The sequence below is a fragment of the Zootoca vivipara genome, chromosome 2 (assembly GCF_965207765.1).
Source record: "Zootoca vivipara chromosome 2, rZooViv2.hap1.1, whole genome shotgun sequence".
Lineage (NCBI taxonomy): Eukaryota > Metazoa > Chordata > Lepidosauria > Squamata > Lacertidae > Zootoca > Zootoca vivipara.
In genome coordinates this window covers 73,243,710-73,365,605 of record NC_142584.1, presented here as the reverse complement: position 1 = coordinate 73,365,605, position 121,896 = coordinate 73,243,710, and the positions used below count along the sequence as shown (strand labels likewise).

General features: G+C 41.4%; 1 protein-coding gene and 2 long non-coding RNA genes across 6 annotated transcripts; all 3 read left to right on the top strand.

The window, feature by feature from the left end:
- Positions 1-3,263: 3,263 nt before the first annotated feature.
- Positions 3,264-7,796, top strand: LOC148686917 (uncharacterized). Its single transcript, XR_015948588.1, has 3 exons — positions 3,264-4,137; positions 6,289-6,561; positions 7,347-7,796. It is a non-coding gene; the product is annotated as an uncharacterized LOC148686917 (long non-coding RNA).
- Positions 7,797-31,303: 23,507 nt separating this feature from the next.
- RFT1 (RFT1 glycolipid translocator homolog) lies at positions 31,304-58,921 on the top strand. Of its 4 annotated transcripts, none has more exons than XM_035106170.3 (13): positions 31,308-31,537; positions 34,440-34,525; positions 35,414-35,530; positions 37,157-37,346; positions 38,249-38,350; positions 39,553-39,687; positions 42,588-42,666; positions 44,514-44,564; positions 45,368-45,498; positions 46,921-47,065; positions 49,402-49,507; positions 53,854-54,103; positions 55,518-58,921. In XM_035106170.3, exons 1-13 carry the CDS (start codon positions 31,475-31,477, stop codon positions 55,683-55,685), a joined length of 1,623 nt encoding a protein of 540 aa, XP_034962061.2. In that variant the 5' UTR covers positions 31,308-31,474; the 3' UTR covers positions 55,686-58,921. The 4 variants fall into 4 exon arrangements, with proteins under 4 accessions (XP_088518330.1, XP_034962061.2, XP_088518329.1 ...); XM_035106172.3 differs by having other exon boundaries at positions 31,337-31,537; positions 34,440-34,520; XM_088662203.1 differs by lacking the exon at positions 35,414-35,530 and having other exon boundaries at positions 31,329-31,537.
- An 8,605-nt stretch (positions 58,922-67,526) lies between these two features.
- On the top strand, positions 67,527-71,434 carry LOC148686916 (uncharacterized). The gene is made up of 2 exons (XR_015948223.1): positions 67,527-67,922; positions 71,168-71,434. It is a non-coding gene; the product is annotated as an uncharacterized LOC148686916 (long non-coding RNA).
- Positions 71,435-121,896: the final 50,462 nt, after the last annotated feature.

Below are 121,896 nucleotides of genomic sequence, written 5' to 3'. Positions count from 1 at the left end.
TTTCTGGGAATTGTAATTCTGGGAGAATTCAACTACAGTGCCGAAAACTCTTTGAGTGAAGGAATGTGCTTCAAATGCTCATTAGAGGTATAATGTGTACACAGCCAAAGCCTGCTCTAGTCCACAATTATATGCCACAATGAATTTGTTTTAAAGTAACACAGCATTTATTCTTTTGTAGATTGTGAGGGAAGGGGGAGGTTAATACTGCAGCAAATTAGCACAGCTACCGGTATTCCTCTGCAGTTAACCTGATCCATGAGCATAAACATGAGGAAATTCCCAGCTGATTTTTTTGTTTTGCTTTCGGGTGCTGGTGCTGGGCTGTTTCGGCTAGGACTTCCTTGTTTGCTAAGGCAATGACTCAGGAAGGTAGCTCTGCAGTAGTCAGCTTTTTAACTTTACATGGTTTGCTCACTTTTTATTTTCTTCTTGCATAATGGTTTTGCTTTCTTACTTTCTGTGTGGGTTTGATCAGCTTTGCTGATTAGAGCATGTAGATGTCAGCAGTATGGTTATCAGCAGCCCAGGATAACAGGAAAAACAAACTTGCTTCCTGAAGCAATGAGTAACTCTCCAAGAGCAATTTGCTCTGCTAAGGCTGAGGAGCTCAGGACTTAGAACTGCTTCACACAAGCAAGTAGTCTAGTAGGCATTACTTTTTTAAAGCCTTAGAGGAACCCCTGGAGCTCTACACTGATGAAAATATGAAAGTAAAAAACAACAACAAAGCAAAACAGAATACTGTAGTCATAGCAAGTGCCTTCTCCCTTTCCTGAGTTCATTCCATGTATTCTTTCTCGGGAGGCCTTTAATGAGATAAATGCACGAGTCACTGGCAACTAAGCAGCATGTGCATTTGCAGTCGAGACTGCTGACATTTGGCATTGGGGAAGTTTATCAGTATAGAGTTGGCAATGTAAAGCCCATGAGTCATATCTGGCCTTCTGAGACTCTCCCACAAAGCTTAGTGCTGCCACTGTGTGGTACGGTAATTCATCCCAGGCCTCTCAGTCAAAGGGGAAGAGGAGGGAAGACTAGTACTGTAGTATCATCCTGTGATCACTGATCATACTGTGAAGTGCTCTCTGCTCAGGACATATTTGGAGCTGTGTAATATCTTAAACACAGGAATACCGAAAGTCTTTTTTAGTAACAGAAACTGGCTTCATTTAGAACAGTCTCAACAAGCTATGTCTATACATGGGGTCCTCAAAAAACCCACTTTGGGCTCACTTAAGGCCTCCTGGCCCTCCTAATTCTTAATTTTAAAAACTTGAAATCTATTTATTTATTTAGTAGGAAGTGTTGCCAGCTTTCTTTTTCTTTTTCTGCTGTTTGGGGTCTTGTCCTTGTGTGTGTGTGTGTGTGTGTGTGTGTGTGTGTGTGTGTGTGTAGGGGTTCTGAGTTGCACCAGTTTTACTTCTATGGGATGGACATTTTGTGATGTCTGTGAGACATGTTTTAAGATTTCCAAACATATCCAGACCTCTGCTTTATTACTGGGCCTCTGCAGGAGCCCAGGTGGAACAAAACTAGAAACCTACATATCAGGAATTCTCCTAGTACACATTACAAGCTGTTTCCTGGAATACTTCCAGAAGTCAATTAAAGAAACAGGAACAGTGAAACACTGAGCTGGGTTGGGCTGACCTTAAACCTGTTATGTAAAGCATGTCTGTGTGCATGCAAGCATGTGTGGTTCCTCATACTGTCTGATACACTTACAGTACCACGGCCACAGACCGGCTCTGTGCTTGGAGTCTTCTACATAGACAAATTCAGCCTGCCACTTGTTTGCTGGAACTGTGTCAAAGAAACCACTTACAACTTATAATTTAAGTGCTAAAACTGGGATCTGCCCAAGTGTGCCTAGGCTGGAACCATACCCAGATTTTGAGCAACACCAGGAAGATTTGTATGCATGCCGCAAATAGAATGTGACTCTTTTTAAAGATAGACGTGGCCTTTTCATCGCACTGGCCGGCTTGCAGTTAAATGACAGCTTTTTTGTGTTTTGTCTCTGTGGAAATAACAACACAATCACGTGATAAAGGCTGCAACGTATTTTGTTCTTTCAGGTCTGAATGATGACCATTTCTCTTGTCTGTGGTCAGTAGCATTTATGGCACATCTGTCCAACCACGGTCTTGGAGCAGACACACCTTGCGGTCTAAGGTTTCTTAGTTTGGGCACTTTTATCTGAGGATCTTGCACAAACAAGCAGACATGACTTGACTGAAGGCTGGTTTGCCTGCTGAGATTATCTGAACTGTCCGGACACATAAGGGAAGTTGCAGTGGCTTAACTAATGGAGGAAATAATGAACAAATAAAATGGCAGACTAACAGGCTCACTAAATTTGAAAAGTTCCTATAGAATTCCCGCCCCCCAGCTTATAAAATTTATTACCTGCTCTTCACCATAAGGTCTCATAATGGGTTACAACAGTGTAATAATTCAAAATTAAATTAAAATCAGTGAAAACAATTTAGAATCAGAAGAATAGGGTGGGTCCTTAAAAAAAATCCTCAAGTATCAAAGGCCATGGGATGGAAAGTTATAAATATGGAATAAGGGTGTGCCAGATAACATCAGACCTCTGAAATGGGAAGATTAGGTGTAAGTACAGCGGGTGACACTGTGGGTTAAACCACAGAGCCTAGGGCTTGCTGATCAGAAGGTTGACGGTTCGAATCCCTGCGACGGGGTGAGCTCCACTTGCTTGGGCCCTCCCAGCTCCTGCCAACCTACCGTAGCAGTTCAAAAGCATGTCAAAGTGTAAGTTGGGAAGGTAAACGGTGTTTCCGTGTGCTGCTCTGGTTCGCCAGAAGCGGCTTTGTCATGCTGGCCACATGACTTGGGAGCTGTACGCTGGCTCCCTCAGCCAATAATGTGAGATGAGCGCCGCAACCCCAGAGTCAGTCATGACTGGACCTAATGGTCAGGGGTCCCTTTACCTTTACCTTTACTAGGTATCTACCTTCTGCCCTTGTCAGAACAACAAAAGCATGTATTCTGTATCTCAGTGAGCTCAAGCATCTGCTTTATATGCAGAATGTTGCAGGGACAATCCAGGCAGGGAGGGCAAGGAATCTCCCTTCTGAATCCTAGGAGATTCTCTGCTAGTCAGCATATAAAATAATAAACTATTTATTTCATTGAATTTATACACTGCTTGATTGTAAAAAAAAAACCCAAAACCCGCAAAGAGGTTTTAAAAAAGATAAAACAGTAAAATCAAGCAAGATTTACAACCTTACTTCAAAACCTACAAAAGTTAAAATGCTAAAGCAGATTAAAATTACCTCAACTTGTACCAAACAATTTCTACTCTTTTGACATTCAAAGCACAAACCAAACCAGTATCAGATATGCCTAAGCCATCATTATATTTGAACAGGAACAGCCTATTGCCGTTTTCCCATGTGCACACCGCTGGAAATGTTACGCAGGGGGCCTTATTCCTCTCATGAGAATATATCAAAGAAAAGGGTTGACAGTTTCTGTCACTGCTTGGTCTTTTGTTGTATGGAAATACAAGCCTCTGTTTCATCTTAGTTGCAAAATCCTGTATGGTACATCTTCTATTAAAAGGGGTTAAATTATCCATGCTTGCATCTGTTCAAATGCATCTGTTTTTGATTTCTCATGCAAGTTATGAAAACTTTTTCTAATGCAGACAACATTTGGAAATTAAATTATTTTACATAAGATTCAGAATTTCTACTACTGTAGAAATCTCTGTGAAGGGATGGTTATGTTTTAGTGTCTTGGCTAAGCCAGTTGTGCGGGCTTTGTAGTTTGGCTTTCAGCGGCTCGCTCAAGCTGTTGCCTAAAATCTAAGAGTGTGACTTTATTCACCAGCAGTTTAAGGAACAGAAAATCTCACTTCGTTGGCTGCCATTGCATGCCCATGTCACATGCTCTCTCTTCTCTACAGCATGCCCAGTGCAGAAAGTAGGTCATTAGAAAAGGGGAAATTCACCAAGTATGTCTGGAGATTTTGCAAACTTCAGAGAAAACACGTCGGAAATCATTGGCATACATTTCTGCACGTTCTTCTCTACGTGTTCCTAAGTTTTCTTGCCACATTATCACCATCCTGATGAAGACAAACAGCTGGACTAACATCAGGTATAACTCTGGCTTTCCTTCCTGCTTAATCATTTTATTATAGGAATCACATTGGTCAAATTGAAAACACATATTTATTATTTCAAAACAAGTTTAAGTTTTCCCTGCCACCTCTGCAAACCTTCTCCATCCATTTGTCTCCTCCAAAAGGAACATTTTTCCTGCTCTTTCACTTAGGGTGTAGCCACACCAGAGTGAATAGAGGATTTGCACTAATCTGTTTCCTCACTAATGTAGGGGCATCTACACAACACCCTCCCCATCCCAGTGTTGTCACAGACCTTTCACACTTTTAAATTGGGTTTTTATGATCCTTGGAAAGTCTAAAGCAGCAAAGATGGAAAACCCCTGCATTTGAAACTCCTCCCCAGAATAAGATCAGGTCCTTGTACAAATGGATATCATTTCTAGTTAGGTGGGAGAGAGCAGAACCTGCTCAGGAAATTTCGCTGCCTGAAGCGGATCCCAAATGGGGCATCCTTCCCCAGCCCTACCATGCCAAAGTCAACACTTTAACAAAGTCTTTTGTTACCACTCCTACTTTTGTGTACCTTCTGCCATTTATGGAGCTGTTGCCTGAAGGAGATGGCTTCTCTCTGCTGCATAATAGAGCCACTCCTGTAGAACAGTGATGGCCAAACTCAGCTGAAACCAGCTGTTTCGGGACTACAACTCCCATCATCCCTAGCTAATAGAACCAGTGGTCAGGGATGACGGGAATTGTAGTCCCAAAACAGCTGGAGGGCCAAGTTTGGCCATCACTGCTGTGGAAGAAAATCACCTAGTATCCATCTAAGGGCTTCTGGGAAAAATGATGGCTAGGAATTGCATTGATTATTGCATTCAGCTGAACTTCTGTGACTGACCTTACGAGTTCAGTCATTTGGTAAAAATGTAAACTACCAAGTATTCAAGAACAAGTTGGCTAGGAATCAGCAGGAGACCATGCAGCTGCACAAACATATAACTATTGCTCCTTAGATATTTAAGAAGTCCACTGCAATTCTGCCACCAGTCTTGAATGTGGATATGATGTCAGGTTGAAGAAGAAAACATGGAAACAGTACTTTTTTCTCTGCTGTCCTCCTCTCCGATATTATTTTCTAAGCAATGTGTTAACATTGATTTCTTGGATTAATTCAGTTCTAAGAGTAATTTTTATATACAGTGGACGCTCGGGTTGTGAACGTGATCCGTGCTGGAGGCATGTTCGCAACCCACAGCCCCACGTCTGCGCATGCGTGGGTTGCGATTCGGGGCTTCTGCGCATGCGCAAAGCACGATTTAGTGCTTCTGTGCATGCGCAAGCACCGAAACCCAGAAATAACCCGTTTGGGTACTTCCGGGTTTGGCACGGGATGCAACCTGAAAAGACGCAACCTGAAGCGCCTGTAACCTGAGGTATGACTGTATATTAAATATCTCTTCTTATTTGTACTTCTCCATTCAGAGAAAATATACATCTTAAAGCATTCCTGCTGTATTTCACCCAGCAGAATATTTTTTTTTTGCAGCTAAATGTGATACTATTATGCCTACCAAGAAACTAGTTTTTGATAGGTTTTGAACTACCACATAACCTTTTGAACTACCACATTAACCTTTTCAAATGTTGCCCAGAGATGCATTTGCACACCCAACTGGTCTAATGCCACAGGATGCCCAGAAAACAGCTTGGAGGGGGGCACTTGCAAAATTTCTAAATGTATTTTAAAAGCCAGCTTCTCAAATATTATGAACATGTATTGACTGGTGTCTTAAAATTTCTTTAAAATGACTTATTACATGGAAAGAAAGCAATGGACATGCTGCTATTCTGCTACCAACAATATGTGACAGAAATTGAATTCACTTTGACTCTAGAAAGGTCTTCTTCAGTGGTACATTTAAATTACTCATGAATTGTCACAATAAGAGAAACAACCCTTTTTAGGGAAGTTTTTAATGTTTGATGTTTTATCGAGTTTTTAATATTCTGTTGGGAGCTGCCCAGAGTGACTGGGGAAAGTTGCAGTGATTTTGCCTAAAAGTAAAATAAAATAAAATGGATGTTATATGGAACAGATAACCATTCCACTCATAAAAAGTAACAATAGTAATGTAATATGTCCACTCTCTCACTCTCTCATATCTATATCTATATCTCAACAGGTCTCTGAAACAGCGCAACAAGGTTGCCTGCCTAATGTTAACAGGCAGGCATTTCAGAATCACATCATACCCCCTCATAAGCTCAAGAGATCTGCTTGGATCAAGGAGATATATGGCAATTAACAACAGAGACGACAGCTATCAATATTCAAATTAAAGTAGAAAGGTTGGGCAGACATTAGTGAAATCCACAAACTCTGCCCCTGCCTCCTTCCAAATCATGTCACTTTGCTGTAGGTGTGCAAAACAGAAGCAAGGGGGAAGTCGCAGAAGGTAAGGGGGGAGTGGCCTCCCTCTGACCTCTTGTAATTCAAGCACAGATATACCAAAGCAGAGGTGGTGACCTCCAGCTGTTTTGGACTCCCAACTCCCATCAGCTCCCAGCCAGTATACTGGTCTATGGCCAGGAATTATGGGAGTTCTGCTTCAATGGTGTCTGGCTGGTTCCCCATCCCTATGTTTGAAACATAAAGAAGGATGAGAGTGAAACAGTATCAACTTTAATATCTAGAGCCACTTTTCACTGAATGTGTTGCATTTAAATGTATCAGCAGGAGAACATTGTTACCATTATATATTGGTGTAATTACAAATGATCGCAGTTTTGAGGAAAATGAGAAAGTATGTTTCCTGTGGTTTCAGAGGTTTAAGAGAATAATGCCTCTAGCCACGATCCAAAGCATTTTCATTTACTTTAATAGGATTGTGCTGGCAGTGCTTTAAAATGACAACTAGTTCTCTCCCCATTTAACATAGAGTTTCTTCTTATTAATATATTAAAAAGTTTGATTTCCCTTATGTTCAGCATTATTACCCCGCAATTCCTTTAAACTGTTAGAATCTTTATATCATATGGAATCTGAATTATGTAACTGTACTCAAACTGTACAGATATGGTGTCATTTTATTAAGGGGCGGGGGGGGGGGACAGAGTCTTCTGGCACTTTAAAGTCTAAGAAATTTATCATGATATAACCTTTGGGGGCCTCTTGGTCCACAAAAGCTTACGTCATAAGAAATTTGTTAGACTTCAACACTACTTTTCTTTGCTGCAACAGACAAATATGCCTTCCTTTCTGGAAAGTCTAATTGGGGAAGAAATTCTAACTGGGGACACTGTAGAAGGAAGATCACGTGTAAATATCAGTTTGTACCCACAGCATCAAAATGTTATACTGTAGTATACTTGGTCTTTAGACAAGTGACTTCTTTCAACCGCATTTAAGAAAACAAAAGGAGACATACCTGAGGGATATTTTTTGGTAAGTAATTATGCACAAGGCACGACACCCAGTTTTCCATGCCCCTCCCCCTTGTTTCAACTCTGTGCCATCTTCAATATGTTACAGAGGGTCCCCAACTGGAGGAGGAGCTTTTCAGGGAGCACAATGAACTGCAGTATGTAGCAGGAAGCAAATATCAGATTTCATGGAAGTGGTTTCCACCTGCACAACACCAGCATTGGACATAACCCATTCTTAGGACAAGTGATAAAAATGGCAACTTTTGTTAGCATACAATTTCAATCTATGTCCTATTAGCATAAATAAGGTAAAGGTAAAGGGACCCCTGACCATTAGGTCCAGTCGTGACCGACTCTGGGGTTGCGCGCTCATCTTGCATTTTGACGTGCTTTCGAACTGCTAGGTTGGCAGGAATAAATTAGCATAAATAGTTTCCAGTTAATTTTTTTCCTGGATGCATGTAGAATTCACTGTGTCCCCCTCCTGTTTTCGTGGGAGCATTTCTCATGTCACTTAATCATTTCATTACGCAGCTTCTTGAAATGAACTGCAGCGCTCTTCGAAAGACAAACACTCTTGTTCCCTAGAAAATGACAAACAGGAGGTGAACAACTCCTGGTATTTACTTGGGACAATTAGTCCCGACACCCACATTGATCACAACGCTAGCTGTCACCAACCACCCCAGTCTGGAACCTATACAGAAAATTAATAAACAAGTGCAAAACTGGCTAGATTCACATCTTGAATGAGTTTCCTTTAAGCCTACTTTGCAGCGTTCAGGGGAGAGACCATCCAAAGTGGGGGCCCAGCCAGGGAAAAGACCCTTGAATGCTCACTAGATCATGGAACAGACAGTGAGCAGCATACATCCTACACCCCCAACCCTGGTCTTAAAGACGCGTTGGCTGATAATGGAGGTGTTCCTGCAAATATTTGAGCAACTATTTAGGGCCTCGTGCAACATTACCAATACCTTGAACTGGGCCCAGTAGCACACAGGGCCAATACAGTGTTTTTAGATTTGGTGTTAGCATGATGATCTCACCTTGCTGCCACAGGTAATAACGGACAGTCACATTTTGCACTAGCTGTAGATTCTGGATTGTATTCAAGGGAAGCCCAAAGGAAAGCTCGTTGCAATAATCGCTGACAATTTCATTTCCCAGAAGGCGGAAGAAGCCACAAGGGGATCATCTATCTTGGACCTGGTCCTCACCAACGAGGAGGAGCTGGTCAACAAAGTGGAAGTAATGTGAACCTTGGGAGGAAGTGATCCTGCCCTCTTGGCTTCATGATACGGAGGCAAGAGAAAGCTGAGTGTAGTCAGACATGCACTCTGAACTTTAAGAAGGCTCATTTCAAAAAGCTTAAGGAACTGCAGGGTGAGACCCCATGGTCATAAATGCTCAAAGAGATGGGTGGGAATTTATTAAAGGTGAAATATTGAAGGCACAAAGGCAGACAATTCCAACAAGAAAGAAAAGTGGGAGGCATCTAAAGAAACTAGTGTGGCTGCATAAGGAGCTTACAGATGAGCTGAGATTCAAGAAGGGCAGGTATAAGGTTTGTAACTTGAACTTTAATGAATATTATTACACACAACAGCACAAAACCCAGCATATAAACAAAATGTGGCATATCCAGCGGACTTTGTTCAGTAAGCTAAAAACAAACCTTGGCTACAGATTGTGGCTTGTTTGGAGTGAAACAAATTTGAATCCCAGGTCCAAGGGAAACAGTAAGGCAAGGATTATGGTTTGTTTATTCCCGGACCTAGAGGGAATAAATATAAAGCTATCATGGCTAGTAGTCATTAATAGCTTTAACCTCCATTAATATGTCTTAGCTCCTTTTAAAGCCATCCAAGTTGGTGACTTTACAACTAGCCAATAAAAGACTTCAGTGTTATTATCCCTATTCAGCAGATGAGTCAGAAAGGTTAAGGACCAAAGACCAGCTCTGATCATGCTGATGGTTTTGTACATAGACAAGGAAATGGTACGTGAATGGGATCACACCCGCATACCCCACTTGCAGGTAAACTTGTGCATGGAGACTGTGCAGAATAACTAGTGAAGAGCTGAAGGGCAGTGCCTCCTCCTGCAATCCCGCCTTGCCCCACACACATTCAGTGTGCTCAGTTGGTCATTGTTGTCATTGTGAGCAGGGCTGTACTGTCTCACTGTACTGTTAAGATATATCTGATCCCACTGATGACAAAAGCGAGTCATGCTCACATTAGTCAAGACATAATATAGGAGTCCGTTTATTTGCAAAACAAACAAAATGTAAATTCAAAAAGATCCTATGATGTTCTCAAAATAGAAAACGTCACTCCACATGTCAGTTCTGAATCTACTGATGACTGCTCAGTGTGGGCATTGCCACCCACACTAATCATGCATGTTTATTCTCGACAGTTGGGACAATCATTCTCATGGGAGGCAAACCCACACAGCTACATGCTGAGATATTGTTTTGCATGGTGGTCATGTTAAGAGAAAACATTTTCTTTGCTGTTAAGCTTGTTAAGTCAAAGGAACAGAAGCAGCGAAACTATGGGTATGTTCGCACTAATGTTCAATGTGCACTCACCGTGTTTCCCCTACCATATTTTCAATCCCCATTCATTAGATGTTCTTAGCAAAGCATGTGCATCATATTTATTTTTGAAGAGAAATTTTTTGAAGTGTTTATTCTCAAACTTGCTTCACAGCAATTGGAATCCGCAAGCCGATGCAACATCATGTGTGAACCTCTTTACCAAAGCCACTTCTTCTGCTTTAGGTGGTACTACACTGGTGATGTGATGGTGAGAGTAAACAGGACCAAATTCAAATTCTTCAGAGTACAGGTGTGCAGAGAGTGGTGTGCAGATGCCCGCTACATCACATCCAGATTACCACTCTCGCTTTCAAACCTTTGAGCATGCACAGATGGAACAGAGAGTACAAACATGCACCGAGGGTAAAAACACCACTACCCCATCAATGCCCTCGGGTGTGAACACATATTGAAATGGATCAGAAACTAATCAGCAATGGGGATCCTGTTTTCAAAGCACAGTGGGGAAAACAGACTTCTGTGTGCTTTAAATGGAAAATGTGAACATACTGTTGTGAGTTGAGGGGGTCAGTCTGCATGATACTATGAGTTCCTTCTACTTCCCAACGTCCTGGATCCAGCAAGGGTTAAAATCTAATGGGGGGATTCCATTGTTGTACTAGTCAGGCATGGTTTTCTTGTGAGCTAAAGGCTGCACTTGTCACCTAAGAAGTGCCACCTAAGTTAGTATTGTTAATATAAAAAAATAAGTTGCTCTGTGCCAGAGGGCAAATGGGTGGTCCCCTTCCCTTCCCTTGCCTGGCTGGTAGTTAGAAGACAAAAGCACAGGGTGTGAGAGCTGAGCTGGGAGACAAAGGCCAGCCTTGATTTCTGCTTGATTCCAAGGCTGTGACTATGGGAGAAGCAAGATGCTTCAGGCTGTTGATGCCGTGAACCCCTCCATCTTAGGCTCAGATTGTATATGTGTGTAAATAAACCCTACATTGAAAAGACAACACAGGCTCTGAAAACTGAACCCTGGGTAAGTGGCTGGAACCCCTGCAATCACTTGTCACTTGGAGATTGGGGTGGCGTGTAACAATACCCTCTGTTTGATTAATCACACTTGCATTGCCATAACTGCAGTGTTTCCTCTAAATGCTAGTGGAGAGTTGAAACAGAAGTTAAGCCTAGGGTGGAGAAAATATATATAGAAATCTATTTTTCTCCTTCCCTCATAATCCTCCAACTCAGCTGTAGGTACTGGGGGAGGGGGGTGGCTAGCTAGGGTGTTTGCCCCAGGTGAAGCCTACATAGGGCCACAATTGAGGCTGCTAGCCTGTGTGTGTGTTCATAAATGTGTGTAGGGGTGCCAAACTGGGTCTTTGTCCCAGGTGAAATAAAGTCCAGTTTCGCCCCTGCTCAGGGCCTTCCACTGAAGCTGAATGATGGAAGATTCAAGACATACAAGAGGAGGTACCGAGTTAAACTATGAAATTTGCACCATCAAATCATGCTGGCTGGGGCTGATGGGAGTTGTAGTCCAAAATATCTGGAGGGCATCAAGTTGGTATGGAAATGCCCTTTTCTCCGCAATTTCATTCTGCGTCTTCTGTTTCAACATAAATTCAGTTGCCACCTGTAATCTTAAAGCCTATTAAGAGCAATCCTACTAAAACCATAAGGACTACTCTGAAGTAAGAGGCTTGAGGATTGTGGCAATAGTTTAGAATGCAGTGAGGACTTTCAGGCAATCACATTTTGTGAGACTCATTTCCTGAGCCAACGCAGAGCTCTGCAAATCTCAGATTCCAAGAATGGCAACCCACTGGGACCAATTACTCCCAGCCACTTTACCATTCATATCCACATAGTTGTGTTGCTGGCTTAATAGCTCCTTCCCTTCCCATACGCATGCTGCTTTGTTTGATTTAGCATACAGGCTTTATCAAACAGATAATCTACTGCACGGGTGTCAAACACAAGGCCCGGGGGCCTAATCCGGCCCGCCAGACCTCGTCATGTGGCCCGCGTAGCCGCCGCCAACAGTAGCCACTGACAGTAGTTCTGGAGCCTGCGATTGGCCGAGGGTCAAAACCGGGGGCGGGGCTGCAGGCGGAGGCCGGGGCGCTGGAGCCGCGCTGACGGCCTTGGCCAGGGAATTTCAATTTCGAATGAGGCTGAGGGAGGCGGTGGCACAGCGGCCAGACGGGGAAGTGAGATGCAGGAGGAGGAGGAGGAAGCCCGCCGAGGAGGTAGGAAAGCCCTACAGGCGCCGCCGGCAAAGTTGGTGCCGGGACGGAGCAGCGCTGGATTTTTTTTTGGCGGGCTTTGCTGTTGTCTCCGAGAGCGAGTGAGGCGGCACTGGGGAGCCGCCGCCCGCCGCTTCCCTTCCTCTCCTCGGCTGCATCCGGGAGGTGGGCGAGCGAGCGGGCAAAAGGGACGCGGAGTGAGCCTGAGGGGGAAGTAGGCGAAGCGCAACAGCCGCTCTCTTGATGGAGCCGGGTTTCTCTTCCCTCTTCCCCCGTTTTCTCCTCATAGACACTCGGGAGGGTGCCTGGCTTTTGCTCTGCCCCCCACCCCGAGCCGCCCTTTGGCTTCTCAGTTCCGGCGGAGCTGCTCCCTGGGGGGCGGCCGGGAGGGAGGCGACGGCGACGGCACGGGTTCCTGCTCTTCCCGCTCTGCCGCCGCCTCCTCTCAGCCCCTCGTGATGTAGGGCTCCAGATGGAGTCGCCTCGCGGTTTGAGTAGGTGGGAGGGGAATTTTTTTTGGGGGGGGGAGGTTTTCAAGCCTCCTCTGCCTGCAGTCCCAGTAGGGAGAGGCGGCGGCGAAGACGACAACAGCGACAACAGGGTGGGGGGGAAGAGCAGCTCTGAGGCAAAGATGCACGTCCGCTGGGGCTGCCGCTGCTTTCCTCCTCGGGAAATCCGCTGCCCTCCCTCAGCGCGAGGGGAAGGGACTCTGGCGCTGAGGAGGGAGGATGTAAAAGCAAAGCAGGAGTTGGCGCTGCACCGCATGTTCCTGCCCCTCTCCAAAGCATGGGGTGGGTTGCAGTGTGTGGCATCCTGCCTAGCGGGGTTTGGGTGTGCGCAGGGCGGGAGAGGGAAGCCCTCTTTCCATCTGCAGGTTTTTAATCCCAGCAGTGGCTTTCTTCTTCCTGCCGAAGGTTTAGTTGAGCCCCCCCCCGAAGCCGTCGATCCCCACCTTTTGTTCAAATTTCCCTTGTTTACATCCCCTCCCACACACGCGCCACAATGCAGGAATGTGATCCGCGTGGGGGCGGGAATGAGCTTACATTATTACAAAAAACAGGAATTGAATGCAGTGACAATAATTTATGATAATAAAGAGTGGACACATAGACCTACAGACACAACCGGCCCTTTGAGGGTGACCAAACTGCTGATGCGGCCCTCGATGAATTTGAGTTTGACACCCCTGATCTACTGTATTTGTTTTAGCAAGGCAGAAATAAAGGAAGGCTTCCAGGGTGTCAACTTTACCGGAGAAAAACTAGTCCAGCTTGGATTATGGGTTTTCTTATTTAATCGAACCCACTTCAAGTGACATGCTTGAGAAAACCCCAACCCAACCCCAACCCCCAAATCTTGGAACAAACCTCATTCTGTACATCAGAGCATTTCTGTATCCATTAACTGGGAAATCAGAACAGAACACTGCATAGCATAGACATCCAGCAGGATTTACTTACTACTGGCATTATATTACTGTGGTGTTAACTCCTGTAACTGAAGAGAGGCAGATGTTGTTTGTTTAGCAATGCTGGACGTGATGAGACATTGCCCTGAAAGCTTTAAACATGGTAGAAAAGTCTGCACAGCACGACACTGGAGCATTGTAAAACTACCCATGTGTAAAGTCTGCTATTGCTTTCCCAGGACACTTATTTCTGAACTCCTCCTCCCTCCTTTCCATTCGTAGAACAAATTGGACTTTTATTTTTCCATTCAGTCTCATAAATTTGTTTTTGTGAAACAGTTTAACCGAGCTTCAACAGCATTGTTTTAGAAGTATATAGTTTAATAAATGGATGGCACATTTATTTCTGGTGTGCTGCTGTGGCCCGGCTGTTTCTTCTGGATCTGAATGGCTTCCAGGGAGCAGCTGGTTTCATTTTTAGCTGGGTCAGTGTGAGCCTAATTCACAAGGAACAGTATAAATGTTCTTTATAATTGTTTAGATTTGAATTCTTTAGAAATACTGTGGGGTGGGGTTGCTGTTTTTAGCTGTACGGTAATATTTAAAAGTGATGTGTATTTGTGCAATAGGATTATGTGACGGGAGAAGGGTTTTCCATGATTCTAACTTACGGCCGGGATTCATCACTGGGAGATTAACACACATGCCCTCCTTTCCCCTTTGCCTGGATAGAAGGAAGAAGATCCAGCCAAGATACCCTCCCTGGTTACGGATGATGCGTATGCTGCTCCACCTTTCTCCTCTTGAATAATGACATATACCATATAGGTAAAAAGGTAAAGGGACCCCTGACCATTAGGTCCAGTCACAGACAACTCTGGGGTTGCGCGCTCATCTCAAATTATTGGCCGAGGGAGCCGGTGTACAGCTTCCAGGTCATGTGGCCAGCATGACTAAGCCGCTTCTGGCAAACCAGAGCAGCGCACGGAAATGCCATTTACCTTCTCGCCGGAGCGGTACCTATTTATCTACTTCCACTTTGACGTGCTTTCGAACTGCTAGGTTGGCAGGAGCAGGGACCGAACAACAGGAGCTCACCCTGTCACGGGGATTCGAACCATCAACCTTCTGATCAGCAAGCCCGCGTTCCATATACCATATACATGTCCATTAAAATCCAGGTCTTCAAAATTTGCTTGACACAGTTCAATGAATATTATTACTCTAATGACTAGAGAACACAAATGCAACGTCAGAGAGAAAAGAAAGAAAGAACTGATTTCTAATCCTATGTATTAAAATAAAATGACAAAACATCACAAAGTCTGTTCCTGAGCCCATGCTTGCCAAGAGTTTCAGGGGATGATTTGGGTTTGTGGGGCAGCTGTTTAACTTCCGATCCTCAATCTATTTATGTGCTAGTATCTTTTACTGGTTTCAAGTTAAGTATGCTTAACACGTAGTCACTACTAGGAGCTTTCGTACCCTCCACCAACTACAACTCCCATCAGCCCTAGACAGCACCACCATTGGATTCCAAAATTTTTGGAAGACACCCAGTTGGGGAAAACAAATTTAGTAATTCTGAAGAGCATCTGTAGAGCTCACAGACTTCAAACCTTGTGCCTACCTGCTTGAAGTATTTAGCTTCCTTGTTTTTAATTTGTGCTTTGATCAGCATTTTCTACAAAGTTCGCCTCATTCTAAATTGTGTATATTATCTGGTTGGCAGCCGAAGAACACAAATTTTTGTGCTTTTTTGTGTAATCCATAAATGTATGGGTTGTACAGTGAAATGACACATGTTTGGCCAAGCACGACAGTAACAGTATACATTGGGAGCCTGTGAAAAACCAAAGCACAGGTACAGTTCTGGTGTTACACACTCTCACCTTCCAATAATTCAGACATGGGACTGAATACACGAGACAGTTTGTTTGATTTGGCCTCATGCTAAGCAATTTCTGCCATGCCAGAACTCATATAGAGCAAGAAACAACAAAGTATAACTTCCAGACGGGTAGCCATGTTGGTCTGTGGCAGCAAAAACAGCAGTCCTGTAACATTTTAAAGACTTTTTAAAGATTTTAAAGATTTCTGAGACAAAGAATCTCTTTTATCCATTTGGAATTCTTTTAAGCATGACTAAAGAGGTTGTATGAATGACTTGCCAGAAGGAGTGGGGATTTCTTTGAGGCTGAGGGCTGCTGTCCCTTCCTGGCAACACTTCAGATGCCATGCCCTAGCAGTGTATAGGGCCAGAGACAAAAGCTAGCAGGCAACAAGTGTACATTTTACCTTTGTGCAATAGCCTATTTTGATGAGTCTTTGTAGAGCTTGCTCAGAGTGCGCTGTCAAGGCTGCATCATCTGCAAACAACATCTCCCGGATTAGGACCTGCCACACTTTTTTCTTGGTGTGTAGATATGTCAGGTTAAGCAGACCCCCATTGCTCTCTGGAATGGAGATACACTTCGTCTTCAGGCACAGGACAGGGAGAAGAACATGCCAAAGTATTGGGTCAGCTCTGCGCACAAACATATTTAATCATGTTCCTATATACAGGATTCCTATTGCATAAGGGCTTTAGATTCCTCTCACGATACTAAGAGCAACCTGAAGCATGAAGTTGATTTTCCCCCTTTTCACATCCTGTGATCATAAAGTTTTTCATTTAAAGCAGGCATCCGCAAACTTGGCCCTCCAGCTGTTTTGGGACTTCAATTCCCATCACCCCTGACCACTGGTTCTGTTATCTAGGGATGATGGGAGTTGTAGTCCCAAAACAACTGGAGGGCCAAGTTTGGGGATGCCTGATTTAAAGAGTAGAGGCCTTTTCCCAGAAAGCGCTGTCCAGGCGTCAAGCCTCACTGCTGTCAGAAATGTTGCAAAGCCTTTAAAAAGGGTTCTTGGTTTTCACCCTTTTGTTGGGGGCAAAAGCCTCTTGTTGAATAAATCCAATCATCCCATTCAATTAGGCTGTTGCTGGCTATCTATTATTCATAAAGTGCTTGATTGCCTTTTCATTGTTGACTGTGTAAGGTTGGATAAGATACGATTTCTGACTGTATTCTTAGTCTAACATCGCCCGACTCCTCGGAGTGATACAAAAAAGTCCCCTAGCTGGCTCCACATTAAGCTGTCATCACCTACCTGCCCGCCTACCAGTGATAATAGATACTGGATCATACGAATGTTCACCATGTGCCATCAAACAAGTTCACCAAAAGCTTATCAGATGGTAGCTTTCCTTGCTAATTTTGTGCTAAATCTGAATTAGGAAACAAGTTACTATGAGATATCAAGCAGAATCGGTTTTATCTGCACTTAAGGTTACCATAGTTTTTTCAATGAATCTGGGGACACTATAAATAAATAAATAAATAAATAAATAAATAAATAAATACTACACGTTTGGGATGTTGATGCTGCAGCGATGGCGGTGGCAGACGGGTGGCCGCTGCCTTGACCTCAACCGCCACGTTTCCCCTTTCTCCGAGGCTTCTATCTTCTTTCTCCATGAGCCTGGGCAGCCCCTGAGTTGTTGGTTCTTTGGTGGTGGTGGTGGGGAAGTGGTGTGCGGTGGGTCAGCCATGGAAGGCAGAGAAGGAGGGCCGAGAGAGGTGGTAGCAGTGAGGCTCGGGCAGCGCGAAGCCTTCCTTCCCATCAGAGCAGCCCCAATCCCATTCCTACTTGTGTGCAAGCAAGAGGGGGTGGGGATCCCTCAGCTGGGAAGGGAGGCTTCACATTGCCTTTCGGAACAGCCCCATCCCAACTCCTACTTGTGTGCAAGCAGGAGGGGGCAGCGATCTCTCAGGCAGCGCAATGCCTCCCTTCCCATCGGAGCAGCCCCAATCCCATTCCTTCTTGCGTGCAAGTAGGAGGGGGCGGGGATCCCTCAGCTGGGAAGGGAGGCTTCCCGTTGCCTAGCTGAGAGATCCCTGTCCCCTCCTGCTTGCATGCAAGCTCTGATAGGCAGCGTGAAGCCTCCCTTCACAGCTTAGTTGCTGGGGTCAGGGAAGGTGGAGGCAGCCCAGAAGCTGCATCTTAGAGCCCCTGCACCACCATCATATGGGGACTTCCAACTGCTCAAGCTGCTGAGACTGCTGCTGCTGCGTTTCCCAGGAACATTAGATGAAATCTGGGGACATTCTGGGGATGGAATTTGTCTGGGGACTTATTCACAAATCCGGGGACTGTCCCTGGAAAACGGGGACATCTGGTAACCCTAACAGTGTTCCTTTGGGCTTCAGCCACCTGTTCTGACACTGAGAGTTGCTGTCTACCACTTGCCTTTCAGATGTGGAGCTCAGACCCAGCAGTGCTTCAGGGGTCAAACGTACAGTGAATCACCATGTCTGACACTGAAAATTTTGAAAAGTGTGGCCCTCAAAATACACTGAAGATCAGTTTAGATGCCACACTTGCCACACCCAAAGCGCACATTTAATGGGTGCCATTTTGTCTGAACGCACCAGCCACTTGCACTCAGGGCTGGCCCTCCCATGAGGCATGGAGATGTACACACCCATCTATTTTATTTGCCACATATTTTGAACACACATTTTACATGCTAGCCTTCAGAATGATTTTTTTCAATGCATGAAACTATATATACACGTTGGCCAGCATATTCCCAAAATAAAGGTTTTCCCTGGAGATGAAAAGTTTACAAAAGACAGACATCGAGACTGAGACAGAGAAAAATGCCTTATTGGGAAAGAAAATAGCTGCAGTCGTCGGATACATTAAGATAACATGTTTTTCTTCTGCAGGGACCTTTTCTGGATTTTATATTTGGAATGAAAGAGAAAAGCCTTAAGCTGCAGCTTCACCACTAATATATACTAGTGTAATCATATTCAAGTCAATGGAACAGCTCTACAGTAAGATGACTCTATTTTCTTATCCTCTGACAGGCTTCAAAAAGATATTAACTGGGGCAGAGTTCAGCAGAGAAGTAATGTGGAGTATTAGCATGAAAAATGAGATGCACAAGCGTCATGGGTTTGGTGAGTGGCATTCAATTTGTGGCAAGCTATCCAGTTTTTCCAAATATGCTAAAAGGTGAGCCTTAGTTTCTAACAAACCGTTGATTTGTCTTTCTTGAACTACTAGCTGCAGTTCACTAATGAGTCTAGATCCTTAACAAAATGCTCGCCTTAGTTTTCAAGTGAAGTAACTGAACTGAGGATTCAAATCTGCTTGCAAATGGTTTAGATCTAGAACAGCTGCTTCTGCTCCTCCATGGCCCTCCTCATTTGCTCTGCTTCACTAGAGGAGCGGTGAGTGTAATCAAGATAAAAAAAAATCATTCCAGCAGCACCTTAAAGACCAACTAAGTTTTTAATTTAGTTTAATATACCCAAATTAAAAACTTAGTTGGTCTTTAAGGTGCTGCTGGAAGGATTTTTTTTATTTTGTTTCGACTACGTCAGACCAACACGGCTACCTACCTGTAACTGTAATCAAGGTATTTTGCTTCTTGGGGTGACGGACAAGATGGCAGCATAGAGAAGCTGATTTGACTGGCAGCTGAATCTTATCTCCTTGTTAGTGATGGGCCAGCATTGTCCATTGCTCCTGAGGGTGGCAAGCGAGTTTTAGGAGCGCAGGGCAGTCTATGTTACCCACACAGTACTGTCCTCACCTCTGTGCTAAGTCCTCACAACACCCAATGCCTGAGGTTGCTGCCTGACACTTGGGTCTTGCCCTGAAATTCCTTTTTTAGGAAGCCCCAATTGACCATCTCTGAATCTTTAGAAAGGTTGCTATGCCCCCCCCCTTAACAATACCATTTAGGACTCTGGGTTGTTTTATTGCACTGCTCATTTTCCTTTCAGCAGCTGACTTTAAACAACAATCTTAGTGTTTATTTGTGGTTTTTATTGTACTGAAGTTATCTGATATATGCTGCTTTGAGGGATCCCATGGGCTAGTTAAGTGGGATGAAAATTGTTTAATGAACAAATAAAGAGAACATTGTCCTGAAAATTCCTTTGGTAACTTCAGAATCATGTGAAGAAATTTGACTCTGGAGTTCTTACACGTCGGGTGGCTCTCAACCAGGATTGTTCAAAGTAGGAAGACAATACAGTAGAGCAAGGATGGGAGAATATGTGGCTCCTCCCACTGTTGTTGGACTACAACTTCCTACAACTTCCATCATTCCTGATCATGCTGGCGTCTTCATAACATTTGAAGGCCACACCCATACTTGCACTAGAGATACAAATGAAAGGCACATTTCACTGACTGGTGGGTCTGCTTATTATATTGCAGTCACTGTGTTCCTCTAACTACAATACTAAAACTCCCATCATCCTTGACCATGCACCATGTTGGCTGAGGCTGATGGGAGTTGTAGTCCAAGATTATCTGGAGGACACCTCAGCTAACTGTACTATTCTTAGAAATCCATGACACAACAAGGCGCTCGCTGCAGTGAAATGGGAGTTTTCCAGTAGATTTCGAGGAAATTTTCATAATACACATGTTCTAAAGACAATAACTTGAAAAAAAGATATTTTAAAAAAATTATGAATGAGAACCTTTATATGAAGGATATACAGATGAAATAGACATTAAGTGATGGAAGACATCGAGTAATTGAAGTTACAAAAATAACTACCAGAATGGAATTCAACTGAGCAGTTCACCAAGGGAACAGGAGAGCATCTGAGGAGGGTAATTGGCAGGCATTCAAGCATTCCATTCCTTTCAAACAACCACCATTCCCAACATTCCTTTTTTGGGAAATGAAGTGTTTTTGGTTTCCTTATTTGCATGAATCAATCCATTCCCATCATTTTGTGTAAATGCTGAACCAATGGAGTTGACATTGCAAGTGTGCCATGAATCAAAATAAATATTCTTCTCACAAAAATATAGATACTAGAAACAAATTTTATTTTATTTCCCCCTTTACACAGATTGAAGTCTGATTCACACAATTTGGCTTCTTGGGCCAAATCTATGACCACACAGTATGTATGTATTTCTATATTTTGGTATGTACAGATGACTATTCTGTGTTCAGGTACCTAAATGAATCATACAACTACTGCAGCACAGTACTCCAGAATGGACCTTGGTTCTGTACACATTAAAGGCATAAAACACAGCTCCCACCCTCATTGCATTTTAACTTGAATTTGCAATGTTGTGCACATCAGAGAGGGGCAAGGATGTCGTCACCCAATGCTCATGGCCTGTTATGTTTCCCTGCCCCACCAATGCTCCAGAACACATATCCATGAAGTTATTGTCTCTGCACATGTGTGACAGCTGTCTCAAATGTACATGCTCAGCTTAAGTACAAGTGAATGTGACTTAAGTTTTCTAGTCAGACTGAAACTCCCTTGAGGGGGGAAAAAAACATCAAAGAGCAAGAAACTACAGGATGAGTGTGGATTGGGGCTAGCGTTGTGTGTATATGGCTTCAAAAACTAGCAGTTGACGTGCGCTGGAGTAAGCGATAATGTGAAAATAAGCCCAAGAGCTGCTTGAGTGAATTATCCCTAAGTTATGATTTCATTTGTGTGAGGCGTAAAAATATTAAGCTTTAGAATAAGTATCAATCTTCTCCAGGACCTGAAAACTTGACTACAGCCTAGTTTAGGGTCAAAACACAAAAGGCACCCCCAATTTTCTTGTTCAGATTAATAATTTTTTGGTGGGGTGGGAGGGATGACTAATAATTTCCAAACTTTGTGCTTGGAAACATTACTAGCTATCCATTGCACAAATGAACTTGGCTCAGTAATTATCCAGCTGCTGCAGACTGGAGATTGAACAAAGGGGAAGGCTTTTTCATCTAGTATTTCAAGAACAGAATAGCTGGCCTAAAGTCAGCTCTCTTGGGGAGAATCTTTCTGCTCCCCTTTGAAACTAAAACCCCTCAAACAAAGAACTGTTCTCTCATGCAGTTTTTCCCTTCTTGATGGAGAAATGAAACTTCTTGGATGTTTTGCTTGCTTCTTTTTATGCTTCTTTATGTACCAGCAGTTTCTTACTAAATATTTTAGTGCAATTTCTGTACAAGTCACTTATTATTGTATTATTAATTGCAAATTTAATTGTATAGCCCACATTTTGAACTAAAAGTGATCCCCATTCCAAGATTCTTCACAAATTTAAAGTCCAAATACATAGATACATACATACTTACGGAAACTACCACAAAATGATAGCAAAACAGAAACAGTCTTCTTCTTCTTCTTTGGCAATCCCTTGAGACTAAATTACTGCAATGCACTTACTATGGGGCTGCCCTTTGTCCTGGTTCAGAAGCTTCACCTGGTGCAGAATAGGATGGCTAGGTAGCCGACAGCATGTGACACCTCTGCTAAAATATCTGTGATAGAAAGGAAATTTACATACCAAGTTTATTCAGTGCCATTTCACTATAAATGATTACCTAAGCTCTTTTAAGTTTGACTCAACATAAAATTAGACATTGTGGAATGTAAATAAGTCAAATTGGGGAAGGCATTTTTATGGTGTCTTTGTTGATTATTTTTCATTCTAGTCATATAGTTCAGGGATGGCAGAAGCATCATCTGAAAGCAGATCTTATTTTTAAATCTCTCTAGTTTGAATAAAGACACAGGTTTGAATAGATGATCTGCATCAAGAAAAAAAAAAGGGTATGCCTTTTATTCCTGAGCTGGCAAATCCACCTATCTGCCGAAGAGAATTTTATCCTTTTATCATTTAGCAATTTGGACTACTTACCACATGAAACATGGGACCCAGGTGGCGCTGTGGTTAAACCACTGAGCCTAGGGCTTGCTGATCAGAAGGTCGGCGGTTCGAATCCCTGTGACGGGGTGAGCTCCCGTTGCTTGGTCCCAGCTCCTGCCAACCTAGCAGTTCGAAAGCACATCAAAATGCAAGTAGATAAATAGGAACCGCTATAGCGGGAAGGTAAACGGCGTTTCCATGTGTTGCTCTGGTTTGCCAGAAGTGGCTTTGTCATGCTGGCCAGATGACCTGGAAGCTATACGCCGGCTCCCTCAGCCAATAATGCGAGATGAGCGTGCAACCCCAGAGTCGGTCACGACTGGACCTAATGGTCAGGGGTCCCTTTACCTTTACCTTACCACATGAAACAGTTCCCTGTTATTTGAGCCGCGTGATCTAACCAAAGAAAGACTCATCACTGACTTACCATTTTTATTTGGTCACGTAATACCTAAGAAAGTATTGGAAACAAATTTATTGTGCCGTGGCACCATGAGCATTTTCCAAAGAGGTATTATACATTTGCTGCTGATTAAACTCACTGAGCATGGCTACTTTAAAAAGAAAAGAAAAAGACCAGTGTTTTGATATCCAGTGCCTCAAGAGCTTCAAAAGATTACACCGTAGTTAAATGGAGGTACAGAACTCAAACAAAGGCAATGTTTGTTTGACTACATTCAAACTGGCTCACTTTCAGCTCCTGCTCTGGTTCAGCACACTGCATGTTTTCAGTAACCAGATAGAAAATCTATGTAAAAGTGAAGAAAGAATGGATGAAGGTTATAGTTAATCATATTTTTACTCAGGCTTTAGGCACTTGAGGTGTATATTTTTAGGACCCAGCTTATTTTTGTGACTATAACTTGTTTTTAAAGTGTTTTTATTAGTGTGTTTTAATGTTGTAACCGGCCCTTGGACCTTAGGGTGAATGGTGGGTTATTAATAACAACAACAAATGTCTAAATATCTGAACTAGCCTGAAATAGATTATGAAATTACTCTTAGTATATAATATAAGTTCTTACTTCTTCCCCCACAAAAAATGGTAAAACAACTTTCTTTTGTTGTTGTTGTTGTTGTTGTTTAGTCGTTTAGTCGTGTCCGACTCTTCGTGACCCCATGGACCATAGCACGCCAGGCACTCCTGTCTTGCACTGCCTCCCGCAGTTTGGTCAAACTCATGTTCGTAGCTTCGAGAACACTTTCTTTTGTACATATGGCCAAAATCCCCCCACTGCTTCTGTACATTGTCAATCCAAGTATCAGGGACCCAGGTGGTGCTGTGGTTAAACCACTGAGCCTAGGACTTGCTGATCAGAAGGTCAGCGGTTTGAATCCCTGTGACAGGGTGAGCTCCCGTTGCTTGGTCCCAGCTCCTGCCAACCTAGCAGTTCAAAAGCACGTCAAAATGCAAGTAGATAAATAGGAACCGCTACAGCGGGAAGGTAAATGGCGTTTCCATGTGCTGCTCTGGTTTGCCAGAAGCGGCTTTGTCATGCTGGCCACATGACCTGGAAGCTATACGCCGGCTCCCTCGGCCAATAAAGCGAGATGAGCGCGCAACCCCAGAGTCGGTCGCGACTGGACCTAATGGTCAGGGGTCCCTTTACCTTTACCATCCAAGTATCATAGCTAAACGAGGAAGAAAGGCACTTCAGAGTGGCAAACAACTTGGCATGAGGCTGTTGTTGTTGTTGTTTAGTCGTTTAGTCGTGTCCGACTCTTCGTGACCCCATGGACCATAGCACGCCAGGCACTCCTGTCTTGCACTGCCTCCCGCAATTTGGTCAAACTCATGTTCGTAGCTTCGAGAACACTGTCCAACCATCTCGTCCTCTGTCGTCCCCTTCTCCTAGTGCCCTCAATCTTTCCCAACATCAGGGAGGCTAGGAGGTGCATTAAAGAGCTAAAGCTTGTGAAATCACCAGCACAAAAGCAAAGTCCATGCTTCAGAATTATCATGGGTTTTAAATCCAATCTCAGGGCAATGCCCTGATTAGAATGTTTTATAATTAAATATGTCCCCATTAATTGACTAGACTAATGCGCTATTGTGTTCATTACTTTGAGCTGTGAATGTATAAAAGGCCTTTCTGTTTTTGTAATCCAGTAATGCACTTGGATTTATTGTGTACAAATGCATAAAATGAAGGGATTAAAGCACTGCAAAGCAGAATTATGTGCCACTTGCTACAATTTGTTCCACTGATAACCTTCTTTTAATAGGCACTTTACAAAAGAAATTTATTTTATTGTCATCCATTTGCTGTGCCAAGCAGGGTTTTAAAACACTCAGATGTCCTTGCTGGGTACCTTGATGTGTGTTAACCACGAAATAAGATGTGGCTTTTAAATAGGATGTTAATTAGTGCCTTTGGAGGAAATCTTCAGCGTTGATAGCTTAGCTGTCAAAGATCATTGTCTGTCTCTTGATTCATGTCATCCATTTATATTTTCCAGAGGAAAGAAAGTAGTTTACGGTAAGAATGCTTACAAATATATAGTTTTATAAGTGAATCCTTTGCAGATACTGCAATTTGGGAAAAGAAACTTTGCCCTGCATCTAGGGAAATACAGTTTTTAGGTTTTAAGCACAAGACAGAATTTCACAGTGAGGCACATTCAATGAACTTGGCATCAAATGTGAACTGATTCCGCCAGAAAGCACTGTGTTGTGAAGAGCTGATGAGACTATTTTGTACCTGGTATGTGCACAAGTTGGTCTTTCTCCCTGTGCTCTGCTTTATCTATTTCCTGTAGAGTTGGACTAAGTCCTGATTCATTCATGACCACAGCAGGTGTACCACTCCTTCAACTCGTTCCCAAGTGACAGATAGTAAAGGCTGTGTGGAGAAACTGTATGGGTAGGATGCGTGATATGGTTCCTTCCCACACAAGCATTACCCATTTGCCCAGAAGAGCGACACTTGCAAGGCAAGGAACTATGTAATTTGCCTGGCTCATGTAGAGATGTTTCCTGGAGCAGTGTGGGAGTGGATCACAGGAAATCAGCTCCTACACTTCTCCAGTGTTGTAGGAATCACATCTAGCATAAAACACTAACACGAACCCTCTATACATTTACACAAGATGGTCACATTGAACTTAGTAGAATTTATTTTTCAAATAAACAGAGAGTTGGGCTATATGGCTTGCTCCTACAACTTACCATGTGTTGGAACTATTTACCTGACCTGCTGACCTGTTTAACTGTAAGTCGTTATGCATTTTGAACAATTAAAAAGTAGGACTTGTAGTGATAAGAAGGCATCCCTGTACTTAAGGTTGCAATCCTAAACACACTTACTTGGAATTACTCTCCAGAGAAATACGGAGCAGATATATTTGTGTGGCTGCACCTGTTCTGTGGAACAGCATTCCCACTGAGATACAGCAAGGGCTCACTATCTGCAGTTTATGGAAACAGTTGAAAACATTTTTTTGTTCCGGAAGGCTTTCCCAGTGGGACAAATGAATCTTCACCATGAGGGTCCATTTGTTAGAGTTGTACATGTTGTTTTTCTGTTTTTTAACTGTTTTAAATTATTTTATGTGTAAATTGCCATAACAACAGCAGCAGCAGCAACAACAACAACAGCTTTCTTCCTCAATGTTGTTGTTTAGTCGTTTAGTCGTGTACGACTCTTCATGACCCCATGGACCAGAGCACGCCAGGCACTCCTGTCTTGCACTGCCTCCCACAGTTTGGTCAGACTCATGTTCGTAGCTTTGAGAACACTGTTCAACCATCTCATCCTCTGTCGTCCCCTTCTCCTAGTGCCCTCAATCTTTCCCAACATCAGGGTCTTTTCCAAGGAGTCTTCTCTTCTCATGAGGTGGCCAAAGTATTGGAGCCTCAGCTTCAGGTTCTGTCCTTCCAGTGAGCACTCAGGGCTGATTTCCTTCAGAATGGATAGGTTTGATCATCTTGCAGTCCATGGGACTCTCAAGAGTCTCCTCCAGCACCATAATTCAAAAGCATCAATTCTTCGGCGATCAGCCTTCTTTATGGTCCAGCTCTCACTTCCATACATCACTACTGGGAAAACAATAGCTTTAACTATATGGACCTTTGTTGGCAAGGTGATCTCTCTGCTTTTTAAGATGCTGTCTAGGTTTGCCATTGCTTTTCTCCCAAGAAGCAGGCGTCTTTTAATTTCGTGACTGCTGTCACCATCTGCAGTGATCAAGGAGCCCAAGAAAGTAAAATCTCTCACTGCCTCCATTTCTTCCCCTTCTATTTGCCAGGAGGTGATGGGACCAGTGGCCATGATCTTGGTTTTTTTGATGTTGAGCTTCAGACCATATTTTGCGCTCTCCTCTTTCACCCTCATTAAAAGGTTCTTTAATTCCTCCTCACTTTCTGCCATCAAGGTTGTGTCATCTGCATATCTGAGGTTGTTGATGTTTCTTCCAGCAATCTTAATTCTGGCTTGGGATTCAATCTAGTCCAGCCTTTCACATGATGAACTCTGCATATAAGTTAAATAAGCAGGGAGACAATATACCACCTTGTTGTACTCCTTTCCCAATACAAGTGTGAAATTAACCCACTACATCCGATTGTATGGGCACATACAATCTTCAACTGGTCTGTAGATACAAAAATACACACATATAACGTGGTATGGAAAGGGCAGACATTATACATGTCATACTCTTCCTTCCTGTTGTATATGTCTGCCCTTTCCGTACCACGTTATATGTGTGTACCTATTTTTGTATCTACAGGCCAGTTGAAGACAATACTTCATCTATGTATGTGCCCATACAATTGGATGTAGTGGGTTCTAGTCCACAAAGTCTTATACCACAATGAATCTCTTAGCCTTTTAAGGTACTGCAAAACTCTTAAAACTATAAAAAGGAACTGCGAAAATGATTTGGTTGCAAAGTTGACTATTTCTATACTAGGATTAATATAGCTCAGCAAATAAAGCCAATCCTGACTAGCCCAGTAATTAGACTTCCGGCATGTGATTGTTTGGAGAACATGGTGCCTTCCTTTGCCTTAGCAATGAGATCCTGGCCATGAGTACAGTCCTCCATAATCATCATCCTGACTGAGGAGGTTGTGGAAGGCGGAATTGCACAGCTGAGGTTTTCCTGATGGGTGGATGTATTTTAGGTTATCTTCATCTTTTATTCTCAAAAAGGCAGCTTCCACTTAGCTCTGCTTTAAAAATAAAACAAGGCATTCTGAACAAGTGTCTCTGAGTGCTGACTGCCACAGGGCCTTCTTGAAAGTTCTCAGTAGAGATACCCCAGGCCTAGAGGGAACTATACGAAACCTTGTTAATAATCCAGTATTGGTGAAGTGAAGTCACTTTTCTGCTCTTTGCAAATGCGCCCACAGGCCCAAAAAGTTTGTTGTCAGGGTAGGATGACCTCCCCAGACTGTAACACAAGCAATGGTTTTCTATGGTTTTTTTAAACTGGAAATATTGTAGAGAACTGGTCTACACAACAGAGGTGGCTCTAGAAAAGTGCAGTGTGGAGCTTCTGTGTGCCACCGTTATTACTCCAATGGAAGATGAGAAATTTGAGACACCAAAGCCCACCACTGTAGATAAACTCAGCATGTGAAGAAGTTTCAGCTGGTTGCTCCAGCTTAGCTACATGGCTGTCACAAACCATGCTTGCATTCCTGTACCAATAATTTAGGAACTTTCACCACTTTGTAACTAAGCCACGTTTTACTGCCTGTGTGCAATTTACTGAAGTACGATTCTGACCTTTGGAAAGTTTGTAAGTAAACCATTTTTTAGCTTACCAAACTTATTGTCTTTTTCTATGGTGGGGGAACAAGGAACTTTGGAAGAACGTGTTTTAAAAGTCTAAAAGCCTACACAGTACTTCCATGCTTTACTTTGCTACATATTACATGATTTTAAATGTCTGCTGGGGTTCTCTCACCAAAAGAGTACTTGCAAAACTAGGATATTGGCATCCAGTAATTCTCCTTTCTATATTTTCATTTGCGCCAACAGAAGTAAGCTGGGCCCTGAATCTGGCACATGGCTGCTTGGTCATATACTACTGAGTAATTTGTGAGGTTGAGGCTCAAAAGATAGTGAGTGGACACTTTGGCTCTTGTCTGTGCAAATTCCAGGGGCATCCAGAAACAATATGAGGAACAATCCTGGCTCAGGATTGGGGGACTACAGGGGTGGTGGCCGTACTACCAGGCAGTTGGTTTTCTCTGGGTTATATTGTTAATTATGAAAAATATTTATTTATAGCCTGCCTTTTTCGCTTACAGGAACTCAACGCGGCTTACAGACAAAACAGAAACAGCTAAAACATGGGGTGTGTGAAACCATCATTAAAAACAACACACACACACACACACACACACACACACACCTCTAATTATATTATATTATTATATTATATTATTATATCAAAAACAGTACTCCAGGTGAGGTCTGACCAGAGCAGAATACAGTGGTACTATTTTGTTTTTGCCTTCCCTGTTAAAGTCCTGCCCCCTAACATAAATGTGGGCTACACCCATGCCCCATACTACAACTTTCTCTTTTACAGGTTGTTGCATTTAGTTAAAACACAATTTCAAAATAAAACACAATTACAATGATATGATAGAGCAGGCATGTCAAACCTGCGGCCCTCCAGATGTTTTGGACTACAATTCCCATCTTCCCCAACCACTGGTCCTGCTAGCTAGGGATCATGGGAGTTGTAGGCCAAAACATCTGGAGGGCCGCAGGTTTGACATGCCTGTGATAGAGGGTCACAAAAGAAAAGATGATGCTAAGATACAAGGTTGAAATAAGGTTGTGTGTGGCTGAGGCAGCAATTTTTCCTACTCATTGCCTTGAGGAAGGCTTGCCATCTAGTGGATTCAACAGATAAAAACATGTTGAGGAAAAGTCCCATGCCAACTGAAATAAGTGAATTTAAGTTCTTAACTGTTCCAGTTATTCATTCCTCTCATTTTAGATTTTTTCTGTACTTTTAGGAAGTGTATGATGTGATACAGCCGGACTATAAATCAGTGATCATAAAAGTACATTTGCTCTTAGCACCAACGGCTTTAGATGTCACAGGTGTTTTCCCATTAACCTATCTGTTGTGACCATTTCTACCTGTTACGCTAAGCCAGAAAGTAAGGTTTATTAAGTCATACTATGCATGGACTAAGTGCTAGTTAATACAGCCTGAGCACTTCTGCCTTGCTCCCTCCTTTAGCAAGTAGGAAAACAGAACACAAAGTCCCCAGTTTAGCATAGCGTGACATTCAAACACACAAAAAGTCGTAACTGCTAAGCTAATTCTTGCTTACCATTAGATTCTTCCATTCTGTGTATGTGACCAAGCTATAGATGTCACTGAGAAAGAAGAGTGAACATACTGGGAATGTGGGCTTGGGAGAGCACCTTTGGGGGTGCCCAAAATCTTCCTGACACAGCACCTATGGAAGGCATTGATGCATCTTTCCTGGCAGGTGTAAGTTGCCCACAACTTGCTTCCATAAAGCAGTGTGCTCAACACACAAGCCTGGTAGACCTTCATCTTGGTATTGGGTGCTAGCATCACATGTATTTAGATCTATTCTTTCAACCACAAGAACCAGCATTCAGGGTAGAGCTTCACATGTGGTGGAGCTATTCCATAAATGCAATCAAGCAAACTCATTGCTGCAGGTTACAGGTAGGTAGCCGTGTTGGTCTGAGTCGAAGCAAAATAAAAAAATTCCTTCAGTAGCACCTTAAAGACCAACTAAGTTTATATTTTGGTATGAGCTTTCGTGTGCATGCACACTTCTTCAGTGTGTGTGTTCTGAAGAAGTGTGCATGCACACGAAAGCTCATACCAAAATATAAACTTAGTTGGTCTTTAAGGTGCTACTGAAGGAATTTTTTCATTGCTGCAGGGTGATGGTGGTTTCTACATTAAAAAATGTGGTAGTAATAATTTCATTCCCATGGAAATCAATACTGTACTATAGCTGGATAAAAATACTGATCATTAAAAAAACATAAAAACGGTTACACTGTAGAGACAGCGAGGGCTGAAGATATCAGTTAACATGGGACCAAGTCTGACTGAACAATTGACTAAACATACATTTAAGGGTTGCATATGGAAAAAAACAAGAGACTTTTGGGGTGTTAATGCTGTGAACTCTTCCCTCATAGGTTCAGGTTGCATATACAGTAGTGTAAATAAATCATACTGTATATCATAAAGGCACCAAGGTAGCTGCTGTGTCTCATTTCCAAAAAGACCCATGGTCCTTCAGCAACATTATCAGGGCCCTTTGCAATACTTCCCTTTACAAACACACACTAAGCTCCCGACCCTCTCCATAGAGATGGCTGGCAGTCACTTGGGGGTGCAAGGCTGTTCAAATAAATCCCTAGTCCTTAACCCGGCTGCACCTGCACTTGGTGTGTTCGATAAGGAAATCCAGAACGAGCAGGGAACCGGGAAACAACTTTGATCCCGCACCCCGAACTGTGGTGAGGCAGAGAAAGGTTGCCCTGCCGCCCTCCCGTGCCAGAAAGCACCGGCACATCGTGGAGGGGAAGGGAGCGGCGCTGCTGCAGGGGACACGCAGGCTTTTTGCGCGCCATGAGCCTGCAGAGAGATATTGGGGGGGGGGCGGCTCATTTCCAGTTTTGCCAGCGTGGCTCCTCGCATTCCCCAGCTATGCTATGGCAGACGAGCAGCAGCCAGATGATTCCTGCCTCACTCCGTCCTGGCTCGTAGTAGCTACAACGAAGCCGAGCGGCCGCCTCTCTTTCTCTGGGCTGACGCGCTCGGAGCGCGACGGGGAGGAGCCATATTGGGCTTCGCCCTCTGAGGAAGCGGCGCTCGCCGGGTAGCAGGACAGGGAGAGAGGAAGAGGAAGGGAGGAAAGGAGGCTGGCGGGGCCGCGGGGAGCGCCTTCCCCTTATGCACGCGCCAGCTGAGGCGGCGGCGGCGGAGGGCTCGTCTGTGGCAGGGAGGAGGCGGCGGCAAAGATGGGCTCCGAGGACGTGCTTCGGCAGACCAGCCGGCTGGCCTCTTCCAGCGCCCTCTTGCAGGTATCCGTCGGAGGCAGGTGTGGCGGAGGCGAGGCGGTGCTCGCTCAGCCTTAGCCTCGTCCCTTTCGGTGACTGGTTTGCAGAAAAGCCCTCTCGATTCAGTCGTGGATGCCTCTTCCTCCAGTTTGAATTGCTTGCCTCCTCCCTGCAAGAGGGTTTGCGCAACGGACTCTCTGGCCACCCCTGTGGCTTGGTTGCGTTTGGTTTGCTTGCTTGCTTTTGCCTCCTGTAACCTGTTTCCAGCTCCAAACTATTAGATGTGCGTGTGTGAGAGAGAGACATCCACATATCTTTATTCCCTCGCAGAAAAGACCCTTCGCCTACGATGGCACATTACCTTGTTCAGTGGGTAGACTCAGCTGATGTTGAACTAAGCTCCCATCATCCCGGACTGCTGGCGCAGCTAGCTAGGGATGATGGGAGTTGTAGTGCAACAACAGCTGGGTCCTCAAGTTTGAAAAACACTCTGGTAGAGCATGAGACTATTAATCTCAGGGTCGTGGGTTTGAGCCCCACATTGGGAAGAGGACTCCTGGCAGGGGGTTGGACTAGAAGTCCCTTGTATGATCCTGCGTAGGATCCACACATTTGTTTTCCATTTGCATTTGTGGTCGTGGAAGAAATGAGGCATGGATTTTTTGGAGCCGGACCCAATTGGCGTATCTCGTCAGATAGTACTGTCTCTGTACAACATTGTCACACTGATCACACAAGAGTGTTCTTCAACATATGTGAACAGGACTATTGGCTTCCCAATAGTCTATTGGACTGTTGGTGTCCCTGTACAAGTACACATATGTACTGTATAGTATGGACACACTCTATACATGGGGTTTGTGCAGTCTCCTTCACATATGTCGAGCACCTTTCACAAAGGTGCCATCTCTAGGGATAAGTAGTATTTGTAATATGTTCCTGAGCATCAGTTCCCAGCAATGCCCAGTATTTAGTTGTTGAAATAAATTCAGAAAGCTGTGAGTTCATGCAATTCAGTTAATTGCTTCAAATAATTTGTGACCTGTGGCAGAATATGTGTATAGGAGGGAGCTGTTAATCCACAACACAAAATAATACGATTTTAGGCCTGTTCCTTATATTCATGTTTGAGTTCTGTCCTTTCTGTATGTCTCAGCATAAATAAACAGATTGTTTATTTATTGTTTGGTTCCTTGTGTCTGAGTAGGACCTAGGCATAGCTGCCAAGTTACCCCTTTTTTAAAGGGAAATTCCATTATGCTGAATAGGCTTCCTCGCGAGAAAAGGGAAAACTTGGCAGCTATGGACCTAGGTTCAAATTCCCACTAGGCCAATAACGCTCGCTGGGTGACCTTGACTTAGTCACCTCTCAGCCAGACCTACCTCACAGGGTTGTTATGATGTTAATAAGGAGAGCCACGTACATCACTTTGAACTCCTTGAATGGAAGTTGGGATATGAGTGCAATAATAAAGTGACTTCCCTTTCAGGAATGTGGTTTTAGAAGCCTCAGGATACAACCATATACTTATATGCACACAGTGGAGACCATTTCCCCCAGCACTAATGGCATCAGGTGGATTTTTATTGAGATTGTTGCTGGACAGGGAAGGAACAAATTTCTCCCTACACTCTTCTGTCCTGTGGGAAATCTGTTCTCTCCTCGCCTGCTCTAAATTAAAATCAAACAAACCCTGATGTGCTTTCAGGTGGTGTTCTAAGTGCCCTGCCTAGCTTGGTCCTGAGAGGAACATGCATAGAATTTATGTAGTTGTGTAGTCTAAATGACTGTCTTCCCATGCTCAAAATTATTATACAGTGTACCTTGGGTTAAGAACTTAATTTGTTCTGGAGGTCCTATTTTAACCTGAAACTGTTCCTAACCTGAGGTACCACTTTAGCTAATGGGGCCTCCCACTGCTGCGGCGCAATTTCTTTTCTCATCCTGAAACAAAGTTCTATTTCTGGGTTAGCGGAGTCTGTAACCTGAAGCATCTGTAACCTGAGGTACCACTGTACAAGAGAAAAGGTGCCTATGTTTTCCTAAGTTTGAGTTATGCTGATGGTTATACTCTAGGTTGGACCATGGGAAGACAGGGCCAATTTCACATGAAATGATAAATCATGATTTAAAGTTGTGGATCGTGTCCCGCTTCCTCCCATGCGGCTGGGAGGATGAATATTGATTTTAGTTTGGTTTTGAAGAATCTTCGCTTAGTGTTACCTATGAACCAGAGCTAAATTGGCAGAAGGACAGCGGAAGTGTGTAAGAGCAAAGCTTTGTCATGCTCCTGATGGAGTTTTGTGTGAACTGTGGTGAGGAATCCTGTGAATGTCATAGAAGAGAAAACTGAGGGCAGAAACAATCTGCATATTTAAAAATGATAGGCAAAGCTACAAATACTGTAAGGGATTGGCCTACAAATTTGCAGATGGGAAGCAAAACAATGGCATCAAAGAGGGAAATCCAGCTAGCTGAATTACCAGGATCCAGAAAAGTTGAGCAACTAGTATAAAACCAACAATAATGAAAATATTTAAAGATTCCATATATTGTGCAATTAAGTATTGCACATTACGAATGATAAATTAGAAGTTTATTATAAGTACTAGTCATTTAATAATAAAGAAAATGGAAGTTAGCTTCATTCTGTTCAGTTGGGCTTGCTTTCACATAACTGCAGTTAGGAGTATAATACTACAATGCTATACAGCCAAGAAGTAAGGTGTGTTAACTTCAGTGGGCCTAGTGTAAATCTGTATCATATTGCAGCCTTAGTAAGTATGGCTGAGGTGAAATTTGTATTCAAGACTTCCAGTTTACATAATTAGTAAGTTGCTCCTTGAATCTGATTTTGCTTACATGAGTTGAAAGCTGGTGTAAATTTATTTCCTGTTTCACTGTATTTTTATTTTTATTTTACAGATACTGTTCCGCCTAATTACATTTGGGTTAAATGCTTTTACCCTACGATATGTTTCAAAGGAAATCATTGGCATTGTGAATGTAAGGTAATAAATAGTAATCTGTTTCTTTTAAGGTATGAGTGATACATGATTCCAAATTATGGCAGTTTGTCTCATTATATTCTGTTCTATTTGATTTCTTTTTAAACCTGGGCAGTGACAAAGTAAATTATTCCACTTAACTTTGTGCTTGGCAGGGATGCTGCAAAGAGACATTTTGAATGGTTTATTTGAATTAATGTCTGCTGTGTTGTCTAAATGCAAATTTGAATTTGTGATTCGGTTTCTTGGACAAATGAACTTCCATCCTCTAGTATGCAAATCTATGGTACTATTGAGAGTGCTGTGTTTATGCAGTAGTTTATGACTTGGGTGGAGATTCAGTAATTTTTAGTCTTTCTTGAAATATGATATGTGGTGTGTACCTCTCTGATTTTTATCATATTCTCATGGTGTTCTTCTGGGGCGGGCTTTCCAATTCTACCAAATGTTAGTTTTGAAACATATATCTATTTTTATTGAAAATCTCATCTGTCTTCTGGGCTGCAAAGTTCTCTGGTTTTTTTTCCTTTTTGCTAGCAGTGAATTGAAATATTGAAGTTTCTTGCATGCTGTACTGTTCTTAAGTTGTTGTTGCTGTTTTATCTTGATGTTACTGTTATAACAAAGCCAATAACAATTTTAACATATAAAAAATAATTGATACAATTGATACAAAATATACTGCTGAAACATTTGTTTGTCTGAGGCAGCAGTATAGTTTTGCATTTGGTGATATGTTACTGTAACAGTTGGCATTCCCTGCCCCCAACCACTTATATAGGGACAAACAAAATTTGGATTGGTTGGTTAACGGTATTATTGGAAGCTTTTGCCTCGTTGACAGTTAACCTTGTACTGAAATTACTCATTTTCCTTTTTTAAAACATTTAGGCTGATGCTGCTTTATTCTACAGTTGTTTTCTTAGCCAGAGAGGCATTCCGAAGAGCTTGTCTGAGTGGAAGTACAAGGAGAAACTGGACCAAAACATTTAATCTTTTGTGGACAATGTATGTTTAAGTAAGATGTTGGGATGCTCAGATTAAAAAACAAGCTCACTCAGTTAACCCCTCCCCCATTTATCCTCTTATGTCTAAGTACATAGGTAAAAACAAAATGCTACCATCCTAATTTATTTTCTCTGGCAAGGGTTCCACCTGTCATCCTGGAGATTATACTTGCATTTTCAAAGATTCATAGCAGATGCTCCACTTGCTGCAGGAAGCTTTATTATACAGCAGGCAGTGAAGTGTGGGACGTGGGTGGCGCTGTGGGTTAAACCACAGAGCCTAGTGCTTACTGATCAGAATGTTGGTGGTTCGAATCCCCGCAATGGGATGAGCTCCCATTGCTCGGTCCTTGCTCCTGCCCACCTAGCAGTTTGAAAGCACATCAAAGTGCAAGGAGATAAATAGGTACCGCTACAGCGGGAAGGTAAACGGCATTTCCATGTGCTGCTCTGGTTTGCCAGAAGCGGCTTTGTCATGCTGGCCACATGACCTGGAAGCTGTACACCGGCTCCCTTGACCAATAACGCGAGATGAGCACCGCAACCCCAGAGTCGGTCATGACTGGACCTAATGGTAAGGGGTCCTTTAGGTAGTGAAGTAATATAGGATACATTTGCTCATTTGGCTTCATACATTCTAAGGGAACAGGTAGGATCCCTTGAATGATAGGTGGCCATCCTAGTTTTAGTTTGTAGCACTTCTGATAATCTCAGAAAGGTTAAATCCTTTCGAAGTGCCCGTTTACCAATAATTTATCTGAGTTTTATATGTACTTTTGAAAAGGTAGGGCAGCCTCTGCTTTCAAACCATGAATGACTCAAAGAGTGAGCAGTTTATTTTTTTAGTTTAGTTAAGGTAGAAAATGGAATACTTAAATAACTCAGTGCCTCTCTAAACTGCAAATGAAATATTGTGAGCTTATCTGTGGTGCTGCGTTTCTGGGGATTTAACTCTGTTTCATGAGAATCTAATGCATATATTAACTACCATGTCTACATGAAGCACAGCTGGGGATTGATGTAGCTTCTAAGTCAGTGTGCAGAAAGCTGCCCTAGATTGATGTAGTGGTTGGGGGTTTGTCAAATGGAAAAGTAGATTTCTTGAGGAATCGGGTATTTGTATTGGAAAGTTTTAAATGTTTTATGGTGTTTTTATGTTTGTTGGAAGCCGCCCAGAGTGGCTGGGGCAACCCAGCCAGGTGGGCAGGGTTTAAATAATAAGATGGCTGATGAATTTCCCATGCATTCTAAGGGGTAGTGTGAGTAACCTAGAAGTTGCATATAAATGCAGTGGTACCTTGGTTTACAAACACAATTGGTTCCGGAAGTCTGTACTTAACCTGAAGTGTACTTAACCTGAAGCGAACTTTCCCATTGAAAGTAATGGAAAGTGGATTAATCCGTTCCAGACAGGTCCGTGGAGTACTTAAACTGAAAATACTCAAACTGAGGCGTACTTAAACCGAGGTATGACTGTACAGATGTACAGAAAACAGATGCACATATTTTTGATGTTGATTTTATTTGGACTCCTGGCTTGCAAAACATTGAACTTAACTCATTTATAAAAATTGCAAGGTAAAGGACAACATGTGATACTGTCTACTCATCTTTTCAACTCTCATAGAGTCCCCTTGGGCGTGTGTTGGTCTGTATTCTTGGGCTGGGTCTGGCTAGATAGACTTGAAGTTCCTGATGAAAATGCTGTTCCTTACTACAACTTTGGAGTGGTTGCCTTTGGTCTTTCTGCTGTGATTGAGCTTCTAGGTGAACCTTTTTGGGTTTTAGCCCAAGTACACTTATTTGTCAGGCTAAAGGTTAGTAAAATGTATGCAGCATTGTTCTTGTTTGGGTTTTTATGAATGTTAAATTATATATTTATATTATATAATATTAATATAATATAATATATTCACTACTTCATTCATGAGTCCATGAATGAAGTAGTGAATCGTTTTTTTTAAAAAAGCTGTTTAGTTTTTTTTATAAAAAAGAGCTAGTTTCACTCTAAATTTGGAGAACGTGATGTACAACAATAAAACATTTTTCTCACTGTCTTATATTAAGTATTGATTTAGGAGCTGATCTAAATAATTTGTCTGGCTTGCACACAATGCTAAATCATGGCCAATCATTTATATATCACTTCCATTTATATAGTGAATTTTTAAATGTATCTTTTTTGTATGGTTTTTTCTTTTTTCTTTGCTTTTTTCTTTTTTCATGGTATGAAAAAGTGCAATTTTCTTTACTCTTTTAAAAATTTGAATAAAAATTATTTTAACATGCTAAATCATGGCTTATTGAACCATGGTTTAGTGTTGTATTCAAACCTTGCCCAGCAGCTTAAGTATGGCTTGATTATTTCCAACAAGCTGAGATCTGAAGCCATTGTTTCTTGTTGGTTTATGAACCTTGGTTTGTTTTCTGTGGCTTGGTTTTATGAGCAAACTTCTCCTCGCAAGTTGTGTAAGAAGAGGAGGTGGGGACCATGTGAGCCCAAAGCTCACTTTGGCCCATTTCTACTTATACTGAACTTTACCTTTTATGAAAATAGGCTCAATTGCAGAGACTATTCATCACTATTCACAATTAAACATTCTTAAAGATGTTTGAAAGGCAACATCTGATCACAGGATTTTTGAAGCCAACACATGTAAGAATTACCATTAAGAACATAGTGTGTATGTATAACATGGTTTTTGTATATTCTTTGTAGGTAATTGCTGAAAGTCTCTCAATCATTTGCAAATGCTTTTTGACAGTTATTCTAGTAGTTACATACCCTCACTGGGGACTTTACATCTTTTCTTTGGCCCAGGTACGATTTCTGCCATCCTTACTATTGTCTCTTTGATCTGATATAATAATTTTAGTTGAAGAAATTAACATTATTTTTGGTATAGCTTCCATGCTTTGGTCCCTTCAGTTTTTCATGGATAAAAGCAATGTTACAGTCCACACTATTAGTACCTCTATCCCAATATTAAGCTAGCTTAAGATAACATCAGATCAGGGGCATAGTCATATGCAAATAACTTTTATTCAACAAATGTTTACTTAAAATCGACCCGTTATACATAGTTCTTAGGCTGTTGAGTAAATTGCTTTAAATTCAGTTGTATTTCAGTTAAGCATATAAAGAAAATATTATTTTGGACTGTTAGGCTGCAACTCTTTACTTGCATACTTTGGCGTAAGCCCCAATGAACAGAGCAGACATATATATAATTGTGTTGTTAATTTAGAAGGAAAAAACTATAAGAAGTTGGCCTTTTTCTGGTCCATTTAAGTCCCCCACAAAAACTGGTGTGGAAAGGATCAGGAATGAACTTGTAACAGAACTCACGAAAACCCTGGCTCTGATGTTTGAGAATTTTCTCAATTGTATTAATTTGGATTAATGGTAAGGATAAAAGTGCAAGAAGTAACTACAGAGCCTGGATAGCTCAGCTGGTTAGAGCATGGTGCTGATTATGCCAAGGTCGCAGGTTCGATCTGCGTATGGGACGGCTGCATATTCTTGCAATGCAGGGATTTGGACTAGCTGATACTCAGGGTCCCGTCCAACTCTACAATTCTATGATTCTATGAATTGCAATACATAAACTGAGCATCATAATACCAGATTGTTCATTGAGCATCTTTGTGATAACAGTCAACAGCATGTTAAGCTCCTCTACAACTGCTTGTATCTCAGTGCTTTGATTTAGGACTGCACATCCTTAAAGGCCTTGTGAGAACTGCACAATCACCTGTGTTCTGTTGATGAGGTTTCTGCAGTTCCAGTAGTCTGAAAAAGGCCCACTGCAATTGCAGTTTAGGCAATCCCCACTTGGAGCTGCTGGTTCATGCAAACAGTCCCCGTGCTGTGAGGCCTTAAGCCTGGGAGCTGCCATCATGTCTGAACTGGAGCTGAGTACTTGGCAACTGAATTTTACTGGTACCATGTATTTTGTTGCTGAAGTGGAAATGCTGCAATAAATGGTATGCTGTGTAGCTAATGAGATTTTGTTCTTGCAGCTTCTATATACCAGTGTTCTGGTTTTGTGCTATATAATGTATTTCATGATGTTTCTGGGTTCTCCTGAAGCAACCAAAAAATCATTTCCAGTTACTCGTATGATATCTGTTTTACCTAATTTTGGACAAGATGAGGTAAGTAAAACAGCTTTATGTTAAAAACCAACTATTCATAATTATGACACAAGAAAAAATGATGATCATGTACAGCCATTGTCCCAAGTTAATACTTATAGTGAATCTCATAATAGGTGACTTGCTTAGTGGCCATCAAATCAGTGCCATGCTGCCATTTTCAAAGTCTCTTTAATTGCATTTCCCCTGTTATATTTTATTGTCAATCCATGCTTTCATTCATACTCTTTAATTATACAACAAATACATTTCTAAATGTAGCACCAATGATAGAAAAGTGAAAAAAAACCTTCATACCTCAAATGGTCTATATACAGATTTTGTTGACTGACTTTCATTTAGAAGCTATTTTTCTAGTATATTTCTATTTCCAATAGAGTAGTAGTCTCTGTTCACCAGCTACTCACAATTTTCCATATATAATTTAACAAAAACATGTGTGGATTTTTATGAACAGCATATCCCAATATTTCTTGCATTACATTTATAAGTCTCTACATACCTGTAATTTATATTAGTGTGTATTTTCACTTTGTATGGTCCTCTTTTTAGCATAGCATAGCTTTTAAATATATGTATTTATATTTCCAAATTTCTCTATATCTTAAAGATCCATGTAGTCGTCGTTTTTTTTAAAAAAATATTAGAATGTTGAACATAGTGGCTATTTTGGTTTCCCTACATCTTTTGCTATATCTTGCTGCCATTTTATCGCAGGCAGTGTAATTTCTTCTGACAAGTTCCATAATAATACATTATTTCTGTGAGTCAAAGCAAAAATGTTTAAAAGAAGCCAACACTAGATGAAATAAGGTTTTTCTATATACTTTTTACTCCATTACGTTAAGCCAAAACAGTAATATTATCTCAAAAGGAGCTTTACAAACCTCTATGCTTAAATTAATATTTCAGTTATTAAAATACAGTATCATCCCCAGTATTTTGATTATATGTGCCAGATACATTTATAAAAGACGACTTGCATGAATTGAAGATGCTGACTCGTCTGGTGCACAATACATTCTATAAATTATGGAGCAGAGATTAAATTTAATATAGTTAAGAAATCCATGCATGAAAAGAAATAAAGGCCTCGTTTTTCAGCCTCTGTATCATTGAATATATTAAGGTGAAAACAGACCTTCTAACTTTAATGGAACTTGACATTGCTCGGTTTGCATAAAGTTTGTAAAACTACTCTGAAATATTTCAGAGAGGAAAGGGCTGAGGTGGAATGAACTGCTGTAAACTAGCCTTATTAAGTAAGAATACAGTTTCAGCTACTCTAATATTAGATTTAAATTTTTCCTCCATAGAATTCCTATTTATATAACCAAAGTATTACATTTAAATCTCCAGAGACTATTCTTGTCTCATAGCACAGTATATTCGACCTTCTTTTGTCTATAGCTGATCCTAGCTAAATCTTCCTTAGTGGGGATGGTACTGCAGGGAAGTAAAATAAAATATTAACACTGTATTGTGATAAAAAGCAGCACACTTGACTCATACGAAAAAGCATAAATTAGCTTAAATGGCAGTGAAGTATAGCTGCTTTGGTTGTTCTGTTAGGAATTTTGACAAACAGCTTACATACTTGTGAAGGAAACTAACAGTGCAGTAGCCATAACATTAGAAGGAATTTTCGTATTCTGTACGGAAATATTTATAATGAGTATTTATAATAATACATTTCTGAGACCAAGCTGCCTGGATTAATTTACTAGCAAAATATTAATTGCAGTTCAGAATAAGAGAATGAGAGTACAGGTTCACATAGCATATTAGATTATATTCTTGAATTATATATTTGATTACCGGGTAGTTATAAGATTAACTATACCTAACCAGATCTCTAATATCATGCAGCAGAAAGTTTACCAGTCAAAACTCTAAATATCAGCAATTTGCCTTTTTTGTTTCTGCAAAGAATATTTCTAATAATTGCATGCTTCTCTCTTTCATGTACTTAATTAATTACAGTTGATATAATAAAATGCAAGCTTCATCAAAACTGTTTTTCAGAGTAAAGCATAATGGTCACAAAAATATTGAGAGTGATCAAATACCAACAAGCAATTATCATTTCGAAAAGCATACTTGGCTAGAAACCACTTCAAGCAGACTTTAATATCAATATTTTTTTTTGCATCCTGCCATGGCATCAAGGTATAATTAGGCAACTGAAATAATTTAAATACCTTTCCCTTCAAAAGGCCTTGTCTTACAAATGTCTGTCTGCTTTGCTTATCAGAAAGCTGAAGCTTGCTGTTCCTATCTACAAAGTCAAGTGAATTTTTTGTTTGTATTCTCGGTGTAAAAATGTATGCTGTCTCTGATTTGGACGATGGAGCACTGGTTTTGGAGCTGGACCAACCATGGCTTTGAGGCAGTTAGCTATCCCCTGCCCTAATTGTGCAGGGAATTTTGTGGCAGCCCGGAGGGCCACAGTGTAACAACCCTTGGGCTACAGGGAACTTGTGCAGCCCTGAGCAGAGAACCAAAAGGTTATTGGGTTTGTAATGCTGAGTAGCCACCTCCAGTTACTCAAGTTACTCCAGTTACCTCCAGAGTTCTCAAGGATGATAGTATTGTATGAACTGATGCTCCATGGATGCAATTCTGCTGCAGTTGTCGTGATGTAGTATCTCCAAAAGTGGTAACTGTAGAAATCATGGTAGGAGTTCATATGTCAAGCTCAAGCTCATACAATGCCATTTCAACATAATCCTTGCACCTGGAATATGTCTCAGGGTACCATGTCAAGATTGTTCATCTGTGGAACCACCAATAGATAGTATTACATGCATGTTGTACACAGTTTACTGGTCATATTGATGTTTTAGGAGTATTAATTCCTTCAATACTTCACAGCAATTTTATATCTATTTAACTTTCAGGAATTTGTTAACTGGGAAGAGGCTAAATTGACTTGGAGTTTCTTTAAGCAATCATTCTTGAAGCAGGTTTTAACAGAGGGTGAGTATGGTAGCCTCTTCAGCATCAATTTAGCCCCTCTCTGCAAACACCTACCCCTCATATTTTGCGGTTTCCAGAATTGTTTTGTTTGTATAGCTTGGGCTTAGACAGCTAGGAGAAACGTGTTTGTTGTTGAAGGATACCAATTTGGTTTTGCATATTCATTGGAATGTGAAAGTTGTAGATAAAATATTTAGGAAGGCATATACTTTGGGTTTTCTCCTTAGTCCTTCATGCTGTGGTTTCATTGTTAAATATTCCAATATGCGCTGAATGCTTAGTGGAATCATGTCACCATGGTGAAATGATGACACTATAATGTCATCATTCCTCTTTATTCATATGGACCAAAAATTGTACAATTGGCAGTTGTAACCTTCGGTAAAAGTATATTAGCGGCTCATAATCATTATTGGACTTGGCTCCGAGCTGATGTTGAAACAATAATTGATCAGATGTCTCTAACAAAAGCTGACTCCCCACCTTTTTCCATTCTCAAGTACAGTATCTATCCCCTGAGATACCTATCAGATCATTGCTAGGGTTCTAGTCATAGCTGCCAAGTTTTCCCTTTTCTCGCGAGGAAGCCTATTCAGCATAAGGGAAAATCCCTTAAAAAAAGGGATAACTTGGCAGCTATGGTTCTAGTTCCACAGCTTCAGAAGTTCTGTTATAGTAAAGTCGCTACATTATTCACTTTGCTTAGATCTTATTTTTCAACTTATTTTGCTGTTAGCAATACGTTTACAAATACCTATTGCTCCAAAATGCAGGGTTGTAACAAATGCAGGTGGGAATGGAACTGCTGAGAAGCAGATTTTGGCAGAGCATTAGAAAAAGTCTTCTAATGGTAGCTCTTTGACAGGGGAACCCACTGCCTTAGGAGGTGGTGAACTCTCCCACACTGGAGGTAATTAAGCAGAAACTAGATAGTTATCTTTCAAGGATGCTGCAGTTGCATCCTCCTGAAAAATTCTCCTTTTAAAAACAATTCTCCACCAATTAATAAGAGAAGGAACCACATTTGAAAATTATATTAAAAAGGTTTAGCAAAGTAGATTTGAAAAAAACAAAAGAAAAGGGAGATAAATCCTTACGGGTAGAACACAGGCTTTTTGTTGCAGGTATCTATCTTCTGAGATGGTCAAGGTGTTTTTTATTAGCATCCGTCCTTTCATTCTGTATTTTGCAGCCTTCTCAAGTGCCTGTACTTCCTAAAGTTCATTTGATTTCCACAGCTGGGCTTCCTTCTAAGAGCAAGCGAGTGGGGAGACTGCCTACTGTGTGCCTGAAAACTGTTTATTTGTTTTTAAAGTGATGACTTTTTACTTCTAAAGAAATAATCAGTATATATATATATATATAAGAGGAAGCTCTTCCATTAAAGACAAACTCAGGAAGTGTACTGATCTCTGCAGCCAACTTCCCCAGCTTCACAAGTGTCAGTTAAAAGCTATGGGGAAGATACCATGTGGTAACGGTCGCCTATGAGATATTTTGAGGTCAGGAAATGGAGGCTGCAGAATCCTGGAGAAATCTGCAAAAATCCTAAAGTAATTCTGAAGTACGTTGAGAACGGATGCAGAAAAAAAATGGAAGCCTCTCTTGCAAGAGAAGGAAACTTTTGAGAAATTGGAATACAGGATTCAGCACAGTGCTATCCTGCACTGCAGCTTCTGCACTGAGCAAGCTGGGAGTAAGTGACCTCCAAGATGACTGCCAGGTCTTTGATTTTGTGATACTGAACAGCAGTGACTCAGGATAAGTTTGAAATTTCTTGTTGTGCAATCGCTTGTAAGTATAATGGAAAGATAAATAAATACTAATATTAAGTATTACTCTTGTAGGTGAACGGTATGTCATGACGTTCCTGAATGTGTTAAATTTTGGAGACCAGGGTAAGCAAGACATTTTTTCACATTGCCTTGGTTCTTGAAATTGGAAGAAGCGTTCTTGGCTTACTTATTGTGGTTTGTTTGCACCAACCAGCATGCTTCATGTTCTCCTTTAAACCACAGTTTATTCATGTGAATAAGGCCAGTAAATGGTAATCTGATTCCACATTCATTTAGAAATGTGGTAAGTCTGCAGATGAATGGCTATAAAATAAGTGCAAAGGCGGCAGGTTTTCTTTTTAATTTGAATATGGAAATGCATTTAATTATGTTTGGAACTTTAAAAGTGATTTACCTCTTCTGCTAGTGCAGGGCTGTCCAACTTCCAAGAGACTGCGATCTACTCCCACTATGAAAAAAACTGGCAGTGATCTACCCGTTGTTGAGGTTTTTTTTTTCTTTTGGAAAAGCTTCATCAAAGTTGTTGAGCTTTTTGGGGGGAGGATGAGCCAAAGTTGTTGGATCAACTAGGGGCATCCAGCGATCGACCGGTAGATCGCGATCGACCTCTTGGACACCCCTGTGCTAGTGGAAGCCAGCACAAGGCCTCTTGCTAGTGCAATAGGACTTTCTACCATTCTATCCCCATGCACCCATCACACCACCCTTAGCTCCACTCTGGAGGGCCAGGAGAACCCTTGGAACAATGCATGGGGGGGGGGGAAGAGTGGGGAAATGGGTCCGTTGAGCAAGCAGAAATGTTTGTACTGGAACGGGTGCCTTAGTGTAATTTCCCCCCTTCTTTTAAACCAAGCAATAATTTTACTATTAATCACTTAATTATATGTTTCTGTTTATTTATAAAGGGGTGTATGACATAGTGAACAACCTTGGTTCTCTGACGGCTCGATTTATATTTTTGCCAATAGAGGAGAGCTTTTATGTTTACTTTGCTAAGGTTCTGGAACGCGGAAAAGATATCAGGTTTCAAAAACAGGTAAATTAGTCTTATTATTCAATAGTCTAAAAATGTACATTTAAAGCGAAGGATGAATAACATTTATTGATTTAAAGTAAGTATATGCCAACTTTCATTGGGCATTTTACACAAATAGAATAATTCCTGGGGTTGGATCCAATGTTGTTGATGGGGAGGAGGCTATTTTCACCTGCTTGCCCTTTTCCTTCACTTCCACAACATCCCACACTGTTCTGATAGGTCCTCTCTACCAGATTTGGGGACGTGATGGGGGCTGCAGATGGGAGGGTGAATATATCAGGGGGGAACCTTTCGTATTCTGTTGACAGAAGCCTCCTCTAAACCAAGAAGCTTTCTGTTATCAGGGTACCATTGGATACAACCCTTTCAAAATATCAGGTTTGAAAGAAAATTAGGGGAAGGAAGTGAGAATAAAAGTGAATTGTGCAAGCATTATCCGAGATAAGTAGATGATAAGGTTATGGCTGTTGTCTTATTTGTTTCATTTTTAAAGAATGGTTTTAAATACTTTTTTTCTTCATAAGTAGCCTTGAGTAAGATTTATCATAGAACGAGTATGCATGTTGAAATAAATAAAAATAATGGGTTGTATTCAGTGAATATCTACTCACAGTAGAACTGTCGTAATTAAATGTTGGTTGAGTACAACCCAGTAAATTTAAATAATGCTGTGGTCCTGGTCTGTATATTTGTCAATCTACTGAAATTATATGGTTGGGGGGGGGGTCTATGGTTCAAAAGAAGGACTTGGGGTAACTGAAGAATGTGTATTTGAATGGGACTTACTGTGGTTAGAAGTGAGCTATTGGTGTCTAAAGAGACGCTGTGCCTATTTTTAGTAGAGAAGCTAAGGTACGCTAATATATCTCATATATTGTATTGTATTGTAAAGAAAGTATTAGGATCCAAGTATCAGGATCAAATGCTCTAGTTAAGCATAGTTTTAGTTGAGGAACTATATACTATATCATACAGTACAAACTCTTATTTTTAGATTTTTTTAATTTTTCTGCAGAGGTAGAAGTTGCATACTGTTGTGTAATTTACCAGAAGTGTTAGTGTTCTTGGTTTTCTCTGATGCATTAGAAGCTAGTTTTTGTCAACCTGTTTCCTTTGTCGCAGCAGATTCTCAGGCATTTCCTGATCTTCTATTTAATGAAGGGTTTTGTGCAGATTAATTAAGTTCTGTCTGGAACTTGCAGCACATTTGATATATAAATATGGCTGCTATTGAATATGTTCATACTTCTGGACACAAATAGTCTAGAATTATTATTGAAAATTATTATAATTTGCCATTAACTAGCCAAGTAAAAATAGTGAATTGTAAAATCTAATTATTCCACATATAAATTTAACACAGTAATCTGGCATATGTTGTTTTGTTTTGCCTATTAAATCAATGCAATTCTTTTTTAGGATGATATCTCCATGGCAGCAGCTGTATTAGAATCACTGTTGAAACTAGTGCTTCTGATTGGCCTAACTATAACAGTTTTTGGTTACGCGTATTCCCAGTTGGCACTGGATCTTTATGGAGGTTCAATGCTCAGTTTGGGATCAGGTAATGTCACATCGCAGCTGCCTTTCTGAAAAGTAGCTTCATAAGCATCAAACAATTTGTGAAAGCCTCCTCGGTTTGCTTTTCATATATGAAAGTACTACATCCACATGGAAGAACTAACACAGAAAATCCGATCCATTCACATGGCATGCCCTACTATGTCTGTTTCAGAAATGGTGCTTTTCCTTGTGTTAGAAAATTTTGTTATGTATATCTTATGGAAGAGCAATCTAGGATGGTTGCAGTATAACACTTTGCATGTCGCTTTTAGTACTGAGAGAAACAGGACATCTCTTTTCAGCAGTATTAATCATTGTATTCTTGAGTACTTAGCCCTCTTGAAGATAGTAATTACTACACTATTGGGATATACATGTTTAAAAGCTCTAAAAAGAAGATAAGATGGATTCCTCAAAAAATTGATCCAATACTGATTAATAGAGAAACGTTCATTTTCTATTATGTGCTGCTTCTCAACAAAACCGGACTTAGATCAGGCTTCTTGGCATGCAGTTTGAGCTTTGTGGTTTAATAAATTATCAGTAGAACAGTTAACGGGAAATAATCAGCAGCTACATTCATTTATTTATCCAGATAAACATGCATAAGATCAATCTGTATTAGCAAAGCTGCTATACTGTCTTCAAAAAGGCCTTTGAAACTGTGTGGTAGGGTTCCTACCTAGTAAGAATTGTTGTCCTGTTCCAGTTAGGGGCATGTACTTGCTTCAGACAAATCCTGAACCCAGACTGAATCAGGCTGCTTTGGAGAGATTTGGTAGTTGTTTGAAGCAAAGCAGAAGCCCTTCAAATTGGTTTTAAGCTAATCAGGCTGTTCCTGAACATCGAGGCCCAATTCAGAGGCACATAGACACTGTGTCTTTTAAAATCCATACTTTCCCCCCAGCTCCCCATATAAGCAAAATGCCAGGGAGGGAAGGAGGAGGAGCTTTGTGAGCACTACCGTATTAAAAAAGAGAGAAGTAAATAAAATTTCTATCTCACCCTTCCTCCCAAAGGAGCAGATCCCCTCTTCACTCCTCCAATATAAAATTTAAATGTGACTATTCATCCCCTGTGCATTTTACCAATCTCCCCGTGACATATCTCTCCCTCTCCCTCTCTCTCTCTCTCTCTCTCTTAAGCAAACTCAAAACTTAAAGTCTACTTCAGGCATCCCCAAACTGCGGCCCTCCAGATGTTTTGGCCTACAACTCCCATGATCCCTAGCTAACAGGACCAGTGGTTTGGGATGATGAGAATTGTAGTCCAAAACATCTGGAGGGCCGAAGTTTGGGGATGCCTGGTCTACTTGCACAAACATCCCTGCACCTATTTTTTCTGATATTTTGTAAGCTTCATCCACTCACAAACTGCTACTGTTTCTGTCAATTTCATCCAATTCTGTAAAAAAAGCAAATAAGCTGTCACTGCTTATTGATTCTCCCATTTCAGTCAATGGGACGACATGAAGCTTCACGTTATGTAAAGTGAAGTTCTGATTCAGCCAAAAAGTGAAGTGTGTCCTCCAAAGCAGTCTGAACTGAATTGACTCACTTCTTGAAGTGGCGTTCAGATTGAATTTTGTATTCACTGCATGCCCCTAGTTTCAGTCAGAATTGGGTACAGTGGTATCAGATGGAATATACTTTTTGTGCTTCCATTATTTATTTCAATAAAGTACCCATCTAGAAGTGATAATTCATCATGGTTGAAGTGAAAAGGGAGGCCATGTGTCCATTTGAATTGGGAGACCAGGTGACTGAGTGGAAGGTAACAAAGCAGAAGAAAGGAAGGTCTTCCTCTCTTGAACATAGATTGAATTTTGCAGATGCCAAGAGTGATATGGGGATGGGGAAAGAAATCAAGGAGCTCTCCAAAGTATTGTGGTAATAAATCACTCCAAACTCCCTCATATTGGTTGAATAAATGCAACAAAAAGGGCAAAATTTTGTAGACTGGGTCTTAGAACTGCTTGTCATAGGCCCACCAGAGGAGTGGCAACAACCCTGGATTAAATTCTAAATGTGACTTAGTACAAAATGTCGTACTGTAGGCGATTTCTGACTAAGTCATGCTCAGAGTAGTCTCAACAAATGGACCTCCTCAGAGTATTACTAATATTGGATATTGGCCATTGTGTCTTGCTGCTCAAGTAATAGTAGGGATATTTTTTTTCCTGAACATGATTTTTTTTTTTAAAAAAAAATAACATCGATTGCAAGTTGACAGTCTGACGCTGTTATAATTCATTAATGACATGTTAAATTGCGTTAATGCACAGATCTCAGCAATGAGGGGTTTCATTTTACCAATCTTGTCATAATATTTTCTCAGGGCCAAGTCTCCTGCGCTGCTATAGCTTATACGTCTTGCTGCTTGCTGTTAATGGCGTAACAGAATGTTTCACGTTTGCTTCAATGTGTAAAGAAGAAGTGGACAGGTGAGTTTAAAAAGGCCATAGTTCCATACTATTATTTAGCTTTTCTTTGATTCCTTGTAACTTTGTATGGGGGTATTTTGTACAATATACACCTCAGAATAATGTGCCTGATAACTGTTTGATGTGTCCCATCAGTAGAAAATGTAATGATATGAGGAATAAGCACTTACATTTGGATATCTTATATGGTTGGGAATCCTGGGAACCATCTGAAGGGTGTGGATTATAATGACTCTTGAAAAGGTATTTCTCTGAAATCAAATGCATATATTCTGTTCCTTCTGTTTCAGAGCTACTTACCTTTTTTCCTGACTAGGCTCTCCAGTTCTTGCTTAACTGATAGTTCTGACTTGTCCACTGTCATAGGAAATGGGATTTAAAGTGGTGCATTCTATAAAAAGCATTGAAAGTATTCAGTAGGTACTAAAAATAATAATTCCAAGTTCAAATAATAATATACTTATAAGTATATGTACTTACAGATCTAGATGTGTGCTTATTAGGGTGATGACTTTTTCATTATTTTTCTCAAATATTATTTTTCTCAAAAATTATTTCCTATTAATAGGCAAAAATAGTATTTTGCCTATTAATGACTAAAATTAGGTATATTCCATTGAAATATTAAAAAAGGTTACTCACAAACCGTTTTTAATTTTTTTGTATGCCGTTTTACCATTTCATAAAATTGTATTAACAATTCTACGGTATATATATATATTGTATCAAATTTGGACACAACACCACATTCCATAATGGGGAGTGTTCTTAGCAACATAGGGTATACAAATGTCACACCTGCGCAAGGTAAAAGCCCCTTTTTGGGACCTCAAAACTCAGCCAGCAGACCCTGCCGGGCATGCTGGGAAAAGATCCTACAGGAGAGGTAGCAAAACATCGTCCTTTAGCGGCGTCTATGCTGTTACTGCAGCTAAAAAAAGCTTCCTTCTGTGTTTGATGACCCTATATAATGTTGTATATATGTGACTCTAAAGCTTGGGTTCAATTTTATATCTGCTTACAGTGACTTCATAGGTTCATATGGAAAGAGGCAGTCCTTGAGTTAGCTTCTGTTTGACACAGCTGCATATTACTGGAGGGCACAGGTAGATAAGAGCACCTATAAAGCTTGTGACAGAGTTCCCTGAAGAGCCAGTGTGGTGTAGTGGTTAAGAGTGGTAGACTCGTAATCTGGGGAACCGGGTTCGCGTCTCTGCTCCTCCACAAGCAGCTGCTGGGTGACCTTGGGCTAGTCACACTTATCTGAAGTCTCTCAGCCTCACTCACCTCACAGAGTGTTTGTTGTGAAGGAAGAAGGGAAAGGAGATTGTTAGTCACTTTGAGACTCCTAAGGGTAGTGATAAAGTGGGATATCAAATCCAAACTCTCTTCGGTGCAGCTCTTCAGTGCGTAGATTCTAATGCCAGGGGCTCTACAGACGTCAGTGCTTGCTTGGGGTACCTTCTGTGCTGCAGTAGCTGAAAGATCTTTTAAGTCCCATCTATCTTTATAGAAATGTCACATTGCTGAAAACAAATGTTGAGCTCCATGCTCTTTTGAGCTTTTGAGTTACATATTTAGGGTAATGCAACGTACTTTGCTGGCCACTGTCACTGCAACTGAGAGAGCGAGAGAGAGGTTTTTTTGTTATTTCATTTTAAATTTGCTTTATTCCAAGTACAATGCACTTTTAAGGCTGTGGATTTGTAAGATGTGATTAATTGGAAACTACAGCACCAGCAAATGTATCCTCTAGTGAAAGAGAACATCCTTGAAGATGCTCATTACAGCATTCTAGACGAAGATCAGTACAATGTTGACTTATCCTCATTTATCATTTTCATGAATTAGTTATTAGCTCACATTTCCTTTACATGTGTGTCTTTGTGAACTAATGAAGCCGTCTGACATAGTACAACTGTGTGTCAAGTAGAGATATGAACTCATTTGGAATAAAGTTTGGGATAATATGCAAGGATCTTGTGCCTTGGGAAAATATTTCTGTAAGTTAAATGTAAATGGAGAGGGGCAATACGATGTTCTGAACTATCATAGAATTGTAGAGTTGGCAGGGACCCTGAGGGGCATCTAGTTCAACCCCCTTGCAATGCAGGAATCTGAACGAAAGCATCCCCAACAGATGGGCATCCAACCTCTGCTTACTTTCATTTTGGGACATCCCATGATACCATTATAAGCCTACATGCACAGAGCAGAAAAATAAATATTGAGAAACAATAATTTTAAGACCCTTGTCCTGCTATTCAATATAATCAGTGTTGTTTTGATATTAGCTGATCTAGTTATTATATGTGTAATCTCACTTATAATCAACATTTTCAAGAATTTATGAGCACTTCATTTTAGAAATAAAACTTTGTGGCTGTTTAACTGAATAAATCTTTAATGCTGAGATGAGAAGAGATACCAAAAAACAGTTTTAATATGTTTATTATCATTTGCATTTGACACTTGAGGTGTATATTTTTAGGCTCCAATGTATTTATGTGATTAGGAGTTGTTTTAAACTGTTTTTAATACAGTACAGGGTTTTAATGCTGTTCATGGTGAGTGCTGTGGCCTGGACAGATTCCCAGGAACCTGACAGAGTTCCCTGGAGGGCCACAGTCAGACTCCAGGCCTAGGGTTGCACAGCCTTGGTTTAGTGTTACAAACTCCAGGTTTTTGTGCCTATCTCCCTCTGCCCTTTCTCTGAGGTAGGCAGGAGGAGATAAGAACTTATTGCTTTCCTTTTCAGTTAAAAGTAGTTTGTTTTGTTGTTGTTTAGTCGTTTAGTCGTGTCCGACTCTTCATGACCCCATGGACCAGAGCACACCAGGCACTCCTGTTTTATCTAAACCCAATCATGTTTAATCTTAACAATGGTATGTTTTCCTGTCATTCACCTGATGTCACGTAATGTCAAGTGATTCAGCTTGAAAGGAGTGCACAAGCATGTATCCCCAGTTCTTCCTTTCCAGCTATAATGCGACACTTTTAAAGTTGGCAAGTCTTTCTGTGGCAGCAGGTGCCCAAATTTACCTCTGCTATGAAAGAACAACTACCAAGTTGGGGAGTGCAATATTTTAAAAAATCAGTGTACTTCTCATGTTTATAAAGCCAATTTTATAATTACAGTGGTACCTCGGTTTATGAACACAATTGGTTCCGGAAGTCTGTTCATAAACTGAAGCGAACTTTTCCATTGAAAGTAATGGAAAGTGGATTAATCCGTTCCAGACGGTCCGCAGAGTACTTAAACTGAAGCGTTCATAAACTGAAGCGAACTTTCCCATTGAAAGTAATGGAAAGTGGATTAATCCGTTCCAGACAGGTCCACGGAGTACTTAAACTGAAGCGTTCATAAACTGAAGCATGGGTGTAATTGGTTCCGGAAGTCTGTTTATAAACTGAAGCGTTCATAAACTGAAGCTAACTTTCCCATTGAAAGTAATGGAAAATGAATTAATCCGTTCCAGATGGGTCCACGGTGTTCATAAACCGAAAATTCATAAACCGAGGTGTTCATAAACCGAGGTTCCACTGTATATTAAAAAACAGCTTATTGTGTCGCTAGAATAAACAAACACGAAGTCCTTTGTAACAATAATAGATGTGTTTTGACCATTACTTGTTAATCTACATCCCCAGTATCACAATCATCACAATTTAATATATAAAAATATTGAAAGTAATATCCTGGCTCTTTGCCCAATATAGTATAATAACAGCAATGGTATAATAGTGATTATATCTGTAAAGTGGACAGAAACGGAATGTTCAAGGTATTGTGATTATGAAGAGCAGGCGGAAGAGATTGAATCTCTCTCTTTCTCTCCTACTATGTCTGTGGCACTGCTGCTTTGGCTCAGATGGATAAGTTGTCTGGTTAAAGAGGCTAGGGGAGAAAGTGGACAACTTTTGAATGTCATATTAGTTCAGAAAATAAGCCAATCTATTTCTAATTTGGGCGGGTGGGTGGGAGGTAGTTCGGCTTACTTTCTGAGCCAATGGCTGAGAGTTGATCCATCTCTATTGCTATTCTCATATTGCAGATAGCTGGTGTATAGTAGCTCATCTGTGGCTATCCATTGAGTTAATAGATACGGGAAGATTTTTATTGGGGACTTGCCAATGAGTCATAAACAAATCAACAAATCAACAAACAAAACAAAACAAACAATTGAGACTTAACCTATATGCAACCAGATATAGGTTTGCTGCACTTTACCATTGATAATGAATTTTCCTTCTCCATCCCATTCATCTTAGAAAGCAAATTGTCAAGCATGTAAAATACCTATACTGAAGCCATTTATACCGTTCCCTTTTTGTTTTGTTTTTAGGTACAATTTTGTCATGCTTGCTTTGTCCTTGGTTTTTCTGTGCATGTCCTATTTCTTGACCTATTGGCAAGGCAGCATAGGATTTATCTTTGCAAACTGCTTCAACATGGGGATCCGAATAGCCCACAGCATCCGCTACATCCACAACTATTTTGCACAGAGCCCTTACAAGCCTTTAAAGGGCCTCCTTATATCACCGTTGCTGTTGGTTGTTTATGTCGTCTGCGGAGTAGCCACGGCATTTTCAGAGGTGGGGAGTGCTTTTTCTTTGTGCTTTTGTTCTGCCAGAACAAGTTAATAAAGTAGTCTTTTCTTGCTAGTAAGTAACCCGCAAGTTAGTTCCAATTTATGATGTACACAGAGCATATCTACAGATATGCATAAGATATGAAACATACCCACATGTAGAGAATTAATTTTTTAATGCTTTGAAATGTTATTTCTTTATTTGTGTTATTTATTTATTTAAAAAGTTTCTCCAGTACTTCTCACCCAGATTTATCACAGCAGTGTACAACTTATTTTTATGCACACAAAAAAATCTAAAACTACATAAAGGTGCAGCATACAGTAGACATGAATGAGTCAGCTGTTGATTCAAATGCTTGGGTGAATAAAATTGCTGGGGAAAACACTAATGAAGGTGCTAATGAACAGTCTCTGCGGGAAGACTGTTCCGTAAAACAGAGTGACAGAAGTTTGCAGAACCTAGATTAGCTTTTACCTAAACTACAGTGGTACCTTGCAAGACGAATTTAATTCATTCCGTGGGTCAATTCGTTTTACGAAAAATTCATCTTCCAAGGCACAGTTTCCCATAGGAATGCATTGAAACTTAATTAATGCGTTCCTATGGGCTCCGGGGGACTGTCGTCGTCGTCGTTTGCTTGCTTGGCTTGGGGAAGGCAGGCAGACAGGTGGCAACAGCCCAACAAGGCTCCCCGATGCCAGCTCTGTGCGAGGTGGGGGGGGGAGAAGCGGAGGAACAGATCCGTTCCCCTGCTTCTCCCCCCCCACCAGACAGAGCCGGCATCGGACGGGGCTTTGGAGAGGCGCAGCACTTCTCCAAAGCTCCGTCCGATGCCGTCTCTGTGCGAGGCGGCGGGGGGAGAAGCGGAGGAACATATCCGTTCCTCCGCTTCTCCCCCCCCTCTTCCCGCACTACAGCTGGTTCCCCTTTGTGTTCCACTGGTCTCTGCTGGTTGCCCCTCACCACTCGCCACAACTGGCAGAGACCAGCAGAACACAAAGGGGAACCAGCTGTAGTGCGGGAGGAAGGCAAAGGAAGATCAGCTGGCAGCTGATCTTCCTTTGCCTTCTCTCCGCGCTACAGCTGGCTCCCCTTTTGTTGCCGCTCACCGCCACTTTGTCTTTCTATGGCCACGCTTCGCAAGACGAAATGGCGGCCATAGAAAACCTTGTCTTGCGAGTCTCCTCGCGCAACGCAAAACGCTTTCGTTGCACGAGGCATTCGTCTTGCGAGGTACCACTGTATCTTAAAAACACAGGGAGGCTTTACTGGGTTGTAGTTAATTCGTGCAAAAGTTTTCCTGTGAAGAGAATTACCAGGTTTGTCTTACCTCTGAATCGGAGCATGAACCATAACTTAATATAATATATTGCTTAAAACAGTAAGTAAACATTCTGTCTGTCTTTCTTCGTAGGTGTTCCTGTGCTGTGATAAAGGGTGGCTGGCAAGGTTAATCCATGTTGCTGTGGGAGCACTGTGTTTTACAGCAACTCTTGCCACTATATTCTTCACAGAGACCAAGCTGATCCATTTTGTTAGGACGCACATTTTGTCAAGATATACCAAAGAAGTGGTAAAATAATAATGTACAGACTAATTTCTGTATATGAAATGTATATATTTGCTATGGAGGAGATATACGGAGAATTACATATGTAACTACTGTAATATACAGGTGATATCTGTCTGTGAAACATACATAACTGGTAGGAAGGTAATTCACAGCAATTTAAGCTGATACATTTGTTCAAAACTCCAAAATTATACCCGTGGCAAGCAACTTGGTAAGTTTACACCGGAAAGTTAGTGCTGCCCGGTATATGAATGCAAATATTACGCATAATCCTCACTTGCGGAAGCCAGCAGCTGGATAGTACTGGGCATTATTCTTGTGATGCCACACTAATGTCACATTGAACTGTAATATACTTTAGAGACTGGGGGTGCACATCACCTGACTGCTTCTTAACTCTTCACAGTTAGTTTACTCCCAAATTTTATTCTAATCCCAAGGAAAAAAATGTTTAAGTACACTGGAGTCCAGCTATTTGCGCTGGCCAGGGCAGAAGGTTGTTGTTGTTTTTGGTGGGGGGGGGGCGTTGCTGTGGCAGCATGAGGCTGGTGCAGCAGAGAGATTGAATTAGGCCTATTTCTAGTAACAAACCAGAATGCCCCATTTGGGAGGTATATGCTGCTGGTACCTTTTGCTTGCCTTCAGTTTAGGTGGGCCCAGCCAGGAGCTTGACAGAGGTGGCGTTCCCCCATGCCAGGACAACCGTGCAGAACTTGGTGGAGACAGCTCTGCCTCATCAAAACCCCATTCAGTTCGGTGGATTGCTGTGTTTAATAGGTAGTTTGTCTGAAATGTCATGTAGCCATGCTAAATTGTTGTTGGACTATGGCTCATTTTAGGATTGGATTGCTTTACTTTATTGGGCCTGAGCCCGGTAGGCACTATGAAAGAATTTTAAATTTTTTTTTGCTGTCCTTATAAGATTATTGCAATCTAGACAAGCATCTCTGGCCACTGTAAAAAGTGCTATTTGTAGCACATAGCTGCAAACCCCTTACCTACATTGGGACCTCTGAAGAAAATGAGATATCCCCCCCCCCATGTATTCTATGTATCATGATTTACCAGTAATTCTTAAAACAGTTGTTAGTAAAAATGGATAGAAGAGGCATAAAATAAGCATAGGAGAATTTCCCTCATTTAAAATCAGGATTTTCATATATTGATGCCTTAACTATTTTAAAAAATAGTTTTGAGGGCTGCTGTAAGCTAATGTTCTGAAAGCCTTATAGGGGAACAGGAAGATTATCTGGAGAATTGTTAAAAACAAAAGCCAGAATACAGTATTACAAGAATATATATGGACAAATAAGTTTCTTGTCAGTAAAACTAAAACATGTAAAGTATTAAGAACATAACTGTTTACTATAAACATCTCTTATTTTGTTGAACACAAACAAATCAAGCCTAAAAACAACTGTTTCCGTTTCCTCCAGCTTGAGGCATTGCAATGTATAGGATTGCACTATAAGGGCCTCATCACACTTAAATTTTGAACAAGACTATAACAAGAGTGTGTGTGTGATATGGTAAGAGTGTCAGCTGAATCATATTCTGCGCTATAATGAGAATCTGGGTGAGGAAGTATGTTCTGTGATTTACAATTAGAAAATGGTTCAACTTTGTTGAAAACTGGACATGTAGGAGACATAATTTGAGGGTGGCCCATACAAAATTTAGGGGAATTTTTTATTAATATGAATAAGTAAAACCTTTGCTAAGAGAGTAGCATGTTGACAGATGCTGTGCATTTTTCTTTTATGGACTATGCTAGGGTATTTTTTAAAATAGTCATTTGCACTGCATCTTGTACTGGGGAAATGGTTTGTTGTGTTAGTTTAAGGGGCACATCTATCATGTGCTGTTTTGACAAATAGTACTTTTAGTACTATTAGTATGTAGTTTTTTTTCTTATTGAAGAGACATTTTTATGGCCAATGTTAGTCAATAGACTTGATTATTCTGCTGTTGCCAGGTAACAGTTTTGGCCAATCTTAGCCTCAGGAAGTACAGAAGCTTGCTGTTGCTAGGTGAGATTCACACAGACCAGGCCTCAGCCTTGAAGAGTTGTCTAAAATGTTAACAGATAAACCAAAAGGTTGTTTAATTGAATGTATTTTTTATAATATACTTTTTCTAGCATTGTTCTAGTTACAGCTAGAACAATTACAGTTGGTCTGCTGTAGTCGAAACAAAATAAAAAAAATCCCTTCCAGTAGCACCTTAGAGATTGTTATTGGTATGAGCTTTCGTGTGCATGCACACTTCTTCAGATACCTGGTAGGTGCTACTGGAAGGAATTTTTAAATTTTGTTTTCTAGCATGTTCATGAAATGTTCCGTGGAATAAGGATTGCCTTCTATTTTCTGCTCATAAATATGCATACATTGCCAATTCACTGTTTCAAAAAATGTCAGAAACAAATTAAAATGTTTCTATAGAGCCAACACTTTTTTTTTAAAGTTAAATGTATAATTTGTTTCCAGAGTTTGCAACCGTTTGTTATCTTGAATGGCAGTGTTGTACATTTAAGAATGAAGTAAAGTTGTAGGGGGCCAAAACATACCTGTGATTGTAAGCTGTGATTAATGAAAGCGGGTGGGTTTGTTCTTTTTCGTTGTTGGTTAAAATTATCTGTCTTTTGGATTGTAATGCAGGACTCAAAATGAGTAAAAGATTTTTTAAAATTTAATGTTAAAATTGAACAAATCCTTAAATTTGTACTTCTGAAAGAAAAGCATACTTGGTTGCTAACTTGGGCATGTGTGTGAATGTAAAAGTGCTAGTGGAAAGCACATTCGGTAGCAAATGTGAATCAACTTGTGAGGCAGTTGCTAAAGGTATGATCCTGAAAGATGCTTTCTTCATAGCTATATTTAACCCATTGACTCATTTGCAGGCACACTCCTGATTCTGCCTTGTAGGGTCATGTGTAGGCACTGCACGAGTCGCAAATCAAAATTCTAAATTATTTAATTTTGATTAATTTTCACATGTAATCTTACCTACAAAAATTCATACCACAGCAAATACGTATCCTACAAGATAGAGTAAACAACACAAACTGCCTCTCTGGAATTACTTTTAACATTTCTCCAAAGTTTGATATAATCTGAATATGTATTATTGAAGCTCTGCCTTATAAAACAAAAAGTTGGAATATTTTATATTCTGAAAGTGAAGGCAAGCCTGGTTCTATTTTCTTTCCTGTCTTAATTTTATTACAATAAAAAAAGCAAATCTTACTCTGTTTTGATAACTCTTTGTAGTTCATATAGATCTCCTTCTTCAAAGATTGCAACTATGGTCTATGCGGCCCTCCAGATGTTTTGGCCTACAACTCCCATGATCCCTAGCTAACAGGACCAGTGGTCAGGGAAGATGGGAAATGTAGTCCAAAACATCTGGAGGGCCGAAGTTTGGGGATGCCTGCTGTAAACTATGGGAGGCATTCAACTACCACATCCTATTAGCTTAAGGATTTCCAGTTGTGTATCAGGACTCCTCCCCCCTCTCCTCCCCATGCATGTGCCTTGCACCCTCTCAAAATCTGCTCCAGAGGGTTGGGGGACCTCTAGGAAAGATTTAGGGGCAGGAGATGTGGGAAGAACATGCAATTGCATGAGGAGAAATCCTTGCACGGATGGAAGCAGAGACTACATTGGATCCCACCCTTTGGAGTGTTGAAGAAACAGTTTGGGGGAGGGCTGTGAAGTATTTGGCGACAGAAAGGGCTTTGTGCTGTGGGCAGCTATGGAGATGAGGCTAAAGTTATACATGGAAAGAACATGAAATAAGACAGAGCAGATACTAGGTTGAAAGGCAAAGAGCTTAGACAAACAAGAGTGAAAGGAAACTGAGGAAAGATGAAAAGACTGCCTGCAGTCAGGACAATGGAAGTGAATTGGTAAAGGAGTTTGAAGGCTGTAGACCAAGGAGGGGATGAGGGATGAGCATTGAATTTCATGTATTTTGATTCCAGACCTGTAAAGAGATGATTACCAGACTTTTCTCTGTGCCATATGTCTGAAAAGAAATTTGGGCTTAATAATAATAATTAATATTATTAGAAAAATTGAATGTTGGACAGAAGGAAATGTGTTTCATGAAATTGAGAGGTGAGAAGGTTCCTATTACTGTATTAATTTGCTTCATCCATCACTCTTCAGTTATTTCATGGCCATCAGTTCCATCATTTTATTTAATTTTTCGATCAAAAAGCCATGGAATATGAAGAGGAATGCAGCAATAATTGAGCAAATGGATTAATTAACAAAATGCTGTTCTGATAGCCATAGCTGCCAAGTTATCCCTTTTTTAAAGGGATTTTCCCTTATGCTGAATAGGCTTCCTCGCGAGAAAAGGGAAAACTTGGCAGCTATGCTTGATAGCTACATTAAGACATTTGCATTAAAGCCCTTCAAAATGACGGAAATTGGCTCAAATACTGTCCATTGTTTATATGTCTCTGTTTTTACATGGCCAATTCATGAATATGTTTACATTCTACTGACTTTGCCCTTGGCAAATGTTGTTCTTGGAGCAGTGAGCTGATTTGCAAATAGAAACCATCTGGCTATGCTTTGTGGATGAATGGGTGTTAAGGAACAACCCCTACCCTTAATTTTAAAAGGCCTTTCAATTTAAAAAACTTTCAAGGTAACAATGCCTTTTTGAAAGGCTGATTCTGGACCTGAACTAAAGTTGGTGGAGCAAAAATTGCACCACCTGGGTAGACTGGTGCTAAGAGATTAGAGATGGGGTTGGAAGAAAGTTACTGATCAGTGTTGGTTTTGGGATCATTCCTGTATTTTCAAGGTTGAGTAGACCTACCAACCAACTGCACTGGTAAAGGCAGGAGGGTTCTGGACAGACAGGATCCTACTTGCAAATGGTTTGTATGAGTTCAGGAGCCACTGTTACAGCTAACAACAATGAGATCTTAAAGAATTTGAGCTTATGGCAACAAATAGATTAAAATAATAGGGTTCAGAGGCTCAGGTCAAGTCTAAAAGCAACAACAAGATTTGAAAGGGCCAGAGATAGGCACCAAGACAGGCCACTGGTTGGGCTCTAAGGTAGGGGCCAGACTTTGGTATAAATTATCCTCATGATTATTCTTTCTTTGGCAGTTTTGATGTCGAGAAAGAAAGAGCAACCAGGCTTTTATTCTTGGTGTACAGCTCATGCACTCAGGTTCCAAGACATCATGGGCCTTGTATTGTGGCCATACTTATTTTCCAGTCCTCTTTATATCAGGCCTAAATGTCAAAACATTGGATTAGACAACAAGATATATAACAGCAATGGGGTTGCTATAAGTTATGAATGCCCTTAGAAAGGACATCAAGCCTACTGGAGGTATTCTTCACAAATGTTCCCTGAATATTTTCATGTGCATATTCTGGTGGATTGTGGAAAGCAGAAATAAAAAATGAATGCTTTTCAAGATTTTAATAAACTTCGCGCGGGTGGCTTACGTGCTTTCAGTTTTGATGCCAAGTTGAAACCTCTACATTCCAAATTCTGTTTAATTACTCTCTTGTATGTGATGGACTCACTAATCCTTCTGTGTTCTGAAACTGTTCACTAGGAGAAAATGCGTTACAAATGCAGCCCTTTGTTCTGTCGAACTGTCAGCTGAAGTGAGGCTGAATACAGCTAGAAGCAGAACATGTGCTAGTTGAGAGCTAATTACTAATGAGAACGAGAAGTTTTTTTAAATAAAGAAACAACAATGAACCTTGCTGCCTGGAAGTGTTAACAAGAGAAAACAAATAATTTCTTACAAGGTGAGAGAAATTGGCTTAATTTGTGGGAAGCAAGGGCCTCTTCTACCCTTATGTAGCAGCATCAGGGTATGTGTAGTCAACATGCAATGTATTTTTCCACCTGGAGGAAAGAAAAAGCCCTGCTGAATCAGATGAAAGGCACAAACCATCCAGCATCCTATTCCCAATTTTCCACACTGGCCAACCAGGTGCCTATGGGAAGCCCCCAAAAGGACATGAGCACAACATCACTCTCTTTGTTCATGTTCCCCAGCAAAACGCTAACCTTTTTAAAACCAACCATGTTGGTGGCCCTCACTCCATCTTGTGGTAGGGAATTCCATATAGTTTATCCACTGTATGAACCGCTAACTGCTTTTGTCAGCTCTGAGTCTTACAACATTCAGTGTCCTTGCCTGGCCCCGAGCTCTATCATCAAGAGAGAGGGAGAAAAAATTTGCCCTCTACATGGGCGTAGGCAGGGGGGCAGGAGGGGGCAATTGCCCCCCCTAGAAGCAAAAGGCTGAGGGGCGCAGGCATGGCAGCCCCAGGCTTCCGCTCCCGGTAAGCGGAGGAGCGCTAAGCAGGAGCGGGGAGCGTAAGCGGGGGAGGCAGCCACAGGCTCGCGTTCCCTGCGTGCCTCTGGAGCTTCGCGCCGGAAGCGGGAGCCTGGGGCCGCCTCCTCGGAAGACCGGGGAGGCGCGGAGGAGGCAGCCACAGGCTTGCATTCCCAGCGCACCTCTGGAGCTTCGCGCCGGGAGCAGGAGCCTGGGGCCGCCTCCTCGGAAGACCGGGGGGGCGCAGAGGAGGCAGCCACAGGCTCACGTTCCCAGCGCACCTCTGGAGCTTCGCGCCGGGAGCAGGAGCCTGGGGCCGGCTCCTCGGAAGACCGGGGGGGCGCAGAGGAGGCAGCCACGGGCTCGCGTTCCCCGCGCACCTCCGGAGCTTCGCGCCGGGAGCGGGAGCCTGGGGCCACCTCCTCGGAAGAGCTGGGCGGCGCAGGCAACATAGCCCCGCCCACATTCCCACTGTGGCCCCTCCCCTCCTGTCGCTTGCCCCGCCCCTTGCCCCCCTAATTTTGATCCTGGGTACGCCCCGGCCCTCTACCTACTTTCTTGAAAATTTTATAGACTTCTATCACGCCCCTCCTTGCCTTTTTTCTGAACTAAAAAGTTCCAAATGTTGCTCGTTTTGGTTACCTTTTCTGAATCTTTTCCAGCTCTACAGTATCTTTGTGAGGTGTGTGTGTGTGGTGTGTGTTGGGGTACAGGACGAGGATTCAATTTTGGGTGGAAGGAGAAGCCAAATAGAGAGCACAGGAAACAGAAATAGGTGTAGGGCCTACTAAGCCAAAGAAGAGTGTGTGTGAGTTAGGCTCTCACAAACACCCATTGTGTGTGTGTGTGTGTGTGTGTGTGTGTGTGTGTGTGTGTGTATTAGCTTGCTCACAGAGGTGAAGAATCACATCTCTCACACAGTATGATGGAAATGGCAACTGAGCAGACTCCAACAGCATCATTATGCAGCATACAGATCTGTGATAATATTTATCTGAGTCACAATTCAGGAGTAGGAAGGGAAGTTCAGAACTGGATGGAAATGGAAAATATCCCAACAGTTTCCTCATCCCCCCCCCCCCCGCCCGCTGCCTAGTGGCATGCTCTTGTGGGAATGCTAAGAGAGTGAGCGCCTGCTCTTGTCAGGACCATTGAGTTTGCTTCCATCTGAGGAAGCAGTACCTGCTTTGAGGCACCTGGATGACACCCTGCAATTCTGACTGGTTCAGACATCGCTTTCTGTTCAGCTTCCCCCCCTCACCTGCTCAAAGGCCTTCCCAACCTCCACTGAGGCTCTGTGCTCTGCAGGAAGGTTTGAGGGGCAGCCAGCATCCCTGCTCCCCCTCCCAAAGTGACTGAAGTCAAGGTGGAAAGGAGAGATCCTTCTTCCTCCAACTTGGGTTTCCACACTTCCATCCCAGTCTGTTTCCTCCTCCCTGTAAACCCAGTCCCCATCCCAACAGTGCTGCAGGCTTCTACACAATTCTGCTTCCAGCAGCCATTTCGAAGGTTTATTGATTTTCAGATTTAGGTCCTGTGTTGCTGCTGTTATATGCAGTCAACCAAATTGGCTCTTGCATTTTTAATTTCTTGCAAGCTGGCGTTGGTCTTTAGGTGCTGTCTTTCAACATGAGTGAGCCTGCTTGTTCAGAAAATAGAAGGGAAAATTGAACGAGGCATGTCAATGTCTCACAAGCATTTATCTAATGCTAGTGTGAATTCCAGTGTGTGATTTTTACTTGACATGGTAAAGTTTATATAACGATTGAAACACAGGACATGAAAATGATGTGCTGTGAAATCACAGGGCACTAAGCAAAAACACTGTTCCGGAAACAAATTGCTTCAGCCACCAGAATCGGGGCTGGGATGCTTAAGAATGTTTGCCTAATCATTTTCATCAGTTTCGTAAATTGCTTTGGCGGGTTTGTTGAGGTTTTCCTGCAGCTGTGAATTAGGCTTTAGAGGGCTGGGGAGAGAAATGCAGCAACCGGATGTTGTTGTTTAGTCGTTTAGTCGTGTCCGACTCTTCGTGACCCCATGGACCATAGCACGCCAGGCACTCCTGTCTTGCACTGCCTCCCGCAGTTTGGTCAAACTCATGTTCGTAGCTTCGAGAACACTGTCCAACCATCTTGTCCTCTGTCGTCCCCTTCTCCTAGTGCCCTCAATCTTTCCCAACATCAGGGTCTTTTCCAAGGATTCTTCTCTTCTCATGAGGTGGCCAAAGTATTGGAGCCTCAGCTTCACGATCTGTCCTTCCAGGGAGCACTCAGGGCTGATTTCCTTAAGAATGGATAGGTTTGATCTTCTAGCAGTCCATGGGACTCTCAAGAGTCTCCTCCAGCACCATAATTCAAAAGCATCAATTCTTCGGCGATCAGCCTTCTTTATGGTCCAGCTCTCACTTCCATACATCACTACTGGGAAAACCATAGCTTTAACTATACGGACCTTTGTCGGCAAAGTGATGTCTCTGCTTTTTAAGATGCTGTCTAGGTTTGTCATTGCTTTTCTCCCAAGAAGCAGGCCATCAAGGTTGTGTCATCTGCATATCTGAGGTTGTTGATATTTCTTCCGGCAATCTTAATTCCGGCTTGGGATTCATCTAGTCCAGCCTTTCGCATGATGAATTCTGCATATAAGTTAAATAAGCAGCAACAGCAAGACAACAGCAACCGGATATAATGTTGCTTTGTCACTAAAGCACTCATAGCTGCCCATGAATGCAGCTTGGAAAAAGAACAAGAAAGAAGGCAATGACACCATATCTGGTTTGAGGAGAATATAGATAGCTATATTAGCGCCATGTAATTCAGGAAAACTGGAGTGCAACAATGACTCCCAGACTGATAATGGTACCTTTTAGAGCACTGATCATATTGCAGGGTTTTGTTAGCCAACTCAAGTCATGGGAGTGGAGGAAGACCACAGTGCTTCAGGCAATGGAGGCAGGGCTGGCAGGACTATTAGGTAGAGTGAGGCAGCCACATCAAGTGTGGATGCCGAGGGGTGGGGAGTAATGGCAAGGTGTTTGAGAATGGAGCTGTGTGTGCCAGGCAGTCACCAAGCTATGGAGGATGTCCCCTCTTCAGTATCAAAGTTAGAGTCATCTGCTGGTCCAGTTGGCCTTAAATGGGGAGCAGGTTCCTGCCTTGACTTTATATCAGGCAGCGAAATGTCTTAGGCTGGCTCTGGTTATAGGCGAGTTCATACACACTAGTTCATTACTTGATGGGGTGGGGCTGAGCCAAGGGTGGGGTGGGGGGCCTGACTGATTCATTTGCAGGGTTGGTTCATGCAAGGTGTGCCTGTGTGAAACAAAATGCGCAGTGTGTTGGGACCATTCCAGTCAAACTCATCCAACTACCCAGGGTTAGATACTGAAGTAAAATATGTCAATGCTCTCAAATATTTAGGCAATATTTTCAGTTGAAGTCAGACAGGCCCATCCTGACTGAACTTCTGGTGCCTACCAAAGGCGGCTGCTTCTATTTCAGTTACAGCAGTTGAAGTTTAATTTTATATTCATATTTTTTGCATCTTTGTAAATGGCTTAGAGACTATTGCAGTTAAGTGGTATATAAATGGTTTAAATTAAAAACAACAACAATATTCACACATTCAGAGAATATCTGGTGCCTATTTGCAAAAATACAAATATCAGAAGTGACTTTTGAAAGAACCCTTCAGAACAAATTCATTTTAATCGATTATTCTTCAATCCACTTTGTGTGTTTTCTGGGCGATGAGAATTCATTCCCTGGGTTAGCCCAATTGTGGCAGAAAAATGTTTGTTGTTTTAAGGGATTAGGCTATCCCATTGTTTTAATAGTAAAGGTCTCTCCTTTAATTTAACCTGTCATCTGTAGTTGCTTTGCATCTTCTTTCCAACTGTGTTTCACTGACATAAGATGAACAGTTCTTCTTCATCTCCAATTCTGTTTTTGGCAGCAGTGTAAATACGTATTGATTAAAGTCATGGCTTTCTCTTTAAAGTCAATAACCTTTGAATAACATTAGCTGGAAACTGTAACAAATGTGTCTGATGATGATGGATTGTATTTTGAGGTGAAGCGTTTTCTGTGCTGGAAGAGGAACCTTTTGCAGAAATCGCCATAAGTAAATTTGGGACAGTTGTGAATCTGGGGCCAGCAACTGGTTTCAGATCAAAGTGCTCTTGATGCCCCCTGGCAGCAGTGGCCCCCAGGCCTAACTAGCTCCAGGCAGCATGAAGGGATCCTGTGGAGGTGTGGGTAGCCTAGTGGCAGCCCAGCAGAACACAAAACAATACCCATGTAAATGAATTTGCTGATGCAGCAGCCATTAAGTCCCTCACAACACAAGTTACATTGTGCATACAGTGAAATGGCTGCCACACCCAGAAAGTCCAGTTGTACTGGATTGGCCTTCCATTCAGTGTTGCTGTTAGGAAGACAGCCTAGTGGGCAATAGGGCAGCAGCAATGGTCTGGCCAAAAGGCCTGTGCACCTGGATTGCCATTTTAAATTACCCACAATGCAGTCTCTGTGACATATATGTAGGAGGCATTGCATTGTGGGGGAAATAAAATGCCAGTTGTGCCAGAAAATCTAACTACTCTATGCTACAATTCAAAGGATGTCCACAGGCCCAGTGTCAGCAGTAGACATTCCATGGGCTGCAGCATTTGCCAGCGTACACCATGTATTGGTGTTGGCCCTACTAAACTTAATGCACTGGAGATCGAAAAGGGAATCAAATTCAACCTCCAGCTGGTGTTGTGTAGCTTCCACTCATTTGGGTGGAAGGACCGTAGCTCAGAGGTAGAACATCTGCTTGGTATGCAGAAGTTGTCAGTTATGATAGGGTTGGGGGAGGCCCCAGTTTGAGCTCCTGGGGAGCTACTGCCAGGTCAGTGTACACATACCATAGCATAGCTGCCAAGTTATCCCTTTTTAAAGGGATTTTCCCTTATGCTGAATAGGCTTCCTCGCGAGAAAAGGGAAAACTTGGCAGCTATGTACCATAGTGATGAAGAGAGAGTCAGTTTCTTACATTTCATTTCAGTAGTGCTCATCATGCAGGACAAAGCTTACCACTACATTGTGGCCAATTTCTTGAAAGCCCCCCCCCCCATTTTAGAATCTGAAGTGATGGTGGCTGATAAACAGGACTGTATGCAATAGACCAGGTATCCCCAACCTTTGGCCCTCCAGATGTTTTGGAATACAATTCCCCATCATCCCTGACGACTGGTCCTGTTAGCTAGGGATCATGGGAGTTGTAGGCCAAAACATCTGGAGGGCCGCAGGTTGGGGGTGCCTGCAATAGACCACTGAGCAATTCTATGAGCCTTAGATTTCAAATCCCCCTGAAGCTCATGGTTGTGTGTGTGTGTGTGTGTGTGTGTGTGTGTGTGTGTGTGTGTAGGGGGGGATATTACAGATTTGTGAAGCCTCCTGAGAAGTATGACTATAATAATGTTGAAACCCCTTTTGTATCCCTCAGAACTGGCAAACTCATTCTAAATTTTGTTTCAGGAAGATATTGGTAACCTCCCTAGAGCAGCCAATCAAAATGCATCCTGGCAGTCAGAGAACCAGTAATGGTTAGAGTACTGGACCTGGGCTAAGAAGATCTGGATTCAAATCCCTGCTCAGCCACAGACCTTAGCCTATCAGGGCCAGCCATGGGCGGAATCTGGAAAGAGTCGGAACTGAAGGGAAAAGGCAGGACTGGGAAACAAGTAGAGGTCACAACAAAGCACCACCAGCGTCAGACAGCAAATGCTAACACTCACATACACCTCCTTCCTCAACCTCAGCTGGAAAAGGAAGCCATGTAGATCCTTTCCAGCCCAGCAGGAGCCAATGTTCAATGATCTGGAAGGTTGTGAGGATGAAGGGAAACCGCAGCGAGGAGCTCTTTAGAGAAAGGTCAGGATTAAAAAAAAGCATGTGAGATACTTTATTATATACATTTTCCCTTCCTTGGTTCACCTCTGCCTGAGTGACACTGCATCCCTCCCCACTGGCCATTGCTGCATATACTCTTCTAGTCAAAACTTCTCTCCTATTAACCGTCATGTGAGTGGATGCTTTCTTGCTCCTCTTGACAAAGGATATGGAATTTGCATCTAGGAACCATTTTAAACACTCCCTTTACATTCATTTCTGTACTTTTATGTTTAATTGTTTTTTCCAGTTCTGTTGGTTCACATATGCAGAGTTGAAAGTTAACCCTGAGAAAGAAATGGAGCATTGTGTCTGTTCCTTCCCTTCCCCATCCTTTAATTTGCCAAAGATCATTTGTTTCATTAGTTTACTCCATAAAGCAACTACGTTAAGTTACCACAATAGAAGTCGAATAAATTATATTTACTGAAAATAACTATGCAATTAATTTTCAAATGATTTGCCTGCAGTGTTCTCCCACATATAATAGAATTATTCAAATGCCTGCAAACATTTTACATGGCAGTACTGGAGTGAATTAGATCAATCAAAAATTAATTGCTTCCAAGGCATCAGCATAGTCTTCTGGGATTTGCAAAACTCCAATAAGTCACAATAAAGTCATAATAATTGATGTAGCATGGAATGTTACAAGTGCCACTTCCTCATAATGGAGATTTTATTAGCTAAGCACACTGGGTAGAAAAATGAAATAAAAATATAAACAAAAATAAGTTAAATATCAGGAAGAGGCCATTAATATTAATTTTATTGTGTGGTAACATGTTTAGTCATATTGACACTTTGCTTTAGCTAACCTGTCACTTTTTGGCTGATTCACATGAATCTTTACATGGTCAGAAATCTCTGGGTGACGGTAGCACATATTCAAATAACTGGCAGAGCTTTATAGCCTTGGCTGTGTAGTCTGAAGGAAGCCTCTCTCCCCTGAATGTTGCATCTGGCCATTGAAAGGGCTGGTGACATTTCCTGTGCAGCTAGGCAGTGGGTATTGCGTTGGGAAAAAGCTGCTCAGGGCTTCCATCCTGACCCTCTGAGAAGTCGGTGCTTCAGAAGACATCAGAGCCAACTAACAGATGTGTTCAGGGAAAGAAGATGTAGATGATGGACATGGGAAGGATTTGGAATGGCCTCATCTCCTCAGGTCTTCTGTTGTACCTGTGGATCTCTGGCCCAGCACCATGAGCTTCATCCGTCTACTTCATCTCCACTGTGAAGGAATTTTAAAAGAGCAGCTCTTGTCTGCCAAATACATGGAAGTGGTGCCTCACATCATTCCAAAGAAACATTACAGCAAACATGGTAAGAAAAGGCTGTCAGAAATGCTTCCTTCATGACATGGGCTGCCTTATCACAAGCCAGCTTATTCATCTGTTACACGCTGTGCTATTTTCTAGTTCTTCTGTGGACTCAAAGACTGAGGAACCATAGCCATCCCCATCAGCATATGGATAGGTCATAGGAGCCAACTCCTAGGGCCTTAAGTCCTTTTGCTGCCCCTAAAATATTTGAGGGGGTGGGTCCCCCAAAGTTGATGGGCATTGCTGATAAAATGGTGTGTGTGTGTGTGTGTGTGTGTGTGTGTGTGTGTGTGTGTGTGTGTGTGTCTTGGGATCAATTATACAGGGTGGGGCTTCCCTGCCCCCTCCAATATTTTATTCAGGTTGACACCCTGGGATGGGTAAAGCCGGGTGGAGTTGCCACTGCAGGGGGATGGGATAGTTATTCAACCCTAAAGGAGCTTCTTTTCCAAACTAGGAAACCAAATACCAGGTTCCTTTCCTAGATCTCAGGAACAGCTTATTTCTTCTCATCAATGGGTCACACCTTTTCTGGCCCTCGACATGCTCCACCTAATCGTAGCCCACAGCTAACAGAATCATTGAGCTGAAGTGACATTTTGAGCCAAATATAAAAGAGCGGTGAGCAGATAGCTGATTGTTTTGTCACCTGTATGCTCCAATGGAGTTAGGTGGCTTGTCTATCACTGCAGGCAAATACATGCATATTTGTGTGTATCTATATTTATATGATCTATAGCTATAGCTATATGAACACACACACACATATGCAGTTCCTTCAACTTTTGAAATAGTTTCTTTCTATCTGCTTGGAGCTGCTTGTTGAAAAGATAGAATAGTTTTAGTTTTAAAGTTATCCAATGCTAACAACAACAATAACAACTCAGAAGCCATGACTTGTCATACATGTGTTAACACCACATGTTCATTAATTAATTGGCTTACGACTTTGTATCCATTTGTACTTGTTCTGTTAATTAGTCTTGCAATGATTTTGGTTGCAGTAGTAAAAAATAAAATGAAATAAAAATAAAACCCAGCTATCTTATTGCTGGAAATTGATCTAAAAATATCTTCCAGGGACATCTCTTGTTTTCCTTCTAAATTATTGCAGATCATTGCTTCCCATTTCCCTCCATTCATCTACCCATCCATTCTTTCAGACATGAATATCCTTCCTGATCCTGCACTGGAGACGTCTTAAAATCATATTTAAAATCATAACAACTACAGTAATGAAACCAGTCATGGCAAAATTATAAACAAATAAAACATTAAAAATAGCTGCAATTAAAGAAACAGCTTCACTGATCTCAGCTTCCAAATGCCTTTCTATAGCAGGCAGAATGATAAATTATGAGAACCCCTCATCTGAATCTGGCACTCGGTGCAAGGAACAAACAATTGGTTGTGATGCAGATAACCTTAACAAAAATGTTGAACAGCAGTTTATAAGTATACTATTTCCCAGACTCTACCCCAAAGTGGCCTGTGTGGGACATTGGGCCACCAGTTTTGTTCAGCTTCCTACATGTTTGCTGTGCAACTTGTAATATGGTGTCATTTCAATGCCCCTTCTGAACCAACCTATTGCTTATTGCTTCTGCACATTAAAATATGTGCTTCAGCTCTGAGGGATAGTAAAGGGAATGTTAGCAGGAAAGCTCCCCACCAAACTTTCCAATACTACTCACTCATCCCCTGAGTTCAGCACTGGACAGCTGCTCATCAAGTCTTCTAGGAAGAGGATGGCCTTGGATTGGCTGGTGTGATGGTTGTTGTCCACACCAATAGGTGCTTGTAGAACTAAAACAAATTCCACATAGCAATGGTAACTCTAACAGCAGTAGCTACACAATTTATTTATTTATTTATTTATTTATTTATTTATTTATTTATTTGCAGGAGGACGGGAGTGGAGAATTAATATGTCTTACATATAACATGTAGTGCTGGCAGTGCTTGAAAATACAAATGAAGGTCTTCTGTATCAAATACCCAGATCTGTTGTGTCAAAATCACATACCCAGAGCAACAACAACAACAAAGTTACATGGAATTCCACCCCCCAAAAAATTCAAAATCTACAATTGTATCTACAACATGGGGATGGATTTTTAAGAACAACAATGATAATGTAAGAATTTTACATTAAAAGGACCTTCAAGCTTACTCTTATACATATTGTTAGTAGGTCAGCCATGTTTATGAAGCCTGTTCAAAATTAAGAGTGGGAGGGATTCTTTGAAAGCAGAGACACAGTATATACTTTTATACCGAAGAAAATCTTCAATAAAAATAATAAGAAATAAATAAATAGCTAGAGATAAAGATAGAAAAATAGATAGGGTTAGATATAGTTTTAATTTTAGCAATATGAACATATTGTTTTCATTTGCATTTTAATACAGAATGACTTAAGTAATATATATATATATATATGCTTCTATGTTGTTATTCAATAAGTATTTCTAGGGGGCTTACAAAAGAATAGAATACAATGGTGATATAATCATAAAAACATTGAAACCAACCAACCAGGAAAGCAAAATAGGAGCATTAAAAACTCAGAATGTGTTAAAAGCTCAGCAAATGTTTAAAAGCCTGGTAAACAAAAAGTTATCAACTGAGGTGAGTAGCCCTGAAAAACAAATTCCATAGGGAGATCATCACTAAGAAGGCCCCTTTTCTAGTACAGATAGCAGCAATGCCTGGAGGAGATCTCTAAAGGTCTCAGTGTGCAGACGGATGTGCACACAGCGTTGGAAGAAGATATTCCTTCCTCAGCTCCTTGGGCCCAAAGGCATACAGGCTCTTAAAGGTAAGCATGAATTGTTTTGAGTTGTGTTTATAAACATCAGGAGCCACTGAAGCTCTTGAAGCACCAGGATGACGTGTTCTCAAAGACTAGTCCCAGCTGGTAATCTGGCAGCTGTATTTATCCTAACCGAAGTTTCCAAACATCTTCAAAAGCAGCCCCACTTACGATGCATTGTGGAATGTGGAAGTTTGCTAGAGCAGGGATAACGTAGGCTAGGCTGGAGAACAGTAGCCACTGATGAATGTTCCCAGTGCTTCACCAGAGAAGAAAAAGTGTCACAAAAGTATCCCAAGTTGTCAGTCCTTCATATTTGTTAAAGTGAATGCGCCAGGGCCTCAAGATACATCACACATCAATATAATTTGGTAAGGAACAGTATTATGTGGGGCTCAAATCTCACCTTTCAGGTGCTTGACTTTTTTCTAGCCTGGTGCAGGTTCTGCCTGCCATGGGTGGTTTCGAGGAGGGAACTCTCCTTTCTGAGCCTTCCCTGCTGCTGTCTTCTCCATCTGATCATCATACCACATATCCCGGAAGAGAAAGATCATTGTGTATTTGCATGGCAGGAAGTCCCACACCTTCTTTGCCCTGTCCATCCAGACCTAATTCAAGGGACTGAGGTTTGCCTAGTACATGCATTGAGGCTTTTGTTCATTGTTGTGAGTGCTGGATCATGGAACTGCTGGGTAGGAATGGCGTTTCCTCTAGGAGCCACTGTGCAGGCTGGCTAGCAGCTGGCTTCAATATGCATAATAGAATAGATCTCCTGTCTGTTAATAAGTTCAAAGAATGATCTGAAGTACATGATACAGGTTAATTGTTGAGGCTAAGCATCTGGCCCCATGAAACTGCTCAGATGGGAGATCACCTGGGAATCATTTCTCAATCTCCCTCTGCCCCTTGAGGTATCTATATAATAAATAAATACAGTTAAAATCCTCCTACATAATTGTGTAAAAAAACACACTCTTCACTCATTATATTTTTACAATAAATAAAAAACCAGACATGTCTTTTGGTGCTTAAATATTTCATTACTTACCTAGAGGTACATTTACCAGGGAAAAGACAGCATAAAGGTGCTTGACTTATATTAAATTTTAATGGAAAGTAGTCCCTCTCTAGTTGTGTTTGAAAACCCCTCCCCATAGTCATGTAGGTTTTCTTTTTCTTTTTTATTTACACTTCCAAATGATCTGTATGTCCACAAATAGTACAGAATGTCTGTATAGCATAAGGAGCTTGTGTGTTTGGAATAATTTGCAGCCCAATTTTGAGACTTGCTGTGTTAGCATATAAGTGCTTAGGCTGAGGCATACTAACTGCTGTGCCTTTGCAATACAAGTAACAAGCTATGATGCTATGATGATATTGCAGAGACGTTGCACTGGCATTGCAGGCAAATAATTATCATGCAAATGCTTAAGATTAGGGTGGCAGTCTGTTTCTTTGAAGCATGAATAACAGTTTTTCTTTTTTTACCAGTGAAACTGGTTAAGAGTTTTGAGACTGACTTCTCTTATCATGGGGTTTGAAGGGTGAGATTTGCAAGATTTTTATGGTAAGGCACACATTTTATTATTATTATTAATTTGCTCATTCTTGCCTCCATAGCAACAGTCAGCGCATTTTAGCTGGCAGTATCACTGATGCATCATTTTGTACCTAAAGGAAGTTCCTGGTTGTACAAACAGATCAAACTGCATTTCAACCTTGATAGGAGACTGCTCATCAACATATTTAACATGGCATAAAACAAGGCCCCCAGTGCATGCAAAACAATATACCTCTTCAACTGATTTTAGTGTGGTTTCCCATGAGAATGAAGCATTTGTTTCTGTGGATTTGGGGCTTGCGGATGAAACCTGCAAATAGAATAAAAATGAGCTATGAAAACACTCTATTAGATGCATTTCTCCATATGAAATGTTTTTCTAGTCCCTTATTATTGCTTTTTAAAAAATTTTTCAATTTAACAGAGGCATACTTTTTGAATCTTGATGAACTCTTTTTTTTAAATTGTGTGAATGATTCTTCAAGCTGTCAGTGCAGATGCCTTTCTAATGGGCACGCAAGACCTTTGTACAAAAAATTATCTGCAGCCATTAAAACGCTAAAAATAGTTTGGCATCTTTGCTTTTACAAGAAGTTTTTTTTTTACAATATGGGCTTTAACATGTTTCACTGCTGTTCTTTTACAGCTAATGAATTAATTGCAAACACAAAATGAAAGCTTGTAAAAGGCTAATGGCAAATCATTTCCAACATGGTTCCCTTTAGTTTCTTCCAGTAAAGTTTGCTCTTCCTTAATGTGTGCCTGGCTCAGCTGTTTTCCATGAGTGGGGCAACCCCGAGCAAGAAGAAGCTAGAACAAATAGCCACTGCTGTTCTCAAGCAGCTTCATTAATTATGAACCCCCAAAATTGGGATGCCCTCCAAACTGGTGCCAAAGTCTTGCAATAGTTTTGCAGTGAAAACTTTATGTTAATACTGTAAAAATAATAATAATAATAATAATAATAATAATATTTATACCCCACACATCTGGCTGGATTTCCCCAGCCACTCCTAGCAGAATATTAGTAATAAAAAAGCGACAAAACATCAAACATAAAAAACTTCCCTAAAAAGGGCTGCCTTCAGATGTCTTCTAAAAGTCAGATAGTTGTTTATTACCTTGACATCTGATGGGAGTTGCGTTCCACAGGGCGGGCGCCACTACTGAGAAGGCCCTCTGCCTGGTTATATAATAATGTAATCATAATAATGATTTATTATTTATATCCCTCCCAGCTGGCTGGGTTTCCCTGTAACCTCACTTCCTGCAGTGAGGGAGCCTCCAGAAAGCCCTCGGAGCTGGACCTCAGGGTCCCGGCTGAACAGTGGGGGTGTTTTGCAGTGCAGTGCCCCCCTCCAAACTGTGTAATTGGCACTGGTTTGGAAGGGATCCCAAATTTGGAGGTTCATAGTTAATGAAGCCCTGCCCCAATGGATACAATGCTCAAATTTCTTTACTGGAAACGTATACAGTGGTACCTCGGGTTATAAGAACTCCGCTAACCCGGAAGTAGTACCTCGAGTTAAGAACTTTACCTCAGGATGAGAACAGAAATCGCGCGGTGGCAGAGGGAGGCCCCGTTAGCTAAAGTGGTACCTCAGGTTAAGAATGGTTTCAGGTTAAGAACGGACCTCCGTAACGAATTAAGTTCATAACAAGAGGTACCACTGTACATGCTGATTTTTCCACAACATGACTCTTGCAGTGTCTAGACAAACACTTAAAAGGTTCTTCATCTTTAAAGGCAGGATGCAGATTGGGATTCTTAGGGCATCCGCCCTTCAGTAAACCTATTCTAGAGAAAGTATAGCAATCCTTTTTTTATGGCATTTATATCCCACCTTTGTCTCCAAGGAGCTCAAGGTTCTCCTGCTCTTCATTAAATCCCAGGACAATCCTGTGAGGTAGATTAGGCTTGGAGGCAGTGACCAGCCCAAGGTCACCCAGTAAGCTTAATGGCAAAGTAATGCTGCACAAAAGCAACATTAGAAAACCAGGACAGAAGCACTAGCATTATAGTTAGGAAAACACAATAAATACCATGTATGAATGCACACTTAGACTAGAACCAGACCTTCCTGATACACAGAATGGATACTGTTTGCCCTGTCCTATGAAGACCAGGCAAATCAAAATCTGTATAAAGAACAACTGTTGGACTGTGGCATCATTTGAGATCCTCAAGTGAAGGGGGAGGTGTCAACATAGAAACTCCAAAATAGTCTCCCCAAATAAATACAACTGGAGGAGGAGGAGGAGAAAACTGTCTGTTCAAGTTATTCTGAGGGGCTGGAGAAAAGAAAAGAGTTGCCAGATTTGTATTATAATTCTTAACCCAGTCAAACCTCTTAAACTTGGGCTTGGGGGCTCCTTCCACTTCCATAGGATCTGCCACACCACATTTTGACAGTCCTGTAGAACATTAGGACATCTGTTTCTCTATGTAGATTGACAATGTATGTAAGAAGAAAGAAAACGAAGAGAAATGAATTGTAATCTAGTTTCATCTGGATTGCAACCTATATTATTGTTATGGTTCTGAAATGGCTCAGTGGATCATGGATACAAGTTGGGTGGAGATTACCTCACAGAACTCTCAACATTCTTTGCAATATCTGAATTTATTTCAGTGGATTCTGTGTGTACTTTCTGATTTGGCTAAGATGAATATCTGTTGTATGTAAGACCTAATATGGTTCAGTCAGAATATTTTGTCATTTTCGAAACTGACAGTGGAAACATTGATTCTTACAGGTCATGTGGATAAGACCTTGAGTTTATGGAGTGCACTTTTATTGCAAGTTGAGAGAAGTAAGAAGTAACAATAAACGTAATGGCACTGCACTTCTCTCATGACAGTAGGGGGAGCAAGTGATCTGCAAAAGATGCTTTGTAGTTCGCTGGTTCCATAAAGGAAGCCTTTTGTTGTGACATAGAAATGGTGTTTTTTCCTGTTTCCTTATGCTGTCCCTAATATAATGAGACAAGTCTTCTTAATGAAGTGGCCAAATTGATTGCTGACAAATGGGATCAGGAGAAGGAGCATGTAATCTATAGCTTCGTTTTAAATTATTTTGGAAGCATTTGTGGAAAAAGCACCTTCAAGAATAGCTCTCTTTCAGGAGGGAAACACACTTGTTGCTGAAGAGAATAAAATGGCTTTTCTGTATGCCTGGGGATTTGGTTTGTTTTCTCTATTTCTGAAAAGCAGTTTGCCATGAGTGGGTCAAATCAGTTCACTGTAAGACAGTAGCATGTGGTTTTATTTTTGGATTATGGGATTTGTCTTTAATAGCAAACAGTTATAATCCCCCAGGCAAACAAACCCAAGGGGAAATAAAATATAATTTTACATGTTTTAAAACCACATTTTTTCATATGTATAGAAGTATTTTAGACAAGTTATGTTGAAAGCTTTGTTTCCACTGACTTAAAAATTGGTTTGTGTGCAGCAGGTGTATTGGAAATTAGATAACATGTTTTCCACTGCAATTTTCCTTCCTCCCTCCCTCCCTCGCTTCCTCTCTCTCTCTCTCCCCCTCCCCGATTTGGATTTTTTTCAGAGCTGCGTATAGGACTTCAGCAAGCAAGGGTTTGTGTGGCAGGATTGAATGAAAGGCATAAGCTGCCTCCTTTCATCACCTGTTGACATCAGGTACATTACACTCCCTTTTACTGACGAGGATGATCTAATTACTCCAGCCAGCTGTGTCAAAAGCTGTGACATAATTGTGGAGCCCTCTAGAATGGTAGACATGTGTCACACTGAGAACTCAAAGCACAAGGAAAACAAATGGTTCTGTAACCCGTATGGTTTTATCACTAAAATAAAATAGCCGTATACAACAAAAGCAAGAGGAAAATCAGAAGCAAACATTCTTTTTCATAGTGAAAAAGCAGCTTTCTCACTTCTGTTTTAAATATGGATATGTTCCTTGAAATGTCCATATACTAGCAGAGATTAGCTGGGGCTGTTCAGGAATTTGAAGAAACTGAAAAATGTTTGTGATTTTTAAATAGATTGGGGTCTGTCTGTGCATGCACATATATACACCAAACCCAGGGCTCTGAACCGAACCAGGGAGCAACTGACTCAGTCCAGAATCAATTCTTTTTCTGCAGGGGAGGGAACTAAGGTTTAATTTATTTAATTTTGCCCACCATCTTGATTCAGAATGGCGCCTAGCATCCAAACGTAGCCAAAGACCTCTACCTTGGGAACACTCAAGCGAGGTTTTGTGACAATATCTCAAGAAATATCCAAATTGGTGCAGGTTAGAACCATCCTGCCAAACTGGGTAGGATGCCCAGAGCTGTCCAAATTGGTGTGGTTTAGACCTGTTGTGCCCCAGAAATGGTGAAATCACACCAAAGTCACATTTTGGTTCACCATCTTGATTCAAAATGGAACCTGTTGTTTAAATGTTGACAAGCACCACTGTCCACACATCGGGAACCCTCCTGCTGAGTTTGGTGATAATATCTGACTGAACCTATACAGGTGACTGAACCTATACAGAACAAATTGACTTTCCAAAATATTTAGTAGGTATGTATTTGAAGGCACCTATTCAGTATCAGAACCCAAAGGAGGAACACTTCTGTTTGTGCTCAGTATTAGAGGATTGTAGAGCTGTAAAAATATGAATTAATTCCACCCTACTTTTTCAGTGCAAATCTACACCAGCCTAATCATAAGGTTAGGCCTTCAGGATGGTGTTTGCACATGAAGCCATGAGCTTTCTGAACCTAAGCGGGTCTGGACCTGGATGGATGGCCACCTGGGAACCTAGGATTCCATGACAGAAGAAAGGTGCTCCAATTAATTCAAAGACAGAATCACAACATTGTTTGAATTGCTGATGCAGTTCAGTTGAGAAGGTCCATGGAATACTGATCTTCACTGTAAACATATACTGTTTTCAAGAATACTTAAATAATTTACTGTACTTTCCCATTGGTAAGATGCCCCCTAATTTTTGGGACTCAATATTAAGAAAATGGGGGGAGATAGTCCAGAATGGGAGGAATGCAAAAGAAAAAGAAAAGAAAAAAGCCTCACCCAAATTCCAAATGCTTGCAATTGAACGCAACACAGAAGCCTCCTATCCTATTTCCGATTGACACCAGCAGCCGCCAATCACACGCCCAATTGCTGCAGCAGAGCCCAATCACCAGCAGCCATTGTTGTAGCAGTGACCAATTGCCAGCGGACATTCTCTCAGCAGCAACCAATCGCAAGCGGACATTGTTGCAGCAGCCTATCACCCACAATAACACCAGTGACAATCTACTACTCAAGACAGAAATCATTTCCACCGTCCCCCCTCTGCACTACCCATGTATAAGACTACCCCAATTTTTAAGCATTGTTTTAAGGTAAAATACATTGTCCTATAGACGGAAAAGTACAGTAATATCAAATTGTCGATCTACCAACAAACAATATGCAAATTCTTATCAAGATTTGCCTTCCTGTACTGGACGATTAAAATATTTGAATTGTAAGTATTTGGATTGAAATAAAATACAGTACCGGTTTTTAATAATAAGGACATTTCAGACCAGTCAGTGTAGCAGATATCCCAAGTGAATTGGTGGAAATAATGATTAAAGTTGGAACCAGTCAACTTATAGAAGAACAAGTCTTGTTAAGAATCAGCATGGCTTCTGCAAAAGGAAAGATCTGCCTTATCAGCATTTGGATTTTTTGGAGAGTGTGAACAAGCATCTGTATGATTTTTAATTGCATTTTTTACAGACACTCTGAAGGAAGCTAGTGAAACACTGGTGGCCCATGAACCACAGTTTGGGAACTCCTGCAGTACACTTATAGCTTCTGTCTGTCACAGAGGACTTCTTACATAGCTAAGTAGCCATTTAAGAAAAGGACAGGATCCCTTCTTGACTGCTAATTCATTAAAGAAGAGAAGGTGAAAGTAAATACATATTCTCACAATGGAAGGAAGTATGCACTGGGATTCCTCAAGGATCTGTATTGGTGCACTTTATTCCTAAGCAACCTGAGGTCAGGAATTGCGTGTTCAGACCCAGAGACCTACCCCCTAAATAAATTCACACATGTCTCAAATTTTGCTTTGGTTTTTGGCCACAACTTTATTGATTACAGAGAGTGAGTGGTTGCATAGGCTCTGGTTCGACTAGTTCCCTGCACCCTTGCAGGTAGCGCTGATCCAGGGCACCAGCATAGATCAGCCTAGGGTGAACACCTGGATAGGCGGAAAGCCAGGAACAGACCATGTCCGCCACCCAGATGTCCCCCTGGACTCAGGCAGAATTTAGGCCACAACTTTATTGATTACAGATGTGCTGCCTCCTACTGCAGGAAAAACATGTGTTCTGGACAATTAGGATGTCTAGATCAGACACCCCCAAACTTCGGCCCTCCAGATGTTTTGGACTACAATTCCCATCTTCCCTGACCACTGGTCCTGTTAGCTAGGGATCATGGGAGTTGTAGGCCAAAACATCTGGAGGGCCACAGTTTGGGGATGCCTGGTCTAGATGGACAGGTAGCATAGACAGGGTAATGGTTCTCCAACTATAAGGCAGAGATTTCGACTGAACCAGCCGAGCCGTTAAATAGCCTTTTTCCTTAATTGTGGCTTTTTTGTTTCTTTAAACTGGCAGAGTAGTTGTTACAACTAATAGTTGTTTAAATAGCACCTATTTAGTGCCGTAGACAGTAATAAACAACAACAGCCAAAGAAGCTTACATTCTTAAAATAGACCAGAGACAAAGGGATGAGCAAAGGGAAATGAAGTAACAGGAATAAATGTAATTTTAATGTGTGGTTTCAACTGGTAGAGTATGAAGACATTAAAAATATTTATACTGGCATTTCAAATTAGCACTTATTTGTGGAAAGCATGGGACTGATCTCCCAAATCTGCCTTTTAAACTTAAAATATTGACAGTGGTGTAATCAAAGTCTTCACATTTTACAACCAGTTTCCTGAGGCTGTCCCTTAGAAACCTATTAAATGTGAACAAGAAACTAAATCCCAGTGTCCCTGGGTGGAATTAAAGGGCTGAGCACAACCCTGTTCTCTACTGAGAATCTTCTTCATCTTAGACATAAAACTGTCATATTATCCTATTGGCACCTTCTGGGTCCTAACATTTGTGGCTATCATTTACTTTGGATAAAGCATCTCATTTTAGCACGGGGGGGGGGGGCTGGCTAACATTATTAAATGTATATAGCTACGACTTTAAAGTGTAACCATTATTTGTATGTCATGTGTTTTCGACTACCAAGACAATCTGTCCAAATATGACTTATTTATTTATTGTATAACTCTGTGCCACCTTTCTGCCATGGCACCCAAGGCAGTTTAGCGTTTTAAAATACTAAAACAAAAAATGGTACAAAATACAGTCCTCTGAAGTTGACTGAATGCACAAAGTCTTTGGCTTCCTCACTTTTGCCAATGTACAGAAACAGACACAGGTCTTAAGTACACGCTTCCCCTCCATTTACCTGGGGGTTATGTTTCGTGTGCATAAGTGACATCGTATAGAGTGGGGGGCACCCCCTAAAAAGCCTCTAATTGCCTATTTTCTCCGGTTTTCCAGCTTTCTCTCCACACAACTCTTCTTCAACTAGAGTTGAAACTCTGGGGGTGGCTGGAGGCCGCGTGGAAAAGAAGCAGGAAAGCTGCTGAGCATGGAGGCTGAGTGGTCTAAACAAAGCCTCACTGGCGCATCAGGTCTCTCAGAAGCTTTGTCTCTCCACACCGACGTCCTCTTTGGGCTCTGGGGAGTGTCTCCTCGTGAGTCACAAGGACTTTCTCTCTCTCTCTCTCTCTGAAATATTTATATTCCTTTTATAAGATTAATAACAAAGACACAAACAATAAAAAATAACAATAAAACAACACAAAACAGAACAAAAAAGACAGAATTACGAATCTTATCATATTTCTATTTCAATCATTGTTATGTGGACTTCCCCAAGTCCCTCCTATCTGATTTTCATTTCCAAATCCTTTTTAGAAATTTCATATATCATATTCTTGAACATTTGTATACAACTTAACCATTCTTAATAGAATGGCCTCACCACCAATCCCCTGGCTCTGAGATTTCTTCTCTTGGGGGGGTTCCCCAGCTGGTGCCTCTCACCACTCTCCTCCATGCATCTAGGCACTCATTTTTTCAGTACTGTAGTTCAAAATGTTGTATTGTTTTTCTTTAACAATAGGGAGTTGCCCTGTTGGTTGAGCTATGTTTTACTTTAAAGAAGTGAAGCCAAAAAGGAGGAGTGTGGTTTGAGGAGGAAGCCAGGGGCCCACTGATATCTTGTGTCCAAGGGCCTCCAGAATCTGCCCAAGATTTTCTGTCTTATGATTCTGCATAGCACAATAGTGAATATATCCTGTTGCAGAAAAAAGAAATTGTTAAGGCCCTGAGGATAGGGGGGAGGAGGAAGTCAAGACGTGCAAATGCTCCAGTGATGTGGTATCAGTAAATTCTGCTTGGTATTGTGGCTTCAGTCAATTCCGCTAGCAGCATTTCATCATCAATCTGTACCTTTACTTTGGTACCGATAGGGAGAAAGGATGCTGTAGGTGTATTGAGCAAAAAAATTGATTCTGTGTGCTTTCCTGAGTCAAGGTGAAACTATTAGGCTCCACTGATGGTCCACTAAAGGCAGTGTATATTGAATCAGTCTATTGATCCATCCAAAATTGTCTACTTGTGTGAAGTGGAAGGCTGGTTAGTCCCACGCCATCTGTTTCATACCGAGACTTATTAAGGAGTATGAGAATTTTGTTGGAAGGCGTCGATAATGTAGGCCTTTAAAGTCCATAATAACAAAAAAAAGGTTACACAATGCTGCAATATTACTGTAAGTCAATGGTATCTTCTTGCAGTTAGAAGAGTATTTTACCATGGGCATCTCTGGGAGGATTCAAAACCAATCATTAATGCTGTCATAGACTAAAGCAGCCTTCTTTAACCTGGTGCTCTCCAGATGTTTGGGACAATAGCTCCCATCAGCCCCAGTCTGCATGGCAATTCACATTTACGCTGTTTTATCACAGAGTGTATGTAACCCAATGTAATGGAGTGTAGGTCAGTAAGACTGAAACCCTAACTTACCTGGGAGTAAGCCCCACTGAATTCAGTGGAATATACTTCTTAGTAGACATGGTGAGGATTGAAGCCTTAGTCATTCTATAATTGGAGAGTATGAGATATATAAGCTAAATTTTGGATTGTTTAAAATGACAGGCAAGAACAGGAGTACCTGTTGAGCAGCATGCATTTCCCTCATTAATGAATGTGGCCAGATGTTTTATGGTTCCCAGATAGTGAAAGGTAAACATTATTTTGTTAGTGTTATTTCATTTCTTGATGTAGATTCATAATTATGCTATTTATTAATTTAAAATATTTATTACCTGCTCTGTTGCAACAGCAATCCCAGAGTGGGTGACATAAAAAGTTAAACTGCAACATAAATAATAAAGCAGCAGGAATAAATAGATCATTCTCAGCTACTGAAAAAGCTAAAATAACAACAACAAACAGGCCCTGAGCATAATATTCAGCAGATGCCTGAGCAAAAAGATTCATCTTCTGCTGGTGCATAAAAATCCTAAGAGTCCTGCCTCAGAGGACAGTAAATCCCATAATTGAGGTGCCGCTACTGAGAAGGCCCTCTTATGGGTTGCTGTATAGTGTATCTCAAATGACTGATGTACCAACAAGTGGGCCTCCCACATAGATTTTATTTATTACAAGTATTTATAAACCACCCTTCACCTAGTGATAGATCTTAGTTAAGAACATTCCCCAGATTACAGCCCTGCTCTTTCAGAGGGAGTGCAATCCCATCCAGAACAACTCATCCACCTAATTCCTGGATCTAGAATCCACCCACCCACTAGGCCTCTGTCTTGCTGGGATTTAGCCTCCTGCCTATTGACCGTCAATTATTTGAACAAGCTGTAGCTCAGTGGCAAAGCACATGCTTTGCATGCAAAAGATCCCTGGCCTCTCCAGGAGGAGCTTCTTTCTAATCCCTAGAAAAGCTGAGTCTACAACTAAAGGCAAGTATTTGGTGTAGACAATACTGAGCTAGATGAACCATTTTCATACTGGAAACTCAAGCATATAATTTGTCCATATATAACTCAACAAATACTGGAAAGGTTTTTTTCCCCCATCCTCCCCATTTCCCATCACATAACAATTCCAAGCTCTCTCTCTCTCTCTCTCTCTCTCTCTCTCTCTCTCTCTCTCTCTCTCTCTCTCTCTCTCTCTCTCTCTCTCTCTCTCTCTCTCTCTATCTCAGATAGCCATACATTTAGCAGGGGTGGGGTGGAGGAGTAAAAAAAGGAATGGTGAGTTTCTTGCAAGATTTAATCTGGAAAACACATCCCAATTTCTTGCTTCACTTTTACCTCAATGAAATTTTCTTAAAATCTCCTGTCAAGACCAGCTGAGTGGCTGACTTTAAATGGTATTTCTATTGGTAAATCTATTTCTGCAGTAGCTGAATAATAAACATAAAGCAAATGTAATCTTCACAGGGTAACATGCTCAGTATAATACGAGGTGATGGCATGCATTTTCCTGGAGCTTCACAAATCCTCACTGAAGTAAGCTTAGAATGCTGAATGCGTATCTGATTAGAGCAAGAACCATCATCTCTTTATACATAGTTACTCCATAAAATGGAGATTCATTTTATGCTACATAATAGTTGGAGGAGACCAAATGGCTATACTGTACAATTCTCTGATTAATCTAAGAAGCGGCTATTCAATCACATGCTACTCACAACAGAAGAGATGGCTATTCTAATGATTTTATTTATTAAATTTATTTACTACCCTTTATCCCAAGATCACAGGGCAGTTTCCAGCATAAAAATACAAATGAAAACATTAATTATCTATCATAACAACAACAACAACAACCCCATTAACAACTCCTCCCAAAATACATTTAAAAGACTATATGTTTATTTTGTTTTAGTTTTAAAAGGCTAGAAAAACCATGGAATGTACATACAGATGAGCTTAAGCAACTGCTTTTCAAAGGAAGGGGTGGACTTCGCTGTTTAGTCCAATTCAGGGATAGCCAATGGGGCTGGACTTCAAGATGGCCAATGGGAGCCATTATAGTCCAATTACACCTGGAGGGCCATGTTGGCTGCTCCAGGTCTAGTTTCTCTGTTCACTTGGATCTGCTCCAAGGAAGTGTCCATAGGGGTACCAATTTGTTCATTGAGTTTGTTTGGTTCCTTATGGTTGTTCATAGGCTACAGTATAGCAAAGTTCTCAGGGCGGCTCATGAAGTACAAATACAGCGTTAAAACAGAGAGAGTAATATGCAGCGTACAGCTTAAAAAAAGGCTTTAGAAGAGGCCTTTGCTTGCTGTCAGCACCTCACCTAAGGTACCATGTCTGGTGAACCTAGCTGGATAGGGCAAGCATAGACAGACATTTAAAATGGGATACGCCTTCAGGGAAGAAATAGGTAAACGAGGTTGGATGTTTCCATTATATCAGCAGTATGAAACACCAGCTCATAAATACTTAAAGCTCCCGAGGTCCATATAAAAACATTCAAAAGTAATGAGATTCTATCTAAATAACGTGTAAATAACAGTGTGAAGCTAATCTTGATGTAAAACACTAGTTAGGGCTCTGCAAACATTGGTGATGGTAATTAATAACAAGGAGGTCTTTAATTAAATACATAAAGCATTAACTTTGGGCTTTATTAACAAATCATTATGAACCTAATGGAAAAGATAAAAGGTGAGCAAACGTTGCTATAAAGGTCTTTCTGCCCTGGTTGAGATATTAGCAAGGAAAATTTCACTGAATAATATTATGATTTTACTGAGCTGCATAGAACCTTAGTTATCAAATTATATCTATCACCACATCTTTAGACCTTGAAAGTGAGCATGAAATGAAAGTTCAAGCTCTGTTATTGTCCTTCTAGTATTTATAGTACAGATATTCTGGACCTCTATTCTTTGAGCTACTAAGCTTAAATGCTCTTGCAGAGGAATGACTGTTGTTCCCTACACTGCAATTTAACTTCTACTGTATATTAGGCAAAGATAATGTAAAGACTCTATTTGCAATCAAATAGGCAGTGAATTTTAAGCCATTTTAAAGCCGTAAAGTTTCCGAATCTCTAACATGTATTAATTTACTGCATATTTTATTTGATATTCAAAGTTATTAATACATTTTAAAAGCAAACTACGAATAAAAATCCTGATGCTATCTGTTTTAATGAAGCACAAGAGGAAAATAATATCTACTCTGTCACTTTTAATACCAATTCATCTTGAAGTTTTAGTTAATTATTTTTCACAGTAGTACACCCTTGGACAATTGAAGTGTTTTTCTCCATTACATTTTCCTATGGAGAAGTCTTACTGGATTTGACAGAATAAATCAGTATGTGTCTCTAACAGTTAATTAGAGTATACTCTTTAGAGAGGTATACAGCTGAACAGTGGCATCTCACCTGCTGATTTATTTTAAAGAATCCAAAATGTTGTTTGGGTGATCCTAGTCATACAGTTTGAGACGGTAATAAACAAAATTCAGCAGGGAGTACTGCATTTATCAGGAACAGCTCTTCAGAAGAGGCTGCATTTTAGAGATAGATTAAGCATTTTGGTGAGGCTGTGCCTATCTCTGCCCCCGACACGAGCCCTTTTGGGGGGCAAATTTAAGCAAGCTTTGATTCAAGGCCCTTCAGTGCCGAGTAGACCACGGTGGAGAGAAAAGTGATACAAGAAATAATTCGTTTGAAATGGAAAACTAATTTATATTTTCTTTGTAGCCCTATCCTCCTCATCTTTTGGGGACACTTGAAATATTTCATTTTCAGAGCCATCCTAATGTCGCTTTACACTGGGGGAGAGAGGGAAATGCCACTGCTATGCTACCAGAATGGACACTGCATCCAATTCATGCCCAGCCTGGGATGGAGGGGTGGGGTGGGGTGGGGTGGGAGAAAATGCATAATTAGAAAAGGACAAGAATGGTGTATAAATGGAATACCTGCTCACAGTAACCTTGGCAGTGCTCATTAATCAGGGGCTGTGCTGCCCCAGTTGCGTGTGAAGACCTTTAAACCTCCCCCTGAAATAAATTCAGACAAGACTCAAATTTTGGTTCGGTTTTTGGGCAAAAAACCAAACTTGATTACAGCAAGTGAGTGGTTGCATAGGCTCTGGTTCGACTAGCTCCCTGCACCGTGGCAGGTAGCGCTGACCCAGAGCTCCATCGTAGGTCAGCCTAGGGTGAACACCTGGAATGACAGAAAGCCGGGGACATGCTATGTCAGGCATCCCCAAACTTCAGCCCTCCAGATGTTTTGGACTACAATTCCCATCTTCCCCGACCACTGGTCCTGTTAGCCTGGGGTCATGGAAGTTGTAGGCTAAAACATCTGGAGGGCCCAGTTTGGGGATGCCTGTGCTATGTCCACTACCCAGATGTCCCCCTGGACTCTCTCAGGGTTGACCAAACCATTGAGCCCCTAGATTCCTTTAACGGAATACCCCTTCGCATAGGGATGGCGAGAGCGTTCCCCCATCCCTATCACCTGAACCAGAGCCTATCCACAACCTTACAAGTTGTGACAATTTGCTACGCGGCAGGTGAAACCCAAATGACACCAGCCAATCAGCCAAGTGGGGAAAATTCCTGCTGTGCCCCTGTCCCAGTGATAGATGACACACGACGGCATAGCAAGGTCAAGCGCCCAAGCCCTAAATATAGGGAGAGGTGAGCAGGTGTTCCGATGCACTGACTAAGAGAGAAAGCTCAGGGTCACGTGCATTGGCATATATTGATCCCTTGATCCATTTTGGCTAGCATCCCCATTGGTCAGAATCAACCCAGCATCAAGGGACCTACCAATAGGGTGTTGTGGCTGACCCATCATACCCACCCACAACACAAGGGTTTGGTTGCCAGGTCTCACTGCAACACGTGCCCTCTTTAAGGGAGGACCCGATTCACCAACACACAAGAGGAAGCCAATAAACCCACCATGATGAGGCATGCCCCCAGCACATACCATAAGCACAAAATGCAAGATGATGCGCTGGTGTCTCAATTCTATCAGCCTCAGTGGCACAGCCAGCAATGATCCCATTATTCCTCAAGTATCCCTAAAAGCAGACATTCACATGCCCCTGTGCTCATCACATTACTCCACTACACACACACAAAGGGTAGGAAGGAGAAGACACACAACACGGCACCCAGAGAGTTTCCTGGGCAGGAGACCTTCACAAAGCACACCACACAGAGTTCTTTTTGGCAGAATTGGATGAAACTTGCAGGATTGTTAGCCCCTTCTAAGACCTGCTTAACTTTCCCTCACCTTAGCCCTACCTTAGCTTTCCAACACATATCTATGGAACTTAGAATACTGTACTTAGGTTTGACTGGACTGTGCCCCAAGTCTTTCTTTTTTGCTATTTATCTGCTGTGGTTAATTGAAGTCTGGAGACTTTAAATGTGCGAGTTTTTTTGTTTTGTTGTTGTTGTTGTTGTCGGGTTGGGGGTGGGGGAGAAAACCCTGACCCTGCATTCACAAAGAATAATTTCAGATAAGAGAACCAATTAATTTGGTAGCTCATTTTTGTAGACTTATTTCCCATAAGCATACAATTGTGGCAACTACAGTTTCTCCTATAATTATTCATGAGTCTGGGCCAACACATTTCTCAGAACTGCATCTTGGGATTGTTTAATCTGACAAATAGGGAGCCTAAGATTGTAGTTGCACACAGGCTGCCAATTAAAAACAACTTTCTTCCTTTCTTTTTCTTTTTCAAAGTAGCTGCAATCCATTCCATTATAGTCATTAAAATGCTACAACCATAACTGCTCCGCTGCTTGGAAGTGAATATCTAGTCTAGAGAGATACTGGTTAATAAATGTACATATTGTGCATATGGTGGGTTTTGCTACTGATTGTCTTTTACACATGGATGGGAATTAGGGCGCCATCTTGTCCCCTGCTTCAGGCAGCAAAATGTATCCGGTCTTCCCTAAAGGCTCTGTATTTCTAGAGCACATTTCAGTCGATCAAAGCAACTCACATACATTCTCTCAATGAAGAGGACTCTTAGGGTGTCTCATAACTGTTGAGTTACTTGGTTCCCATGGCCACTTTGAGCAGATTTCCTGTGAATTCCGTCTTTTAAAACTAACTTCTATTCATCCACAGAGAATGGCATAAATATGGATCCAGCTATATTGCACTGAGGATACGAACTGGAGCATGTCGACAGTGAATTATAGGTGGCACTATATAAGTGAAAGTGTCCTTCCATATATCCTTTATTTTAGGCAGCAGAGGTGTTCAAATTACCAAGAGCTGAAGCAGAAACTGTTCCACAACAAATAAATAAATAAACAGATTTGTTATTCAGTCCCTAAGGCGAATTTTTGCTTTCCCCCCTGTCTTCTTTTGACAGTTTCCCTCAAGTCATTGAAAATTGGATGCCCAAGTATGTTTGTCTGTTCTTGTTTGATAGTATTTTGATACATGGACCAAACAGCAAGAAAAAACAGAAATCTGTGTGAGTCTTAGCATTCTAGTTTAACATGCATGGTAGAAGCTGCATACCCAGGAAGAAAGAAAAAGCACTGTTATTTGCTAGGTATGGATGGAATTGATGAAGGCAAGGAAATACCACTGAAATTGAGGGAGGTTTACCTCCAATGAAGCATGTTTACGATGAGCTGGGTTACACGGTAATGATTTGGGATACCGAGCATATGATTTTTGCAGAATGTTGTCCAATTATGGAATTGGTAAACAACAATAAACGCAGCCTTGTCAGGCAATCTATCTGCCTGCACACAATTCCAGCTGCGTAGCAGAGACTGTCCGGCCCACTTACGCTGCGTTCCTCTGCTTAAAAGTCCATAAACTCTTCCTTCTGAAGTTACTCTTTACATTTATTACTCTGTAGAAGGAGTTTAAAGGGAATGACAATATTGGGGAATATTTCCACGTGCCATCAAAATCTATAGTCTGCTAAAGCTGTAGATGTATCTGACTTTGTAATATGAATAGGCAATTCACAGTGCTGGGTGGGATTAAGTAGATCCAGAGTTTGGTGTCTGTACTTTAGCAAGGTGATAGTCCTTGTGAAATTTAACAGATGGACATGTGGAGGAAGCTCTCCCAAGCACTAGCAGCATATGTTCCAGATGAAAGGCTTAGCTCTTTACTTTGATCATCTCTTTCACCCTCCCTTCTATAATTTTCATATCTGAAACAAACAGGTGCCTGTTGCTGATGTTGAGAAAGGGAAAAACGAGCTTGTGAGTTTTCCCTAGCTATACCAGAGACACCGTGCCCACACCAGAGACCATTTGAATGTGATTCAGAACCTGAACAAATCTGTTAGGAAGTAACTTTCCCCATGAATAGAATACAGTGGTACCTCTACTTACAAATAACTCTACTTATGAATTTTTCTACTTGCAAATGGAGCTCCGTCCGCCATCTTGGATGCGGTTTAGATAGGATTTTTTCTACTTACGAATTTTTAGATAGGGTTGCTTCGACTTACGAATTTTTTCTCCCAATGCATTCCTATGGGATTCGACTTAAAAAAAATTTCGACTTACAAATGTGTGTTCGGTATGAGGCATCCTGTATTACATGGTTGAAGGAATGGGTCACACTTAAAGATACCGACCTCCTGGACCTCGAGGGGTTTAACAACGTATTTGGTTGGCACAGTTACCTTTGGTATGAGAAAAAAATGGGACATAAAGGCTTTATAACCCATGTAATTAGGAAACCACTATATGAGGTTTGGGTTAGAAATAAACATCTCCTAGAAAGGAAAACCCCAAGGTGGCTGTCGCCAACAGAGGTCCTAAGTATAAAAAAGATAAATATGGAGGCAAATTGGCTACGGTATGATGACATCCTTATAGACTCGAAAGAAGGCTGGAAAATTAAGCCATACGAACAACTAAAAGAAAAAGGAATAGGATGGCTGCAGTATCATCAAATTAATGCCCTGTTCATGAAAGATAGGAAGAACCACGGATTTGAAAACAAAAAATCTAAATTCCAATTAGAATTAGTGGAAGGTAACGAGAAACTACTGTCCAAAATGTACGACCTTCTACTTGAGTGGCACACGAAAGACGAGGCGACAAAAGAATGTATGATTAAATGGGCAGTGGACCTAGGCCATAATATAAATATAGATCAATGGCAAAAGTTGTGGAACCACCAGATTAAGTTCACTGCCTGCGTAATATTGAAGGAAAACATCATGAAAATGATGTACAGGTGGCATCTCACGCCCGTCAAATTGGCTAAAATATATAAAACAAACAATAAGAAATGCTGGAAATGTAATATAAAAGATGGGGATTTCTACCATCTCTGGTGGACGTGCAATAAAGTAAAGACTTATTGGGAATTAATCTACAATGAATTAAAAAGACTATTGTGTTATACTTTCCCAAAGAAACCTGAAGAAATGCTGTTGGGTATACTGGGGAGGGAGATTAAGAAGGAAGATAAAAACCTCTTCATGTACGCCACCACGGCAGCGAGAGTTATCTTAGCTCAAAGGTGGAAGACACCAGAGGTTCCAAATGTAGATGAGTGGAGAGAGAAAATGACAGAATTCTTAGAGTTGGCAAAAATGACAAGAAGACTAAGAGACCAAAAAGAACAAAGGTACCGAAAGGAGTGGAATAAGTTCATGAAATATTTGAAGGATTATGTTAAATGATTAAAAACACTAGTAGAATCACATTTAAAATACAACAAAGAATTATAAAGCCATTGTCCACAAAAATATAAGTAAAATTATATGTTAAATACAGGTGAGAACAAATGGAAGGAATATATACAAAGGGAAATCCTAAGTAAGATAAGGACAGGCAAGAAAGAGTATGGCACCGAAAATGGTGGAATTGGAAATAAAACCAAGAAAGAAAACATGAGGAAGTCCAGTTCGAAAGAACAAGTGGAGAAGATGAACGTTATAAGAGAAGTAAAGATAAATACGACACAACCAAATTTTGATTGTATAAATGTAAGTTTATTCAAGAGGTGCACAGACTTGTATGTTTGCTTTTATTTCTGTATATGTATTAATTTTATTGCTGCATGTACCTAACTCAGAAATGTTTAAATAAAAAATGATATAAAAAAAACAAATGTGTGTTCGGAACGCATTAAATTCGTAAGTAGAGGTACCACTGTATTTAAAAAAGTAAAGGTAAAGGACCCCTGACAGTTAAGCCCAGTTGCAGACGACTCTGTGGTTGCGACGGTCATCTTGCTTTACAGGCCGAGGGAGCCGGCGTTTGTCCGCAGACAGTTTTTTCGGGTCATGTGGCCAGCATGACTAAGCCGCTTCTGGCGCAACGGAACACCAAAACCAGAGCAGTGCATGGAAATGCTGTTTACCTTCCCACTGGAGCGGTACCTATTTAGCTACTTGCACTTTGATGTGCTTTCGAATTGCTGGGTTGGCAGGAGCTGGTCCGAGCAACGGGAGCTCACCCCGTTGCGGTGATTCAAACCACCAACCTTCTGATCAGCAAGCCCAAGAGGTTCAGTGGTTTAGACCACAGCGCCACTCATGTCACTGTATAGAATATATTCATGTACAAATCATAGTCAAACCTCCATAGGCACCTCCCCTCCAGTTCAAGGGCAGAACTTAGCCCACATGACTAGTGGCAAGAATCTGGATGGTCTCAGTTATGTGTCCTGACCAACAGGCAGAGCAATAGGTGCACCCATTTCTCCAAGCGGAAAAGCCAGATTCAGGAAATGTCTGTTTGCATGTCGAGACTCAGTCAAAGACCATGCATACAGCCAGTCATCTGAAGGGCAATGGAAGGACTGAAACCTCTGGTGTTGCAATTATGAAAGAGGATGTCCTTCAGACTAAACAGTTACATCAGATTGAGGGTTGAAAAGGAAACCTTGGGTGGATCTAGACACAGGAAAAACCTGCTACAAATAAGTCAAAAATTTTCTCTAGAGAAAAAAATCTAGAAAAAATTCTCTCTATAGAGAATAAATCTCTATGGAAAACCCTGTTTTAAAATTTCCTACTCTCTGGCGCCATCTGGAGTTGCTTGTTTATAGTGCATTCAAACCGCTGTGTCTTTAGTGATGTAGCTGAGTCGCTTGATGCTTACTTTCCGATCACTATTGAACATCCGATCACTATTGAACATACTGTATTGCTCTGGCAGATAGTTGAACAATGCAAGATGCTATGTTGATGACAAAGATTTATATTGATCCATTCCAATCTGGTTTCTAACCTGATTTTAAGATAGAAACAGCCTTGATACAGCAAGGACTGTATGGGGAGGGAATGCAACCCTGTTGGTTTTCCAGGTCTTCTCTGTGGTCCTTGATACCATCAGCTACGGAATCCTTCTGGGTTGTCTCGCCGGAGTGGGGCTGAGGGAACACCGTGCAGGCTGGCTTTCACAGTGCAATCCTTTCTGAGAGGTGAACCTTGAAGGTTATGCTGGAGATCACTGGAGTCCCATCAAGGTCCCGTTCTGTCCCCTATGCTTTGAAGCACCTGCATGAAACTGTTGAGAGAAGTTGCCTGAATGCTTGCGCTACAGTGTGATCAGTATGCTGATGATATGCAGCTCTATCTCTCGTTTCCCCAGGTGTCTGGGAAGCAGGTTTCAGAAGGATGAGAACAAGCAAGCTGAAGTAGAATCAGGTGGGGAAATCTGCTCATCTGGATGTAGGGGTACAACTAGTGTGGAATCAGCTTACAGTCCTCCTGAAGTTTACAGCGCCTTAGAGGGTCTCCAGGACTCAGTGATGGAGATGCAGGTAACATCACTGGCCCTGAATACATTCTATCAGTTGATTGGCCAGCTACAGCCCTGTCTTGAAAAAGCAGACCTTGCCACAGCGATCCATGCCTTAGTTACACCCAGACTGGTCTCCTGCCATGTGTTCCATATAGGCCTTCCTCTGAAGATGGTCCAGGTGCTTCAGGAGGTGCAGAATGCAGCTTCTCCTTTACTTGTGGGGACTAAGCAACATGATGCTGATTCTGTACTAGCTGCATTGGCTGCCGCTGCACTTCTGAGCCCAATTCAAAGTGTCGGTTTCTACTTTTGAAGCCATAAATGACATGGGGCTAGGTTACTTGATGGATTACCCACACCCATAGACTCCTTCTCATAGGTTCAGCTATGGAGACCCTGCTTGCAATAAGGTCCGTCTGGCTGGTGGATACAAAACACTGTCTTCCCAACCCATCCTTATGGCTTCCCTCCCATGGGAAGTGAGCCTGGACCTAGCACTGTTTTTCTTTAAAAAATGTGTTCCAACAATCTGATTGTTTTTACATCTACTTCAAACTGATACATATTGGCCCAGGTTTTTAAGTTGTGACTTAACTGTTGTTGCTATTTTATCATTTTACTGATGACTTTTAAATTGAATTGCTTGATACTTTTGTTATGATGGATTTCTATTTTATCTTCCTAATTTGTTTTATGATGTCAGCTGCCTGGAGAGGTCTGTATATCATCTTGAAAGGCAGCATATAATACATAAATAAATTCTGTAAAAGAAAATCCAACTGCCAGTTGTTGTTCTGGTTTTTTTTGTGTGTGGCAATTCTGAACACATAATCAGCTGTCATTCCTTAGGCTCTGATTGCCACATGAAGGTTGCTGGAAACATCTCCATGAGCTTGCAATAACACGTTAGAGGCATTGTATATAGCTGCTGCCATACAACATCATTCTTACTGGCTTCCAAATGGCAGTCATTTTTTCTTTTCCATTCTGTATTAATAGTTTATTGATTTTCTGGCAGCCAAAATGGGAAAAGTCAGCCCTTAGAATTTAGAACAATTCCTTATAGAACAATTCCCAATCTTTCAAAGGATTGCTAGGGGGAACTGCAACAGAATGTTGCTGTATGAAGTGCTCCTGTTAAGTACTCCATCCAGGATACTCCATTCCATCCCCTCTCCACCCTTATTTCCCATTTCCCCCCTACCTCCAGCAGGTAGCCAGCATTCTATGCCACTGAGCATGCTCAGTTGTCATTTACCTCCCCCGTTTATGGTTTCTTCCTGCAGATACCACTGTCTTGTGCGTGGATGGTGCTGTTTTGGCTACCTAAGTATGAGGACTTGGAGAATTGTGTTCCTTATTAGTATGTACTAGTGATGGGCCACCTCAAAATATTGCACTGTATCCCTGGTATGCATGGGTACTTGAGCTTGTGGCTGGGGAGGGGGGGAAACCCAAGTTAGTTTGTGCTGCATTGTGGGTCTAATTTAACGTACATTAAAAAAAAGCAAACATTAGAAGTGCAATCAGTCTGTATTAAGTACTGTGGGCAGTTATAGTTCCTGACATTGGGGACATCTTAAATTGCTTCTGTGTACCAGAAAATGACCTATCCAGACAATGAGGAGGTTCTCTCTGAACTTCAACAAAATCTCTTTGTGTATCTTCCACCCTCCTCCCTTTCCAGCCATTCTATGCTCTCTACCATTTGGTCTTTCCAAGTCTCTCAATAGACTTTTTTTTTGTATTCTTATGGGGCTGTTTTGGGGTTTCCCCCTATGGTCTCCATAAATATATTTTGTACTTGTGCAAACCTTGGGGTTCCCTTAGCCTGCCTAATCCTCCCTCTTGCGGCACCCTCATGAACTTTGGAAGAATGCATGTGATTATGACCCGAGTCCCCTGCCTATTCTAGAAGCCTGATGTGAGATGTCAGAAACCTAGAACTGGGAGCAAAATAATCCTCTGTGTTTGAATAGTTCACCTTTGGCTATTAAGAGGTCTGCATGGTCACATAATACAATTTGATTGATTGCTTGACTGTTAAGTCAATCTAAGAAATGGTCTTGTTCAAAATTATGCCTAGGAACAAGAGCTTGCGTACTTCATTTGCACACACCGAAAATCAACTGCTTTGATTTCTTAATTATGCACGTTCTCTGCATTTCCTAATGTTGGTTTTATCATCAACGTTATGTACAGAGGTGTATAACTTACGGAAACATTGTAATGTCCACAAAAGCAAATGCTTCCTGCCCCCCCCCCCCGCCAGCAGAGAACTATTAACATAAAATTATAAAACTGTTATCAAATCATTTTTTGTTAAATTACTAAAGGGCAAAGGGTGGTGGTGGGGAAATAGTTTATCAGTCATCTCAACATTTACTTGCATAAGAGTTACTAATATTTAATTAATGAACTCTTCATTCCCCTTGTTCATTTTCTGCTTTCTAAGCATTAGCGCATGATGGGTATTTCTTAGCAACCGATGCTTAAGCAAAGGGCACCTCAGTTTCCACAGTATAAATGTCACATGAAAGTAGGTGCAAGTAAAGTGATTATTCCTCACCATTTCACTTGCTGGCGTATGTGGGCCTCATACAAAATAAACAGGCTTGTTCTCTGCTACAAAGGAAAGGCACCAGAATTGCCTGCAGGCATTCATTTTGCTGCGAATTTATGGCATGACTATAACATTTGCATTAATCCCAGTATCCATAAATGCATTCACAAAGCATCCATAAATTTATTCTGAAAGTATTTCACTTTGCTCATACAATTTACATTAAGATCCATGCTAGCTTTACACATCATAATATGCTATTCTTTTCTCCCATTTTTCTCTTGCCAATACGTTGCATATTTTAAAGCTTTGCTAGACTCCAAGCCAGCAAGGAACTGCGCGGCTCTATGGCAACTGCCACGTTTCCACTTTTTCATTTACAAATCAGTAACTAAATTCTCATTAAATATTCTTAAGCAGTCTGTTCAACATATGTTTCTCTGGGTATCAGCACTTATAAGGGGGGAGCAAATTAAATCAGTAGTTAAATTTACTTCCTAATAGCTGAAGATATCTTTGAGACAGAATAATTTTGTAAATTAAAGAATATGAAGGGCTTCCCAGAGTTATCCATCTCCTTAAACGAAAATAAAATATAAATTAAACTAGTCTTGATCAAAGATGGATGCTCATTTTCTTGTTTAAATTGGAGCAGCACTGATAAATTGTACACAAAAGGCTGGCTGAGTAGAAAGAGTGAACACTGAAACACCCCTCCCCCCCAGCTATGGCTTCTTTTTCAAATCTTAAGCATTCCCCCACTTATGAAAGTATCTATGCTTTTAAGCAGAAGGCTCTTTTTAAGTAAAATACATTGCAACTCTATGAATGTTTACTCAGAAGCCCAGCAGTGTTCAAGATCTCATTTAGGATTGTGGTCTTGCAGCACAATTTTATAGATGTCTGCTTAGAAGTAAACCTCATTGAGTTGCTCTTCCACTTGGGCCTCTGATTGGCCCATTAGAAGCCAACTTACTGGGTGGGAAGTTCCGCCCCATGGTCAAGACACCTGGGGGGAATTTCCCAATAACCAGTGAACATGTGCATTCAGCTTCCAGGGGAAGACAGTAAGGGGCCGTGACCACTGCCCACTAGGAAAGCAGTGAGCACCCAATGGGTAACCTCCCTGTGAACAAGTCTAGGTGAATGTTCAGTAAACGGCAACCAAGAACTGAAATAATGATGTAATGAGTCACAGAAGAGGAAGCTCGGCATGTGCAGCTTCTATGGTGCTAGCTAAGCATTGTCCTGCTTTAGCTGTTTGTAAACAGTGTGACCTGCTAACCCCTGCTAAAACACGTGCAGTAGTAACTTGATTTGGAACTATAGCTCTGATTTGTCATCCCAGCAAGGAATATATTGGTTTTGTTGCTGCCTCAGGAAGATATAATGGCCTCCTGTATATAAATGTTTCCTATATCAAGAAACAGGACTTCCGTTTCTGTGAGGTCAAGATCCTTCGCTTTTGTTCTGCTGCACCTGCAGTGATGCTGCTCAGCGTCAGGTATTTATTCAACTTCATGTCAGATGTCTGCTGTAGTTTCTAGGTGCAATTTTTCCCTCCACCTCAGAAAACAGTTGCTTGACAATAGCAGCAGCGGCAGCAGCAATAACAACAATACTAAGCATTATTCTATCAGAAATGCTTTCAGAAATCGTGTCCTCCCTCAAAGAGGGCATGTGTTGCGGTGTGACTTGGCAAGCGAACCCTGGGTACGATTGGATAGCCACAACACCCTATCAGGCGCGTAGCAAGGTAGGGGCAAAGGGGGGTGGGCCACCCCTAGCTCCAGTTTGGCAGGGGCAATGGTACGCTAACCAAACCTATCAAGGGACCTATATATGCCCATGCATGTGACCCAGAGCTTCCTCTTTTGGTCAGTGCATCGGAACACCCGCCCACCTCTCCCTATATTTAGGGCTTGCGCACTTGACCTTGCTATGCCATCATGTGTTGTCTGTCGTTGGGACAGGGACACGGCAGGAATTTTCCCCACTTGGCTGATGCCACTTGGGTTTTGCCTGCCGTGTAGCAAATCGTCACAACTTGTAAGGTTGCAGATAGGCTCTGGTTCAGGTGATAGAGATTGGGGAACACTCTCGCCATCCCTATGTGAAGGGTATTCCATTAAAGGAATCCAGGGACTCAATGGTTTGGTCAACCCTGAGAGGGGTTGTGCCCGTGCCTGAGTCCAGGGGGACATCTGGGCAGTGGACATAGCATGTCCCTGGCTTTCCGCCATTCCCACCCTAGGCTGACCTATGCTAGTGCCCTGGGTCAGCGCTGCCTGCAAGGGTGCAGGGAGCTAGTCGAACCAGAGCCTATGCAACCACTCACCTGACATAATCAATAAAGTTGTGGCCTACATTCTGCCAAAAACCAAACCAAAATGTGAGTCTTGTCTGAATTTATTTAAAGAGGGAGGTATAAAGGTCTAAACACGCAAAACTGTCAATCCAGATAATGCCAGAGGTGCATACAGTCCACATACTTGTTGGATGAGAGGGACTCCCTTATTGATTGATCGCCACACTGGTTCCCAATGCCCAGCTTTTTCTTAGCTATTACCACTGCCTTCCCCTCAGGGAGTTTTAAATCATGATTGGATGCTGCTTTCAATATTAATACTGTATATATTAAATCACCGTTGTACGCATTCAATATTAATTGAATAGTGCACTGTTCTTTTATTACATGCTCCTTAAGGAATTCTTATGAAAAGGCTGTTTATAGACATTTTAAAAGAAATATAAATATTAAATTCAAATATTATGGTTTAGTGCTGGGAGCTGATGCAGCAAAAAGAAATAAAGGAGGAAAAACCTATGTCAGGATTGGAGGGACATAGCTACAGGTTTTTAAATCTAGAGCCAAATTCCTAGACTTTGTGGAGGAGAAGCATTTTTTAAACATGAGATTCCCATTTCCTTTGTGAATTTGGGAGCATACTTCTCCCTACACCCCCCCTCTTCTTAAACACAGCAGTTTTCCAAAATGGAAGTATAGCATCAAAGTTAATTAACCTTCACTTGCCCTTGTTAAATCCAAATTTGTCTCTAACCAGAATGCACTGCCTTATAAGAAGATACAAGTGCTGTTTTGTATGAAAACCGTGAGTTTTAAAAGAGATACGTAGTTTGGACAATGTCTCTTGCAATCAATTTGCAGCAGTTTGAAAACAGTTACTTCACAAGGCTAATAATAAAGTGCATGGAAGAATAGTTTCACAAATGGTAGCATTTGCACATGTGTCCATATTTGTTTTACAGATTTCAGCTTTTTGCACTCGTTTGGTACACCCAGGCCCTGTAGTAGCGGAGAGCCTCTCATTCAAGGCCAGACCCACTGACTGGGCAGAGTCTGAGACCTAATTTTTAGTATTATGAAAAGCCAGGAAATTTCTAGTTATTTTATTTATTATTGCTGTATTTTTACGATGGTCAGTGTGGAGTGACACTTGTGTGATTTATTTTGCCTCAGGTGCCAAAATGCACATTCCAAAGGGTGGATGCCATGACTGAGCCTGCTTTGTGGAGGCCATGGTTTTGAGAAATTATTTCCTGACCTACCAAAAGCCTTTGTCCCCCCCGCCTCCCCCCAGTAAGTCACCTGCCTTTTCTCAGTGAAGGTTTGAATAGCATGGTCTTCTCAAAGATTCAGAATCATAGACACACTTACTTGGGAGAAAGCCTTATTACTATTGTTGTTGTTTATTTTTAATTTTGAAATATGCAAATCCAAAACAACGAAGAAATCCCCTCCGAAGGAACTGAAAGAGTGACATTATGTAATATTTACAGGTAAGTAGCCGTGTTGGTCTGACGCAGTCAAAAAAACCCAAAACAATCCTTCCAGTAGCACCTTAGAGACCAACTAACTTTGTCATAGGTATGAGCTTTCGTGTGCATCCACACTTCTTCAGATACTTCTTCAGGTGGTATCTGAAGAAGTGTGCATGCACATGAAAGCTCATACCTATGACAAACTTAGTTGGTCTCTAAGGTGCTACTGGAAGGATTGTTTTGTTTTTGATTATGTAATATCGACCCTATTTGAATGCTTTCTTCTTTTCTGGTTATCAATCCTTGTGACAGCATTCTGTGTGTAATTGTAGGTGAAGGTAACGAATGAAATAAAGCAAAACCAGTTATCACTTAAACTGTGGAGCCCTCTTGGAGCCAGCTTTTTCCCTTTATATTATTATGATAAACAGATAAATATATAATGTTGCCATAGATAACATAATCATATATAGAGTTCTAAAAACCAAATACAGTCTAAGTGTTCATCTTCATTTATATAGAATACTGTACTTCGTTTGCTCTACTATTTAAGGACACAAAGAGATTGAAAATATATATATTTATATTTTATTTACAGTGGGGCTTCTAAGTACATGTGTATGGGATTGTGCTATTAAGAGGGCACTAAGTGAGTTGCATATCTTAGGCACACAAAAAGCACCCCATAGTACTGTTAGTACCCCCCCCCCCAAATTGGCATCTAAGACGAACCACAAAATGGCATCCGCATCCCCAACTAGGAAGAAAGTGGGGAGTGAAGATTGACAACAGGAACAAAGGGTGAATAAAGAACTTCATCGGGATCCACTCTTCCTGTGGCTCTTGTTGCCTGAGGCAGTCACCTCACTTTGCCTCATGGGTGGGCCGGCCCTGGTTAGATATTTTAAAATGAAGGTATAAACTCAGAAAATTGTACTGTTCATTGTCATGCCTCCTGTACCTATTCAAGTTGCCATCGCCAATACTCCGGCCATTTTCATGAGGCTTCCTTCTATCTAATTTGTATATGACTTCTGGAGAGGGAGGGAGGGAGAGGGAGAACATTCTAAGGACCATATTTTTGTGATAAAACGACCACATTTTATTACCGTTTTAGTGAGTTCATCTTACCTGAATTATCCCCGGCATAAGATGTAGTGAGATAGTGATAGATTACCTTAATGAATATTTGACAAGCAATGAAACTGGGGGGAATATATTTGCTGGGCCAAATCACCTTTTAAAAATCTTCTCATTTTCTTTAGTGTTGCTTATTTTAACTGGTTATTTCAGATAGTTCAGCCAAAAAAAAAAAAAAAAGCTTTATCACTAAGCGCTTGCTGGGATGAGATTAGATGCAGAGGGCTCATTTGTGTTCCCATAGCACTCAAACAACACACAGGTGGGCGAGCTCATACTCTTTTTCTAATTGACCAACACAAAATATCATTTATATATGTGCGTAAACATTTATATACACGTCCAGGGAAAAGATTAGGAGAAGCCTTTTTTTTATTACACCCCAATATCCAAGCAGTGAGAGATGCCAGGACTTCCAGTGTTTACCCAGGCAGGGGCGTAGTGAGGCGCTACGACACCCGGGGCGGCAAATTGGCATGCACCCGGGGGGTGGCGGCGTTGCTATGTAATGGTGCAAGCAGACTTTTTACCGGGATGCTGGAGGCTCGGCTTGGGAGTCGCAGGGGTGGGGGTGCCATGGGAGTCACAGGGGTGGGGGTGCCATGACCACCTCCATTCCCCCCCCATTGTGACGCCCCTGTACCCAGGGTTCAGTTTCCTTGGAATGAAAGTCAATGGAGCTTGTGATGTCTTCAGGATAGATGGTTTTATTTACACATATATGTACAAACTGAGCATAGGATGTGAAGGGCATGCAGCATTAATATACCAATGGATCTTGCTTTCCCATTACGTTTCCTTCCAGTCCACCCCCCACAAAAGGGCATAATTTTAGGATCCAGCCCACAGAGAAAGTCAAACTTCTCTGTATCTCCAGCTTCTAGCCCAGCAAAAACTTACACACATACAGACCTTGCCTTCCAGTCCATTGTTCTCCTACCTAGGCTCTCATGGCATCAGCCTGCTTTGGTGGGGGAAACCTACATCCCCCTCCTGGAAGCTTCTTCAGTTGTCACTGTGGCAACACATCTTAATCTTTCAGATGCTGATGATAGAAATTGGTTGAGCCAGCTATTACCATTAGAAACTTGCTTGATCGGTTCAGCAGCTTTTCCTACTAGATTCTAAGCACCAGGGCTACAGAATCACAGGCCTGAAAGGTACCCAGAGATATCATCCAGACTGACCCCTTCAAACCTATAATCAATAAACCTGATTAAATATAATCAGATTAAAGGAACCCCCTATCTAACACCACTATCTTATAGTTGTTGTTGTTTAGTCGTTTAGTCGTGTCCGACTCTTCGTGACCCCATGGACCATAGCACGCCAGGTACTCCTGTCTTGCACTGCCTCCCGTAGTTTGGTCAAACTCATGTTCGTAGCTTCGAGAACACTGTCCAACCATCTCGTCCTCTGTCGTCCCCTTCTCCTAGTGCCCTCAATCTTTCCCAACATCAGAGTCTTTTCCAAGGATTCTTCTCTTCTCATGAGGTGGCCAAAGTATTGGAGCCTCAGCTTCACGATCTGTCCTTCCAGGGAGCACTCAGGGCTGATTTCCTTAAGAATTGATAGGTTTGATCTTCTAGCAGTCCATGGGACTCTCAAGAGTCTCCTCCAGCACCATAATTCAAAAGCATCAATTCTTCGGAGATCAGCCTTCTTTATGGTCCAGCTCTCACTTCCATACATCACTACTGGGAAAACCATAGCTTTAACTATACGGACCTTTGTCGGCAAGGTGATGTCTCTGCTTTTTAAGATGCTGTCTAGGTTTGTCATTGCTTTTCTCCCAAGAAGCAGGCGTCTTTTAATTTCATGACTGCTGTCACCATCTGCAGTGATCAAGGAGCCCAAGAAAGTAAAATCTCTCACTGCCTCCATTTCTTCCCCTTCTATTTGCCAGGAGGTGATGGGACCAGTGGCCATGATCTTGGTTTTTTTGATGTTGAGCTTCAGACCATATTTTGCGCTCTCCTCTTTCACCCTCATTAAAAGGTTCTTTAATTCCTCCTCACTTTCTGCCATCAAGGTTGTGTCATCTGCATATCTGAGGTTGTTGATATTTCTTCCGGCAATCTTAATTCCTGCTTGGGATTCATCTAGTCCAGCCTTTCGCATGATGAATTCTGCATATAAGTTAAATAAGCAGGGAGACAATATACAACCTTGTCGTACTCCTTTCCCAATTTTGAACCAATCAGTTGTTCCATATCCAGTTCTAACTGTAGCTTCTTGTCCCACATAGAGATTTCTCAGGAGACAGGTGAGGTGATCAGGCACTCCCATTTCTTTAAGAACTTGCCATAGTTTGCTGTGGTCGACACAGTCAAAGGCTTTTGCATAGTCAATGAAGCAGAAGTAGACGTTTTTCTGGAACTCTCTAGCTTTCTCCATAATCCAGCGCATGTTTGCTATTTGGTCTCTGGTTCCTCTGCCCTTTCGAAATCCAGTTTGCACTTCTGGGAGTTCTCGGTCCACATACTGCCTAAGCCTGCCTTGTAGAATTTTAAGCATAACCTTGCTAGCGTGTGAAATGAGCGCAATTGTGCGGTAGTTGGAGCATTCTTTGGCACTGCCCTTCTTTGGAATTGGGATGTAGACTGATCTTCTCCAATCCTCTGGCCATTGCTGAGTTTTCCAAACTTGCTGGCATATTGGGTGTAGCACCTTAACAGCATCATCTTTAAAAATTTTAAATAGTTCAGCTGGAATATCATCACTTCCACTGGCTTTGTTATTAGCAGTGCTTTCTAAGGCCCATTTGACTTCACTCTCCAAGATGTCTGGCTCAAGGTCAGCAACCACACTACCTGGGGTGTACGAGACCTCCATATCTTTCTGGTATAATTCCTCTGTGTATTCTTGCCACCTCTTCTTGATGTCTTCTGCTTCTGTTAGGTCCTTACCACTTTTGTCCTTGATTATGGTAATCTTTGTACGAAATGTTCCTTTCATATCTCCAATTTTCTTGAACAGATCTCTGGTTTTCCCCATTCTATTGTTTTCCTCTATTTCTTTGCATTGCTCATTTAAGAAGACCCTCTTATCTCTCCTTGCTGTTTTTTGGAAATCTGCATTCAGTTTCCTGTATCTTTCCCTATCTCCCTTGCATTTTGCTTGCCTCCTCTCCTCCGCTATTCGTAAGGCCTCGTTGGACAGCCATTTTGCCTTCTTGCATTTCCTTTTCCTTGGGATGGTTTTCGTTGCTGCCTCCTGTATAATGTTACGAGCCTCCATCCATAGTTCTTCAGGCACTCTGTCCACCAAATCTAAATCCTTAAACCTGTTCCTCACTTCCACTGTGTATTCATAAGGGATTTGATTCAGATTGTATCTTACTGGCCCAGTGTTTTTTCCTCCTTTCTTCAGTTTAAGCTGGAATTTTGCTATAAGAAGCTGATGATCTGAGTTACAGTCAGCTCCAGGTCTTGTTTTTGCTGACTGTATAGAGCTTCTCCATCTTTGGCTGCAGAGAATATAATCAATCTGATTTCGATGCTGCCCATTTGGTGATATCCATGTGTAGAGTCGTCTCTTGTGTTGTTGGAAGAGAGTGTTTGTGATGACCAGCTTGTTCTCTTGACAGAACTCTATTAGCCTTTGCCCTGCTTCATTTTGAACTCCAAGGCCAAACTTGCCAGTTGTTCCTTTTATCTCTTGATTCCCTACTTTAGCATTCCAATCCCCTGTAATGAGAAGAACATCCTTCTTTGGTGTCATTTCTAGAAGGTGTTGTAGGTCTTCATAGAATTGGTCAATTTCACTTTCTTCAGCACCGGTAGTTGGTTCATAAACTTGGATTACTGTGATGTTAAAAGGTCTGCCTTGGATTCGTATCGAGATCATTCTGTCATTTTTGAGATTGCATCCCATTACAGCTTTTGCCACTCTTTTGTTGACTATGAGGGCCACTCCATTTCTTCTACAGGATTCTTGCCCACAGTAGTAGATATGATAGTCACCCGAACTGAATTCACCCATTCCCTTCCATTTTAGTTCACTGATGCCCAGGATGTCGATATTTATTCTTGTCATCTCATTTTTGACCACATCCAGCTTACCTCTATTCATGGTTCTTACATTCCAGGTTCCTATGCAATATTTTTCTTTACAGCATCGGACTTTCCTTTCGCTTCCAGGCATATCCGCAACTGAGCGACCTTTCGGCTTTGGCCCAGCCGCTTCATCAGCTCTGAATCTACTTGTACTTGTCCTCCGCTCTTCCTCAGTAGCATGTTGGACGCCTTCCGACCTGAGGGGCTCATCTTCCAGCGTCATAACTTTTATATGCCTGTTGTCTTTGTCCATGGAGTTTTCTTGGCAGGGATACTGGAGTGGCTTGCCAGTTCCTTCTCCAGGTGGATCACGTTTAGTCAAAACTCTCCACTATGACCTGTCCATCTTGGGTGGCCCTGCATGGCATAGCTCATAGCTTCTCTGAGCTATTCAAGCCCCTTCGCCACGACAAGGCATTGATCCATGAAGGGGATCTTATAGTACTGACTGTTATAAATGTCGTAATTCATAAATGCTCTCTCTGCCCAAGGATTGGCATATAATATCATCAGTCCACATAAATTAGTTAATGAAGCAGATACCTGAAACCTCAGTTGAAAGCTAATTTGAAACAACAAACCAGATAAGAACGTAAACCCACTGCTGAATTACGGTAGGTATAAGGTCCACCTAGTTCAGTATCCTGTTCTGTATCCTGATGGGAATCCGCTATGCACAACCAATTCAAAAGCTAGAAATAGTCACTCTGTTTAACCATAGGGATGTGGATTACACTTAGCAAGATATCTGGTATTGCTGAGAGTTTAACAGAATAAAAATCTGAACGAATTGCAATTTCTCCCATCATTGTTTTTTCCTCGATTAAAATAAACCAACCTACCCACAGTGATATTTCACTCCCATATAATGCAATTAGTATATTCTGTGCCAAAACTCTCAGTTCTAACCATTGATGTTCATTTATGGTATTTATACTATTTGGATGTGCCCGATAAACATTCATTGGCTGCTCCCAGGTGAGCATTTATTGAGCGATCAGAGCTGCTCATGCATTCAGGTTTTCCACAGCGTCCACATGACATTCTCAGCATAAAAATGTCAACCTCTGTTTTTCCTCATTTCATTCTGATTGACTCTTCCTAAGGAAAGTCCTATGAGTTAAAGAACAAGACAAAAAACAACCCAAACACTTGTTTTCAATGATGTGTTTGCAAAATATCTGTCTACCCCCTTTTCAGTATTAAGCTCTTGTCTAGAAGCAACCATTGTTGAGCAAAATCGCAAGTTCTCACAAAGACTCATGGCAATGGCAATGCTTTCCTTTCACACCCATTGTTAGGATTTCTGAGGAATGGTTTTCCTCCCCCCTCCCCATGCCTGTTCCTTCAGGAGCTGCCTCACTCCTCTTATCGTTTGCCTTTGTTCTTTCTGGCACAGATAAGAAAAGTGGGGAAGTGGAGCACACTCCTCTTATCCCAGGGCTTTTTCTGCCAGAGCAGAGTTGAAAGACTTAACAGAGGCACATAAGAGTCATCTGTGCAAGCGAGTGCCATTCTTCTTACAAAGCTCCAAGCCCATCATAATAAATGGCTTTCATGCAGCCGTCTGCTGGCTTTTCTATAGGTTCGAGATATAGCAAGCTGTTTTTACAAATAGGAAGAATGGGTCGTGTGAAAAGCTGTCCTGGAGAAATATCAGATTAGGCATTAAGCCCCAGCAGCGTTTTGACTCTCTTCAAAATACAAGGCATTTAATATATATGTTTTCCCATTATAAACGAAGGGGCCTGAACAAAGCAGAATAATGACTTGAAGCCTCTGGACCTTGGTTTCCTCACATTAGCACAAAAAAGGCACCTTACAAACACCTAGGTAGATAATAAGTAGAACAGTCATTCTTTATTCTTGCACCGTTTCCCCAGTTGATTGAATTGATAAAGAGGAATTACTGGCGCAAGCATAATAAATGTAAGGACAATAATTGAATGATAAGAGGCAAACATCTCAATTAACTATTGAGGGCACTTTTCCAGGTTGCATGAGGTGAGTGGCTTCTCATCCAGCTAGCATTACAGTAAGATGTAATTATTACAAACTGATCAGCTTTGAGCTGGAAATTGCAGGAAGACATGACCTTGAATTAGTTTATTTATATGCCACTTTCCTCGCAGTGCGCTCATGATAAACATCAACTAATTATAGTTCACAAAACCACCATGACATTTGAACAAACAGTTTGAAAGAAAGCACACTTTCAAACCATTCAGATAGCACACATTCAATGTTACCATGAAATAATCTGGACTCATTTTAGATTTAGCTTTTTATTTATTACCGGTATGTATTAGCAGGTTAAACCAAAAGAGGTAGCCCAGCCCACACTGCTAACACTAGTTTTAATGTAGCCTCCCAGAAGCCACAACAGCCTTAGCTGCCCAGGGACTTAGATGGTTCACAGCTGGCTCCCTGATCTCAGTGGCAGACTTTGGACTCTCAAATTGCAGTGGCGCCCTGTGCAATGCTAAAATTCATCACCCTCTGCCTCTCATGCTCCATTCTATAGCATTGTTTTGGCATCCACTGTAGCACGGGTGACCAAAGGAGGCTGGCAGAGATGGCTTGCATAAATAGAAAAAGTATAACCAGATGTTGAAACTCTAACCAGATGTTGAAACTCCTGCTGCAATAAGACACAAGTGCTGCTACAGTGGAAGTCCTACTCTGAGTCACCACGAGGCGACACTCAGGAACATGTGGTACCACTAAACGTTCTTCCTCAGATGGTCGCACTGACTGGACATGTCTGTAATGGCCAAGTTGGTTCTTCAAGTAACCTGGTGCCAAGTTTTTTTATATACTACTAGCTGTCCCTGCCACGCGTTGCTGTGGCTCACCCGTGTGATTTCACCCACCCTGTGCCGATCCATGATGTATCCCACATACCCAGTTCACATTTATATATATATAGATTAGCAGAATCGGAAACTTTGCCTGCTAGCATATTGGCAGCATAGGAGACAACTCCTACAATAAAATATCTGAGGGAACTGGGCTCCCAGAAAGCTGATGGGCATTTCCATTCAAATAGTGTGTGCGCACTGCGTCATGTGATCGATTATGTGGGGATGGGCATACCTGGGCCCCCACAATATTTTATTCAAGTTGTCATCCCTGATTGGCAGCCAGTGAAAAAATTCAGATAGCACACATTCAGGTGGTCGCTCTCATCAGCAGTCTGGTCACAGCAGTCTGCAGCAGCTGCAGTTTTGACTCTACCCCCACCCCCTGGGGCAGCCCTTTATAAAGCATGTTGCAGTAATCCACTTTTCAGATTACCATTGCCTGAACCACTGTGGCCAGGCTATCTTTGTGTAGGAACAGTCATGATTGGCATACCAGCCAAAGATGATATAAGGCCCCATTGAGGCCACTTGGGCCTCCAGTGACAAAGGTAATTCCTGGAGTGCTCCTTGAGCCCTTCTGGGAGAATGACAAAAGAACAAAAACAAACCAGGGCAGCAAATATTGAAATAATGTGAGAGAATAGATTGTTCTTGCCTCTGAGAGCAGATACGACGGGATTGGGCAGACGAGCAGGCAGGCAACAGCAATGCCAGGCTCCTGGTCCAGTTCCATTTGGACTATCCTCTTCCCCACAACCCAAATCAGGACCAGCTGTCACCAGCTACGCTGTGGGAAGGGAAAGCGAAAGAAGGAAGAAAAGGCTACGCTAGGTACACATTATACCTAGAAGTACTGCCCCTGCCCCAGGCCATCTACCAGCAACTACCCTGTGGGAAGGATTGGACGACTTTGTATCATAGAATCATAAAATTGTAGAGTTGGAAGGGACCACAAGGGGCATCTTGTCCAACCCCCTGCAATGCCGGAATCTTTTGCCCAACATGGGGCTCGAACGCACAGCCCTCAGATTGAAAGTCTTGTGCTCTACCAACTGAGATAGTGTTTTGATATTGTTTGTTGTGATTTTATAAATGTATTTTGACATTGCTTGTGTGAGCTGCCTTGGAAAGATTTGTATCGTGAAATGTGAGATATAAATAATTATAATACATGAATAATTAAAATTGGGGCAGGTTTTTTTTATTAAAAGGGGGGGGGAACACAGAAGCAACTTTGTGGGATTCATCAGGAAATAATAGTACAGACTCTTCTTATTATTGCTAATAATTAATATTCAGTGTGTGTCATCTCAAACTTATAATCAGCAGATATGTGGGAGGGAGGCTAGGATTTTTGCACATGGGGATATTAACTCGCTTTCCAAAACCTGTTTAGCAGGCATCAAGGCTTAACTGGAATTTTAATCTAGGGCTCCCAATCTAATGCTTTACACTTTAGAAAACAAGTGGATGTATTCTGTGGTCTCACTGTGTAGTTTCAGCTAAAAGACTCCTAGTTTTCTACTGCAGTTAATCTCCAAACCCAATCTTTTAATACTTTCAATCACTACTCCCTCTTCTCTCCCCCTTGCTATTCTTTCCCATTCTCTTTGCTCCCATTTTTCAATCTTCAGTTCACATTTTATTTTCCACCCACCACTTCCCCCACCCCACCCCCCATCCAAAGGACAACTGCAATAAGTTTGGACAGCCCACAACAAGGCTGCTGTGGCTGTGCCATCCTTCATCCTTTAGGATATTCATGACTTTATCGTCAAAAGGCTGTTTGTCTCTGGCCGTGGGTAGCAAAAATAATCCGAGCCCTTTGCGATTGTGACTCTTCCCCTCCAACCCACATACTTTAGTTTATAGACTATCACTTCTACTTAGCAAGAATCAATCCTGAGGGGTCTTTAACTGGAAGCACTGATACAGGCTGTAAACTTGAAATTCAAATCACGCCTGTCTACCTGTCATAACTAGTTGCGATGAGGCATTGAGCTTGTGTCTAGTAATTTTATTGGCTTGCATTCCATTGCATCACAGATCTATTGCAGCAGGGACAGTGTCGGTTGTTGGTGTTGCCAGGCACCTACAAAGGCCCACACCCCAGTAGGTGCCCACTGCCATTCACTGGTGCCTGCTGGGCCTTTCCTCCTTCTATTTCCTGTTGCTCCTCTGTTCACCTCTCCCCTATGAACAAGTGAGCAGTAACAGGAGTTAAGGGAAGGAGCAGCAATGTCCGCTGCCTTTGATTCCTCCTTCTGGCCAGGTGTGTAGATTAGGCCCAGAGGAAGAGGGCAAGTGAGGGAACAGCAGCGAGGAGAAGGTGTGCCCCGCTGAGAGCATGTTGCCCAAAGGCAAACCTGGAGCTGACACTGTGTTGCTGTCCATTGTGACAGCGAACAAAATGGATGTGACATATTTCTGATGGATGGTTTTGTGCTATTGGCAAACGTAAATTCAATGTTTGGGCTATGACTCGGATGTCTCAGCTGTTTTCCTTTTGGCATTTACTGTTCAAAAACAATAGGAAGATGTGCCTTTAACTTGACTTTCTTTTCAGTATTGGTCATCTGTTTGTGTTTTAATGATGTCATTGTAGACTACCATGATATTTTCCCCTAATTTGCTGGCTTATAAACACGCCTATAAAAACAAATGATAAATAAATATTGTTTTACATTCTGTAGGTTTCTGAGTGAAGAAACGAGAAGATTTTGTGTTTATTTTTACTTATTTTCTACCTGATTGTTAAAAACCACAGCAACATTTAAGTGGTTTACAATAAAATTGACTATTAAAAAAGTTAAAATAGGAAAACAGTTCCTAGAAACTTCCATTTTCTCATCCTGGCTGCACAGAGGAGAGAGATTTCAAGCATTCTGTCCATTTGTTGTGTGTGGACAAGACCTGTGAAGTGATGCTTTTGGAAGAGATGATCAGGCTTACTCCGTAAAGAGAGGCAGCACACAGAAGTGCTGACAGAAGATAATGGTTGTGCTCATCCCAGTATCAGTGTAATGACATTAAGGGGGGGGAATAGAATGTTGATAACCAACCCTCTTCCAACTTTAATTTTATTATTCCAATTGCCTAAAGAAATAACTAGAGCCAAATCTGTCTTTCTCCCCACCCCCTTCTCTACAGCACTGTGCTCTGTTCATTTTTATAAATTGACGCCACTCCATCTGGGATCACACAGATTCTAAATTCCCTGACCTATTTTTTAAAAAATCCTCTGGTTTTTTTTCACACTTGCAGATGATTTTTCCTCACCACTGCTATTTTTAAACTGTGGAAATCATCCCAAGATGGTCCTGAGAAATACAAGTTCCCTGTGGAACACATTTCACGGTTCCGGAAAGCTTTCATTTCCAAGTTCTGCTGGGCTTTCTTTCTTTCTTTCTTTCTTTCTTTCTTTCTTTCTTTCTTTCTTTCTTTCTTTCTTTCTTTCTTTCTTTCTTTCTTTGTTGATGTGGAGGTGGGGTCCAATAAGGGAGAGACTAGAGGAGGAGGAGGAGGAGGAGGAGGAGGAAGAAGAAGAAGAAGAAGAAGAAGAAGAAGAAGAAGAAGAAGAAGAAGAAGAAGAAGAAGAAGAAATAAAAGCTGGGAAATATTTATAAATTTTGGCCATTTGATTAGAATTTGCCTCAGACAGTGCAGCACTGTGAGATCAAGGAAGAGAGAATTTGAGGTGGTAGAATGGCCAAATCCAGAGCCATTTTTGAGCTCATTCTGGTAGGGCGGAAGGTGGGGCTGGTGTTTTTCATTCCTCCTCTTTTCCACAGCCTTAAAAAAGGTTTTGACTCACGTTTGTCCTATTAGTTGCAATGGCAGGGGAAATAAGCATGCCAGTGCCTGGGCTAGCATCCTTCTCCTCTGCCCCCTGTTCTGCTGGGCATGTCAGGCCTCAGTCTGACAGCCCTAATTTGGTCCACATACCAAAGGTTCCTCACCATTGAACTTGAGGGTTTATATCATGCCAGACTCCATCAAAACATATATCCTTGATATGGGGGAGATAGCAGTCTGCATCTGTGCTACTTGAGATGGATGTTACGTTTTGTGGGAGGAGAGGGTGCTGACATTAGAATAAACTATTCTGAGACAAAAGATGGTCTTGTTCAGGGCCTATGCCACAGATACAACTTAACATTCTTGTTTTATTATGGAGTAGTCCAGTGGATTTAGTTGTGGGAATCTGTGCAGAATGTCATGCAATATCTAGGAATGTTTCAGAAGGCTGGTATAATGAATGGCCTTCCCAACCCAAAGAAGCAGCTGTTATCAACTGAGGTGACATCAAGAACAATTGCTAGGGAAACTAACTGGTCTTGAAAAAATGGAGAGAGGGAGGGAGAGAAGCAGGAGGAAAAATGCGAGAGTATGAAGTCTCAAATGCACAATAATACAGATATAAAGAAAAGGGCAGGCCCCACCCAGACAAATGAATTATGCTGCTTTTTTGTCACTTCTGAATTCCCATGCCTCCCTTGTCAAGAAATGCCCTGTTCATAAACTGATTAAATAAGATCTCTCAGCAATGAAGATTTAATGTCTGGATTGTATCTCATAATATTTTTGACAGCTCCATGGAGTTCTTTCCAAGAGCTCCTCTCTCTTGGGCCTATTCTTCTGTCGATAAACTCACTGAAAGGTTGTTGTCCCACTGCTCCAGTTTTGAGGAGCATAACATATATATATATACTGTATATACAAAGATAGGAAGTGGCTTTTCCTCTCCTCACAGTGGCAAAGTCTGTGTTCCTGTAGACTTCCCTGTCAATTATTTGCCTTGCTTTTTATTCTCAGGTTGGAGACACGAATAACTTTACATTTTACATGAATGTGCATTTATAAATGCTATGTTAGATTCACCTGAAACGTACAATGCCAATAAGTTTTGTTCTTTCTTCATTGCCATTTGGATTACATGAAGCATCATGAAAGGAGGCTATTCTCTCCAGCAGATGAGAAATGGCAGAATGAGCTGTTTATTCTTCTTATTTTACGTTACTCACCATTAGGGATGGGCACATCTGTCGGTTTCAGTTTCTCATTTTTTCAATCTTAAATTCAGGTCTCCGCATGCCATGCAAACTCATCAGCATTTCTTCTAATATACACATTTTTGTAGGCAATCTTGCCTAATATATACATTTTTGGCAAGGCAATCTTCCCCAATACAATGCACTAATATATGCATTTATATGCACAGTATGCCCTCACATATGTAATTTTGCACACATTACTTGTCTGGAAGGCTGCACTGCAAAATTAAGAGATGTATGGATTTTGAAGGATGGTTAAGTCTGAATATTGTTTCAGAAAGTGCGAATTAGATGAGTTCACTCTTAGATGTAAGCTCAGTCCAATTTGTCCCCATCCCTAATCATCACAGAGCTATGTTTGACCTCATGGTGCAGAGGGTGTTAACTCTATTTAGCTCGGTATTCTCTACACAGATAGGCAGTAATTATCCAGATTTAAATGTCTCTTTCCAAGTACTTCTCGGAAATGACTGGATTGAACAGTCTGTGCTTGTGCTTGGGAAATCTTTGGGAAATGTCACAAAACACTTTTTTCACGAGGCTGGCTTTTTGGGGCTAGGTTAAAACTTCCTGTATTTAAATCTTTTTCTGAGTTTTATCCTTGGGGAGAGTAATATTTTGCATCAGGATGATAGACAAGAAAAGACACAGAAGATATTTAGGATTGATGGGGTCTTTGAAGCTATTTTACTGTAGTTCATCAATGTACTGCAGACTTTGTTCACAAGTTATAATCAATAAAAATGTCCTTCTTAAGTTCCAAAAGTGGTCAAACCTTTTAATGTGGTTTAAGCTTTTTAAAATGATTAAAGTTGCAGTGCCGTAAAACCTTGAATAGCACACTTAATTATAAAAGCTCAGTTATTAAAAGCAAGAAATTGAAGCCCTAAAATAGGTAAGGAGTTTATTATCTCAGGAATAGAGGAATGAATTTGGTTAAAATCTGCCGTGGATGTGTTTGGTTTCATCCCAAGTTTGTTTCTGTCCTGGGGGATATGCATTTATAGAGATGTGATGCTGGTATGTTCTCCTTCCTCTTTTTGATTACATCGGTGTCTAGACTGTTGCCCATGTCTGCTGTCATGGGGTTGTTGTTTGTCACATGATTGTGTGTTTTCATTCCACAGTGGGAAGTGACAAAGACAGGATGTTTGTGTTACTGTGTTTCCTGAAGTGGGACTATTGTCCTTTGTTCCCCTCTCTTTGCTGTCTGATGCTAGAGAGAGAGAGGGAGCCATGTTGCAGTGCTCCATGTGTGTTTATATGTAAATAAAATAGATTAGCCAAATGCTGAGTTGCTGAGGTCTGTAAGGGTGCAGGGAGCTAGTCGAACCAGAGCCTATGCAACCACTCACGTTTCTGTAATCAATAATGTTGGCCTAAATTCTGCCAAAGACCAAAACTAAAATTTGAGTCAAATGTGTGTTTATTTAGGGGGGAGGTCTCTGGGTCTGAACACGCAAAGACAATTCATTTTGTAAATGTTTTATTGTTTAGTCCATTGTCTATTGATCTGCAAAAAGTGGTTTGCAACGTACTACACAAAGCTATGCTTTTCTTTCCTGATATTGCAATTGCTGTCGCACAGTTTGCAACCTTAATAGTCATGAATAGTTACTTACTGAGTTGCAGGCTGCACTTTAGTTTTGGAAAAAAAACATGTACAGCTGAAGCAAAGTTGAACAGTCCCTCTCCTAAAGAAAATCCTAGCGTCAATAACTATTATGTTTATTTCTATACAAGCAAAGTTGTCTGCTTTTCCTTTCATTAGGATGGTCCTATTATATACTTGCCTTGATTTCTCATGAAATTCTCAAGAGGATTTTTCAAAATATATGCCACATCCTAAAATAATTATTTACCCACTGAGGAATTCATTTTCTTTGGGTAAAATAGCAATAGGACCACACTGAGGATTGTGGAGAAAGTGGATAGATCCCCCCTCCTTCTCTCATAAGCCTAGAACTTGTGGAGAGCCAAAGAAGCTGAATGTTGGAAGATTCTGGACAGATAAAAGAAAGCACTGCTCCCACAGAGCCAGTGATGGCCACCAACTTGGATGGCTTTAAAAGAGGATTACACAAATTCATGGAGGATAAGGCTATTGATGACCGCAATGGTTATGTTCTGCCTCCACAGTGGGAGGCCGTAATGCTTCTGAATTCACAGTCGCTGGAAGCCACAGGAAACAAGAAGGCTCTTCTGCTTGAAACCTGCTTGCTGGTTTCTCACTGGCATCTGTTTGGCCACTGTAAGAAAAGGTAGCTGGACTAGCAGGGACATTGGCCGGATCCAGAAGGTTCTTCTTATGCTCTTATGTTCAGGAAAAACAGTAGCTTGTTTGAACAGAACAGAACAAAACACACTAGCCTGTTCTGCACACAAGAACTCAGAAGGTGGACATGGGCCGAGGCCCTCATGCTACCGGTAGCCTCATCTCCATCATCCTCAGGCCCATGGGTTTTTCTTTAGACCTATGGATGCTTAGAATACAGAAAATGTCATCAGAGGGCTTCTAAGTGTTGGTTGTTGCTTGAAAACCATCCTGTGATCGCGAATCCCGATGCAATAGCTCAGTGGTAGGGCACATGCTTTGAATGCAAAAACATCCATGTCCAATACCCAGCATATTCAGGTAGGGCTGGGAAAGATTCCTGCCTGAAACCCTGCCGGTCAGTGTAGAGTGGAGAATACAAAGTTAGGTGGAGCAACAATCTGACTCTCAACGAGGCAGGTCCCTATGTTCCTATGATAAGACAGGGAGGTGTGCTTCTCTCCATTGTTTTAGCCTCTCATGTTCAGGTGAAGTTTATCTGAGCTATGATTGTGGAGGAGGGGAGGAATAGGACCAATAACAAGTAGTAAAGCATGAACATATTCAGGAAATGCAAGGAGGAAGAGGGTAAACCTGAAATGAGGCTCCAGTGATAGGTATGCTGAAGAATGGGTGGAACATCTCTGGAGAATTTCTGGCACTGAAGGGCCCCTGTACACTTGTGTGTTTGTGTGTGATTTCTTAATGTTCCCTTGATTGGTGCTGCAACTGCTTCTAGAAAAGCAATAAAATTAGAACACTAGATCCGGGAGGGGAGCATGCCTTGTGATGAAATTCCTAGCTCTTCCAGGCATTCACTTCTTGAGGACTTTTCACACTGAACCACTGTATCAGTTTGATGGATGGCATTTACAACCGTAAGGCATTTAGATGACATCAGTCAGATACAGCCTACTGTGGAGTAGAATGACTGCCTGGAGTAAAAACTGACAAATGCTTCCTTATCTTTATCTAATCCAGTAAAGTTTCCACTGCATGAAAAACAGCCTTGAAATTGCTGATGTCAAATATCAACATGTTTCCTGTTGAAAACGTTTGACCCGCATATCCATCTAGAACTCGCTTCCCTGATATCAGAGTACCTCTTGTCCTTTTGATGCTGAAATCGCTGCGGCTTGATGAGCAGGTGACGGATGATATTGTGAACTGCAAAAGAAACCTTTCAAAATGTTGTATTTAAACCCATAACTTGATGTCAGGAATTAAAACAATTAAAGATGCAGTCAGGGGCGTACGAAGTGGGGGGCAGAGGGGGTGGCCTGCTCCAGGTGCCACTCTGGGGGGTGGTGACAAGATGGTCTCTGCCTCCCCCAGCTGTAGAGTGGCCGAGGGCGCGTGCAGTCAGTATGGGCGCTGCTTGCGCGGCATCCGTACAGGCTACCACTCTTGTGTGTCACCCATACAGGCGTTTGTACGGGCTGTCTCTCGCACAGTGACCCATACTCTGTATGGGCTGCCGCACGTGCATACTCCGTACGGACGTAGTGCGTGGGCAACCAGGCGGTTTGCCCTGTCCCGCCCCTCGGCCTCCTGCCCCGGGTGCCGGAAAGGGTTCCTCCGTCACTGGATGCAGTCCCTTGGTCCTTGGAAAGGTGTTCCAAGGGCTATCACCAGTGGCAACTGCTGTCTGTTAGATTTGGTAGAGCAGAAAAAGGAAACCCAACAGTAGGCAGATCCAAAGCCAGGCAGATAGAGCTACCCTAGTTCTTGTTTAGTCCCCACCCTCCTCCTTGCTGTGTTATACAAGGGTGACATAGAAACTAAGGAGGAGAAGGAAGCTGGCAGGAGGTCCTGCCCCCAACTGGTTGTAAGAAGGCAGGCAGGTGGAGTCTGACTGAAAGCAGACTGAGGTTAACTTGGCAAGTTAAGTTATTGGGATTTATGGAAATGGCTCAATTAACAGATAATTTAAAGGGAAAATCCAAACAGGCATTTACGGAAAAGTGGGAAAAATTCAGGAATTATATGCAAGAAAACGACAACAGGGAAGGCATCTTCATGGCAGTTTTGCATTGATGGGTATATAACAAAAATTCAGACAAATTGGTATGATAGGCTTTATTATGTACAAAAAGGAAAAATAATACGATGAGGAATGTCAGTACATGAGGAACATAAAGGAGACACGTTGCAGATGGTGACGGGAAGTCAACAGCAGTATTCAGTTGTACTTAGTTATTTAGGTGATGAAATGATGTTATAATGTTCTTTTTCTTTTCTGAAAATTTTCTGTAAAGCATTACCTTTCAATAAAGATTTGTTTATTCTGGAAAAAAAATGAAAGCAGACTGAGGTTGGTGGGGCAGTGCTCACTTGTCCTAATAGGCTGCCTCCATTTTGTTTTGAATGTTAGAAGAAGCTGAAATCTAACACATATTAAAAACGCTGTGAAAATGCTTTTTTAAAAAAACACGTTTTGAAAATATATATTGGATTTGCCATAGCTCACTATTGCCATCTAGTGTCACATTTGTATATTGCACTTTACAACACACTTAAAACGTTTTATTTGCAGCTGTATAGCTGAGTCCGAAGTCTGCGGGGAACATGGAATCGCTGCCCTGCAAATATGTGGCTCTATAATCAGTGAGGAAGATGCTGGGCGTGTGTATGCTTGAAAGCAATGGGAGATATCAAAGTGAAGAATTTAATTTCGGATATACACCAATCAAAACATATTTTCTATGCTGATTTTGCATCCTAATGTATGTAATCTAGGTCAGGTCCTGGGATGTGCATCTTCAATTAGTTTTATTTATTATAAGCACGAAATGTTGATGGGGAGAAACCTTTTCTAGCTATGTCAGAAGGCCACATGCACTGTAAACAGCATAGCTTTCAGCAATAAGATTTCAGTTGCTGCCGATCTTCCTGGCTTCATTGGGGACAGGAGCAAAACTGTTTAGTCTCTCAATTACTTTAGCTCAGGACTGAGTGTGCAATGTTCACAAATACAAGTGCAGTAATTGCTTTTCTTATCAGATGTTCAGGACAAAGGAATTTTACTGATCCCTGCTCGACAGAAAGAAAAAGTCATATTTGATCACAAGGCTTCTCATTTAAGCACCATATTAACGCTTGCCTGTAGCCAAATTGAGTCACTACCATGCATCAGAATCAGCCTTTATTGATAGAGACATGATGGCCTTGATTTCTGATCCTACCTTTAAGTTAATAAGAAAAAATAGAAAACTCTTTAAAATACTGTACACCAACTTTACAGCTGGGGGAAAGAGAGAGAAAAGTCTGCCTTGCTATACATCAGCTATATTTTAGATTAAATTTAGAGCAATGGTATAAAATAAAAATGTTTGTTTTGCTGTTCAGAGATGGAATTCCAGGCAAGAAGGAAAGCAAGGAAGAATGAATGGATATTGTTCTTTAAGAAGCAGGATATTTCTCTTTGTCTCTCAAGTTATGTTGATATTTCTCTTTCTTGGTGAATTTCCTCCCAGAACAGGATGCCATCAAGATTCCTTCAAATCCTTTCCCAACATTCTCCACCTCCACCTTCAGCATTACAGAGAAGAAGTGTGCTGAAATTCCCTCTAGGTCATGGAGAAATATTTGAGAACCCACCTCTTACGTTGGCTTTTTCTTATGCTTCTTGCATTTGCTGGTCTTGAAAGTGTTTCCATTAATAGTGGTTAGATTGGTTTTATTATTTGCTAGCTTTTTAATATTTATTGTGTTGTGTTGTGTTGCATCTACAGTGTTGTCATGGAAGCTGCCGAGAGAGAGAGAGAGAGAGAGAGAGAGAGAGAGAGAGAGAGAGAGAGAGTTTTGTTTTATTTTATTCTTATACCCTGAGGTGTACACTGGATTTGGATGAATCCCAAAGTGAAGTGGTGTGCCTCAGAGGCAGACCAAAAGCAGGGAGGATCCCTGAAAGGCTTTGTGTTTCCTTCAGCAATCCAGATGTGTGTGTTTTTATTTAAAAAAATGCTGCAGACAAACATTCGAAACATTCGCTAGAAGCAAAAGTGATGCCCCAAAGCCATTATGTCATAATGGTGTGATAGATTAAGAGATAGCAAATACTGGAGTGAGGAGAGAGCAAAGAGAGAGTTCATTATGACTCATGGGTCAAGCTTGTAATTGGAATGAATTATTTTACCCAGAAAGTGAATTGCTTTTAGTTCTTACCATCCAAAAGAAAAACCTTTAAAGGTGTCTAGAGTACAAAAGGCCTGGACCTATTTGGCCTGAAAATTGTCAGGTTTCGTAATCAGGAGCAGCTCTCTCATCTCTGCAATTTTCTGAGTAATTGCCCACAAAATGCTAGGGGTGATTCTTTTTGTGTCACCCTAAAACTGAACCAGCTGCCCTTGCAAAAAAACAAAAACCCAAAACAAAAAACCACGGCAGCTATCCTCCTGAAATTTGGCAGGAGTTATTCCCCAATAAGGGGCACTCTTGCCTTCAAATTTCATCCAATTCTATCCCCCCTCCCTTTTAAAAATAGTTATAGCCCTTTTCTTTTTTTAAGGATCAGGCACCCCCCTTTCCCCCCTCTTTTTATTTCACTCACTTTCTTTTTTCCTGACAGGCAAGCTTGTTTGATGTATAACAGTATTGGCTACAAAGTGTAACAATATAATATTAATAAAATTATTTTTAAAATAAGAAAATAAGTGAATCAATACAAAGGCCCCTGGACCTATTTGATTGTAATTTGGCAACTGTTATCCACTCTAGAAGTGTTAGTATCTCTGCATATTTTATCCATTTCTATAAAAGGGGGGTATAGACATTTTTTAAAATCCCAATAGTGAATTGCGGGGAGAGGATGATGTAGATTGGACAGAACGTGAGCTAATTTTTTAAAATAATAATCATACAGTACCACATTATACAATACATATTACAATACAATATGAACAACAACTCTCTTAACCAGGTCAGACCTGCGGGCGGCATGGTATAATTCAAGGTCTGGTAGGTCAAATCCACCAGAACGTGAGCTAAATTTGGTAACCTATGAAACACCCTCAAACCTAGGTCGCTTGATTTCCAAATTGCCAGATTGCGTCTGAACCGAATCAGCGCACAGTCCTAATAAATATTCTTTCTCTTTACGGTTACTCCCGCAACCTCCACACAAGCCTATAGTAAACAACGTGGTCCAATTAATCCTGTATAGGGACCACATGTACATAATCACTTGCTCTACATAGAACGATGCACAAAACACCCATTTTAATCACACCTTTGGGAGTCTATTAAGTACAACAGAAGAGGAAATGTAAAGCAGAAAAATAAGCCTCCGTAATTTGTGTCAGGGCAGTTTGGCTATAATAAGGATATCATTTAGACTAGGTATTATATTGTTGTATTTATATATGGGCAAACTGCTTCATTGTGGTAGAGGAAATTTCATTTTTAGAGTTCTTCACTTTCATGCCAGTTCATTTCTATGTAGGACTTGGTTCTACTGAAGCAAGGGAAATATTTGCTGAATGAAACAAACTAATAAAATGACCAGAGGTGGGGGTGGGGAGTGGGGGTTGGAGAGCTTTTTCTGTGGTTTATTAATGGGCACTGTAAATGTCACATTCTTTTGCTGGAATACATTAGGTCAATATTAACCATATACAACTGCATATACACATATCAGTACATGTAGTGATATATTCAAACACTCTATTTCAGCTCTTTTCCAATCCTACCAGTGGAAACTACAGCAATGAATTCATGGCCAGAAATTACCACTGGTAGTAATTGGCTTCATTTTTCATGCAAATGCTTCTGCTATCATTACAGGGCACTGTGCCTAGCCCTCCATAGGTATTAAATAAATGTTTGATTGTAGGAGAAGTAGTAACAGCCACAGTCCTTCCATGTAAAACAATTTTCTCTGGAGCAATTCCAGCTGAGAAGGGACTTCTGTAGCAATCTTTTAAGGCTTTGTTGTTGGGAATTATTAACTCCCCAATGTCCTTCCAACCTGCCTAAATATAACTGGGCCTCTGCAACTGTGGCTGCCTGGGACATGGAGGTCATTAGAAAGGTCATTGCATCATTGTAAGACAGTCTCTCTGTTTTTCCCTCTCCCCATAATACTGCTGGTGAACGTGAGGTGAAAGGGGGGGTCAGACCATTTTAGCAAAGGTGAATATGATGTGTGGTACCATCATAAAAAAAAGATAGAGTTTCATAATCTTCTCATTAAATATAACTTCTGCTTTAATTATAGTTAGCCACATCTTCATCGTCTTATTTTAATTAACTCCAGAGGCTTTTCACGAGTCCAGTAGTTCTGGTCCTTAATTTGATCTACATTTATTAGGTCATTCACATGATCAGGCAGAAGGTGACTTCTTTGAGAACACAAAATTCAATTCAGCGGTGAAGGGGGGGGGAGAAGAACTGTAGCTCTGTGGTGTGCAAGCAGCAAAAGGAGATTTCTACTTCTTTGATTTCAGGAAACATAGCAGCAAGAATGAAGCCCTATTCAGGTTTTTGTGAAGTGTGGATACAGAGTGGGCAAAGAGCTAGTCTGGCAAACACATTTGTCAACTATGCCCCCAATAATGTGTGATGGACATCAGTCAGAAGAAGGATGGACACACAGAGAGAGACACAC

Excerpts from the sequence above, each read along its gene's own strand:
- RFT1 (XM_035106170.3), top strand. The coding sequence starts at position 31,475 with ATGGGCTCCGAGGACGTGCTTCGGCAGACCAGCCGGCTGGCCTCTTCC. Across the intron at positions 34,526-35,413 it reads ATTGGCATTGTGAATGTAAG|GCTGATGCTGCTTTATTCTA; the intron begins GTAATAAATAGT and ends TAAAACATTTAG. Across the intron at positions 38,351-39,552 it reads ACATCTTTTCTTTGGCCCAG|CTTCTATATACCAGTGTTCT; the intron begins GTACGATTTCTG and ends TTGTTCTTGCAG.